This window comes from Embiotoca jacksoni, unplaced genomic scaffold (genome assembly GCF_022577435.1).
Source record: "Embiotoca jacksoni isolate LCO1_2020_lvr unplaced genomic scaffold, fEmbJac1.0.p SCAF_3, whole genome shotgun sequence".
NCBI classification, from domain to species: domain Eukaryota; kingdom Metazoa; phylum Chordata; class Actinopteri; family Embiotocidae; genus Embiotoca; species Embiotoca jacksoni.
In genome coordinates, this window is record NW_027185381.1 from 24,164,559 (window position 1) to 24,308,737 (window position 144,179).

General features: G+C 42.1%; 5 protein-coding genes across 10 annotated transcripts in view; 1 reads left to right on the forward strand and 4 right to left on the reverse strand.

The window, feature by feature from the left end:
• Positions 1 to 25,404: 25,404 nt before the first annotated feature.
• On the reverse strand, positions 25,405 to 36,209 carry LOC138205932 (olfactomedin-like). Of its 2 annotated transcripts, none has more exons than XM_069162306.1 (5): positions 36,024 to 36,209; positions 28,997 to 29,155; positions 27,689 to 27,901; positions 27,326 to 27,458; positions 25,405 to 27,079 (listed from the first exon to the last, which is right to left on the reverse strand). In XM_069162306.1, exons 2-5 carry the CDS (start codon positions 29,120 to 29,122, stop codon positions 26,238 to 26,240), a joined length of 1,314 nt encoding a protein of 437 aa, XP_069018407.1. In that variant the 5' UTR covers positions 29,123 to 29,155; positions 36,024 to 36,209; the 3' UTR covers positions 25,405 to 26,237. The 2 variants fall into 2 exon arrangements, with proteins under 2 accessions (XP_069018407.1, XP_069018406.1); XM_069162305.1 differs by lacking the exon at positions 36,024 to 36,209 and adding an exon at positions 29,276 to 29,368.
• On the forward strand, positions 33,770 to 39,786 carry LOC138205934 (olfactomedin-4-like). Its single transcript, XM_069162307.1, has 7 exons — positions 33,770 to 33,931; positions 34,403 to 34,525; positions 34,603 to 34,821; positions 35,359 to 35,516; positions 36,939 to 37,162; positions 38,623 to 38,791; positions 39,186 to 39,786. Exons 1-7 carry the CDS (start codon positions 33,878 to 33,880, stop codon positions 39,640 to 39,642), a joined length of 1,404 nt encoding a protein of 467 aa, XP_069018408.1. The 5' UTR covers positions 33,770 to 33,877; the 3' UTR covers positions 39,643 to 39,786.
• Positions 39,787 to 40,044: 258 nt separating this feature from the next.
• On the reverse strand, positions 40,045 to 108,958 carry ndrg4 (NDRG family member 4). 5 transcript variants are annotated; one of them, XM_069162300.1, is made up of 19 exons: positions 108,769 to 108,958; positions 107,626 to 107,678; positions 75,428 to 75,518; positions 72,990 to 73,148; positions 67,733 to 67,771; positions 57,176 to 57,281; positions 52,708 to 52,828; positions 51,907 to 51,969; positions 51,278 to 51,338; positions 50,381 to 50,467; positions 50,231 to 50,287; positions 49,983 to 50,086; positions 49,811 to 49,867; positions 49,253 to 49,304; positions 46,871 to 46,918; positions 45,951 to 45,986; positions 45,738 to 45,789; positions 45,545 to 45,583; positions 40,045 to 43,806 (listed from the first exon to the last, which is right to left on the reverse strand). In XM_069162300.1, the coding sequence occupies exons 1-19, from the start codon at positions 108,934 to 108,936 to the stop codon at positions 43,652 to 43,654; spliced, it is 1,548 nt and encodes a 515-aa protein (XP_069018401.1). In that variant the 5' UTR covers positions 108,937 to 108,958; the 3' UTR covers positions 40,045 to 43,651. The 5 variants fall into 5 exon arrangements, with proteins under 5 accessions (XP_069018401.1, XP_069018405.1, XP_069018402.1 ...); XM_069162304.1 differs by lacking the exons at positions 107,626 to 107,678; positions 108,769 to 108,958 and adding exons at positions 95,155 to 95,228; positions 98,495 to 98,650; XM_069162301.1 differs by lacking the exons at positions 45,545 to 45,583; positions 107,626 to 107,678; positions 108,769 to 108,958.
• Positions 108,959 to 115,202: 6,244 nt separating this feature from the next.
• gins3 (GINS complex subunit 3) lies at positions 115,203 to 119,173 on the reverse strand. Its single transcript, XM_069163028.1, has 3 exons — positions 118,923 to 119,173; positions 117,839 to 118,072; positions 115,203 to 115,684 (listed from the first exon to the last, which is right to left on the reverse strand). Exons 1-3 carry the CDS (start codon positions 119,091 to 119,093, stop codon positions 115,448 to 115,450), a joined length of 642 nt encoding a protein of 213 aa, XP_069019129.1. The 5' UTR covers positions 119,094 to 119,173; the 3' UTR covers positions 115,203 to 115,447.
• A 5,444-nt stretch (positions 119,174 to 124,617) lies between these two features.
• Positions 124,618 to 144,179, reverse strand: part of znrf1 (zinc and ring finger 1) — a 46,829-nt gene continuing 27,267 nt past the window's right edge. The window contains exons 2-5 of the mRNA XM_069162342.1: positions 138,312 to 138,407; positions 127,381 to 127,486; positions 125,638 to 125,728; positions 124,618 to 125,106 (exon numbers count right to left, since the gene is read on the reverse strand). Coding sequence (XP_069018443.1) covers positions 125,671 to 125,728; positions 127,381 to 127,486; positions 138,312 to 138,407 — 260 coding nt within the window. The 3' untranslated portion in view covers positions 124,618 to 125,106; positions 125,638 to 125,670. The remainder of the gene's footprint in view (positions 125,107 to 125,637; positions 125,729 to 127,380; positions 127,487 to 138,311; positions 138,408 to 144,179) is intronic.

Consider the following 144,179-nt stretch of genomic DNA (forward strand, 5'->3'; position numbering starts at 1 on the left):
AGAGGCTCGTTCGAGTAAATCGATCTGCAGTTCAGCTCTTAGAAACATTGCTCTGCCTAAATATTCCCGCAGAACATTGGTGACATTTTTATAGAGGAAAAGGAGAAAAAAAAAAGGCATCCGAACCGAGTGAAAGCGTCAGAAGTCAGATTGTCAATCAGCAAAAAGTCCGGTCGGAAGAGAAAAAGTCTGGTCGTTGGTTTCAGAGGACGAGTCACATCTCTAAAAGACTTTTTAGGAAGGGAAACAAAGACAAACACTCAAGGTGGGCTGAGATATAAAAGCATTTCACAGTGGAAGATGGAAAACAGTTGCTATGTACTGAAGAGTCAAAGTAGTAACAGGAGGGTTTATGAAAAGAGGCAAACAGGAGAATGAAAGACACAACAACCCAGTGTCGCGTCAAAGCGTGAAATAGACACGTTTTGAGATGTCGTGGAAGTCAAGACAATATTTTTCTGGAGTTTATTTTTGTTTTAATGTTTCCCCAACCCTGTTTTTCTTTTCCTAACCTCAACTATGTGTTTATTTCGTAATCCCCAGTAAATCAAATGGCTCCAAGCACTCAGTGAGTATAATTTTCTTCCACTACAGGAAAACGTGTAACTTTCACACCTAGATAGCCCAAAGCGTAGCTATTTCACGTTTTGCCGTGATACGGGTTGAAAGATACGGCGGTGAATCAAACTGAATAAAACTAAGTCCGGCTGTCATCAAAGCTGAAGCAGGGCGCAAACACACTCTCATCCATCATCATACTCACATTTTCTTCTTTTAATATTGTTATTATTGTTTTGCTGTTGTTGTTGCATACCTTATTTTTGTAGTCATATTATTTCTACTTTGTGTTTTCTATAACTTTATGACATTTCAAGGTGAACTTTTTAAGATGCAGGCTTCAGATAAGCCCACTCATTTAAAAAAAAAAAAAAAAAAAATTGCCTCTCACTTTTGTCAGTTTTTGACATTTTTGTAAATTTTGTCTGCTTTCAAAATACTGCAAAAATAAAAACAAAAAGAAACACTCATTCTGAATTTCCTTGTCATTTTTCTTTCAACATTTTACTCACCTTTTTGAGATACAACATAAACAGGTGAAGCAAAGTTCAAATGTTGCAGCACTTCTGAACATCTAAACAGTGATCACACACAACAAAACACACTAATGACACGTCGTCACTCATCTGTCGTCTGAAGTCGAGTGGGTTTTTGAAGTTTGGATATCAGATGTAGAAATTTCTCAGAGCTCCCAGTGTTTCAGCGAAGCGACGCTCCTGCTGTGAGGTTTGGGTATTTAAATGAAATCCCACCGCGTCTGCAGCCGCTTCAAAGTGATGTTGACTCATCGAAGTGAAATATTAAATCTCAAGAGAGACACTTCAATTGATAAATGTGAGCAAATATATACTTTTTGCCGTATGCAAAACAGCCGTTAGATAAAAGTCAGATACAAAAAATAAATCTCGTCAGTCACACGTAGCTCCTCGAGTGTGTCTGTGGATTTAAAGAGTTTGGTGACAAATTGTATGAAACGCAGAGATTGTGTCACAGTTTTAGGATTTAGTGGACTGAAAAAGCTGCAGTGAAATGCTGCACTGAATGCGAGTAAAATATTTGTCACTTGGCTCTGAGGACTAAAATAGAAAGTCCCGTCACTTGTTGGCTATAAACCGAGTGAAAAATATGATGCGGCAGAAAGCGCTGTGTCAGCAGAGACACAACTCAGCAAAGAAACAAAGAGAAAAGTTTGGCAGCTAAAACTGTAAAGCAGAAGGACCGGTACCCTAAAACATTTTTTTTTTTTTTTTTTTTTTAAAGCTGGTGAAATGAGCCTTGTAAAATTACATCACATCTGAAAGGGAGCAATGTTATACTGCATACAAGCCAGTTTATCATCATGTATTGATACTGACATACAATCGCTTTTGAAAATATTCAGACCCCTTCACTTTAACTGTTTTTAATCCCTCTTAAAAGGGATAAAAACGCCATTTTTCACTGTCAATCTACACACTAATCCATAATGGAAAAATAAAAAATGTTTATTCTGCATAAATGTTGCAGCTTTAGAGGCGGCTGTAGGATTTTACAAGCAAATAATGACATGGATCAGAGTCCCCCCCCCCCAAAAAAAAAAAAAAAATCATAATTACCTTCTCGTCTACTCCTTTAATAAAATAATCTATGAATTATCCAACTGTCACATTTGACATTCTTCTTCTTTAGCTTAATGACAGGTAAAAATTAGGAGTCTTGTGATTTTTGACATTTGATTGGCACCGTTTTAAATTCTCCGTCTGTTACCTGACAGCATAACAACCAATCAGAGCAGCTATGTTTGTTAGGTCTGGTATCTTTACTTTAGGTTGGTATAGTAAGTTTATTTCTGTTTAGTTGATCTCTTTTATGACCACGACTCTATTGACGCATCTTTTGCGAATTACTTTTAGTTTGTGTTTTGGTAAATAAAACATTTTTTTTTTTTGTATAAAAAAAAATACCTGTGACTATTTGTGCCTGACAGCTCAATCCCACACACTCTTGTTTTGTTTCATAATTTCATCCCTTAAATACACACACACACACACACACACACACACACACACACACACACACAAAAATCTGTTTTTCCAATTTGTTCTGGCTCTTGTTTGCTTGCAAGAAAAGGAACCAGAAGAAGAAAACTAACGATTCTCTGTCATTTACTAGATTTGCTTGTTTGGCTGTAATTTACTGAAAGCTTTGTGTGTTATCTGAACAATTTCACAGTCTCATAATTTACATCAGATTTTGATATACATGTAATTTAAGAAACAAACTACTGATGAAGAAAATGTCATCAGTAGTTTGTTTACATTTTCTCTTTCTAATACCGAGTGTGTTTTTGTAACTGGCATGAAGAAATCTCACTGAAAGAGAAGCCAGTGAGTGTGGAGGTGATCGTACTGGTGGAAAAAGCAGGCAGTGTCTGAAATTACAGCATAATTAGAACATGTATACACAACATGTGAATGAATGAATGAATGAATGAGCAGAATAAAACCCCAGAACCACCCTGGAAAACCTCTGAAAAGAGTCTTTTCTTTTCTCCCCTATAGGATCAACATTTTTCTTTCCTTTTTTTTTGGCATCATTTTCATCGCATCTTGTTTCCTTTGGCGACAAACATCTTGCGCTTCTCATGCCAAAAATGAAACTCCTGAATCGAGCTGGGAGATAAGCGAACGCAGCCGAGTGAGGGAGGAGAGGAGGGAGGGAGGGAGGGAGAGAAAAGCCAAAAGCTCGTCTTTTTGCTGTGTTTTTTTTTCCCACTCCAGCGGCGGTGAGAACGGACGCGAGAGCCTCCCACGCTTTGACAGGTTTCATCCCGAACTGAAAAAGCAGCTGCGGTGGCTTCACCGCCCATCGGGCCGCACTCGACGCTCCCACAGGTGCATTCAGCTGGACCCAGATGAAAGCCGTGACATATTTAAATGATTATTTTCAGATGTGATGGCAACATGTAAAAATGACTGAGGTGCTGTGCGCTGCAGGACGAGACCGTTCATGCAGCGCGTGGACGCCGGTTGGCTACCGCTTGTTTACATGTGAAACCAGGTGGCACATTAACCAAAACTACGGACTATATTCACATACAAAAATGCAGGTCAACTAATTATTAGCAACACATTTGCCACAAATATGAGATGTTAAAAGTTTTTGAGGTGCTACCGTAAGTAGGTATCCTGTCGCCCACCTATGTTTAATCCAACCGAGTGCATCATGTGTGCCTTTAAAATAATTTTCTTTCACCGTCAAGAAACATTTACTATTAAAAAACAGTGTTCACTTCAAAGATATGCCAAAAAATGTTTTAATCAAACACGGTGGTGCAGTGGTTAGCACTGTCGCCTCACAGCAAAAAGGTTCTGGGTTCGAATCCGGTCCTGGGCCTTTCTGTGAGGAGTTTGCATGTTCTCCCTGTGCTTGCGTGGGTTCTCTCCGGGTTCTCCGGCTTCCTCCCATCATCCAAAAAAAACCAAAAACATGCACCTCAGGTCTGTGGACTGTGCTGACAGGTCATCATTGTAAATGAGAATTGGTTCTCAATTGATATTACCTGGTTAAATAAAGGTCAAATAAAAATAAAGTGAATTCAATACACTATATTTTATTGCAGATAAATTTGCATTTTGTGCTTCTTTTTTTCTTAAAGGTAAATGTGTTTTTTTTTCAATTTAAGCCAATATAACTATTAAATGTGGTGCTCACATGACAACTTGTTCAGTATTAAATAAAGGAATGTAAAATTAGGTGGAAAACAGTGACTGTAGAAAGGAGGAGAAAATGTTGTTAATAGTAAAATACTCCAATAACACTCCTCTGGTTTAGCGTTGCACTTCTATAACAAACTAATGCAGCGGAAGAGGAGAGGCATCATGTGTTCGTCTTTCAAAACCAGGTGCCTACGTTACCCACAATGCAACTCCAGGGCCTAAGATTTTGGTGTTATGCAACAGTAGCTGATATAGCACAAAGCAGCGCCAGAGATCTGTTAAAAGCTCAGGGATGGAAAAAACAAAAAAACAAACTTGACAGAATCTAAAATATTAAACAGAATTTTTTTTCTCTACATAACGTGGAGTGGGTTTAATTTTTTTTGATGTCTTCAGTTTTGTTCTACAAAGAAGAAAATAAAGAAAACTCTTGAATGAAAGTAGGTGTGTCCAAACCTTTTACTTTTGTAAGTAGCATCCACATAAATCAAGCTTTGGTTTAAAACTGTTAGTTAGTTTTAAATTATTTATTACGAAGTGTAAACTAACAGTGACTTCACCCGTTGGTTTGTAAACTTTGAGTGTGACTTTTTTGGCCGTCGCTACTTTGCTATTTTGGGAGCCAGAAGTGACCATATTTGGACGAGCTGGGGAAGAGCGATTGGTGGATCTGACTCTGAAGGGAACTAAGCCCCGCCCACCTACAGCGGACACCTGACTTCACCACAGGCCTGTCAATCAAACAGACAAGCTCCCAAAAAAATGCAGCTTTTTGAGGCCTAATATCTAATTAATGATGGGATTATTTTTAGATGGGCCGCCAGAAAACTAATACGACAGAGTGAATTTAGTGAATAAATTAATCATGACTTATGGAAAAAATTTACTGACTTTGTATTACTTAAAAAAAAAAAAAAAAGAAGCTGAATGGGAGTCTATGGAGTCTTTTTAGAGCCGACCTCTAGTGGCCCTCGGTGGTATTGCAAGTTTTCCGCACTGGCCTCATTTTTCAGACACCTGGAAGCTACGTCCACTTTTATATGCAGTTTATATTTATTACCTACAGCACACTAAATCCTGAGGCGAGATTGAACCACATTCACGTCACATAAGATGAATCAGCAGTTTCTTCCTGCATCATCAAAAAAAAATATTTTTTTTTTTAAATTTAATCGCCTATAAAACATTTATTTGTCAATGTGCCTACCCATGTAGCATGATGTGGATCCAAATATGCACTTCAAAACATTTGGGAAAAAAAAAAAAAAAAATCCTCTCAGCAGAGTCACGGGAACTCCTTTTTCTATCATATTGTTGGCATTTGCACTAAATCTCATGTGACATCAACGTAGCATAATCACTCTCTCAGCGGACTGGCAGTGGACACGAGCGCACATTAATCAAACTCTGGGGTGGCTGACTCGGCAGTAAACCTCATATTTACTTCAAACCCAAATGATCTAGAACTCCCGACTCTTTGCCTCGGCGGGTCAGACCGGGCCGGCTGCGACATCCAAAACGAACAGAGGATTTATTGGTTAGATGGAGAGGAGAAACGACGGCGGCCTTGAGGAGTGTTTTTGTTGTTGTTGTTGTTGTTGCTTACGTGATATTTGAGCCTCGAGGGCCCGCGTGACCTGCGGAGTCGTCGGCAGGCTCGCCGACAGAAGCAGGGGGGAGATTAGGGAAGGCAGACGTGAGAGAGCTGTAACAATGAATTTGGGACACGAGGGATTGTGGGGGCTTACATCAGGGTGGTTGGCTGATCTGTGACTCAGATAGTGTCTAAGGTGATTTGCCGTGCAGTAAGTGAGCAGCACCTGGCTGCAGTCAATGACAGAGGGGATCATAATCCTCTGCAGCAGAATCTACTTTGTCATAGAAAATCCTCTGAAACGTCTCTTGTAAGCAAACATGGACCAACAGACGCTCAAACACGTGATTTGGTGGGAAAATTACACCCATTTCACTACATTTACGACATAAAAAGTTGACAGACGACACCCAGGTGTCCAGAATAATGAACTTCGTGCAAAAATCATTTTCGTATTCTCGTCCTAAAATTCTATTACGTTTTTCCTGTGAAGCTAATTTTCCTTTAATGTGGCCAGTGCGGCTCTATGCGTCACGCTAACGACGCGCCGCTCGGCTCCGTCTGCCGAGGGAGGCCTTATCATGTTCGGAGGAAGCTCTTCGCCGCCTAAAGGATCTAATCTGGCCGGCGGTCGAACCGGAGCTTCCTGTTCGTTTTTGAATCCGCCACCCGGCGCGACGACGAGCTGAGAGCAGCGTTTTCAAGGCTGCGTTCATGCGGCGAAACCGACTCGGGGAGCACCGTCGAGTGCTTTTAGGTGCTTGTTTGACGGCTTCTCAAGTGCAAGCGTCCTTTGAGGAGGCGGTGCAACACACACACACACACACACACACACACACACACACACACACACACACACACACACACACGTTAGTTCAACCCTTAGGTAAAAAATAATGGATTTAATAGATAGTTCAACAGGAATATTTTCCAACTTTCCCACTTGCTCACGAATGCACTGTTACGCTAGAAGTAGCCAAGTTAGCCACAAAGAATAGATTTAAATAGATTTAGCTTTACATAAATTGCTAATTAAATAGAAAGCCCTTTTTTTGGGGGGGGGGATTAGCTGAAAGTAATGAGTTGGCTAAAACTAATGGATTAAACCGTGAAAATAATAAATCTCTAAAAGTAGTGTAATGCATTAAATAGAAAGCCCAAAGTGAGAAATAATTAGCTGCAAAATTTAATTAGCTAAAAAGTTTGCTTAATGTTGGCTGATGGGTATAACTGCTTAGAAATAGTTAGATAAAGTAATTAAATGCTCAATAAAAAAAAGTCTGCTTAAAGTAATAAACTGAACTGCTAGCGATCATAGTTAAAGCTAAATAGATAACTAAAATGGGCTAAAAGTAACAAATAGCCAAATACTGGATAAATGTGCAAAGACAGCTAAATTAAAGTTAACGGATAAATAAAAGTAAAATGAATGTTAATGGGATGAGTAAAAGTGAAAGTTACAAAAGCAACGGATAATATAAAAAAAAAAAAAAAAGCATAAATCATTGAAACGGTGGATGAATAATGGAAGTTGCTTTTGGTCTTCGAAAAGTCGATCAAATAGTTCGCTAAATGTCAGATAACGTGCAAACTTATCGACACCGACGGTTTAATTCTATCGAACCTTTTGTAAAGGTTGAGAATCGCTGATCTTCTGTATTGAACTGATGTTCCGGTTTCAACATGGGACACAATAAAGGAGTCGTCGCCGTGTGATTGTTGTCATAACACTTTGATATTTAGACGTTTGATTTTAACCTTTCAAAATAAATGTCCATTTGGTGGATGCTGAAATGATCATTCGGCCGTCTCGTGTTCACCACCGCCTCTGTGATTTTCCCGTCAGACGCAAACCCAAAGACGGTCTCGTGCATTAGAGAGACACATCGCTGAGGGTTGGGTCGTCCCATTTGAGCTAAGCTGCACTTACTGTATCGTTTATTCACCACTTCATTTCGGTGAGTCCTCCGCTTCCTTCCCGTCTCATCTTCCCTTCTCCATATCTCCGCCCTCCACCCGCACAGAGCGTTTTACAGTCACTCCATCTTTCTTCTTTAATATCGAGAAACTTCGCCATCACTTCTCATCCGTCTTTACAGCATCTGACTCGAACCAAAATTTTAAAAAAAAAAGACCAGAAACTAAGACGTCTCCTTTCACCACGTCCTTCTGAAAATACGAGTCGTGTCGCTGGAGTTTTGTTTTCCATATTCCGAGACAAATCACCATCCACTGCGGTAGTTGCAGATTTACGACTGAATGAGGGGTTCTTACTTTTTAATCAAAATCCCAGCAGTTCTGGTTCGACTTCAGCTCGATATAAAGCCTCTGACGGACCGGCATTTTGGCTCCTACAGCTGAAGACGGGCAAATAACGCTGCAAGTGATGCCACTAAATAATACATTTGGGCTTAACATTAGGAGGACATAAACAAACAGTTGAATTCCTCCCTTATGGATTTGGTGTCGTGTTTTCGGTTTTTGAACAGCGTTGCTCTTTCTGAAACTGTTATGACTGGACACTAAAGCCGCGTTGAAAATTACAATCGTCCCGCGGTACACTAACAAATCGTGCTCTTCCATGTTCGGACTCTTACGTGTTTAGTACAGGAATTGGACAGAGTTGTGTGGTTCTGTGGAGCCAAGATGGCGACCGTTTAGGGGTGGAAAGCGCCCAGCGTTTCACACTTCTTTTTTGGGGTTGTTTTGAGTGCATCATCCCGGTACTTGTAGTGCACCACGTTTTTGTACTTGACAGTACGCGCGCGCGCTTATGCACTCAAAACAGTGAGCGTTAGTACGCAAGTACACCATTTGGAACAAAGCATAACCGTTCGGTTCAGCGGCTTTGCTCCTAAATGATTGCTCTGTGATCAGACTGAGACGACTTGAAGGATCATTTTACAGCTTTTGGATCCGCAGGGCTAGAAACCGTGATGCTCCCTCGTACGGAGCGATGGCGGTGCCGTAATAAAGAATAAATCTGTACAAGAATCAGGAAACGAGTGTGAAAATATAAAGGGGGAGTAAATAAATGAATGGAAACATGAAGACAAATAAAACAAGCAAAGGCAATACGAGACAATGTCCTTTATATTTCCACATTCATTTCCTTTTCTAGATTTTTCCTTAATCATGGCGCCGCTGTCGCTCCATACACCTCGCACCTCTCACCGCACCTAGCTCGGACTCCGCTGGAGCGAGAGGCAGTTATCCCCTCAGCACTGCTTCAGCAGTTCAGATTTGTATCGGCTCTCGGCGTGTTTGGTCCGCAGAAGAGCCCGAGCTGTTTGTTCCAGAGAGAGCTCGTCGCGGTGAAGCACGTCCCACCTGACGCGCTCTTATCTCCACCGCGCAGTCACTTAGACCACAAAGAGGCTGCCGGTGCCCGACTGCGAGCTGCTCTCCTTAACGAGGCCACTGAGCCTCTTAACACACAACCTCCGCTACACACACACACGCACACACACACACACACACACACACACACGACGGCATGTTTACGTCCCTTCTGAGGACATTACATAAATTGCCTGGTGATTTAACCTAAAACCATAACCACTGCTAACCTAAACCAAAGGTTAAACCAAGTTTTGGATCTGAATAGAAGACAAAACAATCACATACTATCAAACTGTATGAATCACGATATGACACAAGGAAGCAGGAATATTTGGTTGTTGGGGTTTGTCCCCCCCCACTGACATGACTTACATGGACTTAGGTAACCTGATTACGATCGGGATTTTGAAGTATCCTGTTTTTGTGTTCGCTCATGTAAACATCATTTCAGAAATATGGATAAGCCGCATATGAGAACTCGGATTACGCTAGCTGGAGTGGCGCAAAAGAAACCACAATATTGTTGCATGCGTATAATCCCGGTTTTTGAACTGCGAGTACCTGTGCGGCCTCAGACAAGTTGATGCGACAGAAACACAAAACGATGGCGGCAACGAAAGCATCTCACTTCTGGAGCGATGAAGAAACTTGAGTTTCGTCTTTTCAATCCTTTGAGGAAAAAAAAAGCTCCTGACTGAATTGAACATTCGGGTCAGCTCATTATGGATTTCTGTATATGGTCATCTGCTTCGGGTTCAAAACGCCACGAAGCTCAAGAACACGCCGATTCACCTTCTCAGCCTTGCTGCAGATATTTGTGCAACTCTCATGTTCCTCGAACAGATTCGGGCTAAAAGATAAACAGATGGATTTGAGAAGTTGAATGCAGGAACTAGAAATCAATTTAGTTTTATTTTCCCATACCAGCAAGAGGATGCTGCTCAGCAGGCCATGTAAAGCTACTTTATCGCAAATCCAGAGTAAAAAAATAACAAAAAAAAGATAATAATAGGTCTCCCTGCCAGCTTTCTGTGTTGTTGACTTAATTGTGTTTAATTGTAATGTGTTGACTCTTCTGTGATCCTGATTGTCATTTACTGGTTACATCCCCACTGTTCCTCCCACCTAAACCTCACTTCCTGTACTGTAAACCCATTGTGCTCTGAGCTCCAGATTAGAGACAGAAGAAGAAGAAGGCGGCCAACTCACCGGACTCACTGTTCTCGATGTCATTGTCCCGTTATGGTACCAAAAAAAAAAAGGGGAGATTGTTGACAGTGGGCCATAATAGTGACTATAATTGGTTGGATTCCTCTTTCTAAAGGTTTGTTGTTTTCTCTGCTGAAATAACCACAAAGAACAAACAACAACAACCAAAAAATAAACCAGTTTATACACCGTAACGCCTTCTCCCAGTAGAAGTCTTTGCCTTTTTTCCCCCTCACCGAGGCTCGGTCTATGAATGAATAATGCGTCCGCGGTAATCTGCGGAGCGGCCCTCCGGCTACCGGCTGATGGAAGCCCTCATCAATGAGACGAATGATGTGGCGCCGGCCCCGCTGGGAGCTGCAGACATTAAACAGGACTGAAGGATGACTGTGGTTTGACGGTGGGACAAGGCAGATGTGGGAAGATTGGAGAGAGACGGGATCGTGTCACACCGTTGTCTTGTTAGTAAGCGGAGCTGGTGGGTAACGGTAATTCGATACGAGAGAAACACCAGAAAAACAACCCCTCTGCATTAGCCGCCTAAATGATTCAATTAAAACACTTTTCATTTTACAATCTCGGACGCAACTGGAGTTTTGTTAGTCAGCGTTCAGACTGTTTTTTTTGTTGTTGTTTCTTTTTAAATCAGCACGAGCGGAGCGTGAATGCGTGTCTGTGCATGCTGATGTGATTGTAATAGGCAGGAGCAGAGGAGCAGGGGCGGCGCCGAGTTTCTCCTCCAGGGCCGAAACCAGCAAACAAGAGCTACTCTATTAAAGATTATGAGATTAAAGAGGCTTTGAGCCGATCCACTCCCCAAGTGCTTTCACTCTTCTGCCTGCTTCAAGCTTATCACACATAACTGACCGCTCGCCGGTTCGGGGAGGAAAAAAAGCCTTTTGGCAACGGAGGCTGTGTGGTCGACAGTAATTTAGATGCCGACTGAACTGTATGTTTACTACAGCGTAAAACGGCTACTCATCTGACTAATTCACCCAGCACCCGCACTTCATTCAAGGTTGTGCAGCGTGTATATTGAGACAAGAGCCTATGTTTAAACATTAATAAAAGGTGCCATCTCGACTCAGGAATTGAACGTACAATGTTATATTATAGGATTAGATACAATATGACATGATACTATAGAGGCCTTGACACAGCGGAGGCGTCTTTCAGTGTGTGATTAATGTAATTTAATTGGGTTTATATTCCCAGGAGTAATTTCACATAGAGTTTGACAACGTTGTTTTGTTTTTTCAGAAGGAGGTCGTGTTCCCTGAGCTTTCGCATATATATATATATATATTTTGAATAAAGGCATCAACCAGTCGGATTATTCATTTTAGGTGACATCCGAAGTTCTCGCTGCGGATATTTCACTTTCCGATGCTGCTCTTAAAGCACATATTGCAGACTTCTTAAGGACTTTTTGTCAGAAACTTTTCTAATCCAAAGAAAACAAAGCCTTATCCACTGAAGCCTTTTCTAATATCCAAGTGTATCTCGCACTCTCCCGTCAAGCGTTTCAAAGCAGTTAAAAATATTTCATCAATAAACAGTCGAGTGTAGCAACGTCATGGCTGCAAACAACCCATAATGCAACACACTCTGTAGAAAAGACGTGAACACGTAATCGTCTAGTCCTTGAATATACACAGACTCCACATTTTCAAACCTAATTTGCAGTAAAAAAAAAAGTCTTATATTCTGACCAATCTGTACAAACTAAGTGTTTCAATGCGCTCACATTTTACCGTGATTATTTCACTACGATTATCGTAGGTGAAATTCTGTTGGATAAATGAGCGTCTGCCATATACAACTGGTACATTTAATCCAATTCTGGGAGGTTCAAGTGCTGTTCTACTGAGTTACATCATAACAGTCAGCAGAAATATCAAATAACCTGGCGATGGTTAAAGTGTTTTAAATCAAAATCAATAATTCAGTTGAAAGGATTAAAAACAAGCAGTAAAAACGGTATTTTAACCACATTGCAGCAGCTGACAAATCACATCCTCCTGTGTGTAAATCATGTGACACGGACGCAAAATATGTGCTCGCACGCTTGCAACGTTTGGTGAGTAGCGGCGGAGAGACGAAGCGCTCTGTGCCGTCATTAACAGGAGCGCAGGGATTATATTTCTGCAGAGGAGAAAAGCCTGTCTGTTCTGCCCCGGCCTGCTCTATATTAAACACCGAAGCTGATCCAGCTGCACCGTCACACACCGGATCAGCTTAGCGTCAGGTCGGGAGACGCACAAACCAAAGGCGCGCCGTGCAACCACACGTACGTACACTGCAGCGCTGTGTCCTTCAGTCTCCTGAAGCGTCTCCGAATTACGGTTTGATTTCCTAACCAGGAGTTAAAATAGGGGTCATTTTGGTCGCCTTTGAGTCACCAGCAGCTCGTAATCCATTTCTGAGTAGCTCTCCGAAAGGTTCGAGCAATATTCAGTGTTTCCCACACTTAGACTTACTTTGTGCCGGCCTCCCACATATATTGACAGCCGCCCAGGTATATTAACTTGTCTAAGAGAACGACACCGTCAACAATATCCACTAACCCCGCCGGCGCAGCAGAGGTTGAGCACTGCTCTCGGTGAAACACGCAGAGATCAGAGGACAGAAACTGCGACCTGCAACGCGCCTGCCAAACGCAGCAGAGAATCTCATACTGAGCTGGAAAGAAACAGCTGCTCACAAATTAAGTAAGCAGGATAAATGAAATATTTTGGACTGTAAAGCGAGTGTCTGTCGCAGAGTGCGAGATCAAAGTTACACCGCTGGTCGAATGAATGCTGTGACTTTTCAAATTAAAAGCAAACAGAAAAGAAGCATGCATGTGCTGTTGAATTTAAGCTGTTGTGATTAAAAAAAATAACGAGTGTCGAGCATTCATTTGTTATTATTCACATAAAAGAAGCTGATTCAGCTTGTTTGGGTGGAGCTCAGCTACAGTGGGTACGGAAAGTATTCAGACCCCTTTACATTTTTCACTCTTTGTTTCATTGCAGCCATTTGCTAAAATCAAAAAAGTTCATTTTATTTCTCATTAATGTACACTCAGCACCCCATCTTGACAGAAAAAAACAGAAATGTAGAAATTTGTGCAAATTTATTAAAAAAGAAAAACTGAAATATCACATGGTCATAAGTATTCAGACCCTTTGCTGTGACACTCATATTTAACTCACATGCTGTCCATTTCTTCTGATCCTCCTTGAGATGGTTCTACTCCTTCATTGGAGTCCAGCTGTGTTTAATTAAACTGATTGGACTTGATTAGGAAAGGCACACACCTGTCTATATAAGACCTTACAGCTCACAGTGCATGTCAGAGCAAATGAGAATCATGAGGTCGAAGGAACTGTCCAAGGAGCTCAGAGACAGAATTGTGGCAAGGCACAGATCTGGCCATGGTTACAAAATAATTTCTGCAGCACAAGATCTTCTGTCAAGATGGGGTGCTGAGTGTACATTAATGAGAAATAAAATGAACTTTTTTGATTTTAGCAAATGGCTGCAATGAAACAAAGAGTGAAAAATGTAAAGGGGTCTGAATACTTTCCGTACCCACTGTATGTGCTAGGTTACAGATGACAGGATTTAGTGGAAATCCAGAAAAGTACCAACTACCAAAAGCCAGTAGAGTCGGTACCGAGAGAAGAAAAATGAGTGACATCTTTCACATAAAGACAGTTATGTGATCCAGTCTTAATATAAAACATCTGATTATAGAGCATTTAGCTTATAGAGCATTTTTCCAAAACATTTTCCGACACTTCAACAGAAAGTTTAAATAACTCCGCTCTCGGGTGGCATTTTGCAGCTTGTACGCGTCATCAGGTGACACAGCTTGATGTAAACCATTAAGCATCTGCACGAAAAGGGCAGATTCTTCCTCTTCCTGTTGAGAGGTTAAACAGAGGAGTCGTTTTACGCCGCATTACTGCCCTTTCCAAGGGAGGAAGGCCATCATGGTGGGTAGAAATGTCATGGCACGGGAATACACGTCGTCACCACGGGTGGAAATGTTATCGCCGCGGGAAGAGCTCTGATAACAGCAGGAAGAAAAAGCTATGAGTGGCGTCTGGCCGTCTAGAAACATCATTAGCGCTGGATTGAAAGACGAGATGTCACAAGACGTACTTCATTTTCCATTGGGTATGTGGAAAGAAAAGGTCAACTGATGTTCAGATATAGAAATTGTAATTTGGCTAAAAAAAGAAAAAGCGCATTGAGTCAGCTGTAACTGTGGTGATTGAGTAACTAACTTAAGTATGAGTTTTTGACAGTTTAGTATGAATAAATTCTTAAAAAAAAAACCCCGCTATAAATAAGGAAAGGTTAGCCGAAACTAAACTGTTAAACAAACCCATACACAAACTAAACATGAGGCAGCTCCCAATGAATATGTTAAATAATGGAGTAAGTGTACAGACGTAGGGGCTAAAATCAATATCAACTTCCATCATTGTTCACATTGTTTTCATCATTATGGCTGAATTTAACATGCATTAAAGATACAGCAAGTTTTCAGCACATCTTTAAACTACAAGAACAAAAAGTCTCTGGAGGCTCAACAAGTGCATGCTGGAAGTTTTCTAATTAGCTAGTTTTGTTTTGTGTTCTTTTTAATTGAGTGGGTTTAAACCCTTTAGGGAACTCTCAGCGGTTGATTTAGTTCCGAAGCAAAGTTTAATTAACTTGAAATAACAAAACTTAAATATTTAGATTTAGTTTTTTTATTTTTTATTTTATAAATTCCTGCATGATGTTGTAGAATCAAGCAGCAACCCGACGTGACGCCAGCGATTGGTTTGTTGTTCTGAGGCCACGAGTTTGGCATTTTGGCGGTCGCCATCTTGCTAATTTGGAGCCAGAAGAGACCATATTTGGACGAGCTGGGAGGAGGGAGCGGTGAATCTGATGCGATTTGATTCGAAAACCTAAGGGCATTAAGCCCCGCCCACCTGTAGCGGAAACCTGATTGCACCACAGGCCTGTCAATCAAACAGACGAGCCTCCCACACATAACATTTTCTGAGGCATAATATCTAATTAATGATTAATTCATTTTCAGATAGAGCGGCAGAAAACTAATAGGAAGGACGGACTTCAGCGAATGACACTATAATGACTTGTGGAAAAAATGTACTGACTTTGTATTTCACCAGTTAATTTGTATGGGAGTCTATGGAGCCAGAGGCTTTTTGGAGCTAACCCCTAGTGGCCCTCGGTGGTATTGCAGTTTAAGGCACTTTCTGTACCGGCCTTACTTGTCAGACCCAGAAGCTCCATCCACTTTTATATGAAGTCCATCAACATGTCGAAAATGTCCAGGATTTTTCCTTCCCCAACCTTCGACACTAAATAACTGTTCCCATTTCAGAAATCCATTACAGTGTGAGAATTCAATAAGCTTTGACAGGAAGGCGCCGTCGATGTCACCGCGGGTAGAAATGTTAAAGCCGAAACTGGAAAGATGACAATTGTGAACCTCTGTAAAATGTTCCTACTGTGGTCAGACACTTGAGGAATATGAAACATCATTCGTGCTGCAGTTTTAATGCAGTACAAGTCTGAAATATGCTAGATAATCGCCTGCCATGTTACATTTTCCAGCTTCAGAAACAGACCACTTTCTAAAAGCAGAGGTAAACGCGGCCACACGAGTGAAACACACAGAAACATTTATGTAGGCAACCAAACACCAGCAAAGCACAGCTGGTTCGACTGAAAGGAAGAGCAGCAAGAATTTTTTTTTTTTATCTATGAATCTATAAAAAAAAGAAAAAGAAAAAGTGAACAAACAGGAAACCAAAAAATGAAATAGAAGGGTTGTGTCTCACTGAAAGGGTTCCTCTGTCTAAATGTGGCTCGTGTTGTTTTATCCATTTACAGCAGGGTCCCTCCTTCTTAAGTCAACACGGGGCAAACATGGCGGTCAGCAGAAACAGGACTTCGTGTTTCAGGCTGCAGCTCATTTAAAACAAACGGCACATTTTGGAAGATAAATCCATCGTAGGGCGGATTGTGTGTCTAACATGAGAAACATCTGTGTCACAATGTGGAAGAAAGAACAAGTTTTGTGAATTTACTGTCACACAAAACACATACCCACCCACGCTGCCTCTTTCTTTTTTCTTTTTTTTTCCACCATCCACCCTGTCATTTCAAGCAGGAATGGTGGATTTTGTTTCCAGAGTTTGCTTGGAACAAAAAAAAACAAAAAAAAGTATTTATGTCTTCAAACTCTGAGACGCCTTGTCATTAGAAGTCCTCATATAGAAACGAGACCGGTTCCGCCCGTCACAGCTCCACCCCCACTCCCCTTTCTCTCTCTCTCTCTCGATGAGAGGCCAACACCTTCGTGGTTTTGCAGCAGTAAACATCTGGCTGTGCCGTTATAAATCTACAGAGAGCCACATTCAACATCTGGTTTACACTTGAAACCCACTAAAAAAAAAAAAAAAACACCTGAACCTGCTAACGTCGCCCTTTGGATTCCCATCAGGTTGTTAAATAAAGCAAATATTCAAAGATTCAAAACTTTTTTTTTTTTTTTTTTATGGCTGTACCGCTGGAAATTTGTCATGAGGTTTAAACTCGTTTAAGTCTACAAAAAAAAAAAAAAAAAGACGTAAAAACCTGGGAATGTAACCAAACCTCCGCTACGCTAAGTTTATGCTCAACGGAGGTTTCGCAATTTTGTGTCTGCTGCGCATTGTGTGCGCCACACACCACTTCAGATTTCAAGTTTAAAGACTGCTATCAAGAAGAAACCTGTTAGTGGTGAGAAAAACCTACGTTTCCCATCATGCATGCAGTTTTCTTGACTTTTTAAATTTGGACATTAACTTCTTTCAATTTTATGTGCACAAGCTTTAAAGAACCAGATATTTTTGCAGTAAATTTGCAGCAGTAGAGGAGATCAAACTGTGAGTCACGTCATATTATTTGCAGACATTTTTTTACGGAATTTGCTTAAAGGAGCCACGAATGCTTCGATATGCCTTTTTTTTTTTTTTTTTTCACTTTGCTGCTCAATGAGCATCTATGCCGTGACGTACTGATGAGTAAGCTGGATTATTAGTTATTTATATTATAAAATATGGAAAGGGGATGTTAAATTGAAGTTTCTTGCTTCTGAAAATTCCAGTTTCAGTTCTTCTTTCAATGTTGCAAAGCTTTCAACAATATTTCTTTTGGTTGGGAAACATGACTAAATGTCCCCGTTCCGTTTTCTGACTCACCCGAGTCCGTAATGTGGCTCATATGTTTATACATTTTTCTAATTAAATCTCATCAACCAGTGTCATAACATACAGGACTTAAAACTCACTGTGGAGGCTAAATATGGTGGAAGGTGCAGTGATCGAGCTCAGGGTGGGTCGAGCTGAAGGAGTGGGGGGGGGGGGGCTGGGAGGAGTCGCAGTTGTCAAGGGAGGAGGTAGAGGTAAAATTGGTGTGTAATTACTCTGTTACTCTTAAATTAGAGGGGAGGATGGAGCTGCCGGCCTCCTGCTGGTGCCGGGTGTCTGCTCGCTCCATCCATCCATCCACATCCATCCATCCATCCATCCATCTCCTCCTTTCAGAGCATCGCAGGGAGTTTTCTGTGAGCCGATCCTGATTATATGGGAGTACTGTCCATTGCTTTCATTTAGAAAACTGACAAGAGTCACTGCGCTCAAACCGGTGAAGTGAATAGACATCTGCCTCGAAACAAAACTTCAGTAGGGTCAGTGTAATATTTTGTATCTTCATCATTAAAAGCTTGGAAAATACCATTTTGAAGAGCAGCAGTGCTGGAAACTGTGAATCCTATTTTCAAATGTTATATATAACTTATACTCTCCAAACGGCTCGATGCACGCGGATGTGACTTTACAGGTTCAAAATATCAGTCAATACTTGTGCGTGTTGTATAACTAGAGCAAGGATATGAAACTAGAAGAGGAAGGTACGTAAAGCAACATTTCCGACCGGTGTTAACATTAACATGAACGGTAAGTGGCCGAACTATCAAACATGCATCCACGAGCACTGAAGCATCATGTCCAGCAGCTGGTTTCACCCACACAGGAGTCGACAGCAGACCTGCCGAACGATAACGGCGTGTCGGAGGGGAGAACTTGTCGGTTCCCAAACCTGATGAACCGGAAACGCCGGTCAAAGATGACGCCTCGTTCCTTCTCATGCGAATACGCCCATAATAATACCCACCATGTGTTTCTGCCGGCTTCCTTGCACTTCTGTGATTTTTTTTTTTAGGGTTGTGCATTTGCATCCTTCAAAATAGTCAAATATATAAAATCATCTGACTCTTGTAGACTTTGAAAATGTTATCAGACTACATCATGTCATTTTGCGGGATGAAATGTGTCCACCGTTTTACAGCTGCTCCTTTGTTTTTGTCCTCCTCGCAGAGACATCAGAAATCTTTTTTTTTTTGGGGGGGGCTCGTGTGCATCACATGATGCCAAAAATCTCGCTGCACAGCCCACAACGCCTGAACAAAGCATGATCCTAACAATAACCACAGAGGGGGCGCTGCAGGAAACACAACGGTCCTGGGAGGAAACACAAAGTGTGCAGACTTAAAGAGCAACAGAATTTGACATCACACCATTTAAATGTGGGTTTTGGTCTCCACCAGCAGTGATCAAAATAAACTACAGTAGTTCGATCTGGTACCGAGTGACCGTTAAACCTTGAATTCCTTTATTATTTCGTCCCCAGTCCAGTGGGACAACGCTACGAACGCTACTTGTTATTAGCGATAATCATCTGGGGGCTGACGCAAATCGGCGCTGTGGACGTGGGACAGGAGAGACACCCCGCCCCGTCAGTTTGTCTTTTTCTGGAGAACTTCCATCCTTTCCAGAAGTTTGTGTGATGAATCACTACTTCTCGTGCCTCGCAGTCTTGAACTGCCCACCGGTGACTTGAGAAGCCGAGTCAGCTGGTTGAAGTCGAGCTGAGACGGGTCAGTTCAGACTTCTGCAACTTTTCGCAGTGAGGTTCGAACGCCGTTTCTTCTCGTTGTAAATCTTTTGGTCCGATGCATTAGCTCCACTCTCAGGATAGAAAAATGTCAGTAGTGATCCGCCATCGGTCGACTGTTTCAGCTGAAATTCTCCCGCCCGGTCTGCTGTCTGCGAGGTCGCGTTTTAGCGCTGAAAAACGGCTAGACGAACATTTGCATCGTGCACACCAGGCCGTCCTGGCTGGGTTTTTTTTTTATATATCTTTTGTGGGGATTTATCCATTTTATTGCCAGGACTCGCCACCTCATGCGCAAAACAAGTCCCCCGCCACCCCGCCCCCATTCCCCCCCCGATGTGTGAGGACACCATCGCTGCATCCTGGGGTGATTCTGATTCTGATTGGTTAAAAAAAACAAAACAGACACCCCCCCTACACACACGCACACACACACACACACACACACACACACACACACACACCTATAGTCAGAGGGGTCTCCAGCACCGGCGGCCCAGCATGGTGTAGATAGCTCTGGTTCTTACATCGGGCCAAAAAGAAATCTCGACTAGTGCAGCTTTAGAGTTTAACTGCTTCCATTTCTGTCAGTCGGCAGAGGAAGGAGAGAAAGAGGCTTTGTTATTCCCCGGCAGAGGAGCATATAACGGCGTCTGCACACAGGGAAACTTGAAAAAGACTTAAAAAAAAATAAAAAATAAAAGAAGCACAAACCCGTGAAGGGATTCGGTGCGTTTTGTGCAAAAAATAAATAAATAAATAACAGCACTACGTTTTCTTTTCTTCCCTCGCGCCTCGTCCTCTCTGCTCTCTTCACACCTCCTCACATCGCAGACTTTTTTTTTATTTTTATTTTATTTTTTTATTTATCACATCCACAGTTACTACTGCTGATGATCGTCTCCACTCGAGCGAATGTCGGAAATAGACGCGCACGAAAGACGCACTTCTCGCGCTGTAGCAAACATTAGGCCTTAACCAGTTCGTTTCCCCGAGGGGACATTTGGCGAGATTATATTTTTAAATTTGCGTCTCCGCCGCAGAAAAGATTATTCCACCGGCAACAATGGGGAAAACGGCAGGCGGCGGAAGTGGAGTCGGTGAAGGGGAAACTCATTTTCATTATCCTCTTTGGTGTCGCTCTGTTTTCACTCCTCTGCTTCTTGCCAGACTGGATATTCTAGCTGCACATTTCCTGGAGGCAGAGTCTCGCTCTCTCTCTCTCTCTCTCTGGAGGCTGAAGAAATATCTTATTGGTTAATTAAAGTTTAACAGAGTCAGAGGACCTCAGTTTGGATTTGGCTGGAAAAAAAAAAAACGTCAGACGCAGAGAAAATGTGTGAAAGAAGAAGCGCGGGTGTGTATTTGTAGAGCTACTAAATAAAGTCGTATATTATGCAGTTTGAGCTCGTTACGGCCGGAGGCCGTCACACAAACAGAAAAAAAAACAACCTGGAACTGAAATCCTGCAGTTTGGGTTGAGTAGAGGTAAAAAGCATGGCTTTCTTTTTTTCTGGCACTGGAGAAGCAGCGAGGAGCAGCGGTTTAAAAGGTGAGACGAAAATATCCACCGTGATGATCCTTTGGTACGTAACAGGAAATAGTTTAAAGAAGAAATTTGTTGAGAGATCAGGCGTTGTATTTTTCTTACCGTTCTCGTCAACAAATACAATAAAAAGTCTTAATCGACAACCATGTGTTGGTCCATCTCTCAATAGTTACAATAGAATATAATAAAAAAAGTTTCAATGAATGAAGGCTTATAAAAGCATTTTTAAAAGTGTTTTCAGAGCGTTTTCCAAGGACAACTTTTACTGTACTTCACGGAAATTCTCCTTTTTTAAATTTTTTTTATTTCCTCTGCGAAGCTCATTTTGAAATGTTGAAAGGATGTCAGATACAGACAAAGATGGAAAACAACGGCAGAAATGATCAACGGGCGAAAGAGATCTGAACAGCGGATTGAACCACACCCACATCCTCCGACCCCTTCAAACACACACACACACACACACACACACACACACACTACATATACCCTCCGATCACACACACGTTAATCCAGTGTAGCGCTGCCATAATCTTATTAGCCCCCCCTCACAGCCTTATCATGCTCCAGCCATCTCTCCTCCATCTGTATATCTTTATTTTCCTTCGTTTCACCATTAAAAGTTCACTTTTAGAAACCGGTGTTTTGGCGGTAATTACAGTGGAACTGTAGCGACGGTGTTTCCTGTAATCATCAGTAATGCAGACGGCATGTACAGATTATAGTACAGAAGCAGAGCGGCAGTAATGCTGATGGAGGAGGAGGAGGAGGAGGAGGAATTAATTCTCTCCAGGCATCATATATGGTGCAGTAATGCGCATGCTGACGCCGACCGTGGAAAAGTCCGGGCGGCGTTTAGTGCGTGGACGTTAGTTAAGGCCCTTTAAATGTCCAGGAAGAATCTGTGCAAACGACAGGATCAATCCACAGTGAGCTTCCAGATTTCTGTCAAAACTCACTTTTCTTGGTTCTTGGGAGGTTTTTTTTTTTTTTATAATATCTGAAACCTAACTATAAGCTCACGATAGAACGAACAAACAGAGCTTTCCCGTTTATAGTGGAGGTCTATGGGGAGAGGGGGGGGGACACCGGGCCCTCCAGACATTTATTGGTCTGATTTGATTTCTATGAAGGTCTATTAAGTTTAATGAATAAATGTCATGTGAATATGTTTGTACATATTATATAAATCATAGACCACATACAATACATTTTTGTACAAAATACAAAAAAAAACTTCTTTACTAATTGAATTAAATGAACTGTACTGGTATCCAACATATCAATAAGCTGTCGTTTTGTATTTGATTCCTCCATATTTGAAGAATTTTTCACGTTTTGAATATATTTATGCAGGTTGAGAGGAGGGTCAGCTGATGAATTTACAGGTAAACTCGTGATGAGATTTCATGTAAAAACAGACGATGAACAGACGCCACTTATGCGTAATAAAAAAAACCTGTCACGTGTTCCACAGGCCTCGGGGTCATTTTGATCTGCTCGTATTTATTGAATCTGCGACCGGATGTGAGAGTTTCTTTCGCTTCCTCTTTGAACTCGGCAACAAACTGTCCTCGTGTGTGGCAGGTTTGTTTTCGTCTCTGCTCCCTGCTGAACACACGAACACACTGAACTCCGGGTTTCCATTCAACCCGGTTGCAGGTCGCCTCCTCTGCGCGGCCAGAAACAGCGAAGCGTCAGTGAGCGCGCCGGTTCACCGTCAAACAACGTGTTGCACTCACCTGTCTGAACGTCGAGTCCGCGACTTCATCAAATCCTCCGCGGATCCGCTCGGGAGTAAATCCCTCCCTCCGATCGTCCAATTCAAACGATGGAGACCCGAGTGCGCCGCGGTGTTTTGGTCGCGCGACAACGTGGGTGTGTTTGATTTTGACGTCGCTTCGCACGATCGGCGGGCGGTGCATTAAATCCGAGACCAATTAGAGCAGCTGCACCACGACGACGCCCTCTGTGACGTTACTGATGTAAAACATTAAAAAAGAAAATAAAGATAAACACATCAAAGAAGAGTGCAGGGATTAGTGACGGTGGCCCAGAGAGGTCAACACGCGGTCATTTATTATATACATGTAAAATGGACCTTTGTACACAAGTGTATATTTAAAAATAAATGTGTACAAACAGCCTCATAATGACGGTAAATTAAATTTGCCCGTTTCACCTAATGTGCAACATTAAAGCCAAAGAGCTCTGTAAGATTTGCAAAAGTTATCTGCCTATTTTGAAAACTAATAACTTGTGAAACTGATCTCCGAAACTGGCTGTTTGCTTGGATTCGTTGCTCTGAATCCGAAGCGTCGGACACACGGTTGAAACCGCGGAGAGTAACGCGTCACAGAAAAGATGGCTTGAGGAAGGAAGCCTCAGGTGAGGGGGGGCTTTTAAATCTCAAAACGACGAAGTCCTGCCAGATTCTGTCAGCGAACGAGCTCGTGTTTTGTCCGCCTGAAAGACTTCAGCCCAAAGGAAACCAAAAAAAAAAAAAAAAAAAAAAACTGGAGATGGAAGCTGAAAACTCGGCCCGTGAGGAAGCTTTGAGGAAGACGGGCTCGCTGCCCGGTCGGATGATGTCGGCCATTACTGGTAATCGTCTCTCCTCGATGGCCGGGCAGCGAGCGATAATGGCCTCGCGCATCGGATGGGCTCTTTAATGCGAGCATTAGGTATTTATGAGCGATGACGGCGTGATGATGGGTAAAGGTCAAGCTGTCAGACGACCATCACGACGTGTCCACAGTCTCTCGATCTGCGGTCGAGCCACGGCTTCCTCTTGTCGGAGAGGAAACGTTTCAATTATTCCAGAGGTGTATTTATGTAAGTCCGTCTTGGCCTTGAATCTGATTCTGGCGCTTGATGAAACATTTATACATATATATATATATATATATATATATATATATATATATATATATTTATAATTCCCCCTTTTAGGTGCACCGGTGGAGTACGTTGGATTTTATTGTTGGACCCCGATCAGAAAGCCGGTAGAACTCGGTGTTGACAGTCTGACTCTGGAGGATGAATTCGAGGGTGCACAACCCTGCGAACGCCAAAGTCTCAGACATTCGGACCCTCAAAACGTTTCGCTCGTTGGCTTCATCGCCGTCGATTTTCTGAAGCGTCTCGAGGGTCCAAACTTCGAGTCCGTGGTGAAATACCACCTCCCGGTGAATCTGGACCATTACTCGACTTATATCCGTGCTGTGAAAGCTGGTGCGAGTTGTACATTTATACCTTGAAGCTCTTATTACGGATCTAAATCTTGATTTAATACTTCAATATTCTCATTCATATTATGCTCTGATGGGTGAAGTAGCATTTCTGAGGCGGTTCTCTGTGCAAGAAGGGCTACATTTCTCTTTTGTGGCCCCTTACGGGGTTAATGTGGTCCTGAGCAGCAACATGAAGCGCAGATTACCTTATAAACTGCTCAGGTATCAAGACGCCGATCACGTTTCACTTCTGTGAGTGTAGGAATGATGAGAGAGCAGATTTCCAGATAAAACAACACGCCTCTGAAGGTTAACCAAATGTTTCAGTATCCCAGCGTGTCATTACAGAACATGTAGATCCTCCCGGTCCTTCTTTTCACTGCACAGAAACATGAAATCAGGCGACCGCGTACACGGGAAAGAGCCGACCGTGGAGTTTAGTGCCGAGCCAGCCGGCCGCTGTTCGGCTTCTATAAATCTGCGGGGCAGCAGGTCTGTCATTATGTGAGCATGAGCTTTGGGTGTGTCTGAGAGGCAGCCAGCCAGAAACGGGAAACCAGGCCACAGCAGCAGGGAACATCTGTCCTCCCGCACTCAGGGTGGGAACACAGCGCCCCCCGGCGGTGGACCACCGGTACGACTACAAACGGTCTCGGTCTCAGTCTCCTCCTGTTCAAAGTTAGTGACACAGCACGGCACTAGTCGGGCTTTATCCATTATTTTAAACGTTATTTTTATTTTTTTATTTTTTTTTACATCATAAGCACAAACATCAGTCTATCCGGCTTCGCTAGTTCAAATGGAAAAGCAAAAAGGACTAGAAAATATGAATTATTATCATTCATTGATCTAACTATGTGAACGCTGCTTTGATCCTCTCTGAGTAAAAAGGTGAAGAAAAAAGTCCTTCAGCTGCATTGGCTGAGGCACAAAAATAAACCAGAGATAATTGAAAATTGCTGCCACTTCTGTCCAACCCTCCACTGATGTCTCAGCCCTGCAGCGCCCTCTGCTGGTGAATCGTCGCATTGCTGTTCCGGTCATTTGTTTTTTTGCATCGAGTTAATTAACAAACTATCGCGTCGTGTGATCTGTGAGTTTAATACAGTGAGCCGATGAAAATATCATTAAATTTGACTGTCATGTCTGCCGAGCTGAACACAGACTCACATGAGCTGAATATGAATAACTACGAGAACACCTGCAGGCTATGATGTCACGTGTATTTATTACAGAACCACATGCACACAAGCTGGTAATTTTACAATATTAAAATAACATTTTCAGCTTTTTCTTGTTATTTGAAGCTTTATTGCATTCTGGGTTACAAAAAAACATTTTTTTTTTTTTTTTTATACATATATGATAGGATACACCTATGCACCTGTGAACGTCCCAATAGCTTCGACTTGTGGGGTTGAATGTTGCCACAATTTACCAAATCAATTCAATTCCGATTCACGAGGACCCGATTCGATTCGATTTCCGATTCAATTCAATTCCATGTGGATTCAGTAAGTAATGTTTCAATTAAAATACATATTTTGCATGAATATAAAACAGAAATCTCAGTGAACTGATTCTGTAAATTGTTCAAGGATCCCTCTGACGTAGGGCTTTATTAAAAATATGAATGTTTACATTAAACATAGACCTGGACAGATGTGGAGGACGCCTCGTTAAATGGTTTCGGAGTTTTCTGGTATTTCACCTCGGTTTTTTGATATCTTACACACGTCTTTGCTTTCGTTCTGTTTTTTTTTTTAAATCCGAAATGAATCCGAACGTCCAACGGGCCTTTTTTTTTTTCTTCTCTCGTACCAGATGTCGTCGGGGCGTCTGCCACGTTAGATTAACGTGGTTGAAGCTTCTTGCATCCACGGTTTAAGGCCACAGACGGTAAAAGGCACATATCAAAAGCTCGGTCTCAGGATTTTATGATAAACTGATATCAGATTATTCAAGGGAAGACAGATTTAGTTTTAGCCCGACCCTGTGGAATCGTCTTTAAGCGCTCAACGTCCGATGACTTCATCTTCGGATCAGAACCGGGCCTGGTAGGCCAGCAGATACCCGTCGTTGTACATGTAGATCTGCTTGTTGGTGGGGTTGTAGCTCAGACTGGCCACTCCCTTCGCCACCTTCTCCAGCGGCAGCGCGAGAGAGTTGTCCTCTTGGCCCGTCGCCGTGTCGAAGGCGAAGAAGACCTCCTCGCGGTAGTCGTCGACGTAACGCGTGGCGTACAGCACGCCGCACACCATGAAGGCGTTGCTCACCGCCTTCTTGAACATCCTCGTCTCCCACGTCTGCGACACGTTGAGGGTCTGAGCGTCGTCGTCCCAGACCAGCCGGCTCGCCACGAGGTTACCGTGGTTGCCGACGGTGGCGTAGATGGCCCACAGCCCCGTCTCGTCCGCCTCGATGTCCACGTCGCTGTTCAGCCGGCAGTCGTAGTAGCAGTACGGGAACTTGTTGTTGAAGCCGACTCCGACGCCCGGAAGCGTCGCCCGTTTGACCGAGTTGGTGTTCAGGTCGTAGCGGCAGACGTCGGCGGAGCGGTAGCAGTGGTAGTAGAGCGCCTCGCCGTACAGGACGGCGCTGGGGCCCTCGATGGTGTCGGTGTGGGTGTAGGACGGAGCGAAGGTGAAGTCCTGGTGGTTGGAAGAGGCCATGAAGTCCTGGTAGGACTGGTAGACGCGCAGCGTGTTGCCCCAGATGTTGCCGCTGAGCAGAGGTTGAACCCAGTAGCTGCTCTTCTGCCCCTCGCTGTCCGTCCGGGCCTGTTTGCCCCACGAACCGGAGATGTAGCCCTTACCGTGGGGAACGACCTTCGTGGTGATGGGGTCGCTGATGTTGGTGATGAGGCCCTTCAGGCAGTTCGCAGCTGGAAACACAGTGATGTAGATGTCTAAATCAGATGTTTTCTGCCGGACTACAAACACACACAGAGGCTGATCGGCTGATGAGACACGGGTGGGTTTGAAAAAAATGGCGGGAAAATGCACAAAAACAGCTTAATGTCCTCACAAAGTGTGTTTGTCCTCATAAATTCATAAATATGGACACACACACACACACACACACACACACACACACACACACACACACACACACACACACACACACTTACCTTTGAAGTTTTTGGGGATGGACTTGCAGGACTCGACATTGTTCTTCAGGTAGCGAAGCTTCTCTTTAACAGACTTCATGTTCACTGTGTCTGATGTTTCCATCTTGTTGACGTCTGCACGCAGTTTACCCACCTGACACACACACACACACACACACACACACACACACACACACACACACACACACACAGTTACCATGTATGCATTAAATCCCATTAAATTGAAAAAGTTTTGTAGCTATATTTTTGTTTCCTCATGTTCTCATATTGATTCTCTAAAATGTTTTAATTTAGATGACCTTTTTCTTTCTGTTCATATATCACATTTTTCTCTCATTCTTTTATTTTCTGTTTGTGCTGCACCTCTTTGGAGAGTCTCTGTGTCTTGGTGTTGTTCAGCTGACTGTGGACGGCACCGACGTCGACCTCCAGCTGGCCGAGCTCCTGGCCCAGCAGGTCCAGGGACAGCACCGTGTACAGGCCCTGGTGGTGGAGGTACTGGTACGGCTTCAGCCGGGCCGTAAGGTTGGAAATCGAACTCTGGAACTGAGGGAGACGCTGGCTGGAGATATTAACCTGCAACCAAACACAGAGACAACTGAATGGTTGTCATGCTGCAACTCATTTGCCAGTAATAATAAACTAAACTGAACTGAACACGTCTTCAGGATCGATCAGGCAAGAACATTACGTACAGATATAAAACACCAAAAAAGTACTATAAATAAAACAGAGTACACAAAGTAAAACTATTTAAAACAAACTGTTACAGTTGAACATGTGAAACAACGTAAACATTTAAGGTGATGAAGATTTAGGTCACGAGGAGGTTTGAGGTTACCTTTGATTGACCCTGCTGGGATCACACTACGTCATACATTTGTCTTTCGCGATGGTAACTCTGTCAGGTCAGACAATGAAAGTGTCTTTGTCGGGAGACGTTACAAGTATGACCCAGACCAACGTTCGCGCACGAGTTCCTGTGTCGTTCTCATTGAATGCATTTTTTCCACGAGTTATCTCGGTTTTGCTGTCGGATCAGTAAGGTAAGGCAAAAAAAAAAAAAAAAAAAGTGTCACGCGTGCGTCTTTTTGAGTGTTTCTGACTCCTTTGTTGCTAAAAGCAGGATTCTCACATTCCTCATTTATGAAGTTTAGGTTAGAAGAGTGATGGTTGCATCCTGCTCCTTCCCTCCCCTGATCTTCCCTTTTTGACTGGTTTTCCCCAAATGATTTCAACACTAAATAATTGGCTTAAAAACACCAAAATTCAATCAGTAATATCTTCACGACCGTGAGACTAAAATGAACAACCTAGTTCTCGATGGATCGGAGACAGTCGGGACAATTTTACAACACAGTAAATCAACACCGGGTCAAAGTGGGATTTGACAAAACTACAGCAGACATACATTTTTTTTTTTTTTTTTTTTTTTTACTTCTGCCTAATCAGCATTTTTTAAAACGAGTCAGCCACACCGATTTCATTGAACCCGCTCAAAAGCAACTCTACCGAATTTTATGCAACAGAAATGAATCACAACAAATGCTACGCCTGTCTTTATTCACAGTCGTACCGGTGAAGGTGCCACTCTTTCTTCTCCACCTCCCCACACACCATCACCTCTATCCACATGATCCAAACTGGTGCCGCTCTACTTTTGGTTCCTACCTGCTCCTGGAGCTGGTTCAGAGACCCCTCGCAGGTCTGAACCTGCTGCAGCAACGCCTCGTACTTCAGGGCAGGGAACAACCACATGGTGGAGTTCACCTCGCACACGCACGAGCCCTTCTTCATCTGGCCCGACACCCGCTGGGCCCGGCCGTCATCCTGCAGGAAAACGCGACAAACGTCGATGCTGGGTACGGGAACTAAAGAAGGATAAGGCGCTGTGCAGCGTCGTCCCGCCTTTATCCACCTTTACGCTCAGTTTCCGTTGGTGTAACTCACCGTGGACGTCAGGAGAAGCAGCAGCAGCAGCGGCAGCATGTTCACGGCAGGAGAAATGAAGTTTGCTCTGAAATCAGCACCCTTTCCTCTTCTCTTTTCTCTGACACACTCAATCACAACAAACGCACCTTCCGCTGACCGACTTATCGACACCGCTGAGTCACTGCGGCGCCGCCAAACCTCATGTGGATGTGAAACTCCAGAAATGCACAATTTTGAAGTTTCACAACAAGCCAGTGGATTTTTCATTTCCTCTCTTCGTTTACGCGAGTTATTAATTTCCTTTTGAAAATCTTCAGTCATTTCCTTTGTACTTTTTCAGAAGTGAAAACAGTGAAAAAAAATGCTTGAATGTAATTCTGAATAATACAAGAAGAAACGCTGCAAAATATCTCTGCACGCCTCACACATTCAAGGGATTTTCTTTATATTTACTGTTTTCTAGATGGTAGAACAAAAGTGAAGACTTTGAAATAACATAATAGGAGTTATGTTGTAAATCAAAAAAGTAAAAAAAATAAAATTATATTGCATATTTTAGATTCCTCAAAAGTGGCCACTGTTTGCTCCGAGGACTGCTTCTTACACTTTTGGAGTTTTATTAAGTATTCAAGGAAAAACTTTACCAGCAGTATCAAGCCAAAGCGTGTAATACACCCGTCGTTCCAGCAGGGGATATTGTGTCTTTCATAAAGGCACAAGGTTTGGACCCATAGGCTTAACTCCAGACACGAGAATAAAAGTATTTTAGACAGACAAAAAAGAAAGCGTAAAATAGACACGCCGGTCGACTACAGCAAAACGTGAGATAGCCACGCTTTTGGGTTGTCTAGGCGTGAAAGTTACACGCTTTGAAAGCGTGAAACTTACAAGCATGTAAATACGCAGAGTAACTCACAAACACTAAGAAAAACCGGTGGAACGAGGAGTCACGAAGGACAACAACGATCTCACACGGAAGGTAAGAAAGACGCAGACTTTCTACACATGAAGACGGCGAAATAATTAAACACAGGTGGAAACAATCAGCTTTTACTTAAACAGGATTTAAACCCAGGACTTTAACTTGTCATTGAGTAATTTTTTACAGTGTTTTTCTTTAATATATATACTTTTATCAAAGTAAATAATGTAATTTTTCCACTGCTGATTACTAGCCCGGCTCCGACGGACATATTACATCCACATGCACATAAGTCAGGTAACACTACTTGTTAGTAGGATCTCCTGTCTGAAGCAGGATTAGCTGCTTTATCTGGTTGATTTACTAATACAAATTTAAGCTGCGGTTTACAGGACGTTATGCAAGTGTGGTGCAATCCGGGAAATCTCACTGTGGTTTTTATTTGGTTAAACATAAATGCCTCGCTTGCAGAAACCAGTGGTTCAAGTCAGAAAACCAAAATATTCTGAATACTGCATGAGAATCATGGTACGACACGAGCAGCAGCATCCTTCAAAATTCAAACAATCATCATTTCTGGGTTAAATAGTTCTTAATTGGCAGAGGAATGATGATACCTCAAATATCTGCAAGACAGTTCAATAAATTTCACGTTTTCATCTCTGAATCGATGTGGAATTTCACTGCAGAAAGGCCACTTTCTGTTCCTGAATCCTGTCACCACATTGTTGTAGTGCACTGGTTTAAACTCACAAAAGAAGCCCGTGTCAGTCACCGCTTCCCCTCGTAGTTTCCCATCAAACGTGTCATGGTCTGTTATTGAAATTCAGCTTTTCTAATGTGTTATATAACCCATCTACAATCTGATTTAAATCATTTTTGAAGAAAATGGTGACTTGTTGATGATTTTGGAAATGAACTCAACTGTAAGGTTTAGAAGGGTTTGTTCTTCACTGAAGTCCTGTTTTACTTTAAAAAAAAAAATTAAAAAAATAAAGCTCTCTCCTGTTCTTCCTGTGTTATTTACTGTATTTTCAGACTTGATGTTAAGAGTTCCTTTGCTGAAAAGGGTTTTGCACACAATGACATCAATGCACACGAAGAAAAAAATCCTTGAAAATGAGATGCAACATGCATTAAAAACTACAGATAATCGTGCAGCCAAACTTAATTTAAATATTTTCCTTTTAAGCTACTTCTGTACATCTCAGCATAATCTATACAGTGGGTACGGAAAGTATTCAGACCACTTTACATTTTTCACTCTTTGTTTCATTGCAGCCATTTGCTAAAATCAAAAAAGTTCATTTTATTTCTCATTAATGTACACTCAGCACCCCATCTTGACAGAAAAAAACTGAAATGTAGAAATTTGTGCAAATTTATTAAAAAAGAAAAACTGAAATATCACATGGTCATAAGTATTCAGACCCTTTGCTGTGACACTCATATTTAACTCACATGCTGTCCATTTCTTCTGATCCTCCTTGAGATGGTTCTACTCCTTCATTGGAGTCCAGCTGTGTTTAATTAAACCGATTGGACTTGATTAGGAAAGGCACACACCTGTCTATATAAGACCTTACAGCTCACAGTGCATGTCAGAGCAAATGAGAATCATGAGGTCGAAGGAACTGTCCAAGGAGCTCAGAGACAGAATTGTGGCAAGGCACCGATCTGGCCAAGGTTACAAAATAATTTCTGCAGCACTCAAGGTTCCTAAGAGCACAGTGGCCTCCATAATCCTTAAATGGAAGAAGTTTGGGACGACCAGAACTCTTCCTCGACCTGGCCGTCCAGCCAAACTGAGCAATCGTGGGAGAAGAGCCTTGGTGAGAGAGATAAAGAAGAACCCAAAGATCACTGTGGCTGAGCTCCAGAGATGCAGTAGGGAGATGGGAGAAAGTTCCACAAAGTCAACTATCACTGCAGCCCTCCACCAGTCGGGGCTTTATGGCAGAGTGGCCCGACGGAAGCCTCTCCTCAGTGCAAGACATATGAAAGCCCGCATAGAGTTTGCCAAAAAACACATGAAGGACTCCCAGACTATGAGAAATGAGATTCTCTGGTCTGATGAGACCAAGATTGAACTTTTTGGCGTTAATTCTAAGCGGTATGTGTGGAGAAAACCAGGCACTGCTCATCACCTGCCCAATACAATCCCAACAGTGAAACATGGTGGTGGCAGCATCATGCTATGGGGGTGTTTTTCAGCTGCAGGGACAGGACGACCGGTTGCAATTGAAGGAAAGATGAATGCGGCCAAGTACAGAGATATCCTGGAAGAAAACCTCTTCCAGAGTGCTCTGGACCTCAGACTGGGCCGAAGGTTCACCTTCCAACAAGACAATGACCCTAAGCACACAGCTAAAATAACAAAGGAGTGGCTTCGGAACAACTCTGTGACCATTCTTGACTGGCCCAGCCAGAGCCCTGACCTAAACCCAATTGAGCATCTCTGGAGAGACCTGAAAATGGCTGTCCACCAACGTTCACCATCCAACCTGACGGAACTGGAGAGGATCTGCAAGGAAGAATGGCAGAGGATCCCCAAATCCAGGTGTGAAAAGCTTGTTGCATCATTCCCAAGAAGACTCATGGCTGTACTAGCTCAAAAGGGTGCTTCTACTCAATACTGAGCAAAGGGTCTGAATACTTATGACCATGTGATATTTCAGTTTTTCTTTTTTAATAAATTTGCACAAATTTCTACATTTCTGGTTTTTTTCTGTCAAGATGGGGTGCTGAGTGTACATTAATGATAAATAAAATGAACTTTTTTGATTTTAGCAAATGGCTGCAATGAAACAAAGAGTGAAAAATTTAAAGGGGTCTGAATACTTTCCGTACCCACTGTATGTAATCAGTATTTTCTTTTCATCCTTAAAGCTGCATTAATGGAGCATTTTGGTTAATAAGGTGAAGCAGAACCAGCTGAAAACACATTATTATATTTGGGAAGTGATGGATGGCTTTGATATGGACATCAATTTTTACATGTAAACCTCTTCAGGGCATATTCTTCTAAATTTTAAAATGTTATCCTCTTGTTTCTTGCTTATCTGTAAAGACAACATGCCTGTATGTCGATTCCCTGCAGGAAGGATCCGTCCTTCTTTTGCCATTTAAGAACAGAACGTTTTGGACAGATTGTAGAGCCCCTTCAGTGTAATTTGTGATATTAAACAATATAAATAAAACTGACTTGACTTGGTTGTATTCAGTCACAATGGCTTCTTTCAGCAGGATTTTGCCACATTGTTTTTGAATAGTTTGACGAATATTACGAAAGGTGTTGACTTGGACTCTAAATTCCCCAAATCTTCTGCATCTGTTGGATAAAACAAGAAGTGCATTCTGCAACGACATCAATTCACAATTTACATGATTTGCAGGAAACATCTTGAATTGTTTTTGCAACACATGGGGAACCGACAAAATATTAGGCTGCTGGTTTTTCCCGTCACTGACTTTAAGGCGTTACTGTTCAGGTTTGAAGGACTTTTACTGAAGACCCATCAGCTAAATTTGTATTCCTTATCGGGTCAGAAATTTCCCGCTTTGACAGCAATCCCAACCGCAAAGAGGAAGTGAAGCGTGAGGGACACAATAGGTTGGTGAGAGTGTTCACAAGTCAGAGGCTGCTGCTGCTGTTCGAAGTGTGTTCGGAGACGGTTTTCATTTCTCTCTGCTCCACCATGAAGCTGTCTGTGATCGTTCCACTGTGTGCTCTGTTCACCTTCACAAAGCAGGTAAGAAACACTGACAGCTGTCCTTCATTCAACCCTTTGAACCCGAAGCTAATTTCAGGGTAATTTCACTGCTTCACTTTTAAGCTTATAACTCGGTCACTACAGGGGCGAACCATTCATGCTGTATCTTGTTTTTTTTTCAGAACAGTCTTGCCCATCCAGATCTTACATCATTTGATTTGATAATACTTACAGATCTTTTAAATTAGCCTTTATATCAAGGTAAAAAAAATATCTTGGTCTAATGAAATTATTGTTTTTTTTTAACCTGTATCTCACCATAGAAGGCTGGCAGTAGAGATATCTTTTTATAATTGTGTAGAGGAGATTGTCTGAAATCCGTCGATATCTGAACCATGTTTGAGAGACACTCTATGGTTTAGCAAATGTCATTGTTTTATTTAGTTAAACTACTTTAATCAGCTCATTTTGAGCATTTCCACCCAATGCGTTTGATCTTTTTGATTTCAGGCACCTTCACCTGACAAGTGCGTGTGCGAGGTGAATAACTCGGAGCAGCACTTCCCTCACAGCAAACTCAAAACGGTGGAGGACAAAGCATCCAGCTGCAACAGCAACACCACCCCACAGAAGGTAACTCGTCCCGTTACCTCCTGCACGTCTGCGTTGACGCCAACTGTTGCGTAACCGCCGCTGTCCCGCCGCTGCAGAGTCTGGAGCTGGAGATCCTGCTGCTGGGTTTGGATCGGCGTCTGCCCCAGCTGGAGGAGGACGTGTCGATACTGGAGAGGGAGGACGACGGGGATCTGTACGGAGTCCTCAGCATGTACGTGATCGAGAACGAAATCGCGGAGATCCGGCAGCTGATCAACAAGCTCAACAGCACCACCTGGGAACACCAGATCCTCACTGAAAAGACCACCCAGCAGGTAGGTTCACCGTCGCATGCCCGCTCTGCTGTCCCTCAACGATCGTCATATGTAAATCTGCAGACGATGTGACAATGTAGAAACTAATCTTTCTGCCTTTTAAAGCCTTGTTTTCTGCCCCTTCGCCTTTATCAGGTCACGTCTGAAGCCCACTCTGCCTCCCTTCAACCCGGTACAGCAAAACGTGAGATAGTTACGCCTGCCGCTGTCTAGGCGTGAAAGTTACACGTTTTTCTGTAGCGGACAAAAATGAAACCTGCTGCATGTTTTAAGCCATGTGATTTACAGAAAAATTTAACTTTTTGTAAAAACACAAGGTTGGGGTTAGGAAAAAAAAAAACATGGTAGACGGCCCAAAGCTTGGCTATTTCACGTTTTGCTGTCGTCGACGGGCGTGTCTATTTCACGCTGCGCCGTGATCCTGGGTCATTCCCTCGCGTACATTTTTTTTTTTAATCAATTTACCATGTGACCAACGAGTCATTAAAACATCTGTGTTGTTTTGATTGAACATTTGTGACGTCTGCTGTCTCTCAGCTGGAGGACATCGGTGCAGAGATGCAGCAGCTGGAGAAGTTCGACACCCAACAGCTGGTGGAGAGACAACAAGCCAACCAGCATCTGAGGAGAGACCTGACCCGGTGCAGGAACGAACACCACCTCAACGCCTCGACCGCTCCGCCTCCACCCGGCAAGTCCCAAACCACCGAAAAGGAAGAGACGCTTGATATTTTACCGAAGCAAAATCCAGACCTTGCAGAAGACCTCTTAAGCTTTTCTGTATATAATGTTACGGTGTCGGATGATCATGTAAATTGTGCTGACAGTTTCAAATATTTATGTAAGCATATGGAGTAATTCCCGTCAGAAAAAAGCTCAGGCTTAAGACTGCTCCTAACACTCAGTTCTCACTTAGATATCTCATCACAAACTTCCATATATGGTCATATCCTGCAGGTACAGTCACAGACTTCCATATATGGTCATATCCCGCAGGTACAGCGCGCCACATACTCGTACTGTCTATAATACCATAAGCAGGTATGCTTAAGTCAAGATATTCTAAACCTAAAAGCCTGTCAAACTACAATCTACTGAAATTTCTACTAGTCAAAAAGGGCATTGATAGAAAACATTTTAAATACAGCTTGTGATTAAAAGACTAAATCCACCCATAAGCAGAAAATAAGGAAGATATTTACCAAACTTCCTGCTGTAGTCTTTGTGTCTGTGGATGTTTGTGCTCTCCACTCTCATATTTCCAGTCAGACTTGGTCTCAAACCTGTAAAGATGGATTTGAAAACCTGCCATTTCCAATCAAGACTGATAAATTATCTTAGTTAGTAGGTTAGTTTTCTTTTTGACACTGGCAAGAAGTTGAGGCCTGTGAGGTAACAAGCACTGTATGCTTCCTGTAAGTTAGCCAATCACAGGAAAGTGGGCTTTTAGGGAGGGGGGCCTTAAAGAAACAGGAAATAAAACCATAGATTGTATATAAAAGGGGCTTCTGGGTCTAAAAACTGAGGCCAGTGCAATATCACCGAGGGCCACTAGGGGTTGGCTCCAAAAATACTCCTATAAACTCCCATTGAACTGCTCTAATGAAAGTCAATATATTTTTTCCAAGACAATTTGGTGTTGGCCCGCTGAAGTTACTCCTTCTTATTCGTTTTCTGGTGGTTCGTCTGAAAATAATCCGTCATAAATTCGAAATTAGGTCCAAAAAGTGGTATTTTTAGGGGCGTTTCTGTTTAATTAGAAGGGCTGTGGTGCAGTCAGGTTTCTGCTGCAGGTGGGCGGAGCCTAATGTCCTCAGGTTCCCAATCAGATCAAGTCAGATCCCCAGTTGCTCGTCCCCAGCGTCCAAACTCGAGGATTCAAAGCGGCAGATGGAGGATGAACTGAAGGGCTGCAAAATGGAGCCCTATAAGTTCAATAGTGATTTTTCTTGACTGTGAATTGTGCAAATGGTGGTGTCCCAGAAAAAAAATAAAAATAAAAAAAATGAAATTAGCATAATAAGTCTACTTTGATTTAAAGGAAAATTACACCAACATCATTCGGTTGTCTGCACCACAAAGTGATTAATTTGACATTTCCACCCCCCCCCAGGTAGTTGCCCCCACGGTCAGTTTCTGAACATCACCGGGCCGAGGATCTACACAGCAGGAGAGTATCCTGGCTCATACAAGTACGGAGCTTGGGGCCGCGATCCCATACCCGAGGCCGGGAAGGAGAGCTGGTACTGGATGGTAATATTGACCTCGGGCAACAAATACGCCCACTACGTCCGCCTCTACTCCAGCCTGAGCTCCCTCATCGTTGGGATCAGCGCCCCGGGTAAGAAACCGACGTCATTAGTCACTAAAATGCCAAAGAAAACATTTCGGAACTTTTATGATGAGCAGATGAGGCGTAAATTGTTTCTTGAAGACAGCAGCTGAGTCAATCTTCCTCGATAGGTTCCTCCAACATTTCATTAGTTATATTTTTGATGCAACCCTTCTGACGTCTCCTGCCAGTCTGAGCAACTCAACCTCAAAGCCACTGGTTTGTAGATATAAATCATTAAAAAGCTAAATTCAATATATGAACCAATTTTAAAGACGATGAAGAAGGCTGAAAAATGTGAAAAAACAACTGGACGCTGTAGTTTCTCCAAAACATTGCTGACAAACTAAAAAGTGCATTTCTTGGGGACTATTTTCTGTAGAGGACTCGTACACATTTGGCAGCAGACATTGTACTGTATGTATCGGACCTGGGGTCTCCAACCAGAAGCTCGTGAGCTACTAGTTTGAGTATGTATGTGTTGAGCGTCAATTTGTTACCGTTCACGTAAAAGAAGCTTATTCAGCGGGTTTTGGGTGGAGCTCAGCTATGTGAAGAAATGTGAATGAAAAACACAAGTAGCTCTCAGACACTTTCATTTTGTCAAAGTAGATCTCAGAGGATGGTTGGAAGCTCCTGCTATAAACGCAGCTTCCAGGTCTGTAAAATAAGGCAAATGCGGAAGTGCTTTAAACTGCAATAGCACCGAGGGCCACTAGGGGTCGGCTCCAAAACGGCTCTGGCTCCATAGACGACCATTCAACTTGTCTCATGAAATACAAAGCCAAGAAATTTTTTCCGCGAATCATTATGGTGTCATTCGCTTAAGTCACTCCTTCATACTGGTTTTCTGGCCGTCCAACCGAAAATAATCCTGTCTTTAATTAGGAAGTAAACCTCAAAAAGCTATAATTTTGGGGGCGTGTCCGTTTGATTGACAGGTCTGTGCTGCAGTCAGGTTTTCACTATCGGTGGGCGGGGCAGTGTCCTCGGGTTCCCAATCAGATCGAGTCAGAGTCGCTCCTCACCAGCTCGTCCAAAAATGTTCATCTTTGGCTCCATAATATTAAGACGGCGGCGGCTCAAATTCCGAACTCAAAGATTCAGACCTGAAGTTTACAACTGTTAGTTGTCCTTTGGTCAAAATAAGCTCCAGTGTGTGTTTACGGTAATTAACGAACACGTGGCAGTGAAATTTTTATAGCAGTTTTTGGGCAACACTGGAGCTCAAATGAGCAAAGAAGTAGGGATGGAACTATTAGTGAAAAATTAGACTTGGATAAAAACACTGCTTTTTTTTTTTTAATTTTAGCTTGGAAAAAGTAGAATTTGTTGCATTATTAAGTCTCATCTGCAAACACAGAGACAATACAAGGATAAAGTGAGTGCTGGTTTTGGGCTTTTTTTCATGGATTATATTTTCCTCCTCCTCCTCCTCTTCCTCCTCCTCCTCCTCCTCCTCCTCCCAGGTAACGTCCAGATCAGCCCCTCTAACCCGACCACCAACACCATCCAGGGTCCAAATGTGGTTCTGTACGGATCGGGCTTGTACTACAACTGTTACAACATGGATGCTGTTTGTCGGTTCAACCTCACCACCAAAAGTGTCACCACCGTAAAACTCCCGGCAGGCACCAGGTGGATTTACTCAACTTTGTCTTTAAGAAGATTTAAATCTAAAATGAATCAACTAAATCTATTTTTTTCCCCAAAAAAATATGATGACATTTTATAGACAATCATAAATGCTGTTGTTTTTTTATTTATATAGAGAACATAATAAATGTTGATTTCAGGGGCAAAATCACAGCAGATCAGATCGAATCCCAGAAAAATCAACATTTGTCAGTATGATATTTAAAAAAAAATAATCTGTGGGCTCAGTTTGCCTTGTATTCACATTTTAACACTATACAGCTCATATGTGTGCCTGTAGACGTGAGGCGAAACCAAAATATATATATATATATATATTAAATAGTTTTATTGTTTTCAGGTGTAAAACATCACTTCTCTCCTCTGTTTCCTGCAGGTACAACTCAAAGGGAAACTTCTGCCACCTGGATGAATGCTACCCGTACACCGACGTGGACCTGGCCACAGACGAGTCCGGCGTCTGGGTCATCTACACCACCAGCAACGACTTCGGCAACCTGGTGATCTCCGAGGTGTTGGAGGGAGAGCCGCCGAGGCTCGGCCGCACCTGGCACACTTCGGTGTACAAGCAGGGCGTGACCAACGCCTTCGTGGCCTGCGGCGTGCTCTACGCGACGCGCTACGTCAGCAAAGACGTGGAGCAGATCTTTTATTCGTTCGACACCGCCACGGGGAAGGAGAGGTTCGACGTCGGCATCTTCATGAGCAAGATGTCTCCCAACATTTACTCTCTGAACTACAGTCCCATGGATCAGATGCTGCACGTCTACTCCGACTCCTTCATGGTCTCCTACAAGGTTTTGTTCGAGAGGACGTCGGAAAATTTGCTTTAAAAGTCTGCATCTAAACAGTCCTTCCACCTCAACCAAAAATCAGCGAGAAGCACTGAGGCGGCGTGAAATTACATTCATGGTCAATTCACACAGTAAATTCAGCATTATGTGCATTTTAAATCTTGTCTTTCTTTTCCACTTTCTAACTTCAATAAATTCATTTTGTTAAATTTTGCTGTGGTTCGAGGGTTCATAACGGCCGTTCGCAAACCAACGGGCGACGTCGCTGCTGGTGGCCGCTTGGGTCCGTCGCAAATGCAAATGCGCGGGAACCACTGGTCTCAAAAACACGTATAACTCAGCTGATGAAACCCATGAAAGTTGTTTCTTCTACCTGCTGAATAATCTCTGAACTTTCTTATTATAGTAGCTCTATAGGAACAAAACCATCCGACACTCCTCGACTTCTGACGTAAAGTCTTTTATTTCTTACTTGTTACTTGATCAGTACATGGACAGAGACAGCTTTACTTTGTTTATGTATTTATATATCATATATTTAAACTTTACAAGTACACGTCTGAATGACAACAAAGCAGGTAAGAGTCCTTCTACTGTCGTGAATAGAAACAAGCTCACAGGGAAGACTCCCACAATATGAAACAATCCAAACAAGAAAAAAACAAACTAAAAAATAAAGAACTTATTGCTGAATACAAATCAATCATAATGGCAGTAGTAAGAAGAAGAAGAAGAAGAAGAATAGTAGTAACACATGATCAATATCATTATATCAAGATGAGGTTACACCCTATTGTTGCCTATAAAAAAAACTCAAGAGGGAAGAGGGAACAGAAATGTGTTTTTCTCACAATACAGTAGTGTTAAGAGTGTTTGGTTCAGGTAACCTGCTCTATAAATAAAAAGTATCTACAAGTGCAATGAGGACCAAGGTCTGTACTGAAAACCACCATTTAAAGACCTTGAAGAGGAAAGATAAGGATAAGGAGGAGGAGGATGAGGAGGAGGAAGGAGCTAGTTTTTTTTTTTTTTTTTTTTTAATGTACAGGGTTAAAAATGTCAAAGACGTAGAGGGCTGAAGAAGAGGAAGTGCAAAAAAACCTCATAGTGAAGTGGTTTCTGGGAGGACGAGGCGTAATAGGTCGACAATACTGTACAGCACTTCAAAAAGGGAAGAGATACATTCAGGATCCCCCCCCCCCCCCCCAACACAGGCAGTTTGAGTAGAAGTCGCGTAGGAGGAAAGTGTAGACGGCAGAAAATAGCTTCGCGAGTCGAGAGTCGTTGATGTGGTTTTCGGGCGAGGAGGCGTTTGATCCGATCTCTTTTTCCCCACGTTTTTTTTTATTTTTTCAAAACCGTTATTGAATATTTTCCAAACTGTGAATCTCTCCAGCTTTCGGCCGGTTCACATTCGTCCCCCTTAACGTTCATGCATTCACTCGTTTTGCTAAAGTTTCAGGGTCAGAATCTCTCTCCGCGATTTCGTAAACGAACCTTTAAAAAAAAAAAAAAAGAAGACAAAAAGCTCATCCTCCAACCGGTCCGTTGCTCTCTGGGGCCCCCTGGTGCTCAGAAGCGTGACACTACATCTCTCACAAAGTGACTTCAGCTGATAGCCCTTTAGGGTGCGACTGGGTTTGCCTGTGAGAGCCGGGGCACCTTGTGATTATTATTTGTTTTTGTTTTTTTTAGGGGGTGGCTGGGGTTTGCCCTACATTCTGAGCTTGGAGCCCAAATGGCGCCAAAAAAGCCCCGCCCCTTACAGGCCGCCGCAGGAAAAGCGCACACCTCAGCGATTGGTAGCTACGCCCCTTTTTGACAAAGGGGACCAAAGGGTTTTTGTTTTTTTTAAGTTTTTCTTGTAAAACTGAAAGAAGGTGGCTATGGTACATGAATGCTGTACATTAATAAGCTAAAAAAAAAAAGAAGAAAAGAAACAGGGGACCCCCCCCCCCCCACTATCTCCGATCACCATCCGAGAGGTCCAGAATCACAGCAGACAACAGCACACAGCGTCACTAGTCTAATACTACACTTAAATACGCACTATATGCACTATACTGGTGAGATTACGGTTACACAGCACACAAACTGACCAATGGATTCCTCCTTTCTGCGTGAATTTTGGCGTTTCTTTGGCGTTTTTTCCGTTACAAAACCCAGCCCACGCAGCTTTCGTTTCAGTAGGTGTGTGAAAATGTGTGTGTGTGTGTGCTTGGTTGTGAATAATGTGTGTGTGTGTGTGTGTGTGCGTGTGTGTGTGTAGCTTTGGTATATCCACGGAGAGGGGCTGGGCGCTGTAAAGGAGTTTCTTTGGCACCGACCCCGATCGGTGAGCTCGTGGGGTCGGCCTGGTCCTGCCTCGGTCCCCCCCCCCCCCCCCCCCCCCCCCCCCCCTCTGGTCTGGTTTGGTTTGGGTCAGAGTGTGATTGTCACATTAGAGACCACAAAGAGCCGACTACGGCCAGAACCACATCCATGCACACTGCGGCTACAGACTGACGATCCCCGGCTCTATTTAAGGAGCCGGCGTGTTGGGTGCTAATGAATAAATGCCCTAAAAACTAGATACTACTCAGATACTAGAATGCCCTAAGATTACTTGTTACATTCACATGCATATACGTGTTCATAAATACTTCTTCTAGCCTATAATCATGGGGTGGATTGTCTTAGAAATGTTAGTATGACACACAGTTTAACGCTGCACTCAGTAACGCTGCACTAATGTGCCTCCAAATGGCAAGAACGGGGAAACATATTTTTTTTTTGACTCGAATCACCAAATATTTCGTCGTGACATTTGACGCTAAACAGCTCCAGATCGTCGTCATTGGAAAAGCGCTCCGAAGAAAAATTCATGTTATTGTTATAGAAAAAGCACTAAAAGCAGATGACCCTCCCTGGTGGTGTAGCGGCTCGGGTGCAGCGCGGACTGCGTGTGATTTCCCGTCAGATTGTGTCTCAGATACTAAAGATCCAGAATAAAGCTGGGTTAGTAACAGCTTACAAAAAAGGAAAAGAAAAAAAGAAAAGGCGTTTGCGATGACAGCGTCGGTCCGTCCGCAACATTATAAACCTGTATGCAGACGACGTCGCTCTTTTTCCCCCCAATTGTAATTTACAGTTTTGATATATCAAATCTGACCCGAGTGCAGCTTTAAATCGGCGCGGCGTGCTCTAGCTATGCTCTAAACGAAGCTAACAAATCCTCTCTAAGCACTACGGGTGCGCTCGGGGACGACGGGCTGTGTCCTGCCGTCCGCCGGGACAAATTCTGGACGGGCTCACGGAGAGAGAGAGAGAGAGAGAGTGAACCGTCCTTTACGAACATCACGGAGACAGATACTTACAATTTGCCCCCCCCCCCCCCACCCCACCCCGCCCCACCTCATGCGCGACACTGTTTTCATCACGGCGCCCCCTAAAAGCTCCGTTTTCGTTGCCGTGTCCGTCGCTTTCACCGTCAGATATTATCAGCAGCTGTTTACGGCGTATTGCCGTGTGTGTTGGGTCACTTCATTTTGTGTTTTTTGTGTGTGTGTGTGTGTGGGGAGGGGGGGTGAGGGTGGAGGAGGGGGGGGGGGGTTTGGTTTAAACAGGGCGCAGGCAAAGAATGAGGAGACACTTAGCAAACACAAGAATGACACATCAAGAACCAAAAAACAGTTGCTCAAATCTTTAAGTGCTGCGCGAAGGAGGGAAGCTGAGGTGGATATCGAAAGGTGTTTAGTAGCAATACGTGTGGTATTTTACAGCGGAGGAGGGAAGAAGACGGCGGACAGGAGGGACCTGGAGGGAGACAGATGAAGACAGAGAGAGCCGTCTTCACCGCATCTGGGAGCTTTACCTTCCCGTCGCTGTCATGGCGACGCCCTCTGAACAGCCTGACCCGCCTCTCACTCTCTCTCTCTCTCCCTCTCTCTCTCGCCTTCGACCCTCGTCCCGTTACCCACCATCACAACTTCCTGTCTCTCTCCGTCCCTCTACCCCCCCCCCCCCTCCCCTCCTCTCTCTTCCCTCCCCTCTTTTCGGAGGGGCCCACTCAGCAGGACACCTCCATGGTCTGGGTGACCGGCCCGACTCCCTCGGTGCTGTCGGAGTGGGTGCAGGCCCGGGAGCGCGACCCGTCGATGGAGCTGGCGCTGGTCAGGGAGGCCGTCCTGGAGCGAACCAGGCGGGTCATGCTGGCCGAGGGCACTGGGAGGGAAGAGGGTGAGGGGGTTGAGGAGGGGGCGTTGGGGGAGTTGAAGGGGGGGGGGGTGTGGGAGAGGAAAAGCAGAAGAATTTAACATCATGTTATGTCAAATAAAAGACGTGCAATCAGTTGATGCTGAGGAGATGTAGGGAGTTACATGCTCGCGTGGATAACTGAAGAGCACCTGTCTCTGGAGCTGGTGAGGGAAGGCAGCTGATTGGCTCATACGACGGCCGTGAAAGGTTGAGGGTGTTAGAAGAAGCTGTAGATATGTCTACGCAGAGACATATCGTCAGCACCATGCACTGAGGCTCGCTTTGTTTTACTCAAAGCTCAATTTCTCTGCGGGAACATTAAATCATTTGTTCGCTACCGATTCGTGAATAATTTGAATTCGAACAATTGACGTTGAAAGGAAACGGTTTTGTCAATTGCTGTTAAAACCTTATTTATATCTTAGATCATTGGAACTAGCCAGTAAAAGGTCACTTTAGGTGTCACGGTTAAGTGTTTCCATACAGCTGTAATTTTTTATTCTTTGCCTCAAATCTGCATTAATTTATTTTGGCCCCCTTGAGGGCAACGCAACAAGCCAGGGAAAAAAAAACAAAAAAACTTACGTAGATTATTATTATTGCCGTACAAAGCTGTCACGCTAAAAATGTTTGCACCAACCGTTGCTTACTTACACATTTAGCACATAACAGGCGAAGTCGTGCACAAATTCATGTTTAATACTTACTTTCTGTTTAGCTCTGTTTTGGTCTCCACCACCTCCAGAGAAAAAATATCTGCCTTTGTTCCAATACCTTCACCAGCTAGTTGATCAAATTTGTCTTTCACTGAGTTTTGTGTGGCTCTAAGTTGTTTTGGTGAAATTTACTTCCTGCTGCAGTAAATACGAGTACAAGTTGCTAGCCGGAAAAAACAAACAAAAAAATAAGCTAAAAGATGCTAAAACAAGAAGATCTGCAGATTTGGTAATAATCATCTTTGGGTTTCTCCGCTCTTTTCCAATTATTAATTAAGATATTTTACAAACATTTATTAGCGCAGCTTTAAAAGGCTGATAACGCTGAATTAAGTTAATTTTGTCAGAGAGGAATAAATGGGATTAAAACTCGGCAAAAACATTCAATATCTGAGCATGAAAACTGACTTTTTAAATAAAAGTAGTTTAGTAACTAAAGTCAAGTTAATGCTCATTTTTTAGCTTCATTACGAACGACACACGTCCACGTCATTCAGAGTTTTTTTTTGTCCAACAAAAACCTTAAACCGGGTGCTCAGCGGTAAAACTTTAGTCTCAACATTTTATATATTTCTAATTAGCTTTTTTTTTTAATTCATTTAAAGACGTGGTGATTTGTGGTGAACTTAGTGTATAACAAGGCTTTTGCTCAAAGCTAGCTGGACACCATGCAAAGAGCAATATTGGAGATGAAATGGTAAAGGAATGAGGGGAGGGGAGGGGGGGGAGTAAGGGCAGTTTATTTTTCCTTTATAGGAAAAATCATCTTTGATAAAAGAAAGATGGGGTTATAATGCCCTTTGGATAATTAAAAGAAAATCAGAAATGAGAGCAAAAGTAAAGTTTTTTTTTTTTTTTCAATCACAGCCCAAAAAAAAATATTGTAGTCATAACCAAATGAAATTTAAAAAAGGAAATTTTCAAAATGCCAACGTCATCGAACAAGGGCAGCAATAAGAGGTCAGAGGTGAACGGGGAGGAGGAAGTACCTGGCCCTCCACTCAACCTCCGATCCTTCACATAAGCGACTGAGAGAACGGGGCAAGGAAGACAGAGGGCAAGATTAACACAACTCATGTCCCTCTGCATCGAATACATCACAACACACTCACTGCTACTGCTTTCTCCTGAAATAGCTTTCGAATAGAAAATGACGAAAAACAAAAAGCGGTGGATACTTACTGTAGCCCATTCCCTGCAGGAAATACTTGAAGGCTTCGGTCAGCTTGCCGGGCTGGAAACAAACAACAGGTCGGGGTTCATATGTCACTCGGTTTTGGAACAAAACGTGTTAAATGTGGATGATTTAAAAAAAAAAATGTCCCCCTAATTTTTGAATGGCAGTCTGTCGATGGTGCCAGGCTGTTTGTTTGTTTGTTTGTTTGTTTGTGTTACCTGTGTGAGCTGGGGAAGTCCACCAGAGTCAGCCATCTGCCATCACAAGAAGGAGAGAGCGGCCATTAAACCAAACGGAGAACAGCAACGCTACACCTTCTGTTTTTACTGCTTTCTGTTAACTGACATCTCTTCTTCTGATATTGGTCTTTTTAAAAAAAAAAAAAAACATTTTTTATGGACAAATCATTATGAAACAATATGACCCTTGGAGGGACCAAAGTTGTATCTCTTTGGCTGTTTTGTGTCTCTGGGGTTGTGCTGTGTGTCTTTAGGGTCATTTGGCAGGTTTTGTTGTGGTCATCTTCTGTCTCTTTGTTGTTATTTTGCACCTCTTTATGGTCCTTTAGCATTTTGTTTCTGCTTGTTTTACGCTGATGTTGTTGTTTTGCGTCTGTGGATTTTTTTCCACCTCGTGGTTGGTGCGTCTTTCGGTGTTGTGTCGCGTCTTTCTGTGTTCGTTTCGCGTCTCTTGTGTCTCTTTGCGGTCATGTTGTTGTATAAAGTATACTATCTGAAAATAAAACAACCACTGAACAACTAAACTCAAAATATTTCCTGTACTGAACTTTATTTTTCAATCAATTTAGATGTGTTCTTTTTTTAGTTCAGTTTCAGCCTCGAAATGATCGTGTTGGGTTGTTGCAGAAATACGAATGCGCCTGCTGCTTCCACTTAATAAGTATGTTACAAAAGCAAAAGGCTCGTTTGTTGACAAGGGACAGAATCCATTTGGTTCTTACGAGTCAGTCTAGTCTCATTTCTTGTGCTTAAAAAAATGCGCCAAAAAGCTCCTTTTTTTTGTATTAACTCATCAAACACTGTGAAGAGACTTCAAAGTAAAACTAGACTTTCCATCTCTGCTGATGACCAAACTGACTTTATATGTTTCTGTAGGTGAGTTGAGGATTCACAGTTACCTTTAGGAAGGTGGTGTTGGTTGGGTCCAGTTTGGAGTTGCACTCGACCTAGAAGACAAAAACCGAAAGCAGCAGGTTGAATTGAATGAGCCAGAAAAAGGTGCAGCGACAAGAAACCTGTAAGAGAAGCTGCCTTTATTTCACTACATTTGTGTGTTCCTCAACATGACAAGAACGTCCACCGCTATGCTGATGATACGCAACTCTATCTATACAACCTCAGTGAGAACCTTTTAAATACTTTTTGTACGCGAAGGGAAAATATATATCCATGAGGAAAACACAGAACGTTTATGACGTAAGCTATTTTTTTTTTATATAGTCTCAAAACTGACTCCATAAATGTGTTTTTGCATCAAATGACAGGTTTTCCACCGCCAGGCAGCAGGAAGGGCCGCCGGTTTACATTTGAATTTATTTTCGCACTTTTCAAAATAAAATTACCAAGTGCTTTTCAAAATAATAATAATAATTAAAAAAAAAAGGTCAAAATAAAAACAATTGAAAACAGTTTAAAAGTTGTACACGACTGAGAAAGAAATGTGGAAGAAAAAGGAGTTAGAGAATAAAGATAATCAATACTGTAAGGATCAGGAGAGTCTCTATAAAAATAGATTTTGAGAAGTGCTTGAAGAGATGAAGGAATAATTCAGGTGATTTAAAGGATTGAAAGTACATTTCAGAGCACAAACGCTGTAACGGCACACTGATGGTCATATGTACAGTATGGTCTGTATGTGGAGACTATATTAGTGTGTGTGTGTGTGTGTGCGTGTGTGTGTGTGTGCGTGTGTGTGCGTGTGCGTGCGTGTGTGTGTGTGTGTGTGTGTGTGTGTGTGTGTGTGTGTGTGTGTGACTGACCCAGATACTGCAGTCTGCTGCAGAGATGAGTCACTCCAACAGGATGAGACTCAGCCGCAGTGCGCACACACACACACACACACACACACACACACACACACACACACACAGTAGACAGATGTGCACAGATACACACACACACACACACACACACACACACACACACACACACACACACACACACACACACACACACACACACACAGAACATCTTTTTGCTCTCTGCTGCGTTTAATCCTTCGCACAGATTACCAAACTACATATTTTACTGCAACACATATCTACAACTAAAATTCATGTCATGTTTGTGGGTTCCACAAAACAAAAATGGTTCCTTTAACCTTCTTGCAACGAGGAGCTTCGTCTGCCGACGCACCGTCGGGTAATAGATTACAAATCGCATGCAAATTTACAACAAAACATTTTGCAAATGAGTTTCAGGACATGCAAATGCCTCGTCTAAAAATTAATGCACGTCTCACTATACCTCCCTCCCCCTCCTACCTCCTCCCCCTCACCATCTCTGCTCGTGCGCTGGCTCTGTTTGCAGGAACGCGGATATGAAATATTAACGTGACCTCCATCTGTCATGTCCCATAAAACAACCTCTGTTTACATCCCTCTCCTCCCCCTCCTCCTCCTCCTCCCCTCCCTCCCTCCGCGCTCCGGTCCACCTTCCTCCTCGTCCGTCTGACAGGAGGAGCGCTTTTTGATTTAAATCTGAACACGCGGCAGATTAACTGGTGCAGAAGAGTAACGTATATATCTGGGCCACTTCAAACCAGGAAACCCCAGAGACAGAGAGCGAGGCCATCTGGCCCCTGGAGGACACACACACACACACACACACACACACACACACACATAGTATCACACGTCACACACACACACACACATAAACACAGATGGACAAACAGAGAGGAAACAGACACAGAGTCCCTGTAAACCAGGTCTTTTTCTGTTTTTACTAAACGAGGGGCAGAAAGTCTCAAAAGGACAGATCAACAAACTGGAAGGTACAAATGACGACGTTAAAGGTGTGTAGAGTTACCGGCTGAACCTGCAGCTCTACGTGGCTTTAAAGGAGATTTACGTCGCAAGTTTTAGTTCATTGTTTTGCTTTCAAAACGTGTGTCTGCACAGCGCGCTCTCGTAGCGTCATTAACGACCGTTACAGGCTCTAAAAAACGGCGCAGACCAAAAACAGAAAAGAGTGAATACTGAACTTGTGTTTTCCAGGTAGCCTCGACATTCGACTTTAAACGAATGGAAATGCTCCGTAACGCCTGGATGTGTAAATACGCACCTGTTCGGCAAATCAACTGTATCCTCTTCTCACAAGCGGGCGATATAAGTTTGCGTCTGTTTTATGAGCCCTTTATATGACTTTATATGTTTGAACTCCCGAGTTGAACTTCCCGAGCTCAAACCCTCCGAGTCGGTAACTCGTGACACCTTTCGTTGAAGAAGGCCTGAAGCCAGAAGTTTGTTAGAGGAGGTAAGAAAAGACGATGGACTCACCACTCCCTCCTCAGCAGGAGCGTTGTCTCCCACAACCAGCATGGCAGGACACCTGCAGGGAACCAATCAACAGTCACGATTTTAATTTCAAATATTGACATTGTTGTGCAATTTTTTTTTTACATTATTTCTCCGAGATCTCTAATTATACTGATACTACTGTTGTCATAGAAGGTCTTGGGCTCGAGTTTGAAAAAAAACAAAAAAAAACACCTGTTTGTGTTAAAAAATGAATAAAATGTAAAGAAAATAATTTTTTGGTTTAAATCTTCAACTATTTATTCTGCTGGTGCATCTACAGTATGTATTCAAACAACCACCGTTAGTTACTTTAACAGTATTGAATTTGTAAAATATAACGTGACATTTCCGAAGTTTGAACCATCAAAAAAAAAAAAAAAAAGAATTTCCTTGATGGGTGACTTTTACATGTAATTGATCGTTTACTGATCAGCTGATTCTGCTAATTCATTTACGGAGAGTGGACTTTATCTCAGTTGGTCTGAGGATAATAGATCCTATTTTAAGACCTTATTGTGACAGCGTGTGAGGACTCACTTCAAAGTCTTGGCGTTGAGCACCGTCCCGCTGCGGTTCATCTCCAGGTCCCTCCGACTGAAAGAGGCGAGAAGGATGAGCTCAAAGGGCTTGTAGGTTTTTTTGTTTTTTTATTACTCGTGTTGTGTGGGACGAAAATCACACTGTGGGAATTCATAATAATGTAAATCACCTGTTGTACATGTTCCAGAAGAGCTGCAGGTTGAACTGATTGACGGTGTTGTTGATCTGTTGCCGGTAGCTCTGCACCAGCTCTGTGTTGTTCATCAGTTCCTCCTGCGCACACGCACACAACATTTTTTGTTGTTGTTGTTTATTAACTTTACGGACCCGGTGTATATTTCTGGTACAGAAAAATATCTCTTTGTTTTCCCGATCTGTTTTTATCCGTCCCGTTTTATTCCCGGACGCTGATCTCACCTGGCTGAAAAGATGTGACAGCACGGTGTCTGGCAGCGCGCTGGTCAGACCTGACAGCTGCGCGGGGGGGGAAAGATGATTGTGAGAAAACGAGAAGCAGGTGTGGTTTTACAAGTGTTTCGAGCGTACAGTAAAAAGCAGAGAAGGTACCTTGGTGGCGGCCCAGTCGATCCATCCTTTGCCGTTGGGGTCGATGTTGAGCAGAACCAAACCCTCCACCAGGTCAGGGAAGATCAGCTGAGAGCAGAAGATAAAAGGAAGCATGTTAAACCCGTCTCTGTAGTTTACAACTTGTTTACATGTAAAACATATCAACCAAAACAAAAAAAAAGTTATTATTAACCAAAAAATAAGGACTTTAATCAGTCTAAAAATCACTACAAACATTGGAAGTTCATCGGTGCTACTTTTGTTTTGAAATCAGTTGATATCTGAGATGATGTATGATCAAAGTTTAAAAAAAAAAATAAAAAAATCTATAATTAGTATTAGCTAAGGCTAGCTGTGGGTAAATTCAGATTAGCGCAATCTGTAGTTTTTATTTTACTTCTTTTGTCGTCCCAACAAATTAGTTGCACTAAAAACATCTTCCGAACCACCCCGTTTATATTTACTACTATCGAGTGCATCATTTGTACACTATAGGCAGTTTAGAGGCATTTAAAGATAAGAGTTGAAAACTTTGCAATCACAGCAATAAGAAAAACAGTTTTCAATATGAATACGAGCCACTAAGAAGCTTCGTTAATCAGTGAAATCTTTTGAATTTGTAAATTTTCACGAAGACGAACAAATCCCATTTAACGTCACAAGCGTCTTCTTCGGTTTAAGCCATCAACCGTGTTACTGTGACGTTTTACATGAGAAGTTATTCAGCATTAAAACAGAACTTTGTAAAATGGATTAAGGCCGAAAGAGGCGGCAGAAAAAGGTCGACGCCGACCTGAAACAAAAAACACGTTAAACCTGAATATTTGAAATGTTTAATCCGACATTAAGCTGAACGGACACCGAAGAGCGAAGGAGAATCAGGATTTTAAAACTTACAGCAAACTTGGCCAGGATGTAAGCTCCGGCTCCAACTCCGATCCCCACGATGCTCTTAAATCTAAAAAAAAAACAAACAAACATCATCCATCCATCAGATACCAGTTGTTTTTTTTTTTTTTTTAAATAAATAGTGATACAACGCTATAAGTAGTTCAATGTGTGGATATCTTTTGTTCCCGTACGATAGTACTCGATGCCATTATTGGCAGCACAGTTGAAAAAAATTCATGCCTGTGCCGAGCTAGGTGTTGTTCATCTCAGCTGCGACTGGTACTCGGTGTTCAGGCTAAAATTACATCCTGTTGGCAAATAAAATCTATATTTTTCAACAGAAAACCAAGAACAGTGAACTAAACATGAGCAGAAAGCTTTGCTGTGTTTAATGCTTTACACATTTTGCATTAAAAATGGACTATTTCAGTTTACTAAAATTGTGCATTTAATTTGCAAGATTTTTCTACGCAGCACAAAAGAGAACAGATGAAATAGACTGAAAGATGTCTCGTGTTTGCCAGCAGCAGAAACAGAACATGTTGTCCCTGGTTTTTTGTGTTTTTTTTTGTTTTTTTTATATTGGCTGTGTATGAATAAGTGCTGAATTTGTGTAATTAGCGAAGAGCACGAACCCGAAGTGCTGCACCACGGTGGGCAGCATCCCGGCCAGCTGGTCCATGGTGGGGTACTGATACCTGCAGGGGAGGGAAGGATACGATTCATGTGGTTTCACTTCATGGTTATTATACATTTCAATTATTTATAAATGGTTTAAACCAATCAAACTTTATTCATATAGCACCTTCAGTTCAGGCTAGATCGACGACTAACAGCCTTTTTTTTTAATTTTTAATTTTTTTGCTCTCAATGTTCATCGAAATCCAACTGCCATGTTGCAGATTTGATTTGATTTGGTTTTGAACTGAATTTTATTTGACATATTTAAGTCTATAAAAGTCAAGATGGTAATGTTTGACTTTGTGGTGCCATTTGGAGGCAGAACCGGGAAGTTCGAAACATTTATCTAATATTTATCTTCATCATTTAGCTTATTTTTTTTCCATCACCCTTCGGCTGTGTCCATAATTAAACCAATATTTGGCTGATTAAATCAACTTTTTATCCACAACGTTTGTCACAAAGGCAAACAGTTTTGAGACGAAAACAAACAGGAGATAAAAAACGGTGGAAAATGCATTCAAACCAAATCAAATAAAACAAGATAATATAGATGAAAAATGTTGGTAAACAAAATCAATAAGAACATGAATGCAATAAAAAAAAAAGGATTAAAATAAACGTTCTAAACAAAAACCGGGCAAAAAAAAACAAAAAACGCAGTCGACCCATTGAATAATAAATATTCCTCCATTCATTCGCGGTTATCGTGACACGAATCTCTGTTAAGATGCATAAACGAGTGTGTTTCGTACCCTTGCGGCAGCTGCGAGGCTCCGATCTGCTGACCCGGGGCGTCGATGTGGCAGACCACGAAGTGCTTGGTGATCTCCTGCATGTCCTCATTGTTGAAGAAGGTGTTGAAGCACAGCTTGTCTGCAGGACAGCGAGGAGGAGGAGGAGGAGGAGGAAAGAAGGAGGTGAGAGGATGGAGGCACGGCGACAGAGGAAGCCTTCATTCACCTTCACCTGTCTCTGGGCATCTGTAGTTTTCTAAAGGTGGTGTTTTTAATGGAAGGCCACGTTGAAGCTGTTGTTATTACGCGACCCAAACCCAAAGCTCGTGACTAATATACACGCAGCGTTTGTCGTGATTTATTTTTGTTGCATCCAATTTGGTGGAAGCGCAGTTGAGATGTTTTAGGACAGGTTCACTGTTTAATTTATAATTTTTAATTAGGCAGAAGTGAAGCTGCTGTCTTTTCCAACTCGGCCTGATGATTAGGGACTCAGAGACTTTTTGAATTTCAAAATCCTCCCGAGTGTCTTTAATCCATGAGGCCCAAGGTTCTTTTCATTTTCATGTAGCTGATTGAATCTTGTAGAAATCTCAGAAAATACATAGTACAAAGAGAGAAAGTCTGTTTCGTGCTTTTAATAGTAATGATGAAGGACCTAATTAAAGAAAAAATGTGCTTGAAATTCACTGGATGGCCCTCTGATCCAGAGTCAGATGAAAAAGCGAGCACAGAGAGATTTATGTCGACCTGTCAAGCAGTTTTCACACCAGATGGTGTTTCATGTTGATAATATTCAACGTTGCCAAAAGCAATTTTAAATTTGGCAAAACTGAATTTTTGTGCTGTGTTGGAATAAAATTACAAGACTATTTTTATTTGGGAAGACTATTTTTTTTACCAGACATTAAAAAAAAGAAGTAACTATTCAACATATTGATCTTTACTTTACTGTCTTACAAATGCAGTAACTATATATGTGGTTAATGACCAGATTCCTGATGTTTCTAGGATGTTTGTTTTACCTTATAAAATATATATATATATATATATATATATATATATTATTTATGTGTAATTTTCATTTTTAGCACCAATTAAAGCTTATCATAGTGCAGTCACAGCTGGTCTTCGTTATAAAGCTTCTTAACCCAATTTAAGTGTGTTTTCTGTAATCGAACGCACAATTTTGACGCTTCAACTTCTCAGAAATGAAACACAAGTCAGCAGCGGCGCCTGTAAACTTTGAATTCTGCACATTAAGAAGATAAAAGTTGCCGATAATTTGGAGATCTGCGTACGTACGATGCAAACGATAGTTTTGGTTACCGAGCCGCTCGATTTGCGCATCGGACAAACTGTCGACTCGAGAGGTTAAAATGCGCTTTATTTATATTTTGTTAATGTCGTTACTCTCACTTTTATAAGAAAGGAGATAAGCGGTGATTAAAATCCGAGTTAAAATGGACTTTTTCTTTGTTTTGGAAAGCGCGACTCGCTGAGGATTTGTCTCCGTTACGATGCTCTGCGTCCTGAAACCACTACAGAAAGGTGGAAACATTAAAACTCTGAAATAGCTGCATGTATAATAGATGTCAGCTCTTTGCCCTTCCTCCCTCGCTGGCTCTGCGGTTGGCCTACTTTTCATCTCGTGTGTGTGTGTGTGTGTGTGTGTGTGCGTGCGTGTGTGTGCGTGTGTGTGTGTGTGTGTGTGTGTGTGTGTGTGTGTGTGTGTGTGTCAGACATCGTTTTCCACCTTTCGGGCCTCCGACTTAGTTAATTAAACGGACCAATTAACACGACAACCGGGTTGGAGATGGACAAAAAAAGAAGTAGGGTGCGTGGGGGAGGTGGACGGGTCCGAAATATCTCGTAAAAAAGAGCGATCCCTGCGGAGAGGGCGGACGTGAGAAGTTCCTCGTCGAGGAAACGTGCTGAATCATCGGTCAGCGCTCCCAGTCTGAAATCCCACTGACTCCCTGACCTACTTTTTTACTTTCTCTCCTATGACCTCGTTTCTACTTCTTAAATCCTCTCTCGTCTTTCTTTCTCTCTCTGTCTCCACACTTCTAATCTCTTCCTTTCCTTTTCTATTTTTTTTCTTTTTCTTTTTCCCAGCTCCCCTCCTGTTCTCTTGTTCTCTCGACTTGGTGCGTTTCGTTTATTTCTTTATTTTTAGTCGAGGGGGTTCGGCAGATTGCGGTGCCATCTGCTGATTGGGAGTCATTGTCGTGGAACAATACACTCCCGACCAAAGGCTTTGTTTCTTCATTGTTTTGTATTTTGTATCTTTTCCCTGCGACTCCTTTCAGCCTTTTCTTTCCTTATGAGTGAGCGTTGCAGTGATTTAGTGACTCGCTGCGAATACTAATAGCTGTCGTTCTGCACCAGCAGCAGAAACACAGCTTCTGTTCTGGTTCACTCTATTTCATATTCCTTTCATGTTTGTTCTCTACATTTTTTTGTTTTTTCATTTGATGTGTTTTATTTTTTTGTTGCTGGATTGAGTGGATGATTTTTTTGTTTTTGTTTTTTGGGGGGGTGGGGGGGGGGGCTGCAGTGAATCAGACCAAAAAAACAAAAGCCAGATATCTGCAGTCAGCTGAGCCGTGGATCAGCTGTGGTCCCTGACAACCCCCCCACACACACACACCACCACCTCCACCCACCGAGGCAGCGCCGCAGTGCCGCTGGCCCCGCCCCGCCTCCCTCCGCAGGATGGGGATGTTTTTCTGACCTACATTTCATCAACATTGTCGATGCCTCTCACTCGCCCCTTCATTTGTCTTCCTCTTCTTCTCCTCTTTATTTCTATTTTTGTCACCGCGCTTTAAGACAACCTCACTCCCCCTCCCCTCTCCCCTCAGAGGCTCTTTGTTCCTCTTGTTGTTTTTTTTGTTTTTTTTTATTCTTCTTGCCACACACGTTTTTTTTTACATTACATTATTGGCCACCCAGCTTGTATTAAGTGCCGACGTGCTGCGACTTTGAGCGATGACACGAACGGTCACGAGAGACGTCGACGTGGATGATCTTTGTGCAGCAGAAAGGAAAGTCAGTGAAGTCGTTCGTATCTTATTCAAGGGCGATTAACCGTTGAACATCTTGGAAAGGTTTTGTTTATTGGACTCTTACGGTGATAAACAGAGTTATCTTTTTATCCACCATATCTGCTGTGGTGTTGGTATCTGAAAATGGTTTACATCATTTTAATTAAGAGGCTTTTTGCTCTCCAGCGATGACTGATGACGTTTAAAATACTGCAGCAGGATTTTTACTCAGCTGGGTGGACGTTGAGGTGTCACATCTTATTTTTTCTACTCAAAGATGAATAATCTCAATTAGGGATGTTTTAAAGCCGTGATTTGTCTCAGTGAGGTGTTAAATCTCATTTTCAGCTCGTGCCAAGTGTGATGAAGTGGAGAGTGTGATAATCCCGTTTTTTCGACAGCTCATTGCTCATTTGAAGCTACACGGGTTTAAATCTAATCTTTCGTTCAACGACTTTTAAGATTAGGTCGTTTTGGCTCGATGTTTTGCTTGTTCATGTTTTGCTGGCTTTCAATGAGATGATTCTACGAGTTAACAGAATATTTTGTGTTGTTTCTGTGCAGTTTGTATAACTTCGTACGGAGTCCCCTAAAGGTCACAATTTGTTTTTTCTGTATTATTTTTGTTTTCCTTTTTTGCATTAAATTTTGCATGACCTTCAAACCGTCTGATCCATTTGAGGAGTTGATCCATATGAACATTTGGTGTCCCTTTTTGTATTCCATCCTTACGACAACGGGACACAAAAGTAGTTTGGAAAAAAATGATGACCATTCAGGGACTCCGTACAATTCAACGTTTTAAAGCATTCACGTCTTATTTGATGTTAAATCTTAAATTAAACTGAATTAAAAGACAAATATTCAAGATTTTGCCTCATTTTAAGATGGAGTAGCTCGTATATAACGTCATGTTTTACAAATTGCTGTTATTTCAAGGCCTTATAGTTAGTTTTACTGTCGTGGTTGGATTATTATGCTCGTTACATTTCTGCTCACAGCAGTGGCTGATTTTCTTTCAAATTAGTTAACAGAATATTTTTTTATCGTTTGCAGTAGACAAGCTTTTCCATTGTGCTGATATGAGAAATCTCACTTACAGCATGCGAGACAATTCAATATAACACATGATTAAATCAATTTTAACGTGTCAATTTTTCCCCATGAAAAAACACACATTCTCCACGACATGCTGAAAACTTAACTTCATGACTCGTTTCCTCTGTACTTGTTTTAATTAAGACGTGGCCTCCTGCTGGAGATGATGACAAGTGTGTGTGTGTGTGTGTGTGTGTGTGTGTGTGTGTGTGTGCGCGCTGTTGAGGTGACGGCAGGAAGAAATAATGTGACACGGAGGCCAATTATCACCTCTTGTTAAATGCAGAAACTGGAACATCTGTTCAACACACGTTTTCTTGTTTTTGGTGGATACTCACGGTTCAGACCGACGTCGTGGTAGGTGAGGATAGCCGGCTTGTTTCCTTTTGGTGCCCCTCGGATCACCACGTGCAGCATCCCATAAGGGGTCTCCACATCATGCTCCTGCCAAACACACAGAGACACACACTCACCTGGTGGTTCACACGCAGCGGCCACACCAATCCTCCGAGGTGAAACAGATGTCCTCACTTATCTATTAAGTCCAGTGTTTCGTATTGTTTTATTATAACATGACACATCAATGTGTCCTAAACACTCAAAACTTCACCTTCTTTTTTATTGAAACTTTTGTCAGATTTGACATTAACAGCCAGTTCATGCAAGCTTGTTCCTCATTAATCTTTCATAACGGAGGTGCAGGGAACCGAAGTGAATCCTGATGGTAAATTATCGGACATGGATCGACTTAAAATGTCACGCTTTTAAATAATTCAAATGTTATTGGCTTTGAAGAGTCCCAACTTTATACGTAAAATAAAAAGCAAGAATTTAGTATAAAAAAATTAATTCACCTCGTAAAAAGAAGTGAAGTGGCAGCGAGTTTAATGGCTAACTTTTTTTTTGCGGTTGAGAACGCACATCCAGAATCACAGCAATTTAAAGTTCTATTGGACAAGATAAAAGTTTAGCTGTAAAACTACAATATACAGTAAGTCAAGTCTTTACAATTCAGACTTTTGAATATGATCATGTAAGGTGCAATATACTACATCCTATATGTACGATTTTCCTCAACATGAAGACTCTGATGACAGTTCTGACATAAAAGAAAAGTGGCCGACGGTATTCATCATTAAAATTTAAGCAGAAATGTGGGAGGAAACCTTTGAAACTTGAAACAGACCAACTAAAACACTCTATCTCAGCCTCCTGGTTAAGTTAAAATGTCTAAATAAGGTAGAATCTTTTGGAAGTGCTCTTTTTTTTTACTATTATTTTTAAAACATTTGGAAATAATTTAGCTTTAATTTAATCATTGGTATGAAATTTTATCTTTCTGCAGCGCCCCCTAGTGGGTCGAGTTTGACTCGTTTAAACGTAAAACAAGGTGTTCTTTGACCAAAACAAATGTCTGTATCACACAAATGCTCCTTATAAACCACAAATATGTGAAATAAGAAGTTTAAAAGCGCTGCTGTTATTATATCTTCTTTATTTATATCACTACCAGAAAATCACCATCAGAGTCTTCACTCTGAATAGATGCAAATAAAATGTTTTATTAAACCTTTTTTTTTTAATAGAAATTGACTGTTTAACGTTTTCTATTTAAATGAAGATGGGAAAATGACGTTATTTGTGCCTATAAATTTATTGGCCCAAGTGTCATATTCAAATTTAAGCCAGTAACCGTGATTCTGTGATGTTTACGTGACAAGTTATTAAGTGTGATATAAAAGGTTGTTTAAAAAAAAAAAAAAAAAAAAAGAGAACAGCTGCAGTAAAAAAAAAAAAAAGGGAGTGAAAATCCTCATAACTTCTGAATGCAAACGTCTGCTATTATGACCCACATTTTGTCAGCATCCGCTGGTCACGTCGAGCCAAACTCAAAATGGAGGTAGGTAGATATGCGTTACCACGTGTTACGCAATCTAAACACACACACACACGCACACACACATGCACGCACGCACACACGCACGCGCACACACAGCGCAGAGTGGAATTTTAGGGATTATTAAGGGTGTTTAAGCAGGAAGCTGCTGTATTTACTGATGGCGCTGACACTTCTGTCCATAATCCTCCGCTCCGTAAACAAACAGGACATCCGACGCGACATCGTCATCGACCTCCCCTCGGCGTGTTTTCACACCTTTAACTGTTCATCAGACGCGTAGAAACAGCTGCCCGAAAAACCCTCGGTCAACCTGCTGCTGTCAATCTTCCAGCATCCCTTCGACAGCCGCCTGCTATTTAGTAACACAAAACACGTTTTCCCTGAGTGGCTATTTAAACAACTCCCGAATGACTCACACCACAGAAAACACGCCGCAGTAGTGGATGCAGCCATGTGCCAAAACAATTCTCCGTAATCCCCCAATTTGGCAGGCACACATCAACAATTTTGAGTTAATCCAGCCAGATTATCTCTCTATTACTTCGGCGTTAAGGTCAGCGTTATCTGCGATCTCCGTTGCGAGCGAGGCGTTCTACTGCATCGGAGGGCTTTCTGTTTCGCCGGGCAGTTTTCTGTGACACCTCACACAAAGACGAGCGCGATCACCGCTCCCCGTGACCTTCAGACGACCAGCAGGTAAACCGCAGAAGAAGAAGTCGCGGGGGAAGAAAAAAAAAGGGGAACGACAGCTTCTCGAAAATGAGACGCAGCATCTTTTAGATCGCCGCGGCAACGCGATCAGAACGGTTTATTCGATTGGATCTGGAGCGTAAAAAAAAGATGTGCAGACTTCTCGGCTGCGTCACATTTGAAACCGGGTGCACGTCTTTTTCAAGGTTGCCCATGTGATACTGCGGATGGATTAGCGCTTTGCTCCGCAGCGGTGAGCAGCGTCAGGGCGCCGCACAGCATCAGCAAGTGTGTCAGTGGGCCAGAGTTAAAAGAGCGACCCATCAACCGACACCGACTCTACAGTTTTTCGCCCTCAGAATTACGGGAGGAGGAGAAAAAACACAAAAAAAACATCCCTGATTACCATGGCAACAGGGCTGCATTACACAGGATGTAACTCAGAACATATTTTACATGCAATTGGCTTGGGGGGAAAAAAAAACAAAAAAAAAACATCGTACTGCAAAGATAAAACAAAAATTAAAAAAAAAAAAAAAAAGATGAATTTATTGTGATGCCGTCCTTCATCACTCACCCCGTCCCAGCACTCGGGCATGGCTCCGCAGCGACTTTCAGCCGACGAAGAAGAAGAAGAAGAGGAAGAGGAAGAGGAAGAGGAGGAGGAGGGTGCAGACGAGCGGCCAGGCCTCTCCTGTTTTAAGGGACTAGGTCCTGGTGAGCAGCTGTGGGTGGTAGATGCTGAGAGGATGCTGCAAGGTCTTTGTCTGCTCGGCTCTGCTCCCCGACCACACTCTTTAAACAGGGGGGGGGGGGGGCTGCTACCCTTCTCCGCCTCCTCTTCCTCCACCCCTCCCCTCCTCTTACGCTCTATAGGTGCCTGAGACGGGCGGGGGAGGGGCGGACGGGGCGGGCGGGAAACGATTGGCTCCGAGTGCTCCCTCCCCCGCGCGGGATTGGTTCGGCTGTCCTGTCAGTCTGTCGTGCCTCTCTCATCAGCACCACCGCGCTAGTTCTGATCTGGTTCTCCACCACGACCTTGTTGTGTGTCGGCCCAAAGAAAACAGCTACTGTTCACGAATTAGGTCAAATATTTGATCATTATGCGGTTGATTACGAGCGATGAGTTGTCACAATTTTAAATATTAAACAGGCTTTTACTTTCCTTCTGAAAAATTAAACAAAATGACTGATTAATGTGTCAAATGCATAACCAAAAAAAAGGAGCTGTGGGAACGTATTGTATTTTAAATATATTTTAAATATATCTATCATAAAGTGGGATGAGGCTAAAAGATAATTACCTGATAAACTGGATGTTAAGCTGGATGTTAACCAAGACTTCACACAAGAATTTTAATGGAAGGTCAAAAGTAGGTGTTTTAAATGTCATTTCTCTATGTCAAAATAGAGTTGTTGGTTAAAATTGTGATGGCGGGGATTTGTAAGCGAGGCAGAGTACTGAGAAGAAAAAGAAGAAGAAGAAGAAGAAGAAACAGGAGCTTCCTGTTTCTTACGATCTCTACTAGCGTTGTAAATAAGTGGTTTCAATGGCGAAAATAACAAAAAAAAGACAGAAGAATACAGATGTTCAAACTACAAAAATAAGCCCAAATCCAGAGAAAAACAAACGACATCCAAAAGACAGCAGTAATTATTGCTTAACGTCATATGTGCCACTAAAGACAACAAAATGGAGAACTTCGATCGTTACTTTTCGATAACTCTTCAGAGTTAATTAACGTACAACACTCAAACAAAATACCAGCGAGGAAGACATTTCCCAGAACAGAGAAAATAGAAGGAAGCAAAAGGGGAGTAACAAGTACAAAGACTACGGACTGCATATGATAAAAGCATCAAAGTGAAGTAATTAAGACCACAAATAAGGCGTCGCGCCCCCGAGAAGATTTAGAAAACAATGCAAATAACGCGTTGCGAAATATAAAAGACTAAAATAATAAATGGCTCCTGTAATAAAATGTTTTGAAGACAACAAACCACATTATCGAAACGAAGACCGCGGCGCTGTCCGTGGTGCTGAAACGAGGCTCTACGTGTCACTGAGCGTCTAGAAATGCTTTGTTTTGGTTTTTTTTACTCACCTCTACGTGCAGAGGGAAGACATTCTCCTGTCCTTCATCGAAACGCTGATTTACTCTGTTATATACAGGAAACCTCCACGGGACTTCAGGTTTTGTGTTACAGAGGATCCCAATGACATCTTTGCAAAGTGGCCAAGCTTCTCCTTTCCACGAGCGTTTCTTAGGAAGTCCTTTACAGGCATCTTAAACATCAGACTGTATGTAAAAATGAATGTAGCTTCCAGGTCTGGAAAAATAAGCCAATGTGGAGGTGCTTTAAACTGCAATACCTCTAATAGACTTCAATTCAACTTATCCTATAAAATATAAATCGATTATTGATGATCGACATGATGGTGCCATTTTCTAAATTCCCGTCCAGGTGGTCCATCAAAAAATAATTCAATATTAGTCCTCAAAAAGCGGTAGCTCTGGGGGCGGAGGTGGAGGTGGGGGTGGGCGGGGCGTTTCTGGTTTGATTGACCAGCCTCGAGTCAGAACCAAGTATGGTCTTCTTCTGGCTCCAACAAACCAAGATGGCGTCTCACAAACCAAAATGTGAGACTCAAGGCTTCGAAACGGACCATTCATAATCCAATGGGTGACGTCACGGTTCGCTGGAGCTTGGTGTTAAATGATACTTTATCCAAGACACGTAAAAAAAACTCTGTCACGTGCTGCACGATGCCATCAAGTACCTGGAAATGGAGGCGATGGCATGAATCCATGAGGTCCGTGTCCTGTTGGTCGCCATCCATACCGACCCCGAGAATAAAATCCTCTCGTGACTTTGTTCCCTGAAGATCTGTCTCCAGCACTATCTCCTGTTTTGGAATATTTCCGGCAGGTGCACGACGCGCTGGGAGAATTTGTTTTCTTTCTTCTAAAGTAGCAAACACGAGGGGTTTCACATCTCGAGGCACAAACCTCAATCGTGCAACAGCTGTGTTTGTTAGCACGGTGACCCGAATTGTCCCATCTGGGAGCATTTGGGGAGGTGTGTGTGTGTGTGGGGGGGGGGGGGGGGCTTGTTAGCTTTGCTGCAGCTGAGGAGACAAATGTTACGTGCTCGACTCTAATTAAAAATGTTTCAGGAAGTAAAATGAAAGTCGATCTTCGGGGACGCTCGGTGGTGATCAGACCCGACAGGGTTGAGGTGGAAGGGGAGAAGCGCATACGTGCCTCCTCACCGGGCCGTGATGGTGCCGACTGCAGACTCTCCCTCTCCCTGCGGTGTCATTGAGCCCCTCCCACTCCCCCTCCTCCTCCATCTATCCTCTATTTCCCCTGTTGACAGAACACTCAGCGTGCTGACTTAACTTTTAAACGCCACTCTTCCTCTGTGTCTCTCTTTGACTTTGTCCCCCCCCCCCACCCTCTTTTCCCCTCCAACCCAAGAGATGAACTTTCTCCCCGCTGACTCAGCATCTCGCCAAGAGCAGTGATGGTCAGCGGGGACACTGAACCCAGAGGCTGCTCTTCAAGTGAAGACTGAAATATGAATGTCAAGACATTTTCTAGGTTTCATCTCGTCCTTCTCCATTTAGGCACCAAATGTTGCGTTGTTTTTTGGTTTCTCTCCAGCAAAGCTTCCATTTCCATCTTGTTAATTATATGCAGCGCCATAAAACATGAGGTCGCACCTGTCAGCTGAGGCTGCAGGTATGATGTGTTGCACACGTTGGTCTCCGGGCTTGTTGGGTTTCTTCCATCCTTCAGTTCCCCTTTGTTTATGAGCTGTTTGACAATAGACACATTTATCTCCACATATCTCCCCAAAACTTCAGATACTTACTCAGATACACAGATATTTTTCAGATACTTTGGTTTGACACTAAACTGCAGCTTCATTTAAAATTCCAAATCTGTCTCCTAAAAATTATGTTTCTGTACAAACTGATTCAGTCCCCATAGTCGCTCTATGGATTACATTAGGTTTTTTTTTTCTGTTGTTAATGAATCAAGCAGCACAATTCATATTTTACAGTTATTCAATTTAAACCTGCTGTTGGGAACTTTTGTCTCCTCCGTTCTGCTTGTGAGAGTAATAAAAAACAACATCATTTACATATGTGCTCACGTCACAGGCTCCGCTGTAGCCTACCGCTACTGTACCAGCTTTAAAATGGTGCTTAAATTGTTTTGAGCATCACAATAGACTGTATTTAAAAGGGGACGTAGCTTTCCGGGTCTGAAAAATGAGGTCGATTGGGAAGCGCCTTAAGCTGTAATACCACCGAGGGCCACTAGAGGTCGGCTCCAAAAAGCCTCTGGCTCCATAGACTCCCATTCAACTAGTCTCAGAAAAGTCAATGCATTTTTTTTTCACAATTTGTTTCAGTATTGTTAGCTAAAGTGTAGCTAGAGCAGTGTTTTTGGGGGCGTGTCAGTTTGATTGACAGGCCTGTGGTGCAGTCAGGTTTTTATCGGTGGCTGGGACGTCGTATCGTCAGGTTTCCAATCAGATCGAGTCAGATCTACCACTCGCGCCTCTCCAGCTCGCCCAAATAGCTCGGCTCACTTCTGGCTCCAAACTGCTTCGAACTAACAAGATGGTGCCGGCCAAAATCCAAACTCGAGGCTTCATCACTGTCGCGCACAAATCAATGGGCGGCGGGTTGTTTTATTCCCATTTAAGTTAGCATATAGGGCTAAACCGAAAGGACGAGGAATCCACAAAAGGCAAAACACAAAAGAACAACCAGTGCCTGGTTCTCAAAAAACAATGCACCTCCTTAAAAATCAGCAACACCTGGAGCTGATCGACCCTAAATTCTATAAATACGACCTTTAAACAAGGAAGTAAACAACACAAATACTTATTATACACAACACAAAAAGGCTTCTCCAGTTTGCTCAATTTGTACACAAAAATAAACTTAAAAATGACACGTGGTTTTACAGTTTCTCTGTGAACAGCAGCAGGTGCAGTGACCTCATATTAACTATTTACACCCTATTTATGTACGCAGTTAATAAATAAACAAAGTTATCAACAGGATGTGTGCTGGCGGTGTTTCTGCAGTCGGAGCTGTGAAAGACTGAGACGTGTGTGAGTGTGAGGTTTTAAACTGCAGAGACTTGATTACAATCTGACAGCCTTGTTTGTGGAGGCTGCCGTTACGGGCCTCCATTACATCAATAAGGACTGTGATTAAATCATTTACAGCCACATGTAAAGTGTTGGCACTAATTAGAAGAAAATGACGAAGCATTAAAATGTTAAAGATGTTTCGTGAAAACAGATTTTTTTTTTTTATAGATATGGAAATACAGGCACTCAAACCTACAATCACCACGAGGACACTTTTGTTTACATAATCTAAATAATATCTTTACTCCTGAGGGCTCCCTAGATTTATACTTAAACATGGTCTTAATTTCCTACGAGGTGCATATTTAAAGTTGTGTTTGAAGAATTTCAAATCTACAGAAATTTGTATAATTGCAAAGACCGTGCACGGGGGACCCTTGAGGGCAGGGGGGGGGGGGGGGGGGGGTGCATGGTCAAGAGGCTCTGTTTGAAGTGACTGTTAACATTTCTCTGAGAAAAGTCAATAAATGAATCATAAAGAGACATGAAGAGTGACTCAAAATGACCAGAAAGTGTCACAAATGACTGCAAAAAACCAAATATGTATAAAATGATTTCACTGTGACACAAAATGGCCAAAAAGAGTGACACAAAAAAGACCACTACAAAATGCAAAGCAACTAAAAAGAGATGCAAAACAGAACCCAAAAAGATGAAACTGTTGAAAAAAAAAAAAAATGCAACATGAACACAAATACATAAGTATTGACGACAAAGAGACACAAAATAACTGCAAAAATAAACACAAAACAAGATGCAAAACAACAAGATCGAGATGCAGACAGACGACAGACAGATGGATCTGTTGAAAAAAAGAAGCAAAAGAAACAAAGACAGTCAAAATGTCTGCAAAGAGACAAAGAAAGAGACAAAAATCTATAGAAAAAAAAAAAGGTACAAAAATGAACAGAAAAAGAGTCAAAATGACTGCAAAGAGTCAAATGGATTTAAAAAAAGAGCCAAAACAATTGTTAAAAGACACAAAAAAGGATACAAAACTAGCCGAAAGAGATGTAAACACAGCACAGAGAAATGGAAGTGTTGAAGTAACACAGAAAACAACCACAAAGAGACACAAAGAGATACAGTACAAGAACAAGAGATGCAAACTGACCACAAACAGACTGTTGACACGAAGAACACAAATCATTGCTGAAAGACTTCAGGGAGACACAAACGCGCAGGTCGTTTTATCTTTTTGTTTTGTGGTCTTGGTGTCTTGCTTCTACATTTTGCGCCACTGATTTTCAGATGAAGCTCTCTATTCATAGCATCTCTTGCTCTTAATTAAAAAAGATGTCGACATTTTATATCTCGCAGCTTTTATTGCTGGCGCATTCGCTCAGAAAGCCGTTTAACTGACAAACTTTGACCTCCTCTGGGTAAAAAGGTGAGGCTGCGTGCTTCAACATTAAAAAAAAATAAATACGTAAATCCCTTTCATCTCGTGATCTCTTGTACCGGATGATGCAGTATAATATCCCTGTCGAGGCTTTGAAAATAACTGCGTGACTCAAGTCACGAGTCGAAGGTGTGAGAGCTCTTTCATCAGAGGAGCAGCAGCGTGAAAATCAAAAGCTTTAAAAAAAAAGAAAAGAAAAAAGAAAGTCGTCTGCACACTGAAAGGTTCTCGATGAAGCTTCATCGCAAAGAGATGCAATATATAATGTGAAGCACTTTGTGCTGCTTGTATTTATTTATTTTTTTTAAAGGTGCTGTATAGATAAAGCTGAGTTGAGAACAGATTATGTAAGATTTTCATTTCCTCACGGCGCATTTCAGAGTTGAAAAAAAAAAAAAAAAATCACCCAATAGTCTTATTTCCTTCAAGAATTCCTTCTAGAAACGAGACAGACTATCTTCATGTCACGTGCAGCCGGGAAACGACACCGCTGTTCGAATGCATCGTTATAACTCGAGGTTGAAGTGTGAAGGTGTTTAATGAGCACATGTCTGACGTTCAGCACACCTCCGACACAAATAAACCTGCAGCAGTTGTTCGACGCCCTTCGGAGGACTTATATCCAACTGATGCTGCAATGCTTCGTGAAAGTTGATCAAATCTGACAGTTCAGCTGCTCTAGTCAGTCGAGTCGAGTTTAAACTGCGACGGCGTTCAATTTTAACTGATGTAAACTGATTAAACTGAAAGTAAAGTGTTGATTAAAGACAAACTTATGATTTAAAGCATTTTTTATTTTTTTTGCAGCATCCAGTATCTATTTTTTTGTGATGTTATCATCGTTTTTGAGAAAGCTGGAGTCCTGCGACAGAAACAAGGACTGTTTTGCACATTTGCAGCTTTTCCAGGTTTCTGAATGCTATTTCAGCGAAGTGACACGACAAAAGGTGTCTCACTTCACTATGTTAAGTCCGATATGAGCTGAATGTAATTTTAAGCCTAACTAAGTAGCCAAACAGTTGAAACTAATGAAAGCAAAGCAGGACTTGAAGAAGCCGTCACAATCCTGAAGTAAAAATCTATTCGGACCAGATAAGATATATTCTCAGTTTGTGAATTAGAAATCGAACTGGCCACTTTATAATAAATATTACTTAGTTATTTTAACTCACAAAGTTAAAGCACAAGTTTTTCACCTCAGCCAAGTGACCGCTGAGTCAGCGCTATCAATCAGCAACGCTTTACATCAGTTGTATTGGATATGGATAGGTGACCCGCATCGTCTGCCGTGCTGCAGCTGCTCTTGCTGCAAATACTGTGTCGTGCAAATACATCACAATGTCATCTCCACATGTGAGTGCACGCTGCAACTACACACTTGTGTATACAGCTAGCCTTGATGCATATTTTTTTTCCCACTGCAAAGCTTGTTTTGTTTTTTTATGTCGGTGTCATTGTCAAGACAGCACCTGGAAGGCTAATATCATCTTTATATATATCTATACATCTTTATATTTAGCCTTGAAATGACATATCTCTCTTGTGACTCAGGCGAGCGTCACCGTTTCCCCGAGTGAGGCGGCACAAAGCGGTGACAAAGAAAGATGAGACATCGAGGACGCAACAAAAGGGGAGCTGATAAGAAAAGGTAAAAGAGACGCGAGAGGTGGGAGCGAGGGGGGAGCGAGGGGGGGGGGGGGGGTTGTTCATAATTCAGGCTCATACCTTCCACTCGCCGGGCGGCATCAGCTGTTCACAGCTCTCCTGCAGAGAGAGACACAAGCAGAGATAACAGACAGAAATTACAAAAAAATTTAAAACGAAGGAGATAAGCAGTCTGAACACATAAACAGACGTCGCGCAGTTAAAGCGGGGCGTCCATTGTTGGAGCTGAAGGCCTCTAGACCTTTTTAGAAGAGACTGCACTGTAGGTCCAGACCACAGAACACAGAAAAAAAAAAACAGTTTCCCAACAAGCGCCTCAGCAGGACGGCAGACGTTTGGCGTCACCTGCTCACTTGATGGAGCAAAAAAATACAGATCCAGATTTTTGTGGTTAAAATGGACGGTTTGCTGTTTTTAAAGGGATATTCCAGCAATTTAGTAAGACGCTGGGTAAGTTAAGAGGACTCACAAGAGACATATTAAAAAATAATGGTCCAAATTGATGCAACAGAGGTCAAAATGGTTGACTTTTAGTCCTAAGCTTTAAAAACACTGGATCCTACAGTTCCCATAATGCAACAAGATAACTGGCTTTCATCAGACTCCAGTTCACATTAATGTTTTTAACTCTTCTCTGCAGTCAGATTTTATATTCTTCTTAATTAAGAAGTACTTAATAACTTCTTATGTAAATATCACAAAAGCACAAGTAACGGCTTAAACTGTAGAAGATACCTGAACCGTTACATTTATATGCAGAAATTATTTATTTATTTATCTCCATGAAAACGTAGAACACAAAATACGTAATTTTGTATGTACAGTATGTATCTTTCTACAGCCAACCTACTAAAATATGAATCATAAAGCTCTTTACATTTTACATTTCATGGTTGCCATACTTCTTGTCCACAACTGCTCCAAATTTCAGATTGATATATAAACATACAAAGGTTTTGATGTATAAAAAGGGGCTTTGGAAGATGTTCTTATTTACAATAAAACAGCAGTAACGCCTATAAACCTCGACTTGTTGCTTATAAGTCATCAATGATTTCTACACCTGTGTTTTTATGAAACAGACCTGAGTTTGGGTCAATGAGCAACTTATGTGTAAACAAAACCAGATGCCGGCATTCGAACACAAGGAGGCGCTGCAGAGGCTTCGCGCCATCGCTGATCGATATTATTTTTTGCCTCAACCGTTTTCACAGTCGTCACCCGACGACTACTAAACTAATACCGACAGCGTAAATTGATGGGAGTCCCCCCGTTTTAAAGGTATTTCAAAAATGTTGCACGGTAATACACCTGTACGCGTGTAGTTGGCGCCAAACACACGTTTTTAATTAAACAACGATCGTTATATTTCTGAAGCGCTGGTGGGAAACTGGGCACAAATCATCAGTAAAAAGTGAGGAAGTGTTTTTTTAAAAACAGGACGAGACAGAGAGCAGCAGCCAGATCCCCCTCCACACCAACCCCACCCCCACCTCCACCTCCACCCCCCCTCCCCACAGCAAACCACCTCAACAGCCATCTGCATCTGTCAACAAACATGAGCCGGGCCAAAAGATTGAGGCATTAAAAATAACATTTTGGTCATCTGGTCACCGAGGCAGCCAAAATAAATCACAAAAATGACAAGCTGGCTGGAGTCGAAGTGATAGCTGTGCCGGCATCAGTCAAAGCTTTCCACCTCTGGAACACTTTGAATTTGATGTCGGTCAAAATAGTTCAATATCTTGAATAAAATGTGTTTTTATTTTTATTTTATTTTTATCTTGCAGGAGAGGTGTTCACCTTTTAGGGGATCTGGTCTGGGCCATCAGGTTAAAGGATAAGTTCAGATTTTTTTTCAAGTTTGTATTAAAACAATATTCACATGTAAACTGAAACCTGTTTTGCTTGCTGTAATAATTCAGTAAAAAAAACATTTTTTTTCCCCCTGTTTCCTTATAGTGGTATGGTGGAGAGATAATAACACAAAGATATTTGTATGGAGCCCCAAAGTGCCGAACATTAAATAAAAACAATTAAAGGAATAAACTGTTTGAATGATATAAATGAACCAACTAACTGTGAAGTAACAGAAAGAAGATCAAAACTCAAGTACTTGTGATGAAATGCTGTTTCGTTAGGACTTTTTCTTTAAATGTCACTTTTATTTTCTTCACTTTTGTGTTAAAAATGGCATTATGAAATCAGTGACATTTCAATAGAAAAAGTGTTATTATGAAGTCAAAATTAATGACATGAAATAAATAAAGTGCCACAATGAGATAAGAATGACATTGAAATAAAAAAAAAAACATTGTCAAATTAAATTCTTTAAAGTTTTCTTTTTGTTTTTAAACTTAAAAAAAACTAAAAAACAAGAAAAAAAAAATCACGTGATGTTTTATAATTATTTGTTGATTTAATATTGAACATTTTGGAGCGCCATTGATTTGCACTAAAACAGACTGTAAATTTTAAAAGATATTTACTTGATTTGTCAAACTGAATCTTCACATTTACTTTAGAAGACATTTTTATTCCCCCTTATTCACATTCCGATGTTCATAAGACCCGATTAATGTTTTAAGACAGACATGAAAAACTGTGAACCCATCCTTTAAGAAGAGATGTATTGACATAAAACAGGATTTCTAGGATAAATACATCCTGATGTGTTACAAGAATAACACATTTTGAAGAGCAACATTTGAAATCACATTTAATATGTTTTTTTTTTTTTTGGTCATATTTCAGTTCACCTATCCTAACCTGTTATTTCAGTACATGTATTCTTGCTCTGCTGCTCTTTTAAAGCTCAGAGCAGAACAGGAACATCTGGACCAAAGAAAAAAATTGAACAAAAAAACAAAATTAAGGACATGCACATGAGGTTAGGTGCCAGTCAGACAGATGGTTTTCACACTGCATCCTTGTTAAACATGCACAAGTCGGGTCTTAGTTTGTGAGGTCACGAAGGGGATTTCTGGAGGTATTTCTGTAAAAAAAATAAAATAAATGAATAACAGCATTAAAAGACGTGAACAAAGAGAAAAAGGAAAAGTGGTGGATTAAGGGGGAGGGGGGAGAAGTCACATTTAAAGTTATTAGCGATGAAGACCAGAAAAGAAAGGACAGGCGTGGCACTCAAAGATCAGATCAGGGACAACACCTGAAGAGAGAGAAAGACGTCACACAAAACAACATGGGATCCTGAAGCTGCCCTCTAGGTGGACATGGCACCTTCAGACAACGCTAAACGAGTTGTTAACTTTTCCAATCAAGGCTGCTGCGTCGTTACCATAGCCGCTGGAGGCCTGAGGCGGCGGTAATCCAATGAATCGATCACTCATCTCAGGAGAAAAGCACATCTAAAAAGGGCAACTTCGGTCCCTTTGGATTTCATGCAAGTGGATCCATGTTTTCAGGGGGAAAATGTTAGTGATGACAGGACGGTGGTCGGACCAGCAGGTGGCACTCTTCTCCTTCTGATAATACCGTAAGTAGAGGATGTGAAGCAGCCTCAGCTCGGAGGAGGGCGAGAAGGGAGACTACAAAAGCGAGACTGTCCATTGAAACCCAATAGGATGAATTTTTTTTTTGGAGTCCTCCTACAGCCCAGGTGATCCCTAGGGACTGTGTGAGCCGTCTAAGGCTGCATAGCAATAAGGGTTGCTGTGAAGATGCCATGATGCGTTTCTGGCATCTGTGTCTGCATGTTTCCTGAATGTAGATTTTGGCCTAGATTTAGTTTCAGAAGGAAGTCTCTGTTGAGGCACTAAATTTAATTCATTAGGTCCAGGAGGATCAGGGGACTGGCTTGATTAAGTCTGATCCTGGAGATGCTGACTGGAGATGTCCAGAGAGGGGGGTGGGGAAATCCCATCACCAGCAAAAAAACAGAGGATTGGAGGCTGACTGGTGGTAAGACTGCTAGAAAAGGTTAGTATAACATATATAAGGGGTTGTGTTTTGTTTTGTGTTCGTGCTGAGATACTTTTATATACTTTTAAAGACCCTACGCTGTAAAAAAAAAAAAAAAAGGAGTTAAAGAAGGGTTTGAAATACGAAGTTTATAAGCCAAATTGTGTAGCAGATATGTATGTTGAAAAGCCAAAATTTTGTGCCATTTATATCATAAAATCTTTTTTTTTACATACATTAAAGACAAAAATTGACACCACACTTGAAGTTCACAAATCTGCAAATATAATATTCTCTGTTTTTCTTCTTCAGCGCTCGCCTTTGTACCAAAAACCTACTTTAAACAATGGACAATAAATTAAATATATTAAAATGGGTGATTTAAAGCTCCACATGACATAAAATCACATGAATTCCACTACAGTCAGAGGCTTCTCAGCTAAGCTACGCTAGTTAGCAAGCATTTAGAAGTACTATCTTTCTTTATTTTCTGTCTATAATATAATTTGTGATTCAGCTTTTGTCTTATTTATGTATTAGATCAAATCCTGTACGATTTTTGAGCTTCAAAATTAATTTTTCATTTCTGTGAGATGGGAAAAATTGGGACGAGCTAAATCTTTCTCACCAGGCTAACTGGCTGCTGTGCAGTCGCTGCAAGAGTCTTGTAAATTTGTGTAATTATTTTTTTTCTCAAAAACTATCCATGTTAATATTTTTTAAAAGTTAAGGTGTCAGCTATAAAGTTTAAAGAGCTGAAGCATTTAAAGTGCGCAAAGAAAACGTAGCATCTGCAAACAAGATGTGTTTTTGTTTCTTCTTCTGCTCTCTCGACTATTTGTACCACAGAGCTCGTTTTAATGAATCAACTATCAAAATGAATGATTTAAACAGTTTAACCGAATACAAATCACACCAAATCTTCAAATGAGACGCTATTCAGCTAAATTAGGCTATTAGCTTTCAGCTGGTTAGCTCTTCAAAGGACTAGTTTTGTAGTTTATATATATTATATGTTGATATGTTTGAATTAAAATATTGGATTGTCCACAACTGTGAGCCACGGTGGGACATGAGAATCATGATCTCCCAACATTTTATTTGCTTCGCCTCTGACCTGGACGGCACATGTTCTCCCGCCGCGTTTACCGCCGGCCGCGTTTACCGCCGGCCGCGTTTACCGCCGGCCGCGTTTACCGCCGGCCGCGTTTAGGTTAAATGAAAATGAATTAATCGTTAATATTTCCTCGACGGAGTTAATCCATGTAATGAAATGTTAACCATCTGATGTTCCAGCTTTCTGCTCAGCTCTGAATTTTCCCAAAGCTGCGGCAGTGTGTGTTTTTGATTCGGTGTCCTGGCCGGTCAAGATGTCTCTGCTGGTTCTGGTAGTTACCGGGAGGACCCCGCTGGTCCGACGGCGGGTCTGGCGGAGCCAGTGCCGCGCGATGACATGCCAGCGGTGAGTGGGGCGGCTGGGGGGAAGGGGGTGATTAAGGGGCGCGGGGCTGGCGGGGCGCGGCAGCCCCGCGGACGCCTCCTCTCCTTTATCCTGCTGTGTTGCGAAAACAACAAGCACAACATGGCGGTTATTTGGGGGGGAAAATAAAACAACAACCGGGGAAGCAACACACAGTCAACGTGAACGATATGGCGCAAAAATCATTCATTATCATTTATCCGATGTTCGTGGAGGTCGTAGACACGCGATCACCAAAGCCTCCGACCGCGTGACGAAGAGACGGCTCGCCTCGCCTCGCTGCTTCTTTTCTGTAACGGTGTCACCTGAAAGGTCACGATGAAGATCTGCAGCCTTCTTTTAATTGGAGTGAAGGTTGCAGGCAGAGAGCTGCTGCATCACAATGTTCACACGCAAGTATAAACCAGGAACATGACACATGCAGAAAAGGCTGAACAATAATTGGTAATTTGGCCAGGATTTTAGATAGACTGAGATCCAGCATGCTATTTATTTCAGTTATTCCAGCTGTTTTTTTTTTTTTTGTCCACAAAGCATGAAATTACTTTCTTGATGTTTCCATTTTAAATATACTGACTAATAATAACGGATTCTGCCAATAAATTGAGTCAGTTGTTAATTTCAGAATGTTAAATCCTCTGAAATGACTCAATAATATAATAAATGAAGACATAACAGCCTGCCAAAGTTTGAACTATTATGATTTTTTTTTTTTAATTACCATAAGGTGAGCATCATCTTGTAAATTAAATAAAGTAATTTTCTTTCTGTGTTTGGAAAAAATTTAATAAATGGATTTTCTTTCACATAATTACATTTGCAAGCCCCAAAATTTGAATATTAATTATGAACTGTTTACAGTTTTCTCTCACAACACAAAAGGCAAGTGATCATTTTATAATTTTTATTGAACCATTTGGACATACAAAAGCATGATGCTACCACCACCGTGCTTCACTGAAGGGCCTTTTATGCTCACTTTCTTAGTTATGTTCCCAATTCAAACGCTTCATCATTTATTTCTTGTTGTAAGTGCTGAGCTCGACAAATCTGATCAGCAAAGCAACTCCACAGACGAGCTGAAATATCAGTTGTTGTTGTCAGCACGGCTCTAAAACGCAGCATTAGTCCGACATGAGTTTTTACCCGTTTTGTGCCAGGAGATAATCACTCAGTAACTCCCCTTAAAGGTCACTAACTCGCTGTTGCACAACACCAGACTTTAAATAAGCTTGTGCCGGGGAGAGAGAAAGAGAGATAGACAGAGAGAGAGAGAGGCAGGAGATAAAACTGCGAGTGTTTCTGAGCCCGAGCGGTCTTCGACAGAACAATAAAAGGAGCGACCCGTCGTGTCACATCCGCAGCCGGATGGATAAGGCAGCGGTCGATCGGCCTCGATTATTTACCGGCGGGCGAGTCATAATAATGAGCGGTGCCCGATGACCTTTCGCTGATCGATGACGGGATTCATATCGATACGCAGCAGATTGTTGCTGCTTCTATTTAGCCACCGAGTCAAAGAGCCCCCCGACCGACTGTATCTCCCTCGTTTCTGACACACGGGCAGAGTGAGTCACGCTTATCGTGTTCAGTCAGTGGCTTCATTCGCCGCCTCTCTGTGATTCAGTGCAAGTGAGAGGCCTCTCGGAAAAGAAAAAAAGCAGAGGAAATTCTCCACATTTGTTTACAATTGTTTTCATGCAATTGTGGGCACCAACGATTTTGTCGTCTTTACAGCTTTCTCCTAATTGGCCGGTTCAGAACTCCCGTTCATATCTCTCAGAGCTCGTTTTGCTCTGTTTCATTGGATCGAGCGTCACAGTTGGTAAGAAGTTTAAGTATGTGTTGTTGTTTTTTTAAGGCATAAATTTGGCTTCTTCGAAGCACATTTTTCCACCTGGCATGTCTCCACCATTTCCATCATTCCTGCAAAACGAGGGACGTTCAAGAGCCCTCAATTTCAGCCGCAGCTTATACCTGTTGCTCATCAGATGGATAAGTGGACTGGAATAAGTGGCGTTTACATAACCGACTACAGCCTATTCTGTTTTTGATTCCCGCTATCCTTCACCACTCTCTCTCTCTCTGTCTCTTGTCTCTCTCAGCTTAAATGAGCTTTCATCTTCTCCTAGTGTTGTTATCAAAGAGTCACGGTTGGATGGAGTTCATTAATTTCCTCCTCCGCTGGTAAACAAGCGCATTGTCTAATTATAAGCCATCACAGCTAATGAGTGCAAACATCTCTGCCTGGTTATGCCAAGAGTTTTTTTTTTGAAGAGGGCTTCATCCCGCGCAAACTAATCAGCACGTGAACAGGAGGGTTTACATGCGTTAAATAAACCAGGCGGACTGACCATGTCTGAGTCCACTCCTCTCTGCTCCGGCAGCAGGGGCTTCTCCTCCGTGAACTGCTGCTCCTTCATCCCCGCCATCCTGTACAGCAACCTGCAATCACCATGGCAACATGCAGAAGAAAAAAACACACACACACACACACATCTAAGGTTACACTATCGTTTCATCATTCGTCATTGACCTGAGGAAGATAAAAAAAAAAAAAAAAAAATGATCAGCGGTTTGCACTGTGCTGCATGAGGATGGCGGCGGTGACGTCGTCCTTCACGAGGTAATTTCACAAATTCACATTGTGAAATTATGGAAGGAATCTGGTTTGTTGATTGAATGTTGTACTGAACAGGAATAATCTGAGCAGCTGACAGATGAGGAACTGATTGGAAACGGACAGAGATGGATTCAAGATGGAAATTTGTTTTTTTTTTGCTGCAAAACGGCCCTCCTCTTTTGAAAGATGTATGTATAAAAAATGAATCTTCAGCAAAGTAAACACCAGAATTGAATTAAAACATCACTAAAAAGCTAAAGTTACATAAGCATTAATGCCTCGGATTCAAACTCGGGATAAATCTTCAAAGAAAAAGCTTAACCAAGTAGCTTATATTCAGTTAAGAAGTGCTTCATTTATTATTAATATAGTGCTTTATTCTGTTGTAAACTTTAAAATTTAGAGGGTTTTTTTCCCCATCGATCTACACTCAATAATCCATAACAACAAAGTGGTAACAAGTTTTTTTTTATATATATATATTTTTTTGCCAATTTATTCAAAATCTAAAACTGATATTGAAAAAACTGTGAAGGCAGTTGCATGTATGTCATTGTGGGAGTGAAAAAAATCAAACAAAACAAGAAGACCGCTCATTAAAATATTGCTCTTTAGCACTACTAGTGGCCAAGAACTCAGCAGGGTACCTTTAATAAAGCTAGATATTGTTTTCTTTGTCCCCTAGAAACTATTAAACTCTACTAAATACAAAAAAAAAAAATCCATTGCTGACAATTCAAATCCAAAAAGGAGAGAAACGGTATAAAGTTTGGACTGACTATCTTATTTTGTTATCCAAAGTCCAGCATCTACAAAAACACAGTTAAAGGTCGAGATAATAAAGACGCATTCAAAACCGGAGTCGACATAGATGCTTACTGACCGAGATCGCTCTTAAAAAAAAAAAAAAAAATGGAGCGTGGAAGTGCGCAGATGCTTGCCCCAAAGATAACGAGAGGACCGAGGCCGCATGAGAGTCTAATTAAGTCGGGATTGTTGTACAAGCATTCGAGGGCACGACCACAACACACAGCTGCACGCAAGGACGCCAATACACACTGACACACCAGTCGGGGTCAGACGGCATCGGCGCAATAGCAGCGCTAGATCATGACATCAGTCCACACAAACATGACCCCAGTGGGGCTCACAGGGGGGGAAATTAGCTGCCGGCATCAAGAGTCCATGTTAAAACTGGCAGATTACGTTCTACCATTTTTCATTATGAAATAATACTGTCAGGACTAGTTTCTCTTCACTTAAAGTGAAATTAAAAAGTAGGATACAAATCACTTTTTAACTTGCAAAATCTCCAGTTGATAATAATTCTTACAGACCTTGCGTTCAAAATATCTATATTTGAAGCATATAAAGTGTCACAAGGAACAAAATGTGTTTTTGTTTCTTCGTCTGCTCTTTTTGTGTCAAGGAGCACATGAAAACCAGTAATAATGGAAATGATTACGCAAATGTGACCTAATTAGCTTTTTTGTTAGTTAGCCATGTATGCTTCGATGGAGAGATTAAAAAATAAAAGACAAGAAACGTAAAGCTATAATGTGGGACCTGTAAATCGTGCACATTCAAGCTCTTGAAATGACATATTCTATTGTGTTGTTTTTTTTCTTTTTCACAGTTTGAGGTTTTGACTCTTGCTGTCTCAGTTATGTAGTCTTGCTGTGCCCTCTTGTTTTGCTATTGTTTAATGGCACCCAACTGGGTGCTACCATGTGGCCATTTGTACTTAACACTGGTGCAGCCTGGTGCACCAACGTAATGGCTGGTGGTCAAAGTAGTCCAGGATGACCACAGGGAAGCTGAAGCATCCTTAACCATCACCTCACCTCTGCTACTTCAAGAAGGGCTGGCTGTAATTAAAAGGACAAAAGGTCATAAGGGACGTTGTCCGGTGACCCTGGTACTCCAGGATAACATTTCTCGATATAGTGCGAATTACATTCGAATGGAAATCTCGCAATTGAAACATCAACAAATAAATTTCCCAAAAACAAAACCGCACCATCCATAAGGATGAATTTTGTATTTTTTTTGTGTGTTTGAAAAAAAATCGTCTTCCCGGCCGCCCGTTTCTATCCGTCTTTTTCCGTCTCTCCAACCTCTTTTGTCCTCTACTGCTCTCTCTCTCCTCTCACCGGTATTCATTCGACATAATCTGCTTGTTTTATCCGACACACTTAAAGAGACAAAGCCCAGATGCCACTCACAGTCACTCCCAGTAGCTGGTGAAGTGTGTGTGTGTGTGTGTGTGTGTGTGTGTGTGTGTGTGTGTGTGTGTGTGTGTGTGTGTGTGTGTGTGAGACCCTGCAGTGTCAGTGTCACTACTTAACAAGGAAATTTCCATCCGCTAAGAAATTACACAGCTACACCCCAGCACAGATTTTTCAAAGAAAGGATCCACCTGTCAAAGCTCATGTGTGACTTACAGTATGCAGTCAAACCAAAAATAGTGAACCAAAAGCTGTGGGCTTGTAAAAAAAAACAAAACAATCAGCTGAAAGATACTAAAACGCAAAGTAAAACATTACCATTATAGAAATATCCTTTAGAGCAGCTTTAAAATTGGTTTTGGATTTCACAACATCAACTAAATGCCTCTCCAACTCTTCCCTTTTAAAGCATTATTATTAATTGCCATAACTGCTCTCTTATTTTAGTGGCGCTGACCGTCATTTCTTTTTGTGATTATAACATAAAGTAACTGCTCGGCTAAAATGAGAGCAGTCAGATGACCAGAAAGGCCGCAAACAAGCACATTTTTTCACTTTAGTGCACTTTGTGTGGAGATGAAAGTGAAAGTATAAGTTCACCAGAGTCACCAGTGATCTTTGATTTCACAGTAAAACTGCATTAATTTTCAACTTAAATGTAAATGTGGCCCAATATTTTAAAGTTGAATTGTAGGAAATCTGTGTGTAAGTTACCATCATTGGTGGATGATGTATTGAGTACTTTACTCAAGTAGAAGTACAAATATCACACTGTAAAAATAATCGATTACAAGTAGTAGTTTTGAATTTATAATGTTTCTTAATTAAAAGTATGCCAGTTTAATCAGGACAATGTAAAAATAATTACTACAGTGTCTCATTTTGAATATTTACAGAAGTTTCAAGGTCCGGCAACATCCACAGTTAAAATCCTGGCTGCTCAGAGTTGTATTTAAAGACAAATAATCTAGTTTTAAAACATCTTTTAGCTGAATGTCTGACAGCTCGCAGGTCTTAAACCGAATCCTTTTTTTATGTTTTTACTGGTTTTAATCGTTTGAGGTTACTGTCAACATCTCTATCAGTTGGAAAGATTACATCACACACCTGCCAGTCAAACTGGAAACCAGACCTGATGATTATGTTTTTCTCCTTTTCCCTCTGTTTACCTCCCCCCTCACCGTCTCCCCACCCCCCCATCGTGTCCAGTTTATTAAATGGGCGAGTGTGACCTTTGTGGAGTGACTGGAAAGGAGCCATGAGGAGTATTAATATGAGAAGTGAGATGAATCAACACCCACCTCTCTTCCTCCTTGTCCCTCACATCACAGCTGCCTGTCTGCTTACTTATCACCATTTCATCTTCGTCATCCTTCGTCTTTTTATTAAAAAAAATAAAAATAAATCACTGACCTACTTAAAAATACATCATTTGACTTTTCCAATTCGGTATACGAATAAAAGGAAGAATTTAATCTGGGCCACAAAATTCACGGCAAACTCTCCGTATAAAGTTTACATGATAATGGATGCAGATTTATAGATGGAAATTTGTGGTAATTGAATTGAACAACCTGGGATCCCTTCATTAAGACAAATTAAGAACAAAGCAGGCGTCTCTCTCGTCAGTGGAAATGAAAACTGTCCCTTGCAGATTCTATTCGTTGTAGCTTGCGAGTTTATTAAGCGAATGTTTAAAAATGTGTATGAGCCTTAGCTTTGGCTAATCTCAGGTAAAAGTTCATTTTCATCAGCTCCATTTAGGAAGTCTGCTCTAACCTTTAGTTGTCCTGAACAAGGACAGTAAAGTTGACTCAGCTTATTCAATAACAAGCACGACAACTGTGAATAGTATTACCTACAGATACGATAAGCGACTGCGTAAAGATTTTTTTTTACAAAAAAACAATAAAATTATCGAACCCTTGGCGTCGCTGCAGACCGCCTGTTTTTTTATATTTTTATATTTCTTCTATTCAGATCGACTGATGAAATAAATGCTGAGAGAGATCACATTGTGTTACAGAAGACGGTGCTGCAACCGGCTGCCCGGGTGTCACGCCACGACTTCATCTCTCTATAATCTACGAATAAAACCAAAAACCTCGTGTCAACTGTGAGTGAAAGCGCTCCGGTGAGTCTCCAGAAGAGATCAACACAATAAAGCGTCGCACCATCTGTGAACTGTCATAAGCTGAAATGAAAAAAAAAAGAAGATTTTCACCCGAGGTCACAGCCAAGACGTCTGAACTGAGAAAAAAAAAATAAAAAGAGCTCCACCTACAGACGCTCAGACGTCACTGACAAGCTATCCAAAGACAAAATTACACCCACACTGCCCTCAATCTTTAGAACAAACCGGTGATGCATGAAAGATATGCAAAAAAAAAAAAAAAAAAAAAAATAAGGAGACAAAAAGGATCCTGAAGGATTACCTCCTTGTCCTCATTTCACCTCAGTAAATCCGTCTATCTTCCCTCCATTTCTTACTTGCTTGCTTGCATTGCTTTACAATTTCGCCTCGAGGACCATCTGTGTACATCATGTCGGATTTTATTTTTTTTCTAAATTCGTAACGCTTTGAAAACGTTTTATCCTCCGGGAGTTTTGTGTTTATGAAATCCATCTGCACGACACTTTAAACCGGACAAACTAACAACCACTTGTACCGTATTTATTAAACGTTCTTCAACACAAGAAGTAGCAAACTACCCAAACCGCAACAATACCGGATGAAGTACACCACCATTTGGGATTTTTCAGTGTCTAAACTAAAAGCGCGGACGCAATTTAAATTCCTGTAGGACTGTGATAGTGAAATCAGTGTGAAGCACGTAGAGTATGTGGCCCTACTGACAACATAAAAGGTAAGAAACTACCATTTTAACGTTCACAAACTCCTATTTTCATAGTGCAAAACTATTCTTGCTGCTGTCTTTGTTTCTTAAAATGGTTTAAAATGTTAAAATTTTGAGGCTTTGAGCTTTCAAATGATGTTAAGTTCATTTTAATTGTCTTTTTAAATCTTTTTAATTGCATGTCAATATTTTACTTTTTGTGTCTTTCTACTACAGGTATTACTTACTTCTGTCTGAAGCTAATTTTCCCAGTTTATTGAAATTTTGAGAACTTTCACTGCTGAACTGAAAATGTTCTCCCACATAAAGAAGACAATAACTAAGTCTTGAAAACATAAAGTGCCGTGTCTTAACTTTTGTTGTGAAGTTAAATGTTTTATGTTTTATGTCAGGTCTGACAATGATTAACTATCAACACAAAACAGCCTGCACGACCTATGTGACACAGTGTTTAGCTAAAAGTTGCTGGCTCCTCGCTAACTTCAACGAGGCTTCAAGTTAAGAGGTGAAATACGGCGAACTGACTTTACAAGTGTACTAAACAGTGATGTGAGAGATAAATGTGTTGTTTCCAGCCGGGCTTTTTGTGAGTCTGCTCATCTCCTCTGTTAAATTTCTGCTTTGTCTCTGCTTCTTCTTTTTGTTTCCATGATTTTATTATGCGTCACCGTTGTTTGACAGTTCATTTTTTTGTTTTTTTTTGCCGAACTCTTGCGTTTTGTCCCCCGAGCACCTTTTTCCTTTTATTCTCCTTTGACATGTTACTTCTACTTCTTGCAACCTTCCTCTTCCACTTCGCTCTCAATTATTTTTCTGTTCTCTTTACACTGCTCGTCTTCCTCCTCCTCCTCCCATCTCGGCCTCGCCTCGCTCGTTCTCATCCCTCTCTCTTTGTCCGCGGCTTTTGTTCGCTCTGACGCGCTTATGTAAGACGGCTGGTTGTGAAATCAATTACCATTACATTACGTCGGCTATATTCGGCCTCGTGACGCCGCTGCTGCCGTTGGAAAGACGCCGGCGCCGTCCTCCACTGATTTCTTGTCTTGTGTGTAACTTTGCATCCATCTAAGGTGAAGTTATTGCCGTTTTTCTTATAATAACCAGAAACCTGATGATGTGTGACATCCGGATATTTAAACCTGGGTCAGTCGATCTGTAGCTACTGTTTCGGATTGTGATAACATTTTGTCGGAGAATAATGACGTTGTTTGCTCCACAATGAAGTTAAAACTTGACAACGCTCTTGAGAAGCTGTTTTTGAAAGCTGACTTGTTGCATTCAGAGGTTCCAGTAAAGTATTTCCTATAAAAGGTTTTTGTGATGTCTGACCTTTTCCTCTAACGACACCGGCGGGGTTAAAAGCAGATAACGCAGCCTGAAGCCGCCGATCTGGAAAGCTGATTTCTTTCTGACCGAACACCTCCAGGCCTCCGAAGGTGACGTCACTTCACCCGGTACATTTTACAGCAGCTCTCTCGGGACCAATACTGGTGATAACACAACTTTACATGCAGCATGCTGTGGCGTCGTGTTTGCAGATGTTTTGGTTTCTGTATTAATTTTGAAGTCAAATTACATATTTTTGTTATATGTGGTTGTTTTGCGTTTCTCATTTTGTCTTTTTGCGTCCATTTTTTTTTTCATTTGTAGATGATTCGTCTATTTTTCATTTGTGTCATTGTGGTTGTTTAACTTCTTATTTGTTTTGATCTCAGTGGTTGTTTTGTCTCTTTGCAGTTTTTTGTCTTTCGTGTCATTTTCAACTCGTTTTGTGAGTCTGTTTGTTGTTTTGAGTCTTTGTTTGTTGTTTTGAGTCTCTGTTTGTTGTTTTGAGTCTCTGTTTGTTGTTTTGAGTCTTCGTTTGTTGTTTTGAGTCTCTGTTTGTTGTTTTGAGTCTTCGTTTGTTGTTTTGAGTCTTCGTTTGTTGTTTTGAGTCTGTTTGCAGTTTTGAGTCTTTGTTTGTTGTTTTGAGTCTTTGTTTGTTGTTTTGAGTCTCTGTTTGCAGTTTTGAGTCTTTGTTTGCTGTTTTGAGTCTTTGTTTGTTGTTTTGAGTCTCTGTTTGTTGTTTTGAGTCCCTTCGATATCGTTTCTATTTGATTTGGAGTCTCTGCTTGTTTTGTGTCTCTTAGCAGTTTGGAGTCTCTATTGTCACTTTAAACTCGTTTTGTGAGTTGAAGTTTTGACTGAACTTCATTTTACGTCTCTACTGGTTTCTTTTGCCTGTCTGTGGACGTGCTGCATTTATTTGTGGTTGTTTTCTGTGTCTCCGAGATGGTTTTGCTTCTATTTGTTTTGAGTCTCTGTTGTCATTTCATGTGTCTGTTGAAGTTTTGTCTGCAGATCATTTTACATCATGTTTACGGTTTTTCTGCATCTCTTTGGCCATGCTGCGTTAATTTTGTAGCTGTTTTGTGTTTGTATGTCGACATCCTGAAATCATTCGGCATGTCTTTGTGGCCGTTTTGCATCTCCAGACACTGCATGTGGTTGTTTTGCATCTGTAGTCACTCTGCAGTAGTTTTCCTTGTTTTTGCTGTCGTTTCGTCTCTTCGTCGTCGTTCGATTCGACTTTCCGTTGAGAAATGTTGACAGTCACGTCAAACTGAAGCGGCCACGTAACTCATCCCACAGTTTTTCTAACACACATTCTTGTTTCTGCTCACATCATGGATGCTCCAAGTGTTGCGTATCTGCTCGAAAGCGTTCCCAGTAAAACCATTGTGACGACCAGCGAGGCATGCGGCCGTCACGGTCCACTCTCCGCAGAGGAGGGCCCGACTTCAAAAGCCTCTCTTCAGCCCCTTCACCAACTGTGGTCAGGCAGCCAAAGTGTCAGTGGGTGAGAAGTTATTTACAGACTTGTTTTCTATGGCCTCTGTTTCACAAAGGAACGCTGCCAAAAACCATTAGCAACAACAACAAAAAAAGACCCTTCAGAGTAAAGTGTTTTTTTTGTTCTAGTTTGGGGGAGAAGACGCTTTTACAGCTCGTTGAGGAGAACAAAATGGACCTGTCCTCGTTTCTCTGCCTCCCTGGCTTCTTTTTCTCTCTTAAGTTCTCCCAGACAGGGTTGCTATGACAACCCAGCTCAGTCCCACAGGGTCTGGCTCACCTTCTCCGTTTTTTTTTTTTTTTTTTTTTACATCATTACACATTTATTTTCCCACCATGTTGCATTCATCTGTTTCTCACTCAGGTTTACAACCATTTCCAACAACACCGGGTTATTCATGAGCATCAAAAAGCAGAGCTGACACCGGAGTATGAATCTCTGTTCTGCTCTATTTGTAGTCTCTATATAACAAAAAAATAATATATATATTAAAGTTTAAAGGTAAGCTTGTATGCCATGATTTGATCTGTTTTACAGGCAATACATCTTAAGCCCATAAAACCAATTACAATAAGAAAAAAAAAAAAAAAAAAAAGTAAACTGAACTGATTTATCAGTAGGTGGAAAAATGTTTTTGAGGTGTTTATTACATCAATTCTACGGCAAAAAGGAAAAATATTGTTTTCCCAGCTACATTTACGTGAAATTCGCTCTGAACTTTTCGATTTTTAATTGAAAATTCGCCAATAAAAACAGAGGAAATAAGGAAGAACGATTTGATTTCGGCGATTCTAACGACTATTAGAATATTTGTTTGTGGTTTTGTTTAAATCTAAATAAACACGCTTTGTTCAAGTCTCTGTGGATTTTGTTTGGTTTTAAACAAGCTTGTGATATTTCACTGCCTTTAACCATGTGTTCCTAACGCCTGAACATAGGAAAAGTTTAACAACTGCTGTTGCATACTGTACCGCAAGAACTGATATTTTGGAGGAATAAAAACACTTCTGTTATGTTGAGTAGGTACCTATTTGCTACTTGCAAATTAATTTCCTCTTTGTTAACAGGAAATATAAAGCAGTCTTTGCTTTGTCATATTCACTCATTCACGTATCATCACTGCCCTCCCTGCTCTCTTGCTTCCAATTACCCACAATGCCCTCTTTTGTTCTCCGTTCACGAGTACGTCGTCCCAAATAACACATCTCACAGTCGCACCGCGGTAACCTTTCCTCTCTGTTTTCTTTTTCCTCCTCCGCCAGTTCGTAGACGGTTATGAAACTCCACTTGTCTTTTGATTATCACCGTGACCTTTTCTGCTGTTCAGATGTTTTCGCAGGACAGATTCAAGGTACATATTGAGCGCTTTTCAATGAGCCCATGTATCCAAAGCAACCAATGATTTCATCCTTTAACACAGTTTTTTTTTAATTTTTTATCTCGGTTATCGTGAATCAGTGAATTCAACATTATATTTTCTTCATTTCGATAATTATGTCGTTTGCTAGATTCAACCAAAATGTGCCGTTTGAAGTCCCCCCATACCTCCAACTCTTTAAATTCCAGTCTGTATTGAATAAATACATTTATCGCAAGTGACAATTACACTAAACATCACAATGAAATCACCTCAGTAAGTAAAATGGTAATGACAGAAACGGACTGCTGTGGTTTCTTTCAACCTGGTGTGTTTGTCACCTTCTTCGACTCCGTTGTACACATTTGGGGGAAAAGGAGATTTCGCAACACAAGACAATATAAATCGAGGCAAAACTTGGAACTATGATTTTAATGTGACTCATTTTAAACAATTCTGTTTTTGTTAATCTGACAAAAAGGTAAACACAGACATTGTTTTCGCCTGAAGTGGCCATTTTGAAAAGTGGCTTGTTTAAAATATAAATGTCAAGTTTTTGGAAAGCAGCAGCTGTGAAAAACAAAACAAACACATTAATTAGAAATACGGCCCCAGAGTGATGCTTTCATCAGCCGTAGTCGTAAAATAATGGCTATTTCATTACAGTCCTCGTAAAAAGTATAGGACAAGGTTGTGAGAACACTATTTAAAAACTTTAGAGGCAGCGTCACATGCAGTCTTGAATACAGTGTTTTAAATACAGTATGTTGATCTGCTTTTAACAACAAATCTATTTATGATAAATTATGAAATTATTGGTTCAAACCATGAGAATAAAGTAACCTAGAGTACGTATGAAATTTAGCCTGTCCTCCAAAAACAACCAGTAGGTCTTTCTTGTAAGCAGCTTAATACAAGTTGCATTTTTTAAGTTAAGCGCCCTCTGGTGGTCATATAAATTGCCTTGAGAAGTGACGCAGTTCAAATGACATGTCAGTATAGTGAGATGTTCCTTATTAAGAGGATGCGGGTTGATTGGATGGTTTACATACAACAGCAAACTTGGAGACCGTTGTTTGCTTCCTGTTTCTAACAACGAGTCAGGACACTCATTTAAAACTACGTTTCCTGCCGCCACGACAACGAATGTTGCATAACTTTAAGGAAGTAGTAACTTTAACGTACAGAACAGCTAACGTGCCAATTTTAACCCAAGCCATAATGTGTTTTTTGGGCCTGGGGAATCATTTTAGCCCAAATATATTCACATATGCTTCATACTGGGTTAAAATCCCCGGCCAGGGATGGTAATATCAAAACCTCCTATTTGAAAGGGACCACTTTTCACAGAGTACTTTAATTTGCTGTTTGTATAAAACACAGATTACAGCAGCTTTAAATTTGCCACAAATGTTAACCTTATCAGGATGGATGTCCCCGGGTCTGTGGTACTGTGAAGTCTTGCGTCTACGCCTGGCTGATGGGAGCCAGAGGTCCAGTGACGGCGGAGCACAGCGGACGCAGGGACAGTAAAAAGAGGCTCTGAGAGAAGCTTCCTGTCAGACAGGAAATCAATTGCCATTGCCATGTGGAGAGGGGAAGAGGGGGGAGGAGGGAAGGGGGAGGAGGGGGGGAGGAGGAGGGAGATGGGGGGGAGGGGGTGCCATCTGATCCGATGTGCAATCGCTGAGTCGATACTTGGAAAGTGGGACGGCACAGAGAGGAAGAGAGACGTCAGGACGGCAGAGGGGCAAATATAAGGACACGAGCGTGACTCGTAGAAATAAAGGCACAAAACTAAAACTTTGCACAAGAGTCACGTGTAGTACACTTCTTGCCTTTTTATTGCGATTGTCTGCTTGACATACACCAAAGGCGACGCCGACACACGCAAAGTGCCGAGGCTCGGCTCCCCTCCGCTGCCTCTCCGCCGGCTCCGTCAGGCTACAAGTGTATTAATTAGACATATGGCTGCCACACTTCAAAGAGGATAACAGCCCTCCAAAGGCTACGGAAGCACTACCTGCATGCTTCAGCCGGATGATGAAGCGACCGGGAAGACAGAGTGACTGGCACAAGCCACAAGGACGCCCAAAAAAACACGGAGACGGATGTTTTACTTCAGCCGGGAATATAAACGCTGCGGATCCGAAACTGCAAATCAACGACTAAGAAATTTATGTCAAGATGAGGGGAAAAAAAAGTAGCAAAAAGTCTGCCGGTATACAAAGGTGAAGCCAAAATGTCCTGGAACCAAACGCCACTTAAGACAGCACTTTGGATACGCCTGTCATTTTCTAGATAAAAATGATAAGTAAATGCTGGCTGTGTAGGTCGTTAGCTACGTATCCACTTCTTTTTTTTCAGTAGGTTGGTTGCGTACTAACTTAATTTCCATTTATTACATACCAATAAACCGATATTATAAATGCAGCATTCCTGAACCAGGAGCTCCGGTATTTGGTGTGTAATGGTCTGTACTTGTATTACTTGAGCGGTTTATAATTTTTGCGTCATCAACTCATATTCACACAAAAGCGGTGACAAAGCTGCCGTGCTCGAGTGCCAAGGCGTTTGGTGTCTCGCTCGAAGACACTTCAGCATGTGGACACAAAGAGCCGGAGATTGAACCGCCGACCTTTCAAATGAAATGGTAAACCGCTCTGTAAATCCAGATTTAGTAAATATAGCAACTCCAGCTTTTGGTGAACGTACAGCACCGACTCGATCGACAGTACCCACTCCAAAAGGAGGCAAATAATAACTTGCGTCCCTCACGCCTAACGTGCTCAAATAAAATGGTAGTGTCTGTCGACTTTTCCGTCTCGTGACAACACAGACTGGAAGTTTAGTTTTTGAAAGCTTAAAATCAATAAAAAAAAACATTGTCTGCTGTCATTCAGGTTGAAGTCATCTTCACTGAGCTTTCGTTCCACGCGGTTTTAACGTCCCTCGTTTCAGTGAGTCGAGGCCTTCAAGCAGTGAAAAGCAAAATCCAAACATAATCGAAAAGACGTCAAACTCGTCGACATTTTAAAATAAGACGGCTGTCGTAGCTGCTTTATCACCGCTAAGCAACAACACTACCATCCGTCCCTTCCTCTACCTGCCGCCTCGCCTGCTTCCTTTCCGACTCGATCTTGTCTGCCAGTTGTTTGTGTTATTGAACTAAGTAGATGTGATTCCTGGAGGAGCTCCCTCCAGTCGAGAGCACAGCGGAGATGTTAATCCAGACTGACAGTCAGTCCGACACCTGACATTATCTCCACCGTCCAACCTGTTGGGTCTACGGACACGTGTCAGAGCGGAAAACGATTCACCTGCTGACACTTTTACATGCAAAACAAAAAAATCTCAGCACCGCTGCCTATTTTTTCTTTTTTAAATCACTATTAGTTACTCGGTTATATTGAGACTTTTAATTATTAATAGCTGCTGAATGTCTGGAGGAGTCTTCTGCTACACAGAGCAGGAGATATCAATGTCGTAGTGGAGGATTAAATATTAAATATCAGCTATTAGCTTCAGACTGAAACGCTGAGGCAATTTTTTTTTTTTTTTTTTCCTGGCCTAAAAAAAAACAAAAAACTTCCTTGTCAGTGCTGTCAGATGAAAGTGTTGTGCCTTTTAAAAAAAAAAGAAAAAGTATTACACAGTAAGCTTGAAAGTCATCTTTATAGTGCAGGAAGAAAAAGCGTTTTGTGCATTCACACTTTATTCCTTGGGGATGGTGGGCTGATTCAGGCCGAAAAAAAGAAATCAAAAAAAGAAACAAAAAGAAATGGGCATAGGCAGCGTACAGTCACACAGCGGTGACCTCGCACCTATAACAACACGATCGCTCAGAGCTCTATTTTTGACTCGGCTCTCAGTGGGGACATCGGAGTCGCGGTGTGAGAGAACAACGCCCCCCGCCAGGGTCTGAGTTTCCGCCGGAGGGGCTGGACTTATTGCATCAGCCTCTGTGCAAGGTTAAGGCTTACGTCGGTTTAAATGCGTGAGGACGACAAAGCCCTCAGCCTTCCATCTCCGGTCTTATTCATTCAGAAAGTACTTTGAGTATCGGCAGGTTTCTAAAGGACAAATGTAAGAGATTTAAAAAATCGTTTTAATGCTACAGGAGACCAATTTAAAACTCCATATTAAAAGATAAAGCTAGTTTATTTCATATTCCTATTGGTGTCTATCGGGGGCTCTGTGGGTCGTAATAACTTTGCTCCGTTGTAGAGATCTGGCGAAACAGAAGCAGTTGCATGAAACAGCATGTGACCGAATGGGCTCAGTCTCCACATATGGAAAGCAAGGCCAAAGCAGAAGTGACTTCAAGTACAGTACCACTGATGACCACCAGGGGCTGCCTCTAAAAACCTCTGGCTTCAATAGACTTCCATTCAAAATTATGAACTTCTCTCAGATTACATTTTTTTCATTATGGTGTCATTGTTCTGGTGGTCCATCTGAAAATAATTCCAGCATTAATTAGATATCAGGCCTCTGTATGTTTGGGGGCGTTGTCTGGTTTGATTGACATGACTGGGGTGCGGTCAGGTTGCCGGTGTAGGTGGGCGGGGCGTAGTGTCCTCCAGTTCTCGGTCAGATTCACCCCCTTTTTTTTTACCCTCTCATTCAAATATGGTCATTTCCGGGTAAAAGAAAAAAAAAAAAACTAGACGGCAATGGCCAAAATAGCCATTTTTTGTTGTTTGGATTTGGGATCTCCATCCAAAGATACTTTCCAGCTGCCCTAATTGCCGTCATATTCAACCGCCCTTGCCGGGTTTCTTTCCACGTGTGAGGCTGTGAATAGTTTTTTCCGTTAAGCATGTGTTTATGCTGGAGAGGTCGTAGCAAAACGAGATGTCCAGGACATGAAGTACACCGCTCGCACATAAGCCCAGAAAATTGGAAACTGTTTGTACCGTCAATCCACCGTCATCATCGGTACTTCTGTTCTTTGTTATAAGCGGGTTGCACACAATGTTTTTCCAGCCAAAACGCAATCAACAGTGCAGCTCGTATTTTTTTACTGTCGGGAGGTTGGCCATCAGGTTTTCTAGTAGTGTACCAATGTTAGCTCCATATTACCCGAATGTAGTTTTTAATAGAAGCGCTTGCAAATCTGCTGAAGAGTTTCGCAGCTCTTAGTGAAAACAGAATCCATTAGTCAGACTCTGACTTCGCCTGGATGCTGTGTAAGCACCCGCAGCGACTGAAACACGCATGACAGGAATCATTTATGTGCCGAAACCCAAACGACTCCTCCGCTGATGAACATCCGAAGACGTGTTCCCGTCTTTGAAGGAGCGTGTTCACGAGGAGCTAGCAGTGCCCGAGGTGTGATCAGTGAGTGATCAGTGATTCAAGTGAAGCCGGGTTTGCATGTAGTTACTCGCCTCATTAATTCCACCTCGGCAGGACCGTGGACAAGAGGCCGGGCCTACTCGGGCAGTAATTTTCACCTATTATTATTTTATTTTTTTTCCTCCCATCAGGAAAGGCTTCACTTGTTATTTTTAATCAATGCCTTGCTTCACGGACACAGCGATATGTTCCCAGCTGCGACTTTACTCAGCAAAATTGTAGACAGTGAGGCAAGTTTGATAAGACAACTTGAAGCGAGGATGAAAAGCTGCGCAGTGCGACGCAGCGGTAAAAAATTAAAAGCTGATGTGACGCTTACGGCCGCCGAAAGCGGTTATCTCTGCTGTTGTGTAAAAAAAATAAAAAAATAATAATGACCTAAATAATAACATCATCCATCTACCTGCTTTAAACACAAATTCAAAGACGGCCAACAACCTCAAGGGCAAAAAGCCATCTACCCCAAACCAAAACACGTTAGTGTTTAATATTAAAGCCTTGCAGAGAGCTTCTCAGGGTTTGCTGAGTTAGCTGTTTTCATTCCTTTGCCAAGTCGGGCTTTAAGGACACCTGGAGGGCAGATACAGCAGGACTGTACCCTTGTTTTTAATGTGAATGCCAACTAGTTACCATTGGTTTACAGGAAAAGGTTTTCTTTGCAAACTTTTGCTGCCACAATGACAAAAAAATGATTTTGACCAGTTTCTCATTCATATTTGAACCTTTTCTTGCTTCTATAAGATATTTTTTGCATTATTCTAACGCATTTTCTCACTAAATACATTTTTGTGCACATAAATTAGGTACATAACATAATTTAGTGTCTTTAAGGAGATGTGTGGGGTCCAGTTGGTGGAGGCCGACAAAGGTAATCACTGTACGGTACATTGAACAGCTTCTGTCACTCTCGCACCAGTGACTCATGACATTCACCGAGTATATCTCCGCCTTGTTAACTCACGGTTCAGAGAAAAAAAACAAACGCTTCACGCCGAAAAGGTCACATTTGCCTCTCACTGGTTTGTTTCTTATGCAGCGTTGAATTCTTCGAACGCGCCGACAGTAATCTCTCACCTAGCGTCGCGCTGAGACCAGCAGCTAGCGCCGAACGCTATATTTCAGTCGCCCACATTCACACACACTGACTTGTATTTATTTGGCTCGAGCTGAATGGCACAGTCGGATCGTCCAAGCAGCTGCACTTGAAAAATGCAAACCAAATGTCCCTTCTAGCGGTTGTGTTTCTACGGTCCGCCCACGGAGCTGCGGGGCGGACGCCAGCAGGGCAGACGGGCAGACAGTGTGTGGCCGCCAGCAGTACACTGATGGGGGGTTGGGGAGCGTCCGCCGTACTCCTTCCTGACCCGAACGGCGAGCCAGATGTCAAGGAGCAAAGCTCAGTGGAGCGCGCCGGCGCGGCGAACGGTTTCCTGAGCGAACGGCGGTCACTTCCTTCGGAAACGTGCCGGCCGTCGCCCACAACCCAAACAGTCGTGATGAGGGTTTTATTTCTTACTGAACTGGAGGTTGAAATAAAATCACGCAGCGGAATCGAGGGTTTAGATCTGGACTAAAATATCTGGGTGATATTTTACCACCAATGAAATAAGATGTACTGATGTTGAAAAAAAAAAAATTGGTAAGATAGTTATACAGTACAAAGACATACTATTGATGTTAGTTTTAATTAAGTCTATAATGGTATCTAACCAACAGTGATGTTTTGTTTTCTCTGTTAATTTTTTTTTTTTTTTTTTTTGGGGGGGGGATTATTGTTTGGTATCTTGCCTTTCTTTACCAGTCACGGTTGAGACATTTTAGATATTTTAGATTCGAGCTGCTGTTTGAATTCAATTTGCAATGAACCTTTCGAATTCAAAATTCACAAATGTCTGTGTATCTGAGCCATTAGAAACAGGCTATGTTTACTGCCGTCTTTGCTACAGCAAAATGTAGACAACCAGCAGTCTCGCTGAACAGATAATCATGACAAAATCTGACAAGTAATTCGTGGAAGCCTTTAAAAAACAAAACAAAAAAAAACCTTGAGGGTAAAGTTGACGCTGTTGACTTTGCTGACTGCCTTAAAGCATCGTCAGTGAGTCACTAAAGCAAAAAAGTTCAGCTAAAGTGTGTATGGGTTTGAGAGCCATTCTGTGTTGTTATTCCACGTTTTGCATCGCCAGCATGTGTCATGTAGATTTCATATGAATCGTTTGCTTCAGTCTGGTTCGCTAAGCTGACCAACCGGACTTTAGACGGAGGTTGGGACTCCAGAAAAAAATAAATGGAAGAAATGTAGAATAATAGAAAAGGCCTAAATAAAAGTTGATGTACGGAGATGCCGAAAGAAATGAATATATTTTCATTATTTATTTACACCCAAGTCATTTCCTTTCCTAACATCGGATTGAACCTTCCTCTTGTTGCTACCTGACAGCCTTCGGAGGGAAATTCTAAGCAGTGATACAGAAAACACAGCACATCTGGTATTTTTAGCTTGATGGATTATGAACCCGACACGGGAGGTTTCTATTTTTATTCTGAACAAATAACCGAATGCACAACCGCAAATAAAAAAAAACAAAAAAAACAATCACATTTCTATTTCTGTACCGATCTGTAACCGGCAACGTTTCAAAACTCCTGCTTCTTTTTCTGCTGAAGGCAAAAAATAAATCATGTTTCCACACGCAACATGAAGCTGCTGCCAGTCTCCATTTTAACAGTCACCCTCCATTAGTGACCACAGAGGGGCACAGTGCAGACATTCAATAACCGATATGTCAGCAGCGGCATTCGCGTAATGAAATGACGCCCTTCACTCTAACACATCATGACGTCGGCCCTGAAAACGATCCGAACGCACAGTTGAGATCAAGCATACGCACAACGTACGAGTCTTTATCGAAACTGAAAATGCCCCCCAGAGTATATGTCGCATACACACAAAGGCTCCGCAACGAAGACGTAATCATCCGCATGCAGTTTTCTCCCAGGCGGTCGCACGGCATCTCGGAGCTAAAGGGCGACAGTTAAGAGATGACACACGCTGAGAAGAAAAGGATGTGTGCGTACGTGTGATGACGAGGCATGCTGATATGCTAAACTCCTTTCTGAGTACACCGATATTTTACAGACAAAGGGTAGTAAAAAAAAAAAACTTAAGTACAAAAATTCACCCAGTCGAGTTGCGCGGAGTCGAAAATAGTGACAAATGCCGTTCTCAAACTGTGACGAAAAAAAAAAGAAGAAGCAGAACCATAACATAAATTAAATTGTCTCATACTGTCAATGCTTGTGGTAAAAAAAAACAATCCATAGTGAATTTTTGCATTCAGGAACGAATTCTTTTTTTTTTTTTTTTTAAAAAGAATTGGTTTTGGTTTAGTGGAACGGATCGTTAGTCTCTTCTACTAAAAACGAGGCTATCACATATTGTGGCCTAATCGAACCTCGTCAGCGCCGTGAATAACAGCCGATGCTAAGCTAGCGTGGACTGTTCCAGCATTAATACTTTTTTTTTTGGGGCTCAGCTTTACCAACCAATAAGCGTATTTATTTTGAGTGTAGATTTCACAAAATTCTCAAATCCCAGACGAGCTTAAGCACGAAGCTAAATTCAGAGGCGACGCCGTGCCAGGCGGTAACCAATCTAAGTTTGGGTCTAAAAGAAGCTCATCTATAGAACTACAAACTTTTAACAAACCAAGCACATCTGAACGGAAAGCACATGTTGTTTTAAAAAAAATCAAAAGCGAATCTAGCGATTTGGTATTTTCTCTACAAAAATGCAGCCTGTTCTCGTTGGCATATTCGTGTTCATATTCCTGTACTGACAGCCACCGCTATCACTAATATCATGCCACATGACTAACCGTATATCAGCTAGTGTATTAGTACTTATATGAGCACTTATAGGATAGAATTTATTTACAAGCATCCGTATTTGTAAGCTGTAGAAAAAGTTAGTGCATTGTAGTTAAGGTTTTTCCTTTTCAAAGATTTTATGAAAACATTATTTAAGTGGTTAAATCCCAGCAAATTTGCACTCACTGGTGTTATGTTTTTCTTTTTCAGCTTCAAAGGGTGTCGGGGTGAAAATTATATTTCGGCAAGAAAAAAAAGATGAGAAATAGCCCGTTTTTTTGTTTTTGGAAGCTATTAGTTTAAAGAAGCGGAGTTAGCATTGTGTTAGCATGAGCGTAGCAAAAAAAATAAAATAAAAAAGGCTTGACTTCTAATTTTTATCTACACAGACTGAATTTGAACTCTCCAGAGTCGTTTTCAGGACTGTCTGAATTTAATGGGAGTCAATGAGTCCAGTACGTTTGGCAGTTCGTAGCATTCGACGGGTTGATGTGTACAAAAACATTCATATTAACAGGGATGAACGATCTGAAGAATGAGCAAACTGCACATGCTGGAATAGTCTCACAACACAGTGTGGCACCTGGAACAAGTTGCCACCAAACGCTGCAGAGGGAATTATCCATTTCAGGGTTTTGGCTCTGCTCCCGGACTAATTCCCGATATCTGCTCCAGTGCCTGATGTCGTTTAAAAAAATTATTTTCTAAATAGATACGACAAATGACCTACTCCTGTCCTGTTCTACGTATGTTTGCCTGATAACCGGATGATGATTGTTGATTGGATTCGTGGGTAATTCGCCGGCTGCTGCAGGAATGAACATGTGAAACACTTGGACTGACTGATTGACAGAATGGAACGGATGGACGAAAGATGCCATAGATAATCCACACAGGCCGGATAAAGGAGAGGCCCGTGTGGTACGGTGTGATCCTCACGATCCTACGTACATGGTCTGCAGGAGGCTCTGTGGAACCGTGCAGCCAGCCTTGGGAGGGAAGTTCCAAAACAATCCAGGCCCCATCTAGCAGCGGGTATAAAAATACAAGAGACAAGATCTACTGTACTGGTGGTGGTGCATTGCAGTTGCAAAAAAGGCAATAAAAAAAAAAAAGATTCACAGAATTTAAGAGGACACGTCATGCAGTAACGCTACACAGAGAGAAGAAATAATTAAGTGGGGGAAACAGAGATTAAAAGTGGACCCTGCGAAAAGGGGCCATAAAAGACGAAGGAGAGAAATGTGAAGGTTAACAACAAAAGAAAAACAAACATAAAAAAAGGCTTTTGTGTGATTGATACGAGATTGCGTAATAAATAATAAGCAGGCGTGAGTTCTTTAAAGTTGAGTGAATCGACTTTTGTCAGCCTCTAATAGCGGCCGGAATGAAGCGCAACAGCCCTGTTTTTGTAATTGACGTAAATAACACTGTCGTCTCAGACACGAGGAAGCCAGCTAATTAGCGCCGACATCCAACAGTAACAGGACAAAGGGGAGACGTATCAGCATGCGAAACACGGTAATAACAGCGTCGCTTTTCTAGCGGCCTGCTCGCCGTGCCAACACCATTGTTCAGCTGTTGAAAATTCCAGAGGGGGTGAGGGCAACAAGAGTTGATCCAAAGCAGAGAGAACCAACAACAACTGAGCAAGTATAAATCTTTTCCACATCAGAGTCTCCTTTATTGATCGTCAAATGATCAGGGTTTTTTTTTTTTTCTAAGAGACGCTTTTGTTCACTCTGAACTGAAACTTGAATTACCCTGAAATTTGGCGGGAGGAAATGTATTCGATAAGGGTCTCGTTGCTGCAATTTGACACATATCCTGAGACCTGCTGTCACTGCAAACCGGAGCATACTATAATATATAACCCAAGCGCATTGATTGTGCTGCTAGCGACTAAATGTCCCGCAAATCGTGCCGAGAAGCTCATTTTCCACTCAGAAAGCGGCAGCCCACTAATTAGCCAGTCAGCCGACCTTGCTAACGTTACGATTTCCACAAAATGTCCCTTTTCGTTGATGTTATAACACCTGCTACGTGATTGGCTGCATTCATGTTGCATGATGAAAAGTAGTTAGTGAAGCTAGCGTCGGGCTTTCTCTCTTTAACGGGTCCAATTACTGCAAACCGAACCGTCAAAAAACTTGCAGCAGCGCGTAGCCTGTTCATTTAGCACTCCACACGTCAACCGACAACTCCAATCAAGGAAGGGTCCTTCAATTTAATAAACACGGCGCCAAATTGAACGAGCACAGAATTTTGAACCCTCTCGCGTCCAACTCTGCAGTAAAACAAACGTTACTTAACATTAGCAGCGTTTTTCAGTTTGCTTGCTGGATAGTACGACATTCTTTGAAGGAAGTAAGCTGACGTTCGCGGCGTCCGAATTTGTTTTGTGAGTATTTATTGATTAAGACAGCTGAAATCTTGGGGGGGAATCTCGAAAACACAAACCCGGAAGTTAGAATCTTTATTCGCGAGAGAGGGCGTCGTTTTTTTGCTCACAGTATTTTCCGTCTTTACCCTCCCTCTTAAATGACGTGAACTAACATATAACTTACGTCGTTAATGAGCAGTGAATTGAGATTTCAGACATTTTGCGTAAAGTATACAGTAGTTACATTTATATACTCCAAAATTCAAAGAAATAACGTCTGGCAGCAAATGTAGAGCACAAAAGAGTAAAAAAAAAAAAGAGTGGTATTTTAGACACAGTCGAGGTGTAACGAATAGAGTGCTAAAATTACATATGAACGTGGGCTGTAGGTTGTTAATTAATGTGCCGCAGAAGGAGCTCAAGTGAAAGCCAACAAGGAAAATACATTAAAAAAAGACCATTTCAGCAAGAGTTTAAATCTAGTTTTCTACTTGTTGAAGGTTCTGGGGGGAATAAATCGTTACCTGCTATCCAAAAACCTCAAAATCTTCCTCTCCAAATATGGACTAACTGGAGCGACGATGAGGTGCGAGCTACCATCGCTGTGTGGCTCGTGTAGGAACAAAAAGCAGGAGTGTATTGCTCTTTGTAAATCTATTTATAAACTGCGGGCTGAGAAACAGACCTGCTCCCAAAGGGAAGACGAGGCTCAGCTTCAGCGGCTGTTTCATGTGCTGAAGGAGCAGCCGAAGTGGAGAAAAAAAACAAAAATAAAAATGAGGCAATACGTTTTATAGCTTGAGAACTGAATGTGAAAAACGCTCCCGGCGAGGCGTCAATAAAGGAAGCGGAGAAATTATGTAAGAGGGACCAAACAAGAAAAAAAAAAAGGGGGGGGGGGCGGGGGATCAACAGTGTCGCTTTCGCGAAGGCATTAAGAAAAAAGAAAAAAAAAAATCATCTTTATTCTTTCTGCTGATAGTTTTGTCCGGTCTCATTTGATTACAGTGGACCAAACGGGAATATAGGGACATAGCTGGGTCTTATTTGGTCTTTTATTTTCCGAAAGAGCGCCCAACCTGTTTATTTCCACCACGATGCCCTCATTGCATCACATCCTCCGTCTGTCGAGGTGTTGCCGGCGGCATTTCAGCAAATGCGGGCGGATTCTGGGCGCCACCGACACCAGCCTGCACCAAAATTCAATCAACTTTTATGACTTTCACCTACTGTAGATTCATCATTCAGCCGCCCCGGGTCTGCTTCAAGCCAAACATCGTTTTCTTTAGCACCCGTTGCTCCCTCCCCTCTCGTGCAGTTAAAACCCCACTTTACGGTCAGCTCTTTGGTGTTAATTAAAAGTACCGAGACTCCTTCTAGAAGCATCAAACTTCCCTACGCCAAGCCAACTTTATTATCCCGCAGAAAAACACGGAATATAACGCGATAAGAAAAAGGCACTTTCAGGTCAGACCCATCTTGTCTAGTTTAGTTTTCTTCTTGTAGAGTAAATGCATCACTTTGTGTCCTGCAGAGTCGATAAATTCAACCTGTCGACTTCCCGTTCACAGCAATGCAGAGGCAGGCGATGGGTGTGTGTGTGTGTGTGTGTGTGTGTGTGTGTGTGTGAGTGTGTGAGACTAAAAGTACAGAGCACAAAGCCTCAGCAGCAGTATTCACACACACCATGCCAAAAATCCTGTCCTCATTTTAACATCCTCCTCCTCCTCCTCCTCCTCCTGCTAACACAAAGCAGCTACAGCACCACGGGAGCTTAAATCTCACTTTCCCGGACAAGTAAAGGATGAAGTTAAAATGTTAAAGCTTCACAAAGAGTTTTAGCATTAAACGACCGTTTCACACAGTTAAATATCATCAGGCTCCCAGATAGTTACGGCTTTAGTGTACCTGTGGTGGAGTTCGGAGCGGTCTGGTGTAGCTGGTTGGTCTCCGCGTCCGTCCCTCGGGCTGCAACAGACTGGATGAGTGTACGCCGCCGAGCGAATGTGTGTGTGTGTGTGTGTGTGTGTGTGTGTGTGTGTGTGTTTGTGAGTGTCTGTCTGTATGTGGGTGCACTAGACAAAGTGAGAGAAAAAAAATCTCTCCCTCTCTCTCTCTCTCTCTTCCTCTTCCTCCCTCCCCTTCTTGATGATAAACATAGAGCACGTGGCTTCACCAATGATGCAGCGAGTGAGGAGGGAAAGGAAGAATGAAAGAGAATAACAAGAGGAGGAGGAGGAGGAGGAGGAAGGGGGGGGGGACTGGTATGAAAATTATAAAAAAAAAAAAAAAAGGAAAGAAGTTGAGTCTGGTTGAAACAGAGTGAATGAATGTGGACGTCTGTCCTGTGTGTGTGTGTGTGTGTGTGTGTGTGTGTGTGTGTGTGTGTTTGTTCTTAAAAGCAGGACAAGCAGGAGTTGGCGAGTGTTGAAATTACTCACTTTTTAAGAACTCGCCAGCAAAAATGGGAATAAAAATCTGTCCAAATCTGAAAAGAAAATATCCCAAACATCCAATTCTGACATGAAATGGTTTCATAGCAGCTCGCAGACATCCTCACACACACACACACACACACACACACACACACTCAACACAGGCATACCAACGCAACAGCCCACGGCCAAACAGAAGAGCTTTTTCTGTCTGGTTAAAGCCACCATCGAAGGATCGGACCATGTTTAGGCAACCGAAGCGACGCAGCGAGACGGTGTCGAGACACTGATTGCAACATTACCAACGTGTTTACTGACTTCAGCGTTACATTGAATACTCTTGTGTTGTGTTTACAAGAAGAAACATCTCACGCCTGCGCTCCAGACACATACACCTTCCTTTTTTCAAAGCTTTCCAGAACTGTGGATGCGTTGATGAAAGGAATAAAGAAATGGGAGCAGGAGGGTCACTTAAGCATGTTACGTTGATGTGGGACCGAGTTTTGCCAGAGCCTCTTATCGTCCAGGAGTCAGCAGAGATTCTGGGACTACCACCCGTTCTCGCCTGCTTCCCGACTTCGAAATCCCATCTCACGTCTCAGATTTTGTCAGCATCAGCAAAATCTTTTTTTGGACACACACAGATGAAGCGAGTAGCAGTCAATATTTTTTAAAAGCGAATGTCGAGGTTTGGGTTTACGAGGTGCGGTAACTGAGTTCAGAGTCTGTGACTGTTTGGAGGACACTGATGTGCGTGAAGCTACAACTTTTTGGGGGATCGAGAGTTCCAAGTTTTATCGCTTCATCAACATCAGCACCGAGCGCTGCACACATCTTCGTGACCACCTTTGCGATGTCCGCAGGGACTTAAACAGAGGATGCACGTGAAATGGTGCGTCCAGCTCAGGAAATCAGCAACAGAGACCCTTTAAAGTGCTTCAGAAAGCCTGCAGCAATGAAGCAATCTTTTTTGAGTGACATCGTCATCATGTTTTCGAAAGTGGCGCAACATCGCCGTCTGAGACCAAAGAAAGTCGGGAGAGCAACAACCAGGTGGGTTTTCTTTGACGTTTTGTGGGGTTGCTCTCCACCCATGTGACATGCAAAAAGGCTAAAATATTTTCTAGATTAAAAAAAAAAAAGGTCCTAAATCTTAAATTAATCCTTATTGCCTGCTTTTGTGTTAATTAAACAGTCTTATCTCATTTTTATCAGGTGTCTATCACATTCTCACAACAAAACACAAAGTGAACACACCCTTCTGTAAATAGACATGACTAATGATTATTTGCACAATTCAAATCACCCAAAGCTCAGTAACAGATTTGACACGATAGAGCTGACGATCAGGCTACACCTGTTATTCCTCCTCCAACTTTTCTCCCCAAGTTTCCCTCATTTGTCTCCCATCCCCGGAGTTCTCACTGACTGTCGTGATTTGTTTTCGGGTTATTTCTTTCCACTCGCCTTCTGGTTGCTAATTGGCATGAGCTGTCTTTGAAATAATATCATTTGTTTCCTCCAAAAGAGTTTTCGTAATGATAGTGTGACATGTTTTAGTACTGATCCCACTCCCTTACTGTAAGTGTTTTCCATTTCTTTTATCCTTTTCCATCATTTTCTTCATTATTACGTTCTACAAATTTCTTCCCGGTGAAATGTGCTTGCCGGTTTTCCTCTCTCTGCCTTCATACCCCATCTTATTAATGATGACGTAGCTCTGTCGAGACTTTCGGATCAGGTTTGAGTGTCTCCAAAAATTCGTAGTTCGTAGTTTCGGCTGTTTCTTTCCACTCGCCTTCTGGTTGCTAATTGGCAGGAGCCATTTCATCTCGCAAGTAAAAAGATGAAGTTCGGGAAATTCGTGCAAGAAAACGTTCTTTTCATGTGAAGTTTTCAAAATCGTTCACTATTGGGAATCTCTATTTGCTCCATCTATCCATCCATCCATTAATCCGTCCATTAATCCATCCATCCGTCCGTCCATTAACCTGTCCATCCATCCATCCATCTACCCATCTATCCCTCCATCCATCCATCTACCCATCCATCCCTCCATCCATCCCTCCCTCCATCCATCCATCTACCCATCCATCCATCCATCTACCCATCCATCCCTCCATCCATCCATCCATCCCTCCATCATCCATCTACCCATCCATCCCTCCATCCATCCATCTACCCATCTATCCCTCCATCCATCCATCTACCCATCCATCCCTCCATCCATCCATCTACCCATCCATCCCTCCATCCATCCATCTACCCATCCATCCCTCCATCCATCCATCTACCCATCCATCCATCCATCCATCTACCCATCCATCCCTCCATCCATCCATCTACCCATCCATCCCTCCATCATCCATCTACCCATCCATCCCTCCATCATCCATCTACCCATCCATCCCTCCATCCATCCATCTACCCATCTATCCCTCCATCCATCCATCTACCCATCCCTCCCTCCATCCATCCATCTACCCATCCATCCATCCATCTACCCATCCATCCCTCCATCCATCCATCTACCCATCCATCCCTCCATCATCCATCTACCCATCCATCCCTCCATCCATCCATCTACCCATCCATCCCTCCATCCATCCATCTACCCATCTATCCCTCCATCCATCCATCTACCCATCCATCCATCCATCCCTCCATCCACCCATCCATCCCTCCATCCATCCATCCATCATCCATCCATCCATCATCCATCTATCCATCCCTCCATCTATCTATCCATCTATCCCTCCCTCCCAATCTCCCTCCCTCCCAACCTCCCTCGCTCCCTCCCTCCCCCTCCTCCCTCTCCCTGCCCTGTTCATGTTCCTTTTTTCTTGTGGACAGTATGACCTACTTAGCGAACCACAGTCTGACCGACTAGAGAGCAGCTTCAAACTGATGGAGAGCGTGCCAAAACATTCTCTCTGCTATCAAGCTTGTCTCCATCAAGCAGCATTTAACGATCACTCTGGGGTCCAATCCAGTTTAAATGTATTAGATTTAAATAGACGTATGACTCAACCCTTCATTAGATAAGTATATGTTGTACCATGTCATGGAACATTTAATATGATTTTGATAGAACCGTTTCATGCATGTCTGTGGCTAATTTACATAAAATAAATTAAAACATCCTTTTGAAGCTTGCACTTAGTTTAGTGTTAGTTCTTCATTGAGTAAATTTCAGGGAGTTATGAAGTGTAAAAGTCACATTTCCGTTCTCTACAGCTGCTGCAATCGGTTAATTCCAACTTTTCCTGCAATGTAACTAATTGGTTGTGGCTTTTTGGTAAGTTTATGTTATTATAAAATTTATTTGGCCTGATATCAAAAATCAAAACTTTGCCTTAAGAGAATTGACAAACTGTACAGTACATGATCTATCAGAAAGCAAAGGGGTTCAAGTCTTTAGCTAACAGGTCACTAAGAACGTAGTAATAATAATAATAGCAATATTGTAAACGTATTAAATTTCGCATTGATAGTTGTGACTGAGCCATCGTTAATGTTATTCTCCTGCAAAATGTCTTTACTGAAAAACATCATCATAGATTATAAGGAGAGGACATGAAAATTCAACTCGAAAGATGAAAAATGTATTTCGGGAACATGCTCGTTAATGTGTAATATATGAAATATAAATGAGTATTGTCATGGAAGGGAAATGCGGATATGGATGTATAAAGAAAAACTGGATACCGGATTTCAAGATGGTGCCTCATTTTTTTCGAATGTAAGTTTCTCAGCGGCGCATACGCTGAAATAATTTCCTAATTGCGGGTCAGTAGAAGATACTCATTGGCAAATGGTCAACCAATGGTCAACCACCTACTGACTTCCTGTTGGCTAACTGCACACGAGTTGGATAAAGTAAAATAACCAAATGGCTTGTCCAGATTTCTCTGCTTGCTCATCGAGTACTTTCTCTGTATACGGAGGTCGAGGAATAAGCTAATTAAAACCGTAGGAGCCGCTACACCAGTTGCCCCCCTACAGTGAGGCTGGAGACCGTTACTGTTCCCTAACTAGACTGCCACAGGCTCAATCTTTGCAATCTCCTGATGTGTCCATCACCAGCCATGTATCCACCAAAAACGGCCTGCAGCAAGAAAAAAAAACTGAAAAAGAAAAAAAGTGACACCCAAAGAGTTTCCAGCAAATTTCTCTGGATCACAATTTCAGCTGAATGCACAAACTATATAATAAAAGTTTTTCACCGTTAAAAAAAATGCTACTGTAAATGACGTGCAACGCTGGACGACAACTTTCCTCTGGGGGGAGAAAAAAAAAGGAAGTCTGAAGGACGAGAGATGAGAGGCCTTCATCGACCCACCGACAGCCGGCAGCAGCTTTTTTTTCTGATGTGTTTGTGTCATGTGGAATCATCGGATATCTGTTGACACATGTCACAAGCGTTTAGATCAAAGTCTTAAAATTGTGTCTTTCGCTGTCCGGAGAATTGGACACGGACTTTCTCTCAAAGGCTGCTTCAACCGCACAGCTAACCAGCGAGCAGCTCTTTGACTGCAGCGAGAGTCGTCTCTGTGATTAAATGTGACAGTTACGTAACCTGAATTAATACATCGTTAACGCGCTACCAAATACATAACAATCGACTGAGAGAGATGTTAAAGTTATGCACCTTCTGTGTCTAGAAAGCTGCACTAAAGGAACTCCTTTGTCTTAAAAGTTTACAGACTTTGTACATCTATATTACGAGGGGTTGATGGAGTTTGTGATGCATGTGGTCCGTAATAGCAGCCAGTCCGAATTATGTCATCTTTAGCATATATTTTGGGGATTTGGGGCAAAACCGTCAGATGATTAAATCACCCTTGTGTCCCCAGTATACTATACTATTAGTCATGTGTGAGCATCATATGATAATTCAAGTTTTTTTTTTTTTAAACTGGTGTACTTCCCATGAATTTGCTGTGTATAATAGTTGCTGTGCAACAGAAATTCGTCAAAATTTGGAAAAGAAAATGGGAAATTTCTGTCCACTGCTATGCAAATATTTGGAGATAAAGAGTAGCTGGCAGTAATTATCACAGTGGATGTCTTTAAACCATCGCTGAAGAAAAGCTGCAATGAAATGCCGAAATAAAAAAAGCTTCAATCAAACATCATAACAAGAATGTAGAAAACAGGAAGGAAATCTGCCAATTCCTTAAGGAAGGTTTCAGATTCTCCATATGCTCTCCACAAATAGCTGATATTTTAAACTATGCTGTGTCTCTCCAATGGAGCAGAAATTCAGCGGACGTCACATTTATTCTCCGGATCTGTCTCTATTGTGGTCTGTCGCACTTTTGATACACCGTCTTTTCCACTTCAACAAGGTGCGATATTTTCAGATTTTTTTTTTAAATACTTTCGGGCATTTACATTTAGATGCAAAGTGAAACTGTACTGATAAAAAGGTGGATGAAAACTCATCTAGAGACTAATGGAAGGAACGGACTATGAATAATAAATGTTTGCTGTGCTGGTTCCTCTCTTTGAAGGAGCTCTCAAACAACATGAGCAGCAATGACGACCCTGCTGAGAGGACTAATGTGCTCTAATCAACAGATACGTGAACACAAAGAGGAGGTTGGGGAGCTGCAGCACAGCAATAGTGAAGAGCTGCAGGTTTCAATAACTGGGCTATAAAGGACTATTGCTGGACATCGGTCGTCAGCTGGTAGCCAAGAAACTGGGGAATAATTCAAGTGAATGGCTGAATGCAGAAGTTTATGTCAGTCAACTATTCCAACTCCTCATATAAACATTCATCATTTGTGCTTGAGTGTTTTGTTACCTCAACCAACGAGGCTTCGCTTTGCAAGTTTGTTTTGTCTGTTCGCGGCAGGATTACGATAAAACGGCCGGTCTGGTTTGCATGAAAATTGGTGTAAGGTTGTAACGTTGGCCAAAGAAGAACCTCCATCATTTTAGAACGTATCCGAACCACGGTGAGGACTCACGCCTAATTTTGTTAACATTACGAGATTGGGCAACGAGTGTACTAAACACCATCCGCAATCCAGTAGATGGCAATAAAGTTAAATAGTGGCAAAATATTATACTACAAATACGATGACTCCATATCACGATCCGCATTCGTGTGACATCGGCACATTTGTCCCATGGTGCAGGTATTCGTGGCTCCCAGATAAATAATCCTGATGAGTTTGATTACTCTGACTTCTCGCCAAGCGCCACCATGACTTTTGTTGTTATCAGTGAAACGTCTCTGCAACCAATGGCTGGATTGCCATGAAGTCCAACAACTGTGGTGATCAACTGCCTGCACGGCCGATTCATAATCTAAGTTTGTCCGGTACGTTGTTGGCTGCAGACCGAATGACAGGTGATGTCGGGATTGGACTCGAAGCTCATCCTCACAGATCCGCCAGCATGGCTGTGAACTCTTGTTACAACTTGTTTTAATTCTATGCAACACATTTTACTACGAGGTCAGCTGTAGCAGAGTAAGCTTTTTCTAGACTGCCAGCTACCTTCTATATCTTATGATGTACGATACGAAAGAAAGGGATTTCAATGAGTCATCTTTTGCCCCGTGAAAAACAATCTGGGTCTATTGTGTCCTATGATGTTATTTCAAAGAACTACATAATGGCTCAGGCCACTCTTTGACAATGAAATCCCTCCTGACCTCCCTCTGAGACTGACTTTAAATGCATTTATATCTGCTCTTTAAAAAGGGGAAACCCTAGACACTCTGAAATAAAACACAAAGGAACCGCAAGTGCCAACACGCAGTGCAGGGATTTAAAACTCGACACATCCAACTCGCTGGCACGTCTGTCCCCAAAGTTCATTCCTATTGATCCATTTTAAAAAGCACTCACTCTGCGCAGCACCGTCACGGGATCCCACAGTGTGTCTGCTACCGGCAGACAGACGAACCCCCCCGGGACAACCGAGTTGCTGTTATTATTATGACTCATCCGTCTGTTATGCTGCAAATTGCCCTCTGTAGATTTCTCTAACTGTGAGTGTCTGTTCGCATGAAAGACGGAGATACAGTACCGGGTAATTAATGGAGTGAGTTTTCCCTGCAATGAGTACTGGATGCGTTTACGTGGCAACCTCAGACAGAGGATGCGGGCACTTTGTCGTCATCCTTGCAAACAGGCCCAGGCGTGGCTTTGAATGTCCAAAGCATTAAATCACGGGTGGATTATCGTGTCTTTGCACGTGTCTCTGGCTATTTTAAAGTCGGTTAACGTGTTTATTACGCTTCTATTTTCGTTTTAAATCTCCTTGGTGACATGTTGCACCTGTTTGACGGGGTTTGTTGTCATTTTAAAATGTCTTTTTTTTTTTTTATTGTTTTGCATCTCCGCATTTTTTTTTTAATCTTTGAAGTTGTTTTGTATCTTTGTAGTTTCTCTGTCTCCTTGTAGTCGTACAGTGTCTTGTTGTTTTTCATCTTTTTGTTGTTGTTTTGCATCTTTTTTTGTTTTGTTTTGTATCTGTTTGTAGTTGTCTGTTAGTTTTGTTGCATCTTTGTGTTCTTTTTGAATCTCTTAGAAGTTTATTTTTTTTTAATCTTTTTAGTTGTTTTGTATCTTTGTAGTTGTAAAGTGTCTCGTCATCATTTTGCATCTCTTTGTATTTATTTTTTTTTGTATCTCTGCAGTTGTTCTGGCTTTCGTTTTAGCTGTTTTGTGTCTCTAGGTGTTTTTGCATGTCTTTGTAGTTGTGCGTTTCTTTCTACTTGTTTTGTGTCTGTAATTTTGCATCCTCGTGTCTGTTTTGCATTTGAAGTTGTTTCGTGATACTCCGTGGCTGTTTCGAATACAATGTCTTGATTATCACCATTTTGTACAACTTGAATTATGAAATATTTTGCTTTTGATGTGTATGCATTTACCACAACTGACAACTTTACTGACAGAATTCATTTCATATTTATGCTACATTTGGAGCCCAGCTACTGTCTTGACTCATAAATCTGTATCCTTTAAGAGTGATTGGTGATTTACACCTCCAAATATTTATGTTTCCACATACACCTGGAGACAGCTCGTCCTGTACTCTGTTGCTTACATATATCTTGTTACATAATTTCTCTGTTCACCACCACCAATATAAAATAGCTGGATTCTGTTTGTTTTTCTGATTTCTGAGTCTGATTGTCACCCGTATTGTAAAAACTCGAGCTTACGTCACTGCATCGATTGCTTCAAAATGTCACATGAAACCCACCTGGCAATTTTGGGGGCTCGATGAATTGAATTATAATGAATTGAATGTCATTACACTGTCTAATATCGAATTGTTTAACCTTTGCTGAAAGCTCAGAGCACCACCTGATCTCCCTCCCGGCGCCCCAGGACACCCTTCGTCAGCAACAACGGTTTAAAATTGGATAAAGTTGTCCCGCAAGGGCTCCTGATAAAATGATGTGTTTGCTTTCAGCTACGTGAGTGAAATTTTGTCACTTCGAGTTTCAAAGAGGACTCGCCATCACCGTGACCAAATCCCAAAGCTTATTGTTCTTTGCTTTCTGTAATTCAGTCCCTCTAAACAAAATTAATTCTCAACCTTTGAAATAATGTGAAATAAAAAAGACAAACTTACTGGCATTTCCCAGTGCTCTCAGCTATGATGAAAGGTCTTCGTCTTCCAGATTTCTGTGTGAAACCAAAGCAGCACGAGTCAAGTTTCAAGTTCATTTTCCATTTAGCAATTTTTAGCATTAAAAAAAAACAACCTGTTGGCCAATAAAGATGACAAAGGGCCTTATTAGTATATATTTGGAGGTGTGTTTGCGGCCCGGGTTTTTGTTGTATTAATCAGAATGGGATGGACAAAATATTAGAAACACTTTTCAACATGATGCAGTCCAGCATACCACCAACATCGACTCCAACTCAACTCAGCTTTATTTATAGTGCACCTTTCATACCAGCCTGCAGTCCAAAGTGTTTCACATTAGAGCAACAAGCACATCCAAAAAAAAGCAGAACATTAAGTTTAAAAATAATGTAAAAATATAAAAAATGTGGTTGAAAAAAATTTCAACGACGACATGATGATTTAAAATCAATAAAGTTCAGTGAAATATTTACAAACACTGGGGACAAAAACAATAATTAAAACTTTTACCCTAAGAGAATGACCATTACTGCAAATAAATAAAAATCAGATTAAAAAGTCTTTAGTTTCCTTTATAAAATATCAAGAGAGCTTTCCATTCGTTCACAACCGCGATAACAAGCATAAAGAGGAAGTGTCCACTTTCTGACGCTGTCAACAAAAAAAACAGAAAATGTGTACGTTTCGTAAACGTGCACTTTATGTCGGAGCTGTTGTGTTGCACAAGTGGTTCCTGATAATATGAGTACGTATAGTGCTTTTCCTTACAGGCTGGCCCAAATTGAAGGCGCACTCGTTGCCGCCATTTGCCAATAAATTGCTCAGAAGACAGAAGCGTAGTCTGTACCGTCTAACACAACACAGCGCCGAGTCATATTCAGACACGTATATCACCAGATACCAAATAGCGGCCTATTTTTTTTCCTCCCGGCTGCCAGCCACCTGCTACAGATAATGAAGCGAGGCCTGCAGCATGCTGGACTCCCACCTCCTCCCGGCCCTGACAACATGGCATTGTATGAGCCGCTGCTCCTGTGCCAACGCAGAAGGGGGCTGCGGGGGGAGATAATACTCGTTTGGAGAGCGTAGCGGGGGCGTCGCTTCAGATATAGCTAATCCTCACACCTCATCGCCGAGACGTGGCTGCCCGCTGCGGCGCTCCCTCGCTCCTTCCCTCCTTCCTTTCTCCTCCTTATTCTCTCCTCTTTCCCGCCGCTCGCTCCCTCTCGTCTCCGAGCCCTCTCGACTTTCTCTTTTTCCTCTCCTGCATTCATCCCATCTCTTACGGGGCATGAACACGAGAGGCGAAAAGGAGTGCTGCACTTCTTCTTCTTCTTTTTTTTTTTTTTTTTTTTTTTTTTTTTTTTTTTTTAGAGAGAGGAGGAGATAATGTAGGATTTAAAAGATGAGGTTGATTGAATAGACGAGAGGAGCGTAAAAGATCGCGTAGCCTGTACGTGTTCTGACGAAACGTTAAAGTTTCAGGTTTTTAAGACGGTAAATGGATTTGCAGTCATTTTTCAAATGCAACTCTTCCAAAGTCTGCTTTCAGTCGAAGAGGTACGATTTCTGTTCCGGTCGCGTACGATGTGCGGCACAGTAACGCACATAGCAGGAAGCTACGGCCTTTACGAGTAAGTATTGTATAAGTCATGTTGCTCCATCAACGTCAGCAGTTTTTGGGGTTTTTTTCGCCACCGGTACATATTTGAAATTTCATCATGGACTTGAGCAGAGAAGCGCACATCAAATTTTGCGTCAAACTCAGGGGGGGGGGGGGGGGTGTCAACACCGAGTTCTGCCGGGACCTTCTGAACGCGTCTGAGCGGGGAAACAAACAAAAAACAAAAAAACACTTGCTGGAAACCACGACGGCGCTTTAACGGTTCTCTGACATGACATCACGTTCATTGAAAAGTGACGACCTCACAAAAACGTTTGTAACTCAGGTGCCAATCGAGCGAGGTAACTTGATACCATGAAGGTCGTGGTCACGGTGCGTCATTCGTACAAAACGGGAGCAGCCACAAACGTTTTTGGATTGCACCTCAAATTATAACATTTTTCCTCCAATAACACTTATGTCATGTCACTTTTTTCATGTTGCTTTGTATATAATAATGTATACTTTTTTTTTTTTTTAATTTAACAGCGCGTCTTTTAACTTTTTATGCCACTTGTTTTTAATTTCACGGCATGTTTTAATGTCACATTCTCGTAATAATTACTTATGTTTGCTTTTGAATTACTTCACAAATTGTTGGTTCATTCATATTATTTACAGTTTGTACATGTGATTATCACATAATACTTTAATACTGAATAGTTTTGGGCTCCGTATTAAACGGAATATAAATGGGAGATAAATAAAATATTGTACAATGCTTGTAATTGTCGTGAAATGTTTTCAGGGTTAAAAGTGGATGTCTTGCCTCGTACAGAAAAAGCCCTTAAAAGACTTTTGAGGTTGTAATTAGTGAAGTCATGTAGTTACTTTTCTTATTGAGTAACTCACATTTATGTGACTGCAGACACTCGGCTCTACTGTCCAGCGCTGTTCCTCCATTACGTAAAGTATAGAAGTCGAGTATCTTGTCCCTTCGCGTTGCCTAAAAACTCACGCGGCCGATAAGACGCAGCTTTTCCTGCTCCGCGAGCCGAGAAAACGCCGAGCTGTCAGTCTGGGAGCATAAATATATAAATAAATAGTGGAAATAAGCAGCTTTGCAATGAATTAATTTGAGCGAAGTGCAGCCACAATCAGAGTTAACTCCATCAGCTGCGTGGACTCCCTGTGAAAGATACCACGAATTAAAGAGCTGAACTGTGAGTAAAATAACACAACGGAACAGAACAGAAATTTCATTACGAGTCAGGTATTTTTTTCTGTGTGGAAAATGAGGGACAAAGAGAGAGAGAGAGCGAGAGGGAAAGAATAGGCCCCGGGCTCCTCTCAGCATTTTATCGTGTACACAAACGGTTTCCCAACAAATACCGAAATGTCAGAGGCCCTTAAAGTAGACAGAAGCCAGAGGCGGCATTAGTGTCTTGTGTGTCAGCTTCCTGGACGCTCGCCCTCAGTCTGCCCTTTGCTTGAGCTAAACGTTTGGCTGAGACCGCTCGCCGGGATCCGCAGACAAGACGTAATGAAAGAGCTGCGATGGGGTCCGCCAGCAGAGACGTGGAAATCACACGGCAAAGCTTAAATCTTCAGACACAATTCACTCCGATTGGATGTTAAAAAAAGAAAGAAAGAAAGAAAGAAAGAAAGAGAGACTGAATCTCTACGGAGAATTTATCTGTCATTTTGTGACTGAGGTTTGGTTTGGCTGCGGAGCTTTAATCGATTCAACGGGAAGACGGGCCGAAATCTATCCCGAGCCACATTCAGGACATCTGAATGACGAGAGGGTGACGGGTACTCTCCCCTCTGAAGCATGCAGGTCTAATTTGTCATTAGTGGAAGTCGTCGGTGTGTGCAGTGAGCCAATATTCTCACACATAAGTTCTGCCAGACGTGCAAGAGCGCGAGGACATGCGCCGACGTCCCAAAGACAGCGCAGGCTGGCCGTCAGCCGAAAAGGAAACGTAAAAACGCCGACGCAATCTGTGTCAACGACATTCAAAGGGGCGGCTATGAAGGACCAGAACAATGAGTCGACTCAGCCGAGCAGCTGCAGCGACTGATGTTAGAGGAGGAGGTTTCTTTCTGTGGAGGAAAAGAAACATCTTCTGTTGACAAAGTTGGTGGTGAGTGAAAAGAATTCTCTCACGAGCCAAATATAACCGACATTTTTTTTTTCTCGGTGTCATGTTGGTGTTATTTGTCCGTAACAGACAGCGGTCGCACCGAGTGGTCTTTCCTAAGCCTGGTCCTAAACCTGCCGAGTCGGTCTACGTTAAAACACAAATAAGTGTCTACAGAAACCAATACAGGGAAGAAACGCAGCCCAGAAGGTTCATATTATTTGTATACCACATTTGTACACAATTTTACGTACTTTACCACTTAAGCACAGCCAGCAAACTCGGTAGGCTCGGCTAACCACGTCTGGCTATCTCAACAAGTGAATTCCTTTCACCTCAAATGCTGCCACGTAAAGCGACGACAAACCTGCTTCTCAAACACCAACAACTTTCCTAGTTTGATCAATTTAGTTTTCCAACTTCCTAGTCGCTCATGAACGCATCATTTGTAGAGCTCGCAGTAGACTCATTGGTTTCATATAAAAGCTGTGGTGCCCTGACTGAAAAAACAAAAACAAATTGTAGAGGAACAAAAAAAAAAAGAAAAAGAAAAAGACGTCTAACAGAATATTGGAGCCGACACACAACAGAGATGACAACATGTTTTCAGAGCGGTTACGTGGCGAAGACTTTTTGTTCAGTCGTTCCTGTTCAGGCTCGATAGTTTCAGCCTGGAGGCAACGTCAATATTTTCATCACCGGTGACCTATTTTCTGATTGCATCATCTGACTCACACTCAACACTTCCCAGCATGCAGCTGGGCCCAGGCCCGGGCCCACACTCACATCCACGCCTTTTTTTTTTTTTTTTTTTTCTTTCCACATAAGTGACCCGTCGCAGGGGTCAACTGCTTATCGCTCCGTATTCACACCGACAACATGCCGGGGGGGTTTTCCTGTGACGCGGTCAGTGTTGAAAGACAACTTCAGCGACTGTTTTGCGAATGAAACATCGATGATGCTTAGTTATACTTCTATAAATCTATGATATTCATTGTTATTGTCACTTAATCACCTCGACTCAGAGGGAACACAGAAACGGTTGGCATTTAAACAGCTGCAGAAGGGGTTGGCAGGAAGTAAAAACATTATTGATCTGGTTGGCTACATTTCTTTTGTGTAATAGATAAAAAATGATCGTTCCAGGCCTGTCAACATGGTATTACGTAATTGTTTCCATCCATCTGCATAAAACAGCTGAGAGGAAACAAACAGATATGACATATTTTTCTAAGTCGTTAAAACCTAATTATTAACTTGCGTTTCATTGATTTATTGTTTGTGTTACTTTCTTTTGTTGTATTTTACCATATTAACTGTTGCTTATTGTTGTTTTTTGAATGTATGGAAGTCGCTTTATAACCTTATATTTTAAAATTGTATATTTCAGGGATAAGATTTATATATTTATGTTAATATGTCATATCCGCCGTGTGCAATTAAGCTTAAAAGTCGCTCCGATGTTCAATGCCAATAAATGGCACATCTGCCTCTTCAAAAGGTGTCTGCGTTATTAAATTGTGATTCGGGTTATACTATAATAATGACATTAAATAAACGGTAAAAGACAATAAAATCATTCATAACAATTATTTATCATCAAGTAAATTTGAGAGCCTTTTAGCCTTTGGTCAAAATAGCGTCATTAAGTCCTATTTAAATGTTTATCCTTTGAGAGATCAGTACCCCCCACCCCCTCCACTCCCCAGACAGAGGGCAGATGGTTTGTCCCACCAGCAGGGGTCAGTGATGCTCCACAGGAACGAGGTCTCCAGGAGCGTCAGTCCAACTACAGCTTACAGATCCATCAATGTTTCCAATGGATTCAAGCCAGAGGCCCCAAAATCCACAAGCTTACTTCATATATCATTTGGGTCGATACAGTTTGCTTGAAAGAAACATTTCTTTTTATGCTTTTGTTTAAAAAAAAAAATTAAAAAAAACACTTAAAAAGTTTAATCGTCCATCAAAACTGCTGCCAACTGATTTTCCATCAATCAGCCGATCTATCCGTCTCTAAAGCGCTGGCCCGACAACAAGTTTTTGGCCCCCGCAGGAGGTAAACCCGACGCTGCTGAAGACCGTCTCCGAACCCATTGAAAACGCCGTCATGTCTCAATAACCCAGTGAGTGACCCTCGCCGACAACGCGACCAAAAGACACATCTTTACCAGCATTTGGCAGCCGGCGGGTGGTCATTACAGATTCTGCTCACTGTGCAAAACAGTTGGCATTTAGAAGTGACCTCCATCTGCAGTGTGGAGAGACTCTGAACGGCATTCATTAACGATAACTGCTCCCTGGTTTACCATTTTCTAAATCAGGAGTTTCTGCAGTTACATTTTAAGACCTCTTTATGAATCGCATTAAATACCGTTTAAATACCCGTTTCATGATCAAAGCACCGGCAGGATGGAAGACATGAATGAAAAGGACAAATATCGTCATGATTTTAGCGCCTAAAATGTGACAATTTGCTGCTGTTTATTGTCTCATATTACAATAAGCTGTCGGTCAGACAAAACCAGACTTTTGACCACTTAAATTGTGCTCTAATTTTGTGTTTTATTTTTTTTTTTTAACTATTTTCTAATGTCGAACAATTAAAATTCAAAATTAGTATCAGCTGCAGCTCTAATAGCAATAGCTCTGAGACTAAAATGATTAGTCAGCATTTTGTTGGTCATATTTTTTTTTTTTTTTTTTGAAAGCAACAACTGACCAAACAAACGTCACAGTGATTTGTGGCTTCAATGTAAACAGGACATCTTTGGGTTTTGGGCTTCAGCTCAGATAAAACAAGACATTAGCTTTGATCCTGCAAAGTTCTGATTCACTGTTGTCGACATTTCATTAAAGCAAACGATTAACCAAGAAAATAATGGTCAGCTGCAGCCCGAATATCAATATTTCTAATCAAGTCATTGATTAATCATGAAACTCAACCATGGACCTGGATCAGCAGCAGAAAACAAGATCAATCGACAGATTAAAGACAGTAACTAACGTCGTGTGAATTTGTCATCAGGTCCGCGGTCCTCCAGACAGTTTTTACTATTTACAGCAGGTTGGAAAAATAGTCAAGACGCATGACCTTTCATGTTTTTTTAAGAACCTGAAATCAATGCTGTAATCCCCCCCCTCCCCCCGAGAGTGAACGTGACACTTGCATCGGTTCGGAGTCGGCAGTAATTCGTGTACCGGACCGAGTCGAGTTCACGAGCAAAGTAAAAGAGATCAAAATGAATTTCCTCTGTTGGGAGTTTGGACTCGTCCCTCAGAGACACGGTGAGGAGATCAAACATCCGGAGGGAGCTTGAAGTCGAGCCGCGGGTTTCCTTCAGGGCGAGGTGGCTCGGGCATCTGATCACGATGCATCCTGGGTGATTTCCGTTGGAGGTTTTTTTTTTTAGTCCGACCAGCAGGAGACCCGGTGACAGATCGTGGAGACATTAAATACATCTCGTGTGGCCTGGGAAGCCTTCAAGATCCGTCAGGAGGAGCTGAACCACGCCAACAGGGAAGAGGGATGTCTGGACTGACTTGCTGCGACCCAACAGAAGCCACAGAAAAATGGATGAATGAAATCAATGATGATAAGAAAATGACGTTTGTATTTCAGAAGATATATTTTCCTGCCGAGGTAGGCGTTCATTTAATATCTCCAGAGTTGAGACAGCTTTATGGCACGCGTTGACATTTTATGTTTTAAAGATTTTATTTATTACCCACCTAAAAATCCCAAAGTTTCCCGTCTGTATTGATATAAAACAGAAAGAAAAAAAAAAATGGTTGGAAGCTTTACTGACAAAAACGTTTAATGAACAGAATGACAGGATCAGAATATCGAGTGTCCGTCACAACGCGTATTGATGAGTCGAAGGGAAACAAGAGTGACAAAATAAATAGGGAACATGTTCATCCTCCGTACGGGGTTGTTGTCCCCGACAGCACGTCTCGGCTGTCGAGGAAGAACCGCTCCGAGGACAAAGAAAGCGCTCGCGAGTGTCTGTCGCCGCCGCCGTACTCACCGAGGTCCGACCGGCGGCCGCTGGTTTCAAACGGCGGGCTGAACGTCGGCCATCTTCCTCTTGCGGTAGTTGAGGACCAGGCTGGAGGTGGTGAGCTGCGAGGCCCGACCCTTCTCCCAGCTCTGGAAGCTGTTGAGGCCGCTCTGCCCGGACCTGAACAGGGCCTTCTCCAGGCAGTCCAGACGCTCCACCAGCGCCGACGTGTCCTCGTTGTAGGCGTTCTGGGACGAGTCCATGGTCCGCCTGAACCGGCTGATGAAGGTCTGGACGGGGGAGTGGACGTGGGGGAAGTGGGGGGGGAGGGGGGGGTGAAGAGTTCGAGAGCCGTTAGGTTGTGTGTTTGTGAGGCCTGTTGCAGTTTTAAATGTATTTCACATGAAGGCAACGGTTTTTGATCAGAGTGACCCAGTTGGTTGAACCAGCGGTCAGCTTTGATATCAAACTTAGTGTTGAACTTCAGACGTGTAATTTCACGTTTTTTCACCTTCGGGCAAAAAAAAAAATTCAAATCTTGGAGGGGACATCAAAGTGTGTGTGTGTGTGTGTGTGTGTGTGTGTGTGTGTGTGTGTGTTTCCCCGATCACGTTACACTGACTGATGTTTAAAATACAGCAAGTCAACGAGTCTCTTAATTATCAATTAATCTGACGATTATTTTTCTTGAATAATCAATCAATTGTTTAATCCACCAAATGACACAAAAAAAACCAACTTAAATCTTAAAAGATTGTTTAATCTGATTTATTTAAGTATTGTCTATATTTCTGTCTCTATCAAAATGCAATAATGCCTCATTTATAAGAAGACCACCAGCAGGCATCGGTAGGTAAACACTTGCTGGGTGACACAAACATGTCGCCATAAAGAGCTCTATTTTCACTCATTTGATTTTTGAGTTCAAACATCACATAAAAACACACGAGCTGAAGAAGAGGTGCCGGGTTTTAAAAACAAACAACAACAACCGGGACTTCAGTTTCACCTCCTGCAGTATTTGTGTTCTTTGCGGCTCCGAGGAAGTCAAACACACAACAACCCCGTGTTTTTCTCTTTCTGTCTGTCAGACAATGAGACTAAAGTCAATCTGCCTGGAAACAGCAGCACCAGACAACCTGACACGCTCCCTGAGCTCACTGCGCCCCCTAGCTGTGATTGTAAGAAATAACACTGCAACGAGTCTGGGAGCTGAGAAAAGTAGCAGCAACACACTTTTTTTTTCTGTGTGGCAAAAAAAAAACTTCTGTTTAGCTGCCATCACTTTCTATTGGATTTATTTTTTACTTGCGTGATTGATCAGATTGTCACTTCAGCATCCTAAATGTCTTCTCTTTTGGTTTTACACGTTTAATTGCCTGACAGTAATTTTATAGATCCTTGTCAATCTTGAATTACAGCTCGCCAAACAGACATCAAAACCTTTTTATAAACAGCTTTACTCCCAACAGCAGACTAGAAAAAACAAACAATTAAGACCTTTCGAGGAAAATTAAATCAATGCTTTTTAAGACTTTAATACCTGCACACTCTGATAATGAGGGCAAAGCGGTAAATGTGTAATTCTAAGAGCAGGAACTGTTCCATACGGATAATGAAAATAAATATGTATTGAGGATGGATCAGATATATGCAGAGCAGTGTAATCGTTTAAAGAGCTTTAAATGTTTAGATTATTATTTGTCTGTGAATACCAAAAGAAAAGGCCTCTGAATCCGAAAAGAGCTCTGATCTCAACATCATGGAGTCAGTCTGGGATTACATGGAGACAGAAGAACTGAAGGAGTTTCTACAAAAATGCTGAAAAGAAGCTTTCTGCCACAAACTAGTGAAGTTTTACATGAAATTGTGGTCAGACCAATTATTGATTTTCTCTCCCTTTGCATGAAGTTAACTGATAAAGAAAAACTATGAAAGTATCCTAAGTTTACTTGCAAAACACCAGTGGTAGGAGTACGTCGGAAATATTACAGTTACTCCTGTGAAAGTAGACATCTGCATTATGTTCACAGGGTGAAGTTAGAAACCTGAGAAAATTCTATCTAACGTGTTTGTCTACACCTTTTTTTTTTCTTAAGTGGTAGTGAAAGGATCGACGCGAAGCTAAAAGATTAGATTACACTTACGTGTTCATTTTTCCAAATGTTGCACCTTTAATAAAGATATCCACCCTGCGAAGCAAATAGCTTTTACTTGTCCTGCAGGTTCGCTTCGCCTCCCAAAGGTCATAAACACAAGCCGTTTACATTAATTTGCAGAGACATGCGGCGTCCGTGATGAAGGAAATAAATCATTGTGAATGACGTTAAATATTCCCAACAAGGACGTGTACCCTGTCTGCTTTGGATATTTATTATTTAATGGGCGTCCAGTGTTGACCTAAATAAATTAATTCACGCCTCCTCCATGTTATTGTTTTTCACCTGCAGCAGAGTCTGTGCGATGTCGGGGTTCTCCGGGCTGTCGAAGTGCAGCATCTGGGACCCCAGGCCGTAGTAGTAGGGCCCCATTTTATGCAGGTCCACCACGTTGGGGTCGGCGTTGAACACGGTCCTCCAGCCCTGTTTGTACACCTTGGGGAGCTCCACGGACAGCACCCTCCTCTTCCTCTCATACAGACCCTTGGACAGCCACAGAGGAAGCTCCATCTTTGTACCCTGAGATAGAGGGAAAAGAGTTTGTTTTGGTTTGTTATTTCTCCTGTTATGCCTGAGCTGAGCACAGTTTGACACCAGAAGGCTTTTTTTTTTTTTCTGCATCTGCTGAAAGTGGAAGTTTTTTTGTTTTTTCTGAGATCCACCTTCAAGTTGTAGTTCACGTCACAGAAGGGTGATGTGGCAACTTGAAGCCTGCATTGCACAAACACTAAGACCGGGCTTCCAGTGATGTAGTAGACGTGTTGAATCCAGTTATTCAACTTTTGAATAGAAAATATTTGCATATATTCATAGCTGCTGGATTTGTCTGTGGGGAAGCAGGCACATTTCTAACCAGGTAAATCAACATTTTTAAGCAGTATTTTTTTTATTTATCTTTAAACGTGACCGGAGAAAATCTTTAACTTGCTTATCCAATCTCAAGAATATTACTAAAACTACGTCCTGCTAAATTCGGCTTACTAATAATCGACCAAACGACACCTCATTATGCGGATTGTTTAATTTTTAACACGTGCAGCTATTCTAACTACGCAATGATGAACTGAATATTAACGTTATAGAAGTTTAACTTTTATTGGACAGTAATGCCGAATTCACCAGCGAGTCGTGATTGTTCTTTAACAGAAATTCACGTTTTCGTCCATTTATCAAAACAAACGACTGGAGTTAAAAAAGCAAAACACTCAATGGAGTTTGGCGTGACGTTACGTTGGTTCACGCGACAAAAAAATACGTCCATCTGAACTACTTTTGAGTTAAATATGGAAAAGACTTGAGGAAATAAATGTACGATATTTTAACTGTCACGGGTGTTTAGCAGGTTTCGGGGTTTAGAAACATCACCGACCTCCGGGATGTCTTGCGTGTCGCTCGACTTCTCCAGGTATCCAAGCCGGGGGAAAGTGCACTCTGTCCGGATCGGAAGTCTCTCGTGAGAGAGCAAAATATCGTCGAGAGACAGGAAATTCTCCTCCATTCCCACCCCGGGTTGTACCGGAAAATACGAATGTGTGTCCATCTGTACGAGAATCAGACCAAAAAAGCAGCAATACGCTAAATACTTCCAGAGAAATGATGTGCGGTTTAAACCTCTTTCGCCTTGTTTACATTTCCTCCTCAGTTTTCTGTTTTGGCGCCACAACATATGGACCAATCAGAGAGCTGCGAAGAGATCAAGGCCAGAGCAATCGAGCCGGTCAAAATCGAGCTAAGTCATAACTATCTACCGGCTATCGATTGTTCATTTCTGTTTATATTTCGGCCAATAACATTTACTTTTCTTAAATTGTTTTGAAGTCTGTGTCCCTTTTAGGTACTTTTTAAAGGTCCAATACGATATTTATTTGATTTAAAATAATAATACAATTACCACGTATTGGATTAGAATGTTTTCCATCAGAGAAATGCTTTACAAATTTAATTTCACCTCTTCTCCCCATTAAAAGTCATGTGCAATTACGGATTTAGCCATTAGAGGTCAGAATATTACCATTTCAAATTTAAAGTCACTTTGTAGCCTGATGTAAGAATGTTTAGCACTAATAAAGTGGGAACTTAATATCAATAATAATAAAAAATTAAAAAAAATTAAAAAAAATAATAAATTATAAAGTATGTCAAACTAGAAATGAAAAGTAAACCTTCAATTTCCATCAAATTAAATTGAAACTATAAGGGGAAGCAGATCAGCATGCTACACACTTCTCTTTTGCTATAACCTTCCCTCCGTCTGTCCTGATCCCATTTATCAGCTGATAAATTAAATATGACAGCAAGTCCATTCTGTAATCTTGTATTCTCCCATCAGTCAGGGAAGCATCATTTTAACAAACCTCGACAACAGGAGGAACAGGTCTGTCATTTTTTTGTTTTTGTTTTTTTTGTTATTTTGACATTATGGATTATTATACGTGTCATTATTATTACTCATCCCACAGACTGCGCATCACATTACTCAGAGAGGCGAGTAGACGCCTGTCCCACCCCACCCCCCCCCTCAAAAAAGCCAAAATAAGTCAAGTAAAATAAGCCATGACCTGAAAGGAGTCAAATGAAATGAAGTCACAGTTAAATGAAGGGACTGTGTTCTCGTGGCAGTGGGTCTGAGCTGAGTGGTACAGTGGCTTTACTGTGAGAAACACCCCCCCACCCCACCCCCGGTGAGCCGCACGCCACGACACGACACACTGGGAACATTGTGTGTCACACAAACAGGCACTAATGGTCTCAGTTATCGATATCATTCGGCTTATTATGCGCCACCGTGACGCATCCATGACGTTGGAAGCAAACACTGCCCTCTGTCCGAAACCCTCCGCGCTCCGTGGCCTCGATAAGGGGACAGGGATGATCTCAGCACTGACAAGGCTTGTGACACTTTATTTAAAGTGCCGCTCACGAGGCATCATAACCACATTATGACCACAAGTGCTTTAATGTTAGATGTGATGTAGTGGGGGAAAAAACACACCAGTGGGATTTGGGTGCTGTTTTTGTTTGTTTGGGGTTTTTTTTGTGGCCATAATCGAGTTCATACCACTTTCATACCCCACCAAAGCTGCATTAGACATCGTCACATGACGGACGCTCACAAAAGGAAGCCAGAGGCAGCTGTTTAACAGAATATGGAGCTGAATTCATGCAGTAAAAATAAAATTAAAAAAAATCCCCCAAAGTGAAGTCACAGCACATGTTTACGAAAGTGGGAGGCTTTGGGAGGAGCGGCAAAGTCGTTCTCTTGTAATCGCCCTCGGAGGAATCCTTTTATTTGTACCGTGTGTATTATACGCACTACGTTTTTACACAAAAGGACAGTTAATCCATCCATGAGAAGCGAACACACCCGGAGTAGTGAGCAGCTGAGATTTGGGTGTCACAAGCCTTTCAACCGCGGATGTTCTTCTTTGCCAGGTCCTTGTTGAATGCTGAAAAGGAAATTTTGGTTACCACGTGTCCATTTGTGTTCAAACATCTTAATTAGTGATATCATCATTACATCTGAGGCACTTATTCATTAAAAAAAAAAAAAATTAACAATTCTTTAGTGTTCCTGACATGTTCAGACAGATATTTTCAGGGAAATCGATGTTGTTTTTTCTGATTTGGACAAAAAGGTTTGATTTTTACTGACTTCAAAGACCTACTGCTCTGTTTCTGTATTACTTGGAGTGTTTGTGACACTTTTACAGGACATTTTTAGGATGTGTACTCTTTGGCAGGACTTAGATTTATCCATACAGTCGGTGATGTTCAGCAGCTGTACAGCAATTTTATATTGGGTGTGTAATTTTAGATGTTTTGTGTGGGTAAAACCAATGTGACAACTCTTCATAGTTTAGTGCAAAGTTATATCTCAAAAACTACAATGAAGGCTCTTTTGACTGGAAAGATAAAAAAATATAATGTCGATGGCGGCAAGAATAGGCTCTTCTTCCACGTGTACTTCGCTGAATTCTTCAAGTTTCACCTCAAACAAAAGACAGTGGATCATGTGGCATCTTCCATTGGCAAAAAAAAAAAAAAAAAGGAAAGCTACTCTGAAGCTGTTAGAAAGCTCTCGGCTCTGATCCATAAACTTCCTGTCAAAGTTGAGGATTTGGTCTGAAAACTCTCCCGAAGGTCGAAGTTTCCACCCAGACGCCTCCAAGAAGTAAATCAGGGTTGTTTTGGTTTATTCGTTCTGCTAGTTTTTTGTTCATATTCTCTTCCTTGTTACGTTTTTCTAATTGTACACTCTTTCTAATGAATCCCCTCTGGCAGCTGTCAGAGGGGATTCTGGGAAATGTAGTAAAAGCCCTGAATGAATCAGGCTGAAAGTGGATACGTCACATTCACTCCTAAAATAACTCCCAGGGTGAGTTGGACATTTCTGAATGATGCGAGTGTTTTCCTCTAACGACCAACTATAAGTCCACGTCCCACTGACGGACGGGTCGACAATAAAAAACCCACTTATCCCGCCGCGTTCACGGTATCTGGGTCACAGAATGAAAGCTGAAAGTCGTCTGTCATCTAGCACAATTTATTCCACCATTTGTTTACAGTAGCTTTGTAAATGCAGTTTTTGTTTGTATGTTGATTCGTAGTAGTCTTCACACATCAGCTCTTGGCATTCTGAAAGAGTGAGTTAACACCTCACATGATTGGATTATTAAACAAATATTGTTAAATATGAACAAATGAATAAATAAGCCCCGTTTCAGTGGCTCCACAGCGGGACCACGGAGTCCTTTTTGAGGGGTCTGAGTGGCTCACGTCTCACGTCGACCTGCTCAAGCAGAAAACACATGTGGGGAACCGACAGTAGCGGAGACCAAGAGGTGCCTTTTTCAATCGCAGACACACATGCACAAACAGTCATGGGCGGATTATGAGCCGCCGAGCCCCTCCAGGGCACAGACAGAAGGCCCCGCCCCCCCCCCCCCCCCCCACGCACTCCTACATCGAGTTAGAAAGACTGCAAACGACACCGGTGAGTTTTTGAGTCTTTTTGTGATCGTTGAGTCTCTCTGCGTCCATTTGTGTTTATTTATTTTTGATCTCTTTATGGTCATATTGTGTCTATTTGTGTTCATTTTGTATCACTACTTTGTTGGTTTGCGACTCCTTCCAGTCATTTCTAACCTCCTTGTCATTGTTTTCAGTCGTATTCAGTCTCTTTGTCGTTTGTTATAAGCAATTTTTACTGCCCTTATGATATTTGGCTGGACTACAACAGTGGGTCCGGCCCGATTAACGCAAATATCTTTCAACCTCGGTCGACGGATCTCTGTGACTTCTTGTGTCTGTTTCAAATTAAAAGCCCTAATTTCAAATTAAAAGACCTCAAGCGTTTCATACACGCCATTTTAAGTCTCTAAATAGTTGTTTTGAGTAATTTTGAGTAACCTTATTATTATAATATTTGGCTGGACTTTAATAACTTTAATAACGATATAAATCCGCAAATATTTGACATGCTTGGTCGGCCAAATGCAGCGATTTCCTGGTTCTGTTTCAAATTAAAAGCCCTAATTTCAAATTAAAAGGCCGATAGCATTTCATACACTGTCCGGCCGCATGCTAGGTTTTCACCTCGTCTTGGTTTTAGGAATTGTGAGTCTATTTATAGTTGTTTTCAGCCATTATGATTCTGTCAAGGTTTTCCAAAGTCATTTCGTAGCAGTTGAGTCCGTTTAAGTTTCTTTGTAGTCGTTTTGAGTCAGTTTTCACCTCTTTGTTATTGTTCTGTGCCTCTTTCTGTTGATTTGATTGACAAACAATAAATGTTGAGAGTCTCTTTGAACAAAGGATCCGGACCGGGTGTCCCCACTTACTCATCGGGGTCCTTATATCTGTGACTCACGGGGGCCGTTCAGTAATCCTTCCATGCAAACAGTCATATGCACGGAGATGCGCGCGCGCACACACACACACACACACACACACTACACACACACACACACACACACACACACACACACACACACACACACACACACACACTCGCTCTCACGAGAAAAATTAGTAACCATGATCACATGAAAAAATCTGGCAGGTCTAAAAAAAGAAAGAACCGAGAGAGGTTACATGTGAAATTTACAACATGTCATGTCGCTTCTCTGTAGCTGTAAACATCAGCAAAGTAAAGGGAGGACTGCCAGTTGCACACACAAACAGGGAACATGGACATCTAGACTGTAAACATTTCAATACACGGACGCACACGGCACTGTCCCAGTCAGCCCTCTACGATGACCTTTCATGCTGTCTCAAACACACACACACACACACACACACACACACACACACACACACACACACACACACACACACACACACATATACACAAGGCTTCAGCAAAGCTATGTTGTCATCAGTCCAAGCACACACACACACACACACACACACACACACACACACACACACACACACACACACACACACACACACACACATAGTGTAATAGTGCACATACACACACCGGGTGAAGCCTGACACTGGAGCATCCCAAACACACGTTACACAGTAGGAGCGTAAACTACATCGCTGGCCCCCTTTCCTCCCTCCCAGTCCGAACTGAGCATGCTCAGACTGCAACCCCCCCACCCCCGGTCCATCTTTAGATGCCCTCCAAGCTGATTTTTTTTTTTTCCCCACCAACCCCCCCTCCTCTCCATCTCTCTCTCTCTCTCTGCCTGCCCAGATGTTCACAGACCAGATCCAGAAAGCATCATGGGGACTTTTTTTTTTTCTTTTTTTTTCGATTTAATTATTCAGAGTCAAATTGTCAGAAGGAAGGCCGCAGAACCGAGGCGGGGAACTATGAGAAAGGAGCACACTGGGGAGGCGGTCCGTTACGAGAGAGGACATCGCCGAGTCAGAGTCCCGCCGTGTGAGATGAGAGGCCCACCGAAATAATGTACAAGTCCGGTTCTCATAAAGAAGCTTCGGCAGCTCGGCAAAGCTCACGTTTGTCCGCTTCCTCCTCCTTTTTCATCCTTTCACCCTCGTGTGGTTTCCTTCCTCTTCCCCTCCCTCCTGTTCTGCTTCCTCTCCTCCTCCCCCTCTTCCCCCAGTTAAGGCCATGGGAGGGCTGGACACAAGTGACGGATCAGGCCCGGATCCAGAGGACGAGATGGGATGGGCCCCGCCAGGACCTGAGCGCGGCAGGGAGGCGGCCGGCTGGCCGGCCTCGGTTGGGTCGGCAGAAGGGGGCCGATGATGAAGCCCTTTAAGGGACTCTGTTCGCCTGGAGAGGCGTGAGGGGGAAGGAGGGAAGGAAGGTTGGCGGTGGGGAGGTTGTAAGCAGTATCATCAGCAGATGGAGGGCTCTGGAGGGGCCCTTTAATGTACGATGGTTTGACAGTCACGTTTCGTTTTGTTGTTCTTTTATTTTTATTTTTTTGGTTCAGTTCACGAAGAGTAATTATCTCGGTTAGGATGATGGATTCCGTCAGGATAAGTGTGTGTGTGTGTTGATCGCTTTGATTGTTTCATCGGATTTGGTTTGCGTCTGTGTCCAGATACCCATGGCGGGACCACGAGATTTCCTGGAGACGGAGAGGACAGACAGACACGGAAAGACAGAGCGGGGGAAAAAATTTGCAAATCAAAAGATACAAATGGTGAAAATGTGACATTTTTAGCTTTTTGTGGTTTTAGTGAGCAACGTGTTAATTCTGTGTATATATATGTATATATTAGTGTCCTGCGACGAGATATCAATATGAGCAACCTGAAGTCAATAAACTTGTTTTTCTGTCGTATGACTACAAGTGTAGGGGTCGGCATGCAGTATGTTAAACATAGACCCAATTTTACTCATTTATTCATTCCTATATATATTAATTACTGCTCCTGTATATCCTCCAGTGTTGCGTTGGCTTTGCACTGATGCTAACACAAATGGTGAATAGTAAAATGTTCTTTTATACACACATGAAATCTATCTAATCGGATGGAATACTTATATAAAAGACAAACATCAGCTCCTGTATGTCCGTACACATATACACACATTTCTCCTGCAATAATTAGCATTCAGAGTGTGTGTGTGTGTGTGTGTGTGTTGTGTTTTTCACCTTGAACAGTATTCAGTGGGCCCAGTGGGTCAGTCAGTCAGAAGGATGTTCGGGGCAGGACCGATTGATCTCAAACCACGAGTCTATACAGCTGCAGACACACACAGACACGTGGGCGTGACGTTATTTTCTAGAAACGGCTGCCGAGGACACTTTCAACAGTCAAGATATTCAGCTTATAATAAAAAAAAAAACTAAAGTAATGTTCTTAAGCTGTGAGGGAAAACAGCTGAGAGAGTTTTTGCTAAAGTAACGCCTCCAGACTCCCACATGAGCATCATTAAATATATAAATGAGACCCGGGAGGACGCACCAGAGCGGCACACGCGCGTGCATTATTTTAAACTTTTCCACTTTCTCACTGTGTTTTATGGAAACGTTTGTCATGTTGACTAGTTTTGTTTTTGTGTGTGCGAAGGGAGAAGAGCCTTAATTAAAAAAAAAAGAAAAAAAGAAATCCATTTAAGTAACATAATCAGGGTTTTCCCAACTATTATAACACTCAGGTGCAGCAGCCAAAGTGTTTTTATTTTACAGCATCTTAGCGACTATATAACGCTTGTTTTACCAGTGTTTGGTGATCATCTATCGCAGACAATGCTTTTTTTTTTTTAAATAAATATTGTAATCACAATCATCCAAAATATGTGAAATTATATCGTTTTTAGTCAAATAACTGCCCACCACCCCCTGCCGTGGAAAACCATGATTTTGTAAAAATACCGCTTTACAAGTCAAAGTGTAAAGACGTGTCACCGCTATGATGTACTTAAAAATATAAAATAAGTATTTTTTTTTTTAGGTAAATAGCTAATAGCTAGTGGTGTTTACAGTATTTTATGTGAATATTGTTACCTACTGAAGTTAATTAATTCCAATAACCACATAAACTGTTGGGTGGTTTTATGCAAAAAAAGAAATGTTTTAAATAAAAAATTACTTTTAAAAGTTGACCATATGTTAAACAAACAGAGAAGCCGATCTTTTTAGATAAAAAAGTTTTGTTTCTGGCCAACAATTATTTTATTTTAAGAAATTCTGTGTATTTATTGTTTTTATTAGTATTTATTGCACAGCTACAGTTTATTTCTACATAATTCAGCCAGTACAGGGTTGCGTAGTGAGGCTGCAGCCGATCCGAGGAGACTCTGGCAAAGGCAAGTGCACCCTGAACAGGTTAGATAATGTGTGATTAATCAAATTATACAGACAGAATTACAGTAAACCTGGGACTTGAGGGGCCTTTTAGGGTCAGTGGACCCTCATTTCCGCCTTAATTAATCCAGCCTCATTTCCAAAAGCCAAACAAAAAAAATAAAATCCCTTTCAGTGTGTTTTTTGTCACCTAAACCCATGATAAAAAAGACGAAACACATCCAGTTGGTAACAGAAGGCATGATGGGAAAATGCCCACTCAGCCGTAGGCGCTAGCAGCTATCAGTCCTCTTCAGCCTGCTCTCATTTGTTTATGGTAATTATCCGCGGCTATCCAGCTAATCTGACAGTGATATATCAGTATTTAGAAATGCTACACGCAGCACCTTTATTATCCAATAATATAATATGAATAACCTCTAAATCAAAGGCAAAGCGAGTGCCGTCCATCTTTAAGGAACGTTTGTTTTTTTTACTGGAGCGCTATGAGTGGATTTAATTAGAGGAAGTGCAAAATTATATAATGGGCAGTGATTCAAATCTGCGTGTGTGTGTGTGTGTGTGTGTGTGTGTGTGTGTGTCAGTCACCTTTTGTGGTAGATGCAGAGGCACGGCAGTCTGGCTATGGTGTCCCCTTGCTGCAGTTCCTCTAGACAGATCACACACTCACCGGCATCCCTCGCCAACACATCATCTAAGGTGGCAGCCACACACACACACACACACACACACACACACACACACACACACACACACACAGAGAGAGAGAGCAGAAGACACATCAGTATGCACCAAAAACATCGACAAATTTCAGACTCCGACAGCATATCAAACGTGGCAGAGAGCAGCGGGGAAGAGCTGCTTGCTGCATTACACACAGTAGATACGGCAGTCGGTTTCTGCTCGTAGCGATTGGAAGTGCACACGGAGGAGTTTGGAGATGAATCAGGAGCCTCGGGTCTGTTTTGGCTTCTATCATATGGAAATTTACCGTTGATTATTTGTAACCCCCCCCCCCCTCCCCCGCCCTCTCCTCACACACACACACACACACAGACACACACACGTACTTAAAAGCGACAAATCACAACATCAGTTCTCAGGGCGCTCGGCATTGTCAGGTCGAGACCTCACAGCGTTACAGACAGAGAAAACCCAGCAATGAATCAGATCCCGCGTGGACGGGAACGGGAAGAAACCTCAGACAGAAACCAGGCGGGAGAGCGGAGAGAGAGAAGAGGAGCGTAGAGAAACAACAAACAGTAGTATGAGGAGGGAAAAGAGACGAGGGGAGGAGCTCAGTGCATCGTGGGAAAGTCTCCCCAGCAGCCTCGGCCTGCAGCAGCATATCCAAGAAGTGGTTCAAGGTCACCTGAGTCGGCCCGAACTTTAAACTTTAAGATCAAAACTGCTAATAAAGGTTAGTGTCGGTCTTCGTGTCCGTCCTCAGAACTTCAGTCGTGGGAGCACAACTCCTCCAGGTGAGCTTTGTCCTGAACACGCCTACACTTCCCTGTATGCGTAGGTGGGCGGGGCTTGCGGGCACATATATTTGCAGGAGAAACCGAGTTTGACACAAAACCGGGGACACCGACTGCGTCCAAAACTTTAGGATGTCCGAAGAAACACTTGATCTACCTGCAACAAACCTCACGTCACCTCTTCGTATCGACGGAAGTAATACCAAAAATCTAAAATAGCGGCAACCGTGGACGTAGAAGTAGAGAAGGAGCTTTAAGGATTACATGGCAACATCAGATCTTTATCGTGGATCTTGGCCATTAAGAGCTTCGTACATAAGGAATCTTGAATGCTATTCTCGATTTGACAGTGAGCCAAGCGAAGACAATATGGGAGAAATATGCTTCCGTCAGTGCTCTCGCTGCAGCATTTTGGATCAACGGCACACTTTTTTTTTTTTAAAGAGTTATTGGGACACGCTGACGATAAGGAATTACAACAGTCCAGCACGGAAGTCACAAATGCATGAGCTGAGACAGGATATTCAAAATTTGGCCAATATTGTGCAGCTTCACGAGGGTTAAAAGACATATCCTGGTCAAACATAACTCCAGTGGTGCTGGAGGCCAAAGCAATTCTGTCCAGACTAACTCTTTCATTAAATAGTCGGTTTCTGAAGCGTTTAGAGCCAAACACCTGCTAAATGCCTGAAAAATACCAACCCACTCCCGTGTCATATCTGAAATGCCACGGGAGGCCCACCTGTTTGATCCGACAGCCCCATTTAATGTCAGAAATTGCATTGTTTTTCTTTCGTTTGTCAAATCTGGAAATTTCTAACAGATTGGAGAAAGCGAGTCAATAAAAGAAAGGACACGCATATAATAGGCAACGTTTACTCGACCCGCCACATATCGATCTTCTACGTGAAGTGCTAATCCTCCAAATCTTTTGAGTCGCTGTTGGTTTTTTCAGCCTCTAAAAAAAAAAAAAAAAAAAAAAAAAAACACCTCGTTTCACATCTGCTGCTGTTTTAACTCCGACACGAACACAACAGTGTGAGAACGGCTGGTTGGTGAAGCGGCGGCAGAAACACAGCTTTTAATCCGCGCTGACTCAATTAGGAGCCCCGGCCGGTCGCAGCTTGTCACCAATTATCTGCTTGATTTTTTTTTTTTTTTTTGGTGTCATCTTCGGTGTTAACCTGCTGACCGGGTTGTATTTCACCGCATGTCCTTCTGCCTCTGACTTCTCAACATTAACATGAACTCGCTTCTCTTTGTGTATTCAGCCTTGAACGTAAAGATTAATTTTATGACGCGTTTTATTTTTACTACTTTCCATTAAAACATTTCAATTTGGAGTTTTCACATTTTGATGACTTCAGTGTAAGCTGACATATTGCATATATATATATTATATAAAGTATATTTATCATAATTAGAGCATCGTTTTATGAGGTAGTTGGCGGGTGGAACAGCGGAGCGAAGGAGCGATTCGTTGAGCATCATAAAGCCCACAGCTTTCTGATGAAATAGAAAAAAGGCACTTCAGCAACCCCGTGAGTAATGGCCATGATCGACAACTTCTTGACCCTCCTCCCCGACGACACAGGAATTCACCAACGAATGCGACGGATGACGGGTCCGGCTCGTACTTGCCGAGCTATTTGCTCAAGAATCTGAACATCAGTCTTTTTACCTGATGATGGCGATCAATGAAAAGTCATCACAATTAATTCTCTCGAGCCACGAATGTCAAAAGAAAATGTAGCTAATGAAAAGCTGTATTGTTTGCTATCATAAAATTGTATATGTATTTGTGAAAGAAATGAATGTGTGAAGTCCTTTGAAAAGCAGTAATAGTGGTAAAGGCAGCGCTCCAATAACTGCATTTGCTTCACACCTCAACCAGATTAAGCGATTCAGTCACTGCTGCTCCGCCGCAGAGGGAAACCTCATTAACCAGATTCATCTGAACAACATCACATTGAGTTGATGATGGACAAAAAGGGATCATGTTTTTATCTGTAGATGGATAGATGGATGGATGGATGGATGGATGGATGGATGGATGGATGGATGGATGGATGATGGATGGATGGATGGATGGATGGATGGATGATGGATGGATGGATGGATGGATGGATGGATAGATAGATAGATAGATAGATAGATAGATAGATAGATAGATAGATAGATAGATAGATAGATAGATAGATAGATAGATAGATAGATAGATAGATAGATAGATAGATAGATAGATAGATATAAAGATAGATAGATATAAAGATAGATAGATAGATAGATATAAAGATAGATAGATATAAAGATAGATAGACAGATAGATAGATAGATAGATAGATAGATAGATAGATAGATAGATAGATAGATAGATAGATAGATAGATAGATATAAAGATAGATAGATAGATAGATAGATAGATAGATAGATAGATAGATAGATAGATAGATAGATAGATAGATAGATAGATAGATAGATATAAAGATAGATAGATAGATAGATAGATAGATAGATAGATAGATAGATAGATAGATAGATAGATAGATAGATAGATAGATAGATAGATAGATATAAAGATAGATAGATAGATAGATATAAAGATAGATAGATAGATATAAAGATAGATAGATAGATAGATAGATAGATAGATAGATAGATAGATAGATAGATAGATAGATAGATAGATAGATATAAAGATAGATATAAAGATAGATAGATAGATAGATAGATAGATAGATAGATAGATAGATAGATAGATAGATAGATATAAAGATAGATAGATAGATAGATAGATAGATAGATAGATAGATAGATAGATAGATAGATAGATAGATATAAAGATAGATAGATAGATATAAAGATAGATAGATAGATAGATGGGGTTGACTGTGAGACGGAGTAAGAGACAGAACATATGCTGTGACTGTAAATCAGCTTAGTTCCTCAGCACACTCCCATAACCCTGCTCTTCTCCTCCTCCTCATCCCTCCCTCCCTCCCTCCTTCTATCTTTGTCTATCGCTCTCTCCTCTCTTCTATTGTTCACATCCCCCCCCCCCCCTCCACCCTCCACCCCTCCTCCTCCGCTGAAAACACACAGGATCTCTCCAACTGAGTGCTCCGGATTAAATCGCAGGGAATCTACGTCCTCTGTCTGATAACAAGACGGCAGCTCTCCTCATCCCTCCTCCACCACCTCTCCTCTTCCTATTTTTCAAATTTCCTGTTAGCCGGCAAATCAAACCAGGAAACACTCGGGAGATTAATCAACTGCCAAAAAGTCAGCACGGCCCATTTAGTGACACGCTTTTTTTTTTTTTTTTTTTTTGCAGCAAGTGCAGAGTGTATTAAATTTAAAGTCAACACCTGACCCGAGCTTTGATAATCAACTTAAGAGGGTTGTTCAATCATGTTTCCTTCACCTGTGAAAATGCTTTAGAAAAATAAAAATTAAAAAATGAGGTCATCTGGATGAAGTTAGCGCTCTAACTCACCGCCGTCGCACCTCAGCCAGAATCGTCCGCGATCGATCGCCGCTGCAGCCGCGAGGCTTTTAATCAGATCAGCGTGTCGCCGCCGTTCCAGCTAACAGCCACCGACTCCCGCTGAATTTTTGGGAGCTGATTGTATCATTTTAACGTTAACTTATGAAGCCTTTCAGGATCTTTGCAGCTACGCTAGTGAGCACTTGACCCCTCATCTACCACCCGAAATCCAGTTTATAGAAGCTGGAAATAGGTCATTGCAGTAGATAATGTCCTGTACTACTGTGAAGTTGAAAGACCTGCTGGTGGTCTCTGGAGGCCTCAATGTTCACATTTGAAGACACCGAGAGGTTTGAGGATTTGTTAACGAGTCCTTTAAGTTAAAAACAAAACAAACAAAAAATTACATTGTTTGTCTGTAACCTCTAGAAACATAAAAAGAACAACTTTTTCTGACTTCCATATCTGCACGGTGAGGGTTTGGATGAGTTTAGACGGAGCAACGACTTTTCAAAACAAAACAAAAACAACAAAAAAAGGATCATTATTTGGATTAAAATGTGTGCTTATTTTGAATGTTATGTTAGCTTCATCCTTATGATTACAAAATTACAAAATTGCGGTTCGGGTTACTTAACAACTGTGGTGTCGCCCAGCTGGAAAACGGGAAAAGAACGGTGATCTCTCAAAGGATGCGTCACCGTCATGACTACAGCGGCCACTCGAGGGTGTCGTCCTGAACGTAACATACTTAAAATTGTAAATCATTTTGTTTTGAGGACAACTGAAACGATCGATTCTGTCTTTCTACTTCAGAGAACAGCCTCGTATTTTTTTTTTGTTTTTGTTTCTAATAGTTCCTTTTTAAATCGGTTTCACACACCAGTTAACATTTCAGAAAATACTTTGCTTAAAAAAATTAAAAAAAAAATACTTATTTTGATATTGAAGTTCATTTTCATTTCATTTAACGAGGTCGCGTCATCCGCCCCTCCGTCCTCTCTGGATTCACTAAATATAAGTGCCGCTTTCCCGGGTCTCTCAATCATCGGCTCTCCCCTCACCTGCCTGCCTCACTCCTGACTTTCAGCTGCCTCTCCTTGCCAACAGACATTTGGCATCCAGCACCTTCACATCAACACGACTTAGGAGGAGTTGCTCTTTGCTTCCCTGAATCACGGCACTGAATTCCCTTTTCCTTATTTCGCGTCTCCTCTCTTTGTCCTCCGGTGACCCGAGACGCAAGAGGCAAAACGCCGCGTCTCTCACCTTCCCCGTTACCTTTCTACGTCCTGGCGCTAACCCTTCCCGACTCCCCTGCCTGAGCGTGGCCTCCGTCTGGCTCTGTGGGCGACGGGGCTATATTTAGTGGGACGGCATTAAAATATCATCATGAAGTCGAAGTCAGAGCCCAGAAAAGATCCGGCGGTCAGCTCACGTGGACTCTTCTGCGCTTTCTTTAACCCTCTCCTGCTCGGCGCACGCAGTGCAGACCCTTTTAGGTTAGGTTTATGTTGTTTTTTTTTAAATCATCTTATTACTTACTGACCAGCAGTATCAGATTGCTCCAAGTAAATCTTTAATGACAGTTAGACTGAGAAACGCTGAACAAGGTTTGGATACACGAGGTAGGGCAGCTTGTAAGTGCCCGACTCAGCGCTTTCCTCGTCCGTCGTCACACCTGCATTCAAAGGTTTCACTGCTGCACCTTGGTCTCGCCAGTCTTTTCCTTCTAAGTGCGCGTTTGAAAAAGGCGCCGACTCGCGGGAAGGACTCTGTGCTTATGTAAATATACTTCATTTAGCTCCGCAGCCGTATGTTGTGATGTTCCACCGCTGCCGAGGATGAGAAAGCTAACCACGCTGGCGTAACGTTGACCTCGTTTCGGTGTGGCCGACGCAGATGCAGCGAGATGCAGCTACCGGCACCAGACTGAAATAAATAAACAACCCCAATGTCTGACTGTAGAAGTTAACTTATCGGCGCAAAGTTTAAGTTAATTAGCCGAAATAAATGCATACAGCTGGCCCCAAGTAAATACTGAGAGAGGAGAGTTTTGAGATTTATTTTGTGGATGCTCCGGCGAGTTTTCCCCGACGTGTCTCTTGTATTGACGGTCGCCAGTCCTGATGTCGTGTCTACCAGATTCGATGCAACAGAAGAAGTGAAGCACAACAAACGCTGCATCCATTTTAATCATAGCAGCATCGTAGTGAATGGTTCCAGTTCACTGCCGAAAGGTTGAAATCTTTATGAATAGAGAGTACAATTGACTGTGATATAAAGTGTACTGAATGCTAAGCAGAAGTGTTAAGAGCATGAAAAAAATTAAAAAAACCACACCACAGGAGCCTTTTACTTCAGCGTACGTTTCTCCCCGTATGCAGACGACGCGGTGCCGATAATCGCAGTCAGCCGGGGCCCTTTGGGTGTCCAATTATATTCCTGCCGTTATTGAACAGTCGACGCGTGTGCGAGATGTTCCGACGTACGCCAGTCACCGGGCCCAGGTGATTGACAACGGACCCCAGAGCATGCTGGGATACGAGATAAGCGCGGCCCATTTTGTGCGTCTCAGAAACTCAAGAGAGCAGAGACGGAGGAAGGCAGAGGGAAGAAAGAAATTACGGCGAGATTACACAGCGGGAACAGACAGACGGACTCACAGGAGGAGCGAGGGACGGAGGGAGAATGAGAGAGAGTAATTTGCTGGAAATAAAGAGTGACAGGACGGACAGGAGCTGCAGCAAAAAAAAAAAAAAAAAAAGAGGAATTATGGGAGAGTTTCTCCTTTTGCCCTCTCTCCTCTCATCCGTTATCAGCCATCGGGGCACTCCATCATTCTGGATCCCATCTTCCTTAAGACAGTTTCACTCTCTGCTCTCCGTCTCTGTCACTCACTCCTCAGTCTGCTGCCGGCTTCAAACTTTACAGTATTTTTTTTTTTTTTTTTTTCCCACTGCTCTGGCCTTGTGGGCCTCGTTGACAGCCACTCGCGATGCTGTAAAGATTACTTCCCCGGCCCTCCCAGCCTCTCAACAACTTCACATGATTTAGTTGTCGTTACTATCACAAACACATGGCTGAACACGCACGCAAGACCTCTCCGCGAGGTGATCCGACGCACATGTGCACAATCTGGAGTCCCGACGAGTGAGTGTCAATCAGCGAGTTGATCTGGGGGGGCGCGGGGGGGGGGGGGGGGGGGGGGGGGGGCAACGAACAGACGTCTGTCAATCGCGACCGGGAGCGTCAGCCCGCACTGCAGCAGCTTTTATGTACTCTTTTTTTTTTTTTTTTTTTTTTTTTTATCTCGTTCATAAATAGCCCCGAGTCATAAACACAAAGGATGTTAGGATCTTGGGCATCATCCCTCAAAACTTGGGAAGATTTGGCTTTTTATTTAAAAAAAAAAAATTTTTAAAAAAGGGAAACTTGACCGACTCTGGAGCCTCAGTATCAAAAACAATTTGGATACTTTGTGGGCACTTTATGCTCATTGATAGTAGTTTATGTTTCACCGCCAGGTTTGGGAATGTTTGCATGCTTCAACCTGCGGTAATGTTTTAAAGCCACACGGTAACGCTTCTTTCTTAAAGTCTGGTAGCCAGAGTTGGAATCGTGTGGCCAAAATTGTACTAAATTGTGGATAACTTGGGCATTTATTCCAGATATATTTTTGTATTATGTAAATTTAACTTACATGAACCCAAGGAACAATATTTGTTTCCTTTTCAGGGGGCTAACGGGGATCTAAGCAGATACTTAAATGTGATTGTGTTGCGCACTTTTATCGACTGATACTTCTGGTCACATCTTCAGTGACGTTCCTGGACTCATCGGGTGTTTTGGGTCTTTCAACAGACTCCTCCAGGTGACCCAGCTTGGTGCGGATCAGGACCGACCTCGTGATCAGACGGCGATCTACCATTTATTAATTGATCAAATGAACTGTTCTCTCGTTTGTGTCCCCGGTTGGATCGGGTCTCTGACAGTACGCTCGTTGGGTCTGGGTAGGTTACAGGTTCATTTTAGAGTCTCCTCGTTTTATCTTATCTGTGTCTTTGTGTGCATTAGTGTCCCAAACCGCATTTACCACCCCGTGCATTTGTCTTTCACTCGAACGAAGGGTGCGACAGTTTGATTGATTGAACTGCAAAGGACTCATTTTTCTTTCACCGCAGAAAACAAAAGGTGTTTTTTGGTTGTAAATTGTACAAATAGCACAGCAGAGGGGTTCAAACCTCGTCACTTTGGGCAAAACCGCCGTACGGTAATGTCAATTTCTTTAAACGTGTTGATGTATCCTTTCATAAAACACTCTGCTGGTGTTTTAATCATCCAACTGGGATATTAGAAGGATGTTGTTCTCTCATGGGTCGGTTTATCAGTTTCAGGATCCACTGCGAACCAACGGCAGCTGTAATTCCTCCGAAACAAGTGAAGGTGTAATAGATTAGCGGTCACGAAACTGAATCAGTCAACTGGTGGTTGAAAAGCAGGGAGAAAGGGAGGCGGGCGGCGCGGAGACGGTGACAGATGAGCGACCAGGGCAGCACGGAGCAGACGATCAATACAGCAAAATAAAAGAGCCTGACATGCCTGGCTCTGTTATCCACCGGCGGGACCACGGCCGAGCATTAACCTCCAAGGTTATTGATGACAACCTTCATTTACATGACTGCGCACTAAATGCAATTCCAAAACGGCGAGTTCAAAGTTCTCAGATTAAACCTCAAGCACCTGAACTCAGACCTTTTGTAAGTAGAATGTTAAAAACAGAACGGTCAGCATATAAAACTTCGTCATCTCGTCCGATTCATTTCGAGAAATGTATTGATTAAAATGCAAAAGGATCGAGAGAGTAAGAGAGCAAGTGCCATAAATTTGGATCCGGGAACTGCAAGAACAGTGAAATCTGGTGTGCAGCGGTGTTGCAAATTTCGATTATGAAAACTAATCATCCACTCAGATCTGCTGTTGCATCGTCGCTCTGTTTGTCCTTTTTTTTTTTTTTTTTTTTATCCTCCCGGTCTGACAACAAGCAGATAAATTCTTCGAGTAGATTTTGTCTCTATATTTTCACCAGCAGTTTCAGTTTCTGCGGCAGCATTCGATGTCTGTCATTGCTGATGCTAACGCCAACAATCCAGTTCTTTTATTTGTTCCAACATAAAGCAGAATTTCTCCTTTCTTAAGTGCCGCACATTTCTTAAATGGCTTGTAATACAGTTAAAGAAACAATTCTGTTTAGTTTTTTTAAGTTTTTTTTAGCCTCTTGTTATTGCCATTAATGAGGCTATTGTTGCTCCATAAGTCAAGCTGACTGCACTCTCCATTCGGAAAATGAGGATTCATACAAAATTTGAGATTTGGCATTTCAAGCAAAAATAGTAATCAAAAATCGCTCTGAACTATTCAACTGTCAATCCACTATTCTGTTCTTCTTTTCCTTTTGTTTGATGGCGGCTGGCAGACAGCTTTTATGTGCATTACCGCCACCTTCTGACGGGAGTAAGGCATTACAAGCAGGCGGCAGTAAAACCAGGAAGAAATAAGGAGGGACGACAGTCGCACATGCTTATGGATTTTTATATCATATATTATAATAGTGTTATCTATCAATGTGAGGAAGGTTAAATCCACACAGATCGGACGTTTTTGTGCCAATTGTTTTCCCAGTCAGGACTTTTTAATGGACGAACTAAAATTGTGCACAAAGGTGCAGCAACAGGACCACATTTAAGTCCACAACATTCGACAACTTTTAACGGCAGCCTTAACTGACCGGATGTCGTGGAAATTCATCACGCACGGAGAAAACAACCAGCAAAGGGTTCGTGTCTCCGCGCCGCATGACATATTAAACCGGACCCGAGTTTAACACACGCTGTACCAGAGTTTATTCGAACCAAACGGCGGTTAATGCGACTGTACTTCAGGCTACGCTGCTGACTTCTAGCAGTCACACCTGTACTTTGCTGCTGCAGCAGAAGGACATCGAAGGCCCAAAAAATAGACACGCATAATGGCGTCAGATGGGACCCGTGACATCTTGTGAAACTAAAGATGTTCCATGTTACAGCAGGAGTTGATTGCCATTTGGGGGCTTTGCAGCGTCAGTTTGTGTTTGTATTTTCCAGAGCTGGATGACTGAGTGTGTCATGTTGTGTAAAGTCATCCCATGAATTTTTATGATTTTTCTCTCATTTCCTCTCATTCATATTTATTATAGTTTTTTTGGAAGGACTAGCTGGATAACACGCATCAGCCTGTAGACCCCACCCACCTCGTCATGAATATTTATCAGCGCAGCAGCAGAAACAGCAGCAGGAAACCTGGCACAACATCGAGACGGGGCCGATAAATATGCCCCCAAAAAAAAAATCAAAAAGAAAAGAAAAGAAAAGAAAAAGGTACATCATGTTGAAATACCCTGGGCCAAAAACCAGTTCATTATTGCCTGGCACACCAGCGAGCCTGGCTCCGACCACATCCAGCCCTCCTGCCTGTAAAGAAGAACAACACAAACACACAGTGCTTCTTCTTACCGTTGTAAGAGAGGCGAGGCTTGCTTAGACACATGATGAAGTGAACCTCCATTTCATTGGACGCCACAGACTTGGAGCAGACAGGACACTTGAATCCTGAAAAAGAAGAGAAATCAAAGATGAGTGTGTCAGAAATAAGCAAGCATCATCACGATCCGTATGGATGTAGCCTGTTTTTACCCCGTTGACAGCCTGCAACATCGTAAAAAAAAAAAACATTTAAAGAAAAGAGTACTTTTAATGGCTTTTACAATGTCCCTCAGATAAGCTGCTATACGTTCACTTTCAACTTCGATAAATCGTATGTCGCTTTTTTCGAGCTAATTTTGGACACGTCTCTGTCTGAGTTGCATGTGCCGCCGTAACTGGACGCTACCAATGGTGTGTGAGGCGTTTAGGGAACATCTGCAAACGACCTGGAGTACACTCTCCCCCTCTAAACTGCATGAAAACTAAAGCTCTGTATCACAATGTTTATTTACTGTTTTCTTAAAATGGATTTATCCAATTGGTAGGGGAAAAAAAAAAAAAAAAAAAAAAAAGCAGCATTCAAAAAAACGGTAGGAATCAAGACCCAGAGCTCATTTTTGATTTAGATAATTATATAAATCCATCTGTTAAGATAATAATCTAAAGTCCGGGAACCCTGATAATAAATTACCTGTCAACAGACCACTTAAATGTTGCCGTCCTAAAGACAAACCATTGACCATCTGAGTGCTCTCCGGCAGACAGCGCTGAGCGGCCTGGCTGTAAAAACGTTCAAGCGTTTCTCTCAAACGCTGTAATGCAGATTTTCATTATGACATTAAAATCTATTGTAAGTCAGAAATATAAAGAATAACCGGTGCCAGACGTAGTCTGAGGCATGAAATCATTTTCCTTTCACCTTCTTCAAAAAAGAAAAACTACTGAACCAGTACGAATTCTAAGCTGCTGCGTTAAGTGAAACAAGATCTAAAGGTCACCACGATGATTGGAGACAAACAGGCAATACAACCCGCTGCAGCACAAAGAAACAAGCCACTGTGACAGGGAGCTACTTCTAAATGAACAACGCTGCCCTTCAGTTTGCTGTGTTCGCGCTTGGAGGCCTGTTTTGATTTGAAACACTGGTTTGTTGGGTTCTGTATACATTTGTTGTGGTTTTTAACGATCCTGCAGGACGGACGGAGCTTTCGTTTCACTTCTGGATGCACTCACACCCTTTTCCACCCGGGAGGTGCCGGTAAACCCGACTCCGCCAGACTATGTCTCACAGTTTCACTTTCCTTCACTGCGATTACGGTCCGAATACGCTGCTCGTTTTTGGTGTTCGTTCCGCCACTTCCGAAGGGCGGACCAGTCAGCGACCGGCGTCGGGGGGGGGGGTTAAGCGAGTTTGTCCCGCCCCTCCTTCGCTGCGATTGGACGGCCGGTGACAGTGACGAGCGCAGCGTTAACTTTTCTCAACCGTCGGTGGGCGGAAACGTTCGGATTCGTCTTTAAAAAGTCATTTTTGGTGCTCGTAGGTAGTTGCAGTGGTGACAGAGCGTTGACCGGTTTAGACGCATGCTGATTGGTTAAAACGACCAATTATTATCATTATTATTATTATTATTATTATCTGATCGTTTTTGACTGTTTGAATGGGCGTCTATCGCAGCACGAGGTTTTTTTTTTGGAGCTAGCCCCTACTGGCCCTCCTCGGTATTGCACTTTGAGGCACTTCCGCATCGGCTGCCCTCTGAGACTACGTCCATTTAAAAAAAAAAAAAAAAAAATTGTTGTTATAAAGCTGTTATTTAGGTAGGAGTGAAAAATGTCAATTTTTTGCTGGCGTTTTTCCCAAACCTCCCTCTGCCCTGATGACACAGAGACTCGAGTGTCTCTGATCCACCGAGCTCAAGGTTGTTCATTATGTTCCTGCTGATTGAATACCGGCCCGCTCACAGCCAGTTATGAACAGGAGGACTGAATCTTTTCATTGTACGATATGAAACATCAAATGATTGTATTTGGACAGACTTGAACTAAATCCCAGCTTATTCTCGACGCCACGTACCCTCTCGCTTCCGCCACGGTAAATACTTTTACAACAAAGCGTTCATCCGTGCTCGTTTTGGCCACTTTCACCCTCCGACACGTTCTCACACACTCTCACTCTCGCCTCTCTCTCGGTTTTTGTTTGGCAGCGTCGGAGCCGTCTCAGCGGTCTCCTCCCGTGCCGTTTGGATGGGACCAAATTAGGCCTAACTATATTAGTTTAACACATAGCAGATAATTCGATCAACCGCTGGGCCACATGAGCCGAGTTCGCACGCAGCCCGAAACAGACACGACAAGCCCGGTGGTGAAGGGGGAGCTCCGATCAAAATGGCTGATCCGACCTTTCACTCCGTCGGATCGCTCGGACGGCGACGCGTTCCAGCAGGTGTTCAAATGGCGGGTTTTGCGCCCCCGATTACTTCGGTTTACTCGTCATGCGAATCAAATTACGGCGCAAAGAATTAGATTGAAGACGTGATGGGCGGCAACGCTCTCTGGTGACAACGCCGCAGTCTTGGAGTGGCTGTGGATGGACAGCAGATTTCCCTCAGCAACAATCATGTGCTGCTATAATGAGATTTACATATATATGACCGCAGGCAACGCCAGGGGCTTTCCTTCCTCTGGGGTTTCTTGGTGAGCAGATATTTCCGCCTCTTTGTCTCGTTGGGGATTTTTGTTTTTTCCGCCGAGATGTTTTCAGAAGTTGTTTTTCAGGTTTTTTTTTCTTTTTCAGACGTTGCGAGGTCCCGAGGCTGGCGGCGCAGAATATTCCTCACAATATTAAGACGGGTCTGTTAGTTTGTTTTGTCCTGTTGTTTTTCTTTTCTCTCTTTTTCTTTTCTTTTTCTCGTGCTTTGACAGTTTGTACGACGTGATGTGAAGTTAAAGGGGCTATCGCGTCTATTTAATGTCGCTTTGAGTTGAGAGGCTGAGACACCGTGACTGAAGCTCCGAGTAAAGGCCAATCTTAAAAAAAAAAAAAAATACACTTCCCACAATGCAACCTGTCTTTTATTAGCTCAACGGATCGTATCCTTCTTGACCTGTGACAACTCTGTCTCCGAGAAATTACCTTCCAATACGGGTAAATTGCGACAAGAAATGCGTGAACTTGAATTATTTTTTTTCCATTTGCGTGAGGAGGAAATGTTGTTTGATTGACAGGCCTGTGGTGCAGTCAGGTTACGGCTATCGGTGGGCGGGACTTAGCATCGTCAGATTTCCAATCCGATTGAGTCAGATCCCCCCCCCCCCCCGCCCAGTTCGCCCAAATATGGTCACTTCCTGCTCCGACCAAGCAAAGACGACAGCGCCGGCTAAATTCTGAACTCGAGGCTTCATAACGGCCGTTCATGAACTGTTGGTCGGACAAAACAAGCAATTTGAAGAGATCACCTTCAGCACGGGGAAAGAGCGACATTGCTCACAATTTTTCGGCATTTAAAGACTAAAACTGAACACCGGTTTATGCTTACACGTGGAAAAAAAGAAAAAATATGTGACATAGAAAACACGATGTTAATTTCATGACTCACAGTCTGCGAAACACAATCTGCTGAATGTCTCGACGCCTTCCTCTTAAATAAATAAATAAAAACGTGATGCAGGTACAGTAGTTTGACAGTTTGTCAGGTTGCAAAAAAAAAAAAAAAAACACACACGCGGACAAATTCACGATACACACTATTACATGGCAGCTGACCCACTTTTCCTGCTATTTTCAGATGCTCCACTGGGACGAGCAGAGAGAGAGAGCGAGATGGAGGAAATGAGTGAAAACGAGGTGCAGAAGTGAAGGTGAGGTAGTTCAGGCATTTGGAGGAGAAATGAAGGGTTATGATACGTCGGTACGGCAGGACTCGAGCCGTGTGTGTGCGTGTGCGTGTGTGTGTGTGTGTGTGTGTGTGTGTGTGTGTGTGTGTGTGTGTGTGCGTGTGCGTGTGTGTGTGCATTTTCCTTCAAACTCAGCCGAGCACCGCAGATCCTTGAGGACATTTCATATTCCAGGAGCGCATAAGGTCATATAGGGACAAAAATAAATCACAGGACTGGATCATAAATTAATTATGCTGGTGCCAATGCGATGTGTGTGTGTGTGTGTGTGTGTGTGTGTGTGTGTGTGTGTGTGTGTGTGTGTAATCCAGTACTGTACAACCTTCGCCGAGTCGGTGAAATCTCTCAAATATTTTTCTTGACTGTCATCAACGTGCGCTGCAGGTGATGTCGGCAAACGCGCCCCCCCCCCCCCCCCCCCCCCTAACCGCCCTCCCCCTCCCTCCGCCCCCCGGGACTCTTTTTTTACGACCGGCAGCCGTTTGGGACGCGCTGCACCAAAAAGGACACCGAAGAGACCGTGAACTTTCTCACTGCTGCTGAGGAGACAGATTTTAAAGTTCCTTTTCTGGCATTGATTAAAAACCCCAGTTAAAAAAGAAAAGAAACATCTGTGTTCATCAGAATTACATATTTACAAGTTTTTTTCCCCTCAAGAAATAACACAATGAACACATTCACTAAATGACAATTTAAGCCGCTTCTAAACACATAAAACATTGATGTTTTGACTGAAATGTGTTTATTAAACACTTGTGGCAAAGATATGTTATAGTGCAGGATATTTTACAGTTTACTTTGTTGTCCAAAATAACATCAATGAACTACACTGGGAATGTAATACTTATAATTAACGATAAATAAAGAAAATAAGGAAAAAATATTACCCAAAGCATATTTTTCTGCATCATGTTCTGTAAAAAATAAAAATTAAAAAAAATTCTTATTGGATATGTAAATATGGAGACTTTTTTTTTTTTTTTTTATTTTTTTTTAAAGGCAAATTTCCAAAATAAAGTTCAGCCAACTGATGAATAGATTGGGATCTACAATAAACCTCAAATAACAAAACATTAATGCTGATAATCTTTTGTTAAATTACGTGTCCAATCCACATGTAAATATTAATCATATATTAATGTAGAAAACCTCGTAGGAGAAATTAAAGTATCCCGCTGTTACATTTGGATAAGGAATTAATTTACAAATAGAATAATTCCAACATTAAAATGCAGAAATCAAAACTCCCAGCTAATTAATTGTCTTTTGTGGCTACAGGTGCTGCATATATTTCCATCTCCGCATTCAGAGCGCGCACTTGAACTCCACCAAATGTTGTGTTATCCTGTTTTTCGGTCAGCCCTCCGTGATGTTTTAGGAATGAACATATTTTTTTTTTTTTTTTTAAACAGCAGTGAATCAAAGTTGGTCAAAAAAAAAAGCAGCGCGATGCTATGCTACAATAATTAGCATTCGGCGAGCGGAGGGGATCAAAGACTCAAAATGCAAAATGCGTCGTTGGGCTTCCACTTTGGATTTCCCAGCAGCTGCCTCGTCTCTGGCGTGACAGCATCTCACTAAATCCTGGTTTCTGTCTGGAGGACCGGCCGTGCGATCGGCGGCGGTGCCCGATTGGTCACATTTCAATTTCACTCCAGATGACTTTGCTGTGGCAACAAAAAAAAAAAGGAAAATGTAATATGCATGAAGGCCAGGACCGGGGATGCCACTCGAGAGCTGCATAATGCCCGACGAAAAGATGATAATTTAGTCTTCGCGTGTATTTTTATTTCATTAAAAGTTCACTGAAGGAGAGAGGAGCGCAGATTACAGCCACTCGAAGGAGGGGAAAAAAAAACAATAACATTTATTTCGGAGGAACGTCGTCCTTGCTCTTTGAATTTTCAAACAGCAGATGGGTCCTTGAGAGCTCCTCCGTCAGACGGGAGGGACTCGAGGCCTGAAGTGGAAACAAACTTCAATCGCTATCGAAAGGGGGAAATC

Bases quoted from the DNA above. Each gene is read 5' to 3' on its own strand.
- LOC138205932 (XM_069162305.1), bottom strand. From the start codon at position 29,314: ATGCTGCCGCTGCTGCTGCTGCTTCTCCTGACGTCCACG. The intron at 27,902-28,996 runs GTAGGAACCAAA...GTTTGGTTGCAG, and splicing joins TGAACCAGCTCCAGGAGCAG to GTTAATATCTCCAGCCAGCG. The intron at 27,080-27,325 runs GTAAGTGTGTGT...CTGTGTTTCCAG, and splicing joins CATCCCCAAAAACTTCAAAG to CTGCGAACTGCCTGAAGGGC.
- LOC138205934 (XM_069162307.1), top strand. From the start codon at position 33,878: ATGAAGCTGTCTGTGATCGTTCCACTGTGTGCTCTGTTCACCTTCACA. The intron at 33,932-34,402 runs GTAAGAAACACT...TTTTGATTTCAG, and splicing joins TGTTCACCTTCACAAAGCAG to GCACCTTCACCTGACAAGTG. The intron at 35,517-36,938 runs GTCCCAAACCAC...CCCCCCAGGTAG, and splicing joins GCTCCGCCTCCACCCGGCAA to TTGCCCCCACGGTCAGTTTC.
- ndrg4 (XM_069162300.1), bottom strand. From the start codon at position 108,936: ATGCCCCGTAAGAGATGGGATGAATGCAGGAGAGGAAAAAGAGAAAGT. The intron at 50,468-51,277 runs GTAAGTTTTAAA...TTCTGCTCTCAG, and splicing joins ACATCCTGGCCAAGTTTGCT to CTGATCTTCCCTGACCTGGT. The intron at 50,087-50,230 runs GTGAGATCAGCG...GCGTGTGCGCAG, and splicing joins TGTCACATCTTTTCAGCCAG to GAGGAACTGATGAACAACAC.
- gins3 (XM_069163028.1), bottom strand. From the start codon at position 119,093: ATGGACACACATTCGTATTTTCCGGTACAACCCGGGGTGGGAATGGAG. The intron at 118,073-118,922 runs GTCGGTGATGTT...CCTCTATCTCAG, and splicing joins ACACGCAAGACATCCCGGAG to GGTACAAAGATGGAGCTTCC. The intron at 115,685-117,838 runs GTGAAAAACAAT...TCCCCCGTCCAG, and splicing joins TCGCACAGACTCTGCTGCAG to ACCTTCATCAGCCGGTTCAG.